This window comes from Schistocerca nitens, chromosome 1, assembly GCF_023898315.1.
Source record: "Schistocerca nitens isolate TAMUIC-IGC-003100 chromosome 1, iqSchNite1.1, whole genome shotgun sequence".
Taxonomy (NCBI): domain Eukaryota; kingdom Metazoa; phylum Arthropoda; class Insecta; order Orthoptera; family Acrididae; genus Schistocerca; species Schistocerca nitens.
In genome coordinates, this window is record NC_064614.1 from 734478127 (window position 1) to 734614684 (window position 136558).

General features: G+C 43.2%; 1 protein-coding gene across 3 annotated transcripts; it reads right to left on the minus strand.

The window, feature by feature from the left end:
• Window positions 1-38418: 38418 nt before the first annotated feature.
• Window positions 38419-113083, minus strand: LOC126260157 (dipeptidyl peptidase 1-like). 3 transcript variants are annotated; one of them, XM_049957431.1, is made up of 10 exons: window positions 113001-113083; window positions 109673-109839; window positions 97292-97443; window positions 92170-92328; window positions 86158-86300; window positions 66514-66639; window positions 58175-58361; window positions 54224-54335; window positions 48208-48362; window positions 38419-38674 (listed from the first exon to the last, which is right to left on the minus strand). In XM_049957431.1, the coding sequence occupies exons 2-10, from the start codon at window positions 109830-109832 to the stop codon at window positions 38489-38491; spliced, it is 1380 nt and encodes a 459-aa protein (XP_049813388.1). In that variant the 5' UTR covers window positions 109833-109839; window positions 113001-113083; the 3' UTR covers window positions 38419-38488. The 3 variants fall into 3 exon arrangements, with proteins under 3 accessions (XP_049813388.1, XP_049813376.1, XP_049813384.1); XM_049957419.1 differs by lacking the exon at window positions 113001-113083 and adding an exon at window positions 112267-112356; XM_049957427.1 differs by lacking the exon at window positions 113001-113083 and adding an exon at window positions 112154-112286.
• Window positions 113084-136558: the final 23475 nt, after the last annotated feature.

Sequence of the window (136558 nt, forward strand, 5' to 3'; positions counted from 1 at the left end):
CTGCCCCTATGTATGCGCATTATATTACATTTATCTACGTTTAGGGAAAGCTGCCAGCTGTCGCACCATTCATTAATCCTCTGCAGGTCTTCCTGGAGTACGTACGAGTCTTCTGATGTTGCTACTTTCTTGTAGACAACCGTGTCATCTGCAAATAGCCTCACGGAGCTACCGATGTTGTCAACTAAGTCATTTATGTATATTGTAAACAATAAAGGTCCTATCACGCTTCCTTGCGGTACTCCCGAAATTACCTCTACATCTGCAGATTTTGAACCGTTAAGAATGACATGTTGTGTTCTTTCTTCTAGGAAATCCTGAATCCAATCATACCAAAATATGCTAAAATCAATATTCAATCCAAATCTAGTAATGTAACATATGTACAACAAAAGAGTAGTATTTTATGGATTAAATCTGAAATTAGAGAAGCTTTTAAGATAAAAGATTTTTTAAATGTCGAAATGTATAGTCTGCATTTATTGCTAAGTAATGAACTCTCACCTTTGATTTTTTCTATTTTACTAAGCAGCATTGATGAGAAAATAGACTTTTTACGGAAAGCAATTACCCAAAGACATCAGAGAAAAATTGATTTACTCATAGCTAAACAACAAAATAAGCTTTCAGAAAAGGTCAACCATATACATCAATTTTATCCAAGGACAATGAATCTTACAGATATGCAGTTCACAAAGTCCCAAATGTCACTACTTGACAAAGGCTTAAAATATAACTTAACTCCCCCACTAAATAATACCAACGTTAAACACATAATTGCTGATGTTATAGCAACAAGCAAAATATCGAAAATAAATAAACCTGAAGCATGTAAGATAGCCCTAAAAACGAAGGACTTAATTTTAAAAGATAAAAATAAACTACATAGAAAAACTGAAGATAAAACACTTAAAAATATCAATAATAAACTACTAGCAGAGAAAGCAATTGTGGTAAAGGCCGATAAAGGAAATACCCTTGTAATTATTAAAGAAGACGATTATATATTTAAAACACTCTCATTTTTTAATGAAAATGGGATCGTTGAAGTAACTAAAGACCCCACTCCAAAGTTCCAATTAAAGATTAAGAAACTAGTCGATGAAAATAATCACCTCTTGACCCCTGAGGAAAAAAATATGATGAAAAATATGAATCCTCAAATACCTAAATTAAGATCACAGATTAAACTGCATAAAAAAGAGAAATCTATACGACCTATTGTCAACTACAGAAGTAGTCCTTCATATAAACTAAATATGAAACTTAATAAAATTTTGAAAGCATTCTATACATATGACAGCAACTTCAGTATCAAAAACAGTTATGAACTAACACAACAAATCCACAATATAGACATTCCAACTAGTGCAAATTTCGCCTCATTAGATATTAAAAATTTATATACAAATATACCAATTACTGAGACGATTAATATAATTAGGGATAACTTAATACAATACAAAAATATGACTAAAGACGAAATAATCGAACTTAAAGAACTACTTGAATGCACTTTAGATTACAATTATTTCTCGTTTAATACTAAAATCTATTGTCAGAAAGATGGCTTAGCAATGGGAAATTCTTTGGCTGGGACAGTAGCAGACATTTTCGTAAACCACATTGAGACGCAATTCCTGAAAAATAACCCTGATATCGCAAATAAAATCATATATTACAAGCGATATGTAGACGATACATTATTACTTTATAATGGTTCAGAAGACGAAATTGAGAAACTTGCTATAAAATTAAACTCTATGCATCCGAAGTTACAATTTACAGTTGAGCATGAAAATCGAAAATCTATTAACTACCTAGATCTCACGATAACTAATAACAACGGGAAACATTTATTCACCATATACAGGAAGCCTACAACCACTGATGTTATTATTAATGCTACATCATGTCATCCTGACAAGTATAAAAAAGCATTTTTTAAGTCTATGATACACCGAATACTAAAATTACCGCTAGAAGCTAATGAGATCAAAAAGGAAATGACCATCTTAAAACAAATTGCAAAAACCAACTCTTTCGACACACGACAGGTAGATATCATTTTTAATAAAGTACAACAATCACAAAGTACTCCACTAATAAGTAATCCAAAATATATGAAGATGACATATATGGGAAACATATCAGATAGAATCACTAACTTATTCAAAAATTCTGGAATAACAATAGCATTTACAACTGACAATACTTTACAACAAAAATTAAGACATACCGTAAATAAAGATAATGGAAAATCTACCAGATCAGGAGTGTACAAGATCCAATGTAGAGACTGTGAGAAAATATATATCGGCCAAACAGGTCGAAATTTTGCAGTAAGGTACAAAGAACATACGTCAGGTACCTCACGAACAAAGTCTGTTTTTGGTCATCATATAACATTCAATAATCATGCTGAGGGGACAGTACAACAGAATTTACAAGTTCTTCATTATGCAAATAAAGGCTTACTTATGAATATCCTAGAAGAAATCGAGGTATATGCTCATTTGAAAACCAAATCATCAATGCTGCTCAATGAACAATTAGATTTTCGCGAAAAATATTATTACGACCTTTTTGACGAAATTTTATAATAAAAGCATCTACTCTTTTGTTTTTTAAAAATATAAGATTAGTTATACCCATGGCAAAAGCAATGTATGTAAAATATGCTGCATCAGCAGTCTCATCAGTTATTCAGATATACATAATGTGGAACGTACTATTGGCTGCTAACTTAATGCTATAAAGAACATTGCCATAAAAACTACAGTTAAAACAAGACGATTCTACAGCATCCAACAAAGATGCAATTGTGATGTAGGCGACTTGGTATAATCGATATATACCACAACGCCAAGGATTTTACATCTTTGATGTAACTGGCACTGTAATAGTATTAAGGGTGTCCATAGAGGGCACAGCTATCACACATCGTAATTCACTGTTTTTATCCAAAATATAAATAAGTTGTAGACACAACTACTATCTGTTAATCAGATATTTAAATGAATCAATTTTATGTTATTAGTGTATTTCCTACTTTTATACTTTGACGATGGCGTCATATTATGAACGCTGATTGGCAGTTATGAAGTAGTGTGACAGGAAGTAGGCGGAGCCTCTGCATATTTAAGCTCGTGCTCAGCGCTCATAACCATCAGTTGACTGCACAGCAGCAAGGAGAGCTCCACCTACCAACCCAAGGGAGCCAATGGGTATAACTAATTTTATTTTATTTTGTTAAAAATTTTGACATCATTAGACTTTTTCATTCATTTAAAGATTGGTATCTAGTATTTCTTAAAATTTATTCACAGGTCTGATGATGGTTTTATAGAAAAAACCGAAACCGGTTACTCATTAAAACAGACATAACGTGATCAAGACTGAACTTTAATCTAAATATAACAATTAATTGATCACTGTATTCCAAAAATGTTTACCAAAATTGTTTAAAAATGTATATCATGAGAAAGAATATATATGGAAGAAACAATTTGTCTAATCGTTCAACTGCCCCGCTGTTGGAGTTAAAACTGCCTGCGACAAAGGAAACAAATTATATTTATGTGAACAAATGCACATGAAAATGAGGGTAAAGTCATGGAACGCGTTGTGCTAAGCATAAAAAATAAGTATCTTGTGCAATTTTTCATTATTTAAACTATAAAGGAAACACAACCTTGCATTTTTACAGCAGAGCATAGTCAGTTTTTGACGGAAAACTGTCCCTTAACATAGACAAATGTAATGTATTGCGAATACATAGAAAGAAGGATCCTTTATTGTATGATTATATGATAGCGGAACAAACACTGGTAGCAGTTACTTCTGTAAAATATCTGGGAGTATGCGTGCGGAACGATTTGAAGTGGAATGATCATATAAAATTAATTGTTGGTAAGGCGGGTACCAGGTTGAGATTCATTGGGAGAGTGCTTAGAAAATGTAGTCCATCAACAAAGGAGGTGGCTTACAAAACACTCGTTCGACCTATACTTGAGTATTGCTCATCAGTGTGGGATCCGTACCAGATCGGGTTGACGGAGGAGATAGAGAAGATCCAAAGAAGAGCGGCGCGTTTCGTCACAGGGTTATTTGGTAACCGTGATAGCGTTACGGAGATGTTTAATAAACTCAAGTGGCAGACTCTGCAAGAGAGGCGCTCTGCATCGCGGTGTAGCCTGCTCGCCAGGTTTCGAGAGGGTGCGTTTCTGGATGAGGTATCGAATATATTGCTTCCCCCTACTTATACCTCCCGAGGAGATCACGAATGTAAAATTAGAGAGATTAGAGCGCGCACGGAGTCTTTCAGACAGTCGTTCTTCCCGCGAACCATACGCGACTGGAACAGGAAAGGGAGGTAATGACAGTGGCACGTAAAGTGCCCTCCGCCACACACCGTTGGGTGGCTTGCGGAGTATAAATGTAGATGTAGATGTAGATGTACATTGTTCCTTAAAAAATATATAGTCGGTCTGCCTGATCGTTTAATGTGGTATCGATTAAATGTTGTAAATCGTTCAAGGACATTTCGAGATTTTTGGTTAACAAGGTTTCATATATTCGTCCAATCATTTATTAACGTAACGTGTAAAGACTTGAAGTAAATCGGTCAAGTACTTTTTGAGATTTCTGGTAGCAATGAATGTTTTTGTTGTTGTTATGGTCTTCAGTCCGGAGACTGGTTTGATGCAGCTCTCCATGCTACTTTATCCTGTACAAGCTTCTTCATCTCTCAGTACCTACTGCAACATTCATCCTTCTGAATCTGCTTAGTGTATTCATGTCTTGGTCTCCCTCTACAATTTTTACCCTCCACGCTGCCCTCCAATACTAAATTGGTGATCCCTTGATGCCTCAGAACATGTCCTACCAACCGATCCCTTCTTCTAGTCAAGTTCTGCCCCAAATTTCTCTTCTCCCCAGTTCTATTCAATACCTCCTCATTAGTTACGTGATCTACCAATCTAATCATCAACATTTTTCTGTAGCACCACATTTCTAAAGCTTCTATTCTCTTCTTGTCCAAACTATTTATCGTCCATCTTTGACTTCCATACATGGCTGCACTCCATACAAATACCTTCAGGAATGACTTCCTGACACTTAAATCTATACTTGATGTTAACAAATTTCTCTTCTTCAGAAACGCTTTCCTTGCCTTTGGCAGTCTACATTTTATATCCTCTCTACTTCGACCAACATCACTTATTTTGCTTCCTAAATATCAGAACTTATTTACTACTTTAAGAATGTCATTTCCTAATCTAATTCCCTCGGCATTACCCGAGTTAACTCGACTACATTCCATTATCCTCGTTTTGCTTTTGTTGATGTTCATCTTATATCCTCCTTTCAGGACACTGTCCATGTCTTTCAGCTGCTCTTCCAGATCCTTTGCTGTCTCTGACAGAATGACAATGTCATCGGCGAACCTCAAAGTTTTTATTTCTTCTCCATGGATTTTAATTAACTACTCCGAACTTTTCTTTTGTTTCCTTTAATGCTTGCTCAATATACAGATTGCATGTCTCACTCCCTTTCTAACCACTGCTTCCCTTTCAAGCCCCTCAACTCTTATAATTGCCATCTGGTTTCTGCACAAAATGTAAATAGCCTTTCGCTCCCTGTATTTTACCCCTGGCACCTTCAGAATTTGAAAGAGAGTATTCCAGTCAACATTGTCAAAAGCTTTCTCTAAGTCTACAAATGCTAGAAACGTAGGTTAGCATTTCCTTAATCTATCTTCTAAGATAAGTCGTAGGGTCTGCACTGCCCCACGTGTTCCAACATTTCTACGGAACCCAAACTGATTTTCCCCGAGGTCAACTTCTACCAGTTTTTCCATTCGTCTCTAAAGAATTCGTGTTAGTATTTTGCAGCCGTGACTTATTAAACTGATATTCGGTAAGTTTCACACCTGTCAACACCTGCTTTCTTTGGGATTGTAATCATTATATTCTTCTTGAAGTCTGAGGGTATTTCGCCCGTCTCATACATCGTGCTCACTAGATGGTAGAGTTTTGTCAGGACTGGTTCTCCCAAGGCTATCAGCAGTTCTAATGGAATGTTGTCTACTCCCGGGGCCTTGTTTCGACTTAGGTCTTTCAGTGCTCTGTCAAACTCTTCACGCAGTGTCATATCTCCCATTTCATCTTTATCTACATTCTCTTCCATTTCAATAATATTGTCTTCAAGTACATCGCCCTTGTATAGACCCTCTATATAGTCTTCCACCTTTCTGCTTTCCCTTCTTTGCTTGGAACTGAGTTTCCAATATATACAATTTATTTACTACAAGTATATATTTATACTAGGTATATTAAAATATATAGTCGATATCCATTCCAATGTACATTACGGTATCCCGTAAAAAAATTGAAGGAAATCGGTAAACAACTTCTTGAGGTTTATTTATGCGATTTATTTATAGAGTATGTATTCAAATATTTATTTATACATAATATTAATTTATATTCTGTATATATATTAAAATAGGTGAAACACGTATTCGAATGCAAAGTTGTGCAAAATTTTAGAGGCACTCGACGGGCTCCTATTCCAATTTTGGAAGAGCAAGCATACGCAGGCTGAATTTTTCTATATAAGGATCTGTCAGTTTTTTTTTTCAATTTATAATCAAATCCTGACGGATACTCTTTCGATTTTAAGTATTATTTATTTCATTTGCTATTTTCCACCATCATTCATCCATGTGTGCTGTGGTGGATATGTTTCTTCATTCCAAAAATTTTTCCCATCTTCAAAAGACTACGTTCTTCATGAAACCAAGGGGTGGATTTTAACTTAACGTATTGGACTAAGAAGTTTTTGTATTTCTAAAAGAATTATGCGATTTTACAAGGGTATATCTTTTACATCCGTGTACGTAAATCCTTCAGGAACTTTTTACGATTATGTTTAGGATGCAAGTTTCCAATTACCTTTGACAAATGTTAATGTTCTCCCCAGTAGACACACGACAGACATCCAGACTAAAGCCAGACGCTCCCTGTGACGTTGCTGTTGTTGCGAAGAGTCGCAATTCGTGCCAAGTTATTGAAAGTGGAGGTGTATAAGAGGACTCTCCCCCACTCAGAAAAAACTCATTTCGTGACATTAAGCGACTTTGGAGGCCAATGGTGCAATACGAGCTCCGTACGTTCCTTACGGCTCACTACCTCTGACCTAGCCCATTGTTAAGAGGTACCTTTACATGCCGGAGCCAGAGCTTCGTTGCTCCGTCCTCTTAACAATGAAATTTGCGGCATCTTCTCATAATTGTGGGAAAAGCCTGATCTCCTACACATCCAGGTACGTGTTTCTGCAAAAAAGATCGGGCCGTCCCTCTCGTGGTCGACTACGACATGTGGCAAGTGTGTTCCCAATATTCTTCGGTTGTGGTGGTTCATTTTTCTGCGGAAATGGAATTAACATCATCACTGAACACTCAGACAGACATATGAAGAATGGCTGAGTGTCGCTTGGCCCGAGGAGTAGACTTCTATCGACGCTCTACGTCTTGGACGAGCACCGCAGCGGACTGTATTTGTTAGACACGACTCTCAGGACTCATCAGACGATGGAAGGAGAGCGCAAAACTGGCCTTAGGCTCTGGCTTAACTATAGTCCAATATTAGCTTTGTGGAGTGCCAAGGCCTTTGATTTTTACGAAGTAATGACGTATTAGTGGTATTAACGGCAGACTACGTTAATGCTTCTGAAATCTGCAGATTACCATAAAACAGAGTCCGTCGTATTGGCTGACAGTTCATATTGGTTGCTCAAAGTGACAACCCGCCATCAGCGGAATGATGAGGCAGCCGCCAAAGAGATCCGGCTTCGCTGATGTACACTGATGAGCCAAAACATTATGAACACGTGTTTAATAGCTTGTTTGTCCGTGTTTGGAACGAAATACACAACTGATTCTGAGTATCAGGAATCCGACAGTTTGTTGGTAGGTTTGTGGAGGTATCTCGCATTAGATGTTTACTCACGGATCATGTAATTCACGTAAATAACTGACCGCTGATTTGCGTACACAGTGATGGAGTCCGATTGCGATCCAGATGGATCCAATAGGATTCACATCAGACGAATTTGGTCGGCGAGCCATAAACGTTAGTTCAATATAATTCTCCTCAAACCACTGTAGCACGGTTCTGGCCTCGAGACACGAATGTTTGTACTGCTGAAAGATGGCGTCACCGTCGGGGAAGACATCAAGCACGAAGGGATGCAGGTGGTTCCCAGCTGTCGGCGTGTCTTCGATTACTACCACAGGTGCCATAAAAGCGCATGATGAAGTCCCCCATAGCATAATACTGCTCCCAACAGTCTGCGTCCGTGATGTTCTGCTAGTTTCGAGCTGCTGTTCACCAAAATGACGGCATTTGTGGATACAAACATCGGCCCAGTGTAGCAAAAATGAGATTCACCCGAAGAGCCGACACGTTTCCATTGAATGACGGTCGAATCCCGATGGTCTTGTGCCCACTGCAATCGTAACTGACAATGCCGTTGGGTCAACAAGCGGACACGCAGGGGTGGTCTGCTGCAGAGCTCCATGTTGAACAATGTACGATGAACGGTGTGCTCCGAAACACTTGTGCATGTACCAGAATTGTGCTCTTTCAGCAGAGATGCCACAGATCACCACCTATCCTATTTTACAGAGTAGATAACACTCCGAAGCCCGCGTTCTGTAGAGAGTGCGCTTATCGGCATTTTCACTGTCCTTCCATCTCTTTCCGTAGATACTCACGACAGTAGTAGGTGGACATCCGACCAACTTCGCCGTTTTCGAGATACTCGTTCACAGACTCTGCGTAAAAAAAATCTGCCCATTGTCAAAGTTGCTTATCTCAATGGATTTATCCATTTACGGCCCATATCTTCACTAGGGTGATCCCCCGTCCGTGTCTGCTTCGCTTACTGTACATACTTTTGTTACCGCGTCACGTGCTCGCAACGTCACCAGGCGGCATCCAGCGTCGCGATGGCAGTGGTCATAATGTTTTGGCTTATAATGCTTTCGTGTAATTGAAGGCTCTCTGTCCCGATGTATTGGACGATTAGCCTCAAAAGTCACGCTTCTAAACTGTAGACCATAAGTACGGAGTGTTCAAAAATTCGATGCCAAACTGAGAGACAACACAGTGGAGCCAACAAAAAAATATCATTAAGCAAAACGCATCGGAAACGCATACTGAGTGAGTACAGAGTATGCAGAAGTTCATTGGATGTGATCGACAACAAAACTATGTTAAATTAAATATATTCCGCCAGCGGCCGCAACTGCGCACTGAAACGAATGCATTGGCAAGTGAAAATTTGTTCCAGACCGGGAGTCGAAACAGGATTTCTCACTTTACGCGAGCCGTCGCCCTAACCGTTTCGGCTTTCTGTGAATACTTCCCATCTGGGAATCTGCGTCAGGTGGGTGTGTGGGTTTTGTTCTTATACAGAAAATTGTAATTTTGGTAATACTTTGGATATCACGCAGAAAAGTAAAACTTCAGTAGCATCTGAGGAATAGCGGGCAACATTTCTGTCAAAGAGGTTGCGCTGTGGGAGATTGTTAGTAGAACCTTTGCTTGTGAGAGGAGCGCGGTCTTGCAGAGACAAGGGAGTCAAGGTGTATCTTGCGATGGAGTAAGATGGGTTTAGGTCGTGTTTTGTGCCGGCAATAATTTTCTTACATCGTTTTTCATTTATGGAGTGATATTTTGCAAATTCATTCAGAAGACTTCAAAAAGTACCGAAATAGCGCATTTGCCGAGACATCCAAGTGTAGTAGTTAATTTGGTGAGGGATTAACAATGTGTGATTTACTGATCTTTCTTCAGAAATGGATGGCGTACATGTCTGTAAGAAAATAAAGAGAATTTGTTCAAGTTTTTCCACTATTAATGTAAAGTGAATTTTTAATATCTCAAATGTTAAAATATTTTGTCTCAGTGATGTATAGTTTTGTTAATACAGTTAGTTTATCGTTTTTCCATCAATCGGTATTCGTCTCTTTACTTCAAGTCTCACATGTATAAGTTTGCTTACCCGAGTTTCTCATTAACAGAACTTTAATTGACAATGATCATTGCATTTTGAGATTTATAAACACAGAAGTTTTGTGAGTGTCTCTGTAGTTCAAACCATGCATTGCACATCGCGTTGCTAGCAGTTTGAATTTTTACTTTTTAACCAGCATAGCAGCAGCATCTGCAGTAGTTTGAAGATAGCAGCAGCACAGCATTTATTCATTGCGCAAACAGGTAGGCCACTTATCATTTACGTGTGATACAATTAATATTTCAACAGTGACATGCTTTTCAGACAGGGCATTTTTGGTTTCTTTTCTCGCAGTCATATTGCTTGTATTATTATTGCTAACAGGACAGTTTTCTTAATGTCATTGCAGTACATAGTTAAATGTTGCATTTCTGATTAACACTTGCATTGGTGATCACTTTTCAAGAGTTACGAGATTACTTACAAACTTATATACGAGCTTAACTGTTTCTCTAATCACGAGTTTACTTCGCTTAACCAAACAGACAAAATACCAATAAAGCGGAAAAAGATGGTTGCGTGCTTTTAGTAATAATAGCGATTATCAACATTAGTTACAGTATATCAGTTCTCTACAGTGTTCATCTACCCATTTAAAACGTTGTGGTTAGGTGGAAGAGGCAATGGCTGTACAATTTACAGAAATTTTGCCTGGTATTAGTTACAGTATGCAAATTTTTACAATGTTGTTCTATGCGTTTAAAAAGATATGGTTAGGCGGTAAAGACAATGTCTATCCAATTCGCAGAAATTCTGACCATAATTTCGAGAGATCTTGATTGTAAAGTTGGTGGTGCAATAACTGACACTGTACCAGTAAATCCTGATCATAAAAGGAGCCAGTTTAAATAACTTCACTCTCCATCCGCGCAACATGTGCGACGTTATTCAGCAGCTACCTTAACGATCATTCTACCTGACAGTAGAGCCCCTAACATTAATGTGTTTGCACAACAAAGTGCTTCAGTTTCTTATCCAGTTCTTCTAGTGCAACAAGGAAAATGCTGTACGAATTTCTTTCCTCATACCAAATTATCGCGTCGCATGGTAACGTACCCTCATTTCCCCCTAGCTGTTCAACAACTTTCCTCATGATTAGCGTATTTAGTACCTACAACATTTAATACTATTTATTATTAGTGCCACATGTAGTTACAAGGTGCGCATCTAAACACGTATAACAATATGTGAAGGATCGTAGCGCCCTTTCTAGTAACCACCACTTGCTTCCAAAGTGCGAGCGTTGCCCGTAAAGTAATGCACCGCATTTTTTCTCAACCTAAAACAATGTTACGAATGCGAAACGTTACGTATGCATTATTTGAAGTCTCTTGAGTGAGCGCACCAAGTTTCCGTCAGGTCCGACAGATACCGTAGCCGCAGGATATTTTCAAAATGGCGTCTGTAGGTGATGTACGTTACAAGAAACGTGCCGTCATCGAATTTTTCACTGCAGAGAAAGAAACCGTGGGGAATATTCACAAACGATTGTGAAAAATCTATGGAGCATCTGCTGTCGGCAGAAGTACAGTTAGTCGTTGCGCACGGAGGGTGAGGTCATCAGAAGGCGGTTCGGCGGAGCTCCGCGATTTGCAGCGGTCGGGGAGACCATCCACGGCTGTCACACCTGCCATGTTGCAGCGAGCTGGTGTTGTCATTCGGGAGGACAGGGGCATTACGACCCGCCAATTGGCGCTGCATTTGTCAATCAGCAAAGAAAGTGTGCATGCAGTTATTCGCACTCTTGGATATTTAAAAGTGTGTGCAAGATGGGTCCCGCTGTGTCTAACGATGGATCACAAATCGCACAGAAAAAAGGATTTTTCTTAATTTTTTGCAACGTTTTGAAGCTGAGGGGAGGCCTTCTTGTCCTGGATTGTGACACATGATGAAACCTGGGTTCATCATGTTGAGTCTGACACGAAACGATGGAAGAAAAAATTCCAAGCATCTCCGTCCGCCGGTAAGGTCACGATCGTCGTGTTCTGGGACTGTGAAGGTATGATTCTCATTTATACGATGCCAAGAGGCGGTGCCATTAATTCAGAAGCGTATGTCAACATATTAACAAAACTCAAGACGCGCTTCCAGCGACTTCGGTGCCACAGCAACCCAGGAGATGTTTTACTGCAACACGATATCGGTCCCACACAAGTCTGAGAAATGCTGAACACATTGCGAAACAGGTTTGGACCTTGTTACCTCATCCATTCTACAGCACTGACCTAGCTCCTTCGGACTTCCGCTTGTTTGGGCCATTAAAGGATCCCATTCGTGGAAGACATTTTCAGGGCGATGAGATGATTCACACAGTGAAGCACTGGCCCCCGCCACCAGGACAAGGAATTGTACCGACAGGGCATACATGCCCTTGCTGGAGAAAGGCCATAGAACGAGATGGAGATTACGTGGAAAAATAGGGTGTGTAGATAAAACACCATTCTTTTGTGTATTAATTCTCATTATGTTCAATAAAGAATTGTCGAAGCAAAAAATACTTTGCATTGCTTTCTGGGCAACCCTAGTAAAAGCCACCAAAGTAGCCTGGTCAAACGTCTCTCGATCAAGAGCTGTCACATTCTGATAGTGGCGAGAAAGAATTTTTCGTCAGTGTTTGTTTTGCAAAGGATCGGAGATCTGATGCCGTAAAGCTTCAAATCACCAGATGTTACGACGGATAGACGGGGAGTTGATCAAAAAGTTCTCATTAAAAATACATTTGTACTAATTAGGACGCTGTATTGTACTGAAGCCAGTGTTGGCTCGTAATCAAACGGCTCGTTGGAGGATCCATGTTCAATGGAACGGTTTTGTTTCCATTATCACATACTTTCACCTGTATCGGTTTTCGCTAATAATTGTGATACACCCTGTACAGGCAAAAGGTTTCGTCAGTATCATGAAGCGGAGATCGACAGCATCATGAAGCGGATCTCCAAATTAATGGTGTGACGCCCTCCTATCTGTTATGTCATACAGAATACGTACTGTAGCAACGAGCGATAATTTGGGTTTGGTTTACCGTATTTGATAATTCCGGACGACAATGCACTTATTTCGTTATGTCTTGAATCCATGAAAAGAAATCGGCTGTACGAATTATGATTTAAAACAACTGTAGAGGAATTTGTTGATTTACTTTTTAAAAAACGTTCAAATGTGTGTGAAATCTTATGGGACTTAACTGCTAAGGTCATCAGTCCCTAAGTTTACACACTACTTAACCTAAATTATCCTAAGGACAACACACACACCCATGCCCGAGGGAGGACTCGAACCTCCGCCGGGACCAGCCGCACAGTCCATTTCTGCTGCGCCTCAGACCGCTCGGATAATCCCGCGCGGCTGATTTACTTACGCATTAATTTCATCTGGCAGGAGGAGGCCCCCTGTTTTACGTTTCCCCAGACACCCTTAATGAGTCAAAATTACAATTTGTGTAGTACATGTACAGTACGTAATAACACTAATATAGATCCTATTGAGTGCTGCCAGATTCGCTTTACTAGTCTTCCATATGTCGATCTTTCTTCAGCCCTTTTTTTTAGGGGCATCATTCTTTGGTTGCACTGGTATTTAGAGTGCACGTGACGATGTAAGGAAAGAATTTGAGCAGAGCAGTTCGGTGGTCGAAACATGTGCAACAAGCCGCGGAGACAGTACTATGGTATGGGGAACATACATTCGGGATTCCATGGGACCTGCGGTAGTAGTCGAAGGCACCCTGATAGATGTGGACTACGTGAACCCATTGAAACACGTGTGGGACGCTATCGACCACTAGCACCATACGTACAAATCACGGGTCGGTTAATTTACGGGAGTGGAGTGACCTGTGCGTGCCACAAACCTCCGCAAGGCTACGAATGACTTGAAGAATCCATGTCACGCATAACGTCACAGACTGAAGATTAACAGGACTTCATGGCAGTGGAGTCGAACATACTCTGACAAGCTGAAACAATGTGACCGCCTGGTTAACAGCCTGTTGTTACACCTCTTCAGCAGCGATTGTGTATTTCGATGAAAAGGTGTAACAACAGGCTGTTACCCAGGCGGTCACATTGTTTCAGCTTGTCAGGGTATGTTCGACTCCACACCCATGAAGTCCTGTTAATATTCAGTCTGTGAAAAAAACAAGGGGTATTTCGGCTTTTAGCTGGCCATGCCACTGCTTTTGAGAATATCGATGGGCAGGTTTCCTATGTCACTCGAGTTTTGAGTACCATAAGCTGTTCATAAGCTGCTCAGATGGACAAGGATCTTCCAGAATCCTGATCTAGTGTTTTGCATCCAGAGCCGGATTGATGGTTATGCATGAAAATGTCGCATCTTCAACTTTTCTTAATTCAAGACTGCGGTTTTAAGGAAGAAAAATATCTCGTCAGTTACAAATATATTGGCGTATATTTCGAAAAGGGCAAGACTGGCCATCAAAATCTATGGATTGCTAATGTAAATGTCTGGTGCTTTGTAAGTTACGAAAAAATATATTTCGTAAGAGAAAGATGCTCACGAATTTCTGTCGATGAATAAAGTCGGTGTCGAATAAATTTAGAAGTGGTCGAATGCTTGACAACATTTAAGGGTATGGGACTTTGTCCACACCACTTCAGATTGCTTCAGAATGTTACCGATAAACGCTGCTGCTGAGTGAAGTGACAGGATGTGACACTGCAACTTTCCACTTTCAGAGTCATTGGTTGCTAGATGCTAGTCTGTGCACTGATGATGCAATCAATAACTAATCAGGTATTTCTAATGTAAAATGTACTGTCCCAGAGGCTTTGGAGACAAGCTGTTTGATACTTTACGTTGGAAGTCAGAACTAGACGAGTAATTATATCATAGCCTATACCAAAATGAAGCATTTCAAAATTCTAGTTAATTATTGCAATTATGAAAGGCCTGAGGATGTTATTGCTGTGAAGGAAGTAACAGTCATCCGTGTAGTTGGACGAACTTCGTGGCATTCAGCTGGGACGGATTAGTGGTAGGCTTTTCAGTGGGATATATATGTATCGTAAACTGACTGAGCTAATAGTGCTGAAGCTGATAACGGAATACACGTCGTCTGCAGGACCTCATTACAGAAGAGCGCACAAGCTCAACCTCGAGTGTCGGGTATTGCTAAACAATGGCTGCCGAGAGCCTAGAAGTACTGTAAAACAAATGAAGACAAAACACAATCCATTTCTCGCACGAAATGTTCGCACATTTATACATCGACAATAGACATGAAGTGGTTATCTACGTTCAGAGGCCAACCATTAAGCCCATTTCTGAGGTTTCCTCAGCGTGACTGACTTATGCTGTATTTTGCATTCTTTGCCAAACTGATGAAGAATGTAGAGCATAAACATTTTGACTATTGTCCGAATTCATACAGGTACTGATCGCTGTCTCTATTAAATTATTCAGCAGACTCTTAACTTTATAGCTACTTAATCGAATTTTAGACTTTGTTACATATTGTGAAAGAGAGAGATTATTTAAAGTTAAAGTTGATCTGGCTAGATTACATGAAAAGTATGCGAGTATCGCACTGTTATACCGGTTCCAGGTGGTTATCGAAAGAGATCTGGCCAAGTAGCTTTCAAGGCCAAAGTGAATTCTGATTAAAAACGCCAAGCATTGATGGATGTGATAAGTTACTATCTCTTTTCGTAATCATACCTCACGAGATAGCGAAAGTAACACTGCTATTTTCCTGGAACGGTCGATCTATCATTTATTTTATGCTGATGAATACTTCATTTGTCGCTTGTGCACTAAGTCCGCTTTAATTTGTAAGTATTTCTCCATAGTAATTTACCTAATCTATTAGCTCTGTCATTATTTATGAATGAATGAATGAATGCATGATACTTATTTCTTCAACAGACTTGAATAATTACGTTATTCGACACCGTTAGTTAACTTAGAACGAGGAATGGAGATAGACAACAGCTAGCTTTGTTGTGCTGAATGCATCTACCCTCAATATACACAGTGAATTTGATGACAGTGATTGTTTGTTGATTTGGGGGAGGGGACCAAACAGCGAGGTCTTCGGTCCCATCGGATTGGGGAAGGAAGTCGGCCGTGCCCTTTCAAAGGAACCATCCCGGCATTTGTCTGAAGGTATTTAGATAAATCACGGAAAATCTAAATCAGGATGGCCGGACGCGGGTTTTAACCGTCGTCCTCCCTAACACGAGTCCAGTGTGCTAACCAGTGAGCCACCTCGCTACGTAAATGGTTGGTGTAACACTAACTGTCTAAATGGATAACTGTAAATGTGAATTAAAATAGCCATATTTTATTTCTTCCATCAACGGATTGCTGAGGAAGCGCAGTGCGTAGAGCGTTACCCTGTGAAACAAGGAGGTCAAGTCAAGCTTGTTTCGGATCCGTACACGGTATATTGTACTACGGTATATTGTACTACCAGAGAGGGTGCCAGAACCAGCGCCACATTTGAAAATTTGAACCAGAACCAGCTGTCTAGATAACTGAAGGCTGATTACTCATTTTCGCCACACAAACAGGAAAGCGGTTGAAAGAAGAAAATACAAGAAATAAAATTTCGTTTCCTTCATAAACTAGCTGTGTATTTCACTTCACATTTCGATATGTATTTTTGTAGACTATTATTAGTAGTAGTAGTATCTTGGGGTTGTCACTCCACTTTTGATATCAAATTGATATGCAAATTAATTAAATTGATCAATTAATCACCCCCGCCCCCAGCCCACCTCCGCCTACCCCCCGCTCCCCACCTCGCCCAACCTACTCTATTGGAGGGAATTTCGAATTTTGGCAGGAATTTCGAATTTTGGTGGGAATTTCGAAATTGGCGGGAATTTATTTGTCCCTGGGCTGTGCTGACATCCCAACCCACCCCACACCCGGGAATTGACAGGAAATTAAAATTAGCAGTGCCCTTTCTGGGACTCGAACCCTGGTCCTCATTGGCTGGAAAGCCCAATTGCACTCCCAACAAATGGAAACTTCCAGAGGAGCTTGGAACTGACGAGAAATTAAATATGGTGGTGCCCTTTCCAGGACTCGAACCCTGATACTACTGGATGAAAAGCTGAAGTGCACCTACAAACACATGGAAACTGTCCAGATGCGGGATAGGAAGGTTAGGTCAGTGTACTTTATTTATTTTGGTCGGGAAACTGACGCAAAGTTCGATCCTAATTACGTAATTAATCACAAAGATCGGGCCTAATTACACAACTATATGCACAGCGCTACACAAGGACGGCATAAAATCGCAATAAAAGCAAAAATTGAGGACACCATACAACTGGTGTTATCTTGCTGGGAAAAAAATTCACAATGTCACTCGAAACTTGCGATAGACACACTCAAACTTTACTCCTCTCCCACAAGCTGGCGCGAAAAAGGCAGGGGTGTGGGGTACTATCTTTATTATTTTTGGCGGGAAATATGTTCAACTGACTAAATGCTGGTGTTGGACAGAGAAGAGTTTAATAAGCATACAGCTGAGGCCAGTATTTATAGTTGTTTAACGTCAGAGTTCGCTACAGATGCCTGCTCAAAAATCACCCTGCAGCCCAGATAATCGAAGACAATACTCGATACCACAACTGATGGAAAAAGTGGGTCACAGATTGAATTATACTTCGAAATTGTCATGAAATACCCAGCACTCGTAATGAAAAAGTCATAATGCATCACATGTACTGGGGAAAATCGTCGCACTAAGAGACTGCAAAGGGGGCGGCAGTTGTACGTGCGTTCTCCTGAATAGGTGACCACAAACTGCCAAAAATCGAGGCCCTCCTCCCCCTCCTTCCATCTCTCCCTCCCTCCATCCTCTACAGGGAGCACACAGGTTTCTTGAAACAGCCGGCGGCTCGGCGTACCATCTCGCCGCACGGCCAGGCCACTGTCTACACTTGGCTTTCCACCATCTGGGCTCCGCCTTAAGGCGACGGTCCTAGACAACACAAAAGGGAAATTTAGTAGCATAACCCCGCTCATCCGGAGAACGCCGCAGATGGCTATTTCAAAAGTCGGCTGCTTGTGAAACAGAAAGCCCCTTCCGGCTAAAGCGAGCACTGTCTCGCGCCGCCCTTCCTCAGAGCCATGATACACTACTGGCCATTAAAATTGCTACACCACGAAGATGACATGCTACAGACGTGAAATTTAAGCGACAGGAAGAAGATGCTGTGATATGCAAATGATTAGCTTTTCAGAGCATTCACACAAGGTTGGAGCCGGTGGCGACACCTACAACGTGCTGACATGAAGAAAGTTTCCAACCGATTTATCATACAGAAACAGCATTTGATCGGCGTTGGCTGGTGAAACGTTGTTGTGATGCCCCGTGTAAGGAGGAGAAATGCGTACCATTACGTTTCCGACTTTGATAAACGTCGGATTATAGCCTATCGCGATTGCGGTTTCTCGTATCGCGACATTGCTGCTCGCGTTGGTCGAGATCCAATGACTGTTAGCAGAATATGGAATCGGTGGGTTCAGGAGGGTAATACGGAACGCCGTGCTGGATCCCAACGGCTTCGTATCACTAGCAGCCGAGATGACAGGCATCTTATCCGCATGGCTGTAACGGATCGTGCAACCACGTCTCGATCCCTGAGTCAACAGATAGGGACGTTTGCAAGACAACAAACATCTGCAAGAACAGTTCGACGACGTTTGCAGCAGCTCGGACCGTGGCTGCGGTTACCCTTGACGCTGCATCACAGACAGGAGCGCCTGCGATGGTGTATTCAACGACAAACCTGGGTGCATAAACGGCAAAACGTCGTTTCTTTCGGATGAATCCATGTTCTGTTTACAGCATCATGATGATCGCAACCGTGTTTGGCGACATCGCGGTGAACGCACATTGGAAGCGTGTATTCGTCATCGCCATACTGGCGTATCACCCGGCGTGATTGTATGGAGTGCCATTGGTTACACCTCTCGGTCACCTCTTGTTCGTATTGACGGCGCTTCGAACAGTGGACGTTACATTTCAGATCTGTTACGACCTGTGGCTCTACCCTTCACTCGATCCCTGCGAAACCCTACATTTCAGCAGGATAATGCACGACCGCATGTTGCAGGTCCTGTGTGGGCATTTATGAATACAGAAAATGTTCGACTGCTGCCCTGGCCAGCACATTCTCCAGATCTCTGACCAATTGCAACCGTCTGGTCAATGGTGGCCGAGCAACTGGCTCATCACAATACGCCAGTCACTACTCTTGATGAACTGTGGTATCGTGTTGATGCTGCATGGGCAGCTGTACCTGTACACGCCATCCAAGCTCTGTTTCACTCAATGCCCAGGTGTATCAAGGCCGTTATTACTGCCAGAGGTGGTTGTTCTGGGTACTGATTTCTCAGGATCTATGAACCCAAATTGCGTGAAAATGTAATCACATGTCAGTTCTAGTATAATATATTTGTCCAATGAATACCCGTTTATCATCTGCATTTCTTCTTTGTGTAGCAATTTTAATGGCCAGTAATGTAAGTGACTTCTGTCCCAAGCGAGGAAGACCCGAGCGAGAGCTGCGTCTGTTAGGGAGCTGGTTCGTCCGCCGTTCTGCGCTGGTTAGTTTAACATAAACGCTACTCCTATAGTAAAGGAACTATAAAAACATAAAACACATTCGCGACGATAGTAAATGTCCTCTTTCCACGAAAATAGGCAAAGTCCATTTTCTTTTAGTTTTATGAGCAAAATCGGTATAGATTTTACGTTCGACTGCAGTCACATCTCATGATTTTGTGACGTCTAGCGACGTGTACCACCGCCGAATACAGATGATCAGCAGGTAAAATCAGGAAAAAAAACTTCATTTTGATGCGAGAACTACGGATCAGCATAGTATCTCCTAGTTTTTCGAAACCGTCGTCAGTGTAAAGAAAAAGTGAAATTTAAACTCCAAGGAAAAGATAATAATAATGTATATTAAACACTTTCTTCCAGCTTGTTGAACAAATTACACGACCTGAGAGTGTCTCTTATGTTTAGTGTCTGTAAATAAACTGTCGTGCACGTGAAATAACATTAGAGAATACAACCTTCCTTGCCATTGGTACACATGTCGTAAGAAACACAATCATATTACATTCGACAACAAGCTATAATTGAAGAGAAAGTAGCTGTTTTGTACACTATGACAGGTTCCCTTTTACCAATGCGATTCTGTATCGTACTAGCGTTTACGAAACAAATCGTGAGAGCCTGTATCGCCCTGTGTAGGTGGGAGATTGAAATTTCGTTAAAAGATATCGCTGCAACGAAAAAAAAAATCCAAACGCTTGTCAAGAATCATTTTGTGGTGCCCTAGCCATTTCTTTCACCTGCCCGGCAGCACATCATTGATATCAGTTTGATAGGCCAATTAATGAAATTGATCATGAGAGTCACGTTGCATGGCGAATAATTCCTTTTTCAGCATTCGGATTACACTCGCCAAGTAGGACAACTGGGAATCCATGGAGGGAACAGGATGTTCTTTTTGAGGAACGCTAGTGATAAATGACATCTGAAGTTGACCACAGAGGGATTCTACTACTGTCAACATAGATTTCACGTAGGGACCGCGCTATTAAAAACACGATCATAACGCTTACGTTACTATCACCCTGCATAAAAAGCGGTCTTGAGTCTACAAAGGCGCACACGGGTCACTGGTAATGTTACTCTTTCAGGCAGAAATGTTGTCCGAAATGCTGTCCGCGTTTTGGAATCAAGTCTATCCATTCAACCACATATTTGCGTTGGATCCTGTAGAGACGTCTTTTATTTATTACAGGCACTGGTGAATCATATTCGTGCCACACTCGTATCACGAAACGAGTCAGCTTTTCTTTCTAACCTATCTGCTAAGGATCCCATACACCAAGAACTCCAACGCTGTTTTTAGGTAGTCCTTCTGCATCTTGTAACTCCTCCTAAGTCTCTGCCCTGCAGCTTAGGCTATGTGATCGTCTCAATTTAAGTCTAACCTGTACGGAAGTCGGTGAGCGCTACATCTAAGACCTTCTGCATCCTGTGGGGAAACAGGACGAGCTGAGTTAATGCGACAGGAACGTCTTCTGACCACTCGGTGGAAATGGGAACATGGTGTCATTGCTCCACCAACCGTGTGCAGTGTGTAAGGACAGCGTCAAACGAAGGTTTCCCCTGCAATACGAGGTAGTAGAAGAGATAGTACGAGCAGTTACGATGGTGTTTCTTGTAGGGAAAATTAGGAACACTACACATCATTCATGGCATGGAGGAAGGACAAAGATTTTGCTACTGCATTGCGACACATCTCCAAACCACATACAGGTAGTCCGAAGGAGATCTGTGTCTCTCAGGATGATTCATGTCTATCACCCAAGCATTTTGTGGCGATCCTATTAAATATACAGGTTGCTTCATTGGAACAGGTGGTTCATGATCGAAGTTGCTTTCACAGACCGGTGTAAAGTTTCGTCACCAGTACTGTAGGATGACCAATCCAACAGAATATCAATCACATGAGAGGGTTGCTGTACTGCTCCTTCATAAGCAGTTTAATACATTGTTTCTTTTTTCAGTTGTAACACGCCCAATCAGTGTACACATTCTGCAACGTGTGTAGAAACAGAGTGAGATGAGTTAATGCAGCAGGAGCCCCAGCACATGTTGGGCAATTACACGTCTATGAAAGTATACGTATATGTCGAAACCCACATAACGATTTCAGGCACATAGTAGCCACCATTTAGGCAGACGGTAGCCACAGTTAAATTATGGGGTAACAGTCGATCAGGCAGAGGGTAGCCACCACTGAGGCAGACAGTAGCCACTGATCAGGCGGGTGGTAACCAGCATCGAGGTAGGGGGCAGCCATCATTCAGGCAAATCTAGCCAGCGTTCAGACAGAGGGTAGCCATCTTTCAGACACTAGGTAGCCACCATTTTGGTACAGTACACGGTAGGCACTGTTCAGGCAGATGGTAGCCGCCGTTCAGGCGGACGGTAGCCACCTTTCTGGCAGAGAGTAGCCACCATTCGTGTTGTTGATAGCCACCGTTCAGGGAAATAGTGGTGAAATTCCCATCTGGAAGCGGGTGCATAGACGAACAGCACGTGAACCAAATATACGATACTCTGCGTTCGGTTTTCTATCATCAACACTCCAGAGGCGAACCATACCTTGAACAAAATTGCGCCAGTCCATCACTCTGCAACTGTACCAAATTGCTTGAGAACGCTGGATGCGGAATAGCACCACATCTTGTTATAATTCTATCTGAAGCATCACAATGCGTCCATGGCTCAAAATGGTTCAAATGGCTCTGAGCACTATGGGACTTAACACCTGAGGTCATCAGTCCCCTAGACTTAGAACTACTTAAACCTAACTAACCTAAGGACATCACATACATCCATGCCCGAGGCAGGTTTCGAACCTGCCACCGTAGCAGTCACGCGGTTCCGGACTGAAGCTCCTAGAACCGCTCGGCCACCGCGGCCGGCAATGCATCCATGTGTGGAAACACTGAGAAGAACGAAGTTGGCAGTTTTTACATTATCATACGGTCTCAGCATCTGTCGTACACTACTGAGGCGACACTGGGCATAAAAAGTATCAGCCTCTGGTTCGCATAGATGGGAAATGTTGAATGTCTATTTCATAGAAAAAACTTGTCTTTACCAACTAATCACCTAATATTTTCCATGACATAAATACATCAAATAAATGTTTCATCTTCACTGTATAGAACTGTCTTAGCAATGGGAATTAGTTTATTTTAGCTTTTAACACTCTTTGGGCTAATACAAACAAGCCATTGTGGAAATGTTAAATTGTGATTATTTGTTACTGTGATCTGTGCTCCGGTCAACCACACATCATGACATATTTATCTTCGTGAACAGGCGTCGTTTTCGACCGTGACGTCACTGGTGCACACAGCAAACATAATTAACCTCAATCCATATTAATGTAAACTGTAACTGTAAATGCACCTGATGATGGCAGCATGCTGCCGAAACACATCGTGCTAATAAAACACTAATAACAAGTGACTCCTGCAGTATATATTATTTCATGAAACTGGAAGTAAAAGTGAAATCGTGTCTTGCATGCACATTGGACTAATATTTCATTCACAGAGTTTTTAGTTACTGTCTTTGTGAGCGAGGTTAAATCAGTTGTTGTCCGCCCCCGGTAGCTGAATGGTCAGCGTGACGAATTGTCAACCCTCTGGGACCGGGTTCGATTCCCGGCTGGGTCGGGGAATTTTCTCCGCCCAGGGACTGGGTGTTGTGCTGTCCTCATCATCATCCTGTCATCCTCATCGACTGCAGGTCGCCGAAGTGGCGTCAAATTGGCACCCGGAGAACGGTCTGCTCGACGGGAGGCCCTAGCCATACGATTAAATAAATAACATAAAATCAGTTGTTCAATCCGAGAGGTTTTGTTCCGTGTTCAAAGATCAATCTCGGCATTTATTGTTCATCTATGAATGCGCCCGTGGCATATGTTGCTATTACACTTATTCTTTATTACTGTTATATGGAGTTCCTTTTTGTACTAATTCAAATAATTAGTGAAACTCATCTCCACATGGTATGTTAGAGGACACTTGGCGCTCAGTGCGGAACCGCGGGACTGCTACGGTCGCAGGTTCGAATCCTGCCTCGGGCATGGATGTGTGTGATGTCCTTAGGTTAGTTAGGTTTAAGTAGTTCTAAGTTCTAGGGGACTGATGACCACAGATGTTAAGTCCCATAGTGCTCAGAGCCATTTGAACCATTTTTGAGGACACTTGTTTATTGAATAATAATAATAATAATAATAATAATAATAATAATAATAGGTCAATCCAACTTTCTCTTCAATTATTTTGATCCTGCAGTCATTTCTGAAAATTAATATATTTTGCGGGGATGTTTCGACTGCTTATGTAGCCTACTGCTAAATAAATCGGTAGTGGAAGCGAGTCACATTCAGCCTCATGTTCTGCCTGCATCAAAATCGTTTTTCAGACAAACTGACATCAGCAGAACTATTTCAAATTATTTGCAAGCATTTTACAGAAAGTATAAGATAGGTTCGAGTTGCTGAGGACTCTGAGAATTACTTCTGATGCTGAATATGTATGGCTTGAGTTTTGTACTTCATGTTCATAGTGAATAGGTGTTTGACATACAATGTGAGGTTTTACATCATCATTACACCTGTACTCTCTATAACTAAGGGTACAAATATACTTGCAGATCGTATCAGGGGGTTAGTGTGTGTTGACTGTAGTGTTGCATTCACTTGAATACATGTTCAAACTTCCCTTAAATTTATTCGTTGCGCTGTGAGTGTCTGCCCTACCTCCGAAAACATCAGTCAAATAGCAGTCAGATCGCGTCACTTCTCTTTCGTGGGTCAATGTTTTATGTGAAAGTAGGAACATTTTCAGAGCATTTTCACTGGAGTCATAGCAGTTATGTAGAAAGCATAGTTGAAAAGAAAAAGAAGTAAAATGGTATCAACACATTAAGCATTTTTTTGCTGTACATCTTGGTGCTGTAATTTTAATATCCAGCATCCAGCAGTGCTAAAGCAGGGAGGCAACTGATACATGGTGTTTGCTATCGCTGATCAGATGAGCTGGGTCAGTTTAATGTCGGGTCAAAACATTACGCCTACATATTTAATCTACATATCAGGACAGGCATCGTACCGTGAATATTGTATTCGAAAGTTACAAGAAGCTTTCTTCTAGATATCCGCTTTAACTTGCATTGTACCATATTTAAAGTAAGCAGCCACTGAACGTACCAAATAGAAATTGTATCAAAATCATCCTGAATCCTCCTAAAGCCACTCATCGACGGCTTTTCTCTGTACACGCCAGTGTAACCTGCAAACGGTCTCAGGTTGCTACCAACCCGATGCACGGATAATAGTAGCGTTGCTACCACACTCACCTGTGCCATATCTGACGTTATCTTTTCCTCTGATGGATACCTGCCGTCCAGGACGACGTCCTTAGTTGTATTAAACAAGTACTCTTCGATGTAATTGCTCACTTGAGAACCCACCCATTTTGGCCGATCCTTTGTAACAGCGTCTCCAGTGACATCGTTGTCTAACAGGCATGAAGCACTAATCTTCCTTCCATCCTATCTCCGATCTTTTGTATAATCTTTGAGCACACTCTGAGCTAAAATATAATGAGCTTCCTTAAGAGTGAAAAGTTTCCATCCATAACTCAGGAAGGAGTTAGAAAACTGACAACGATGAGCCGAAAATTATGACCAACTGATTAATAGCGTGTTAATCAACCCTTGAAACACAATACAGCAGCGCTTCTGCTTGGCGTGGATTCGACAAATCATTGGTTGGTTCCAGGGGGTATTTGGTACCAGATGTGTCCGACCTGGTCATGCACTTCCCGTAAATTAAAGACCGATGGTTTGTAGGCGAGGCGTTGGTGCCCTACAACATACAAGGAGTGTTCCATCGTCGGGTTTGGTTGCCAGGACACCGTGAGCTCACAATCACGCTCCTCAAACCAATGTAGTACGGTTATGGACTTGTGACAGGGACATTTATCCTGCTGGAAGACACCATCACCGTCTGGGAGAACGTCAGGCATGAAGGATGCAAGCGATCTGCAGTAATGCTCACGTAATCCGCAGCTGCTGTGGATTCTTCACTTTCTAAAGCTTCTCCCCTTGGAACGCAGATGATTGTTCCCTGTAGAATAACACTACTCCCACTTTCCAGCGTCCGTGGTTCTTTCGCGTGGATGACGGCGTATCGACCTAGTGCAACAAGAAACGTGATTCAGCCATCGCCGCGCGGGATTAGCCGAGCGGTCTAGGGCGCTGCAGTCATGGACTGTGCGGCTGGTCCCGGCTGAGGTTCGAGTCCTCCTTCGGGCATGGGTGTATGTGTTTGTCCTTAGGATAATTTAGGTTAAGTAGTGCGTAAGCTTAGGGACTGATGACCTTAGCAGTTAAGTCCCATAAGATTTCACACACATTCGAACATTTTGATTCAGCCATCCACACAACAAGTTTACTTTGATCCACATTTCAATCCCAATGAAACGAGCCCACTGCCGTCGTAACTGTTGATGTCAGTGGGAACAAGTAAGGTTTGTTTGCAGTGGAACACCTCGTTCAAGCCGTCGGCTGTGACCGAGAGATTCTAGGCGCTTCAGTTCTGAACCGCGCTGCTGCTACGATCGCAGGTTCGAATCCTGCCTCGGGCATGGATGTGTATGATGTCCTTAGGTTAGTTAGACTTAAGTAGTTCTAAGTCTAGGGGACTGATGACCTCAAATATTAAGTCCCATAGTGATTAGAGCCATTTGAATCATCTGAACCCTCGTTCAACAACGTACCCTGAACCATGTACTCTGAACCACTTTTGCGTACACTAGCCTTGAATAGATCTGTCACCAGATCGCTGCTTATCCTGTTATTTATACACATTGGGAAAGCCTGTGACCTTCACGTTCTTTGATTTGTGGACGTCTAACATCTTGCAGCTTACTCGTAGTTTCACAGTCATTTTACCACCTTTCGTAGGTGCTCACGATGTTAAATGCGAATAGCCAACCAGCTACATCGTTTCCTAGACGGTCGTTCCTAAAGGGCGGCAGAAAATACTCACATCAACAAAATTTTGCATCACCTCGATTCCGAGAGTTCCGGTACCTGTATAGAAAATTGGAATAGAGATCAACGTAAACATCATTTCCGACCTTTTTATTTCTCATAAAAACCACACATTGCATGTTGTTCCACCGTACAGCGAGGCCTTCAGCGGTGATGGTTCAAATTGCTGAACACACCGGTACTTCCAATACCCAGTAGCACGTCCTCTTGCATTGATGCATGCCTGTATCTGTCGCGGCATACTATCCACATGTTCATCAAGGCACTGTTGGTCCAGATTGTCCCACTCCGCAACGGCGATTCGGCGTAGATCCCTCAGAGGGGTTGGTGGGTCACGTCGTCCATAAACAGCCCTTTTCAATCTATCCCAGGCATGTTTGATAGGATTCATGTCTGCAGAACATGCTGGCCTCTCTAGTCGAGCGATGTCGTTATTCTAAAGGAAGTCATTCACAAGATGTGCACGAGGTGGGTGCGATGTCAACCATGAAGACGAATGCCTCGCGAGTATGCTGCCGATATGGTTGCACTATCGGTCCGAGGATGGCATTCACGTATCGTACTGCCGTTACGGCTCCTTGCATGACCATCAGCCCCACATAATGCCACCCCAAAACAGCAGGGAACCTCCACCTTGCTGCACTCTTTGGACAGCGTGTCTAAGGCGTTCAGCCGGACTGGGTTGCCTCCAAACACGTCTCGGACAAGTGTCTGGTTGAAAGCATATGCTACACGCATCAATGAAGAGAACGTGATGCCAATCCTGAGCGGTTCATTCGGTATGTTGTTGGGTCCATCTGTATCGCGCTGCATGGACGTCTGGAGTGAATTTGAGCATCATGCAGCCTATTGCGCACAGTTTTAGTTGTAACACGACGTCCTGTGGCTGCTAGAAAAGCATTATTCAACATGTTGGCGTTGCTGTCAGGATTCCTCCGAGCCATAATCCGTAGGTATCGTTCATCCACTGAAGTAGTAGGCCTTGGGCGGCCTGAAGGAGGCATCTCATCGACAGTTGCTGTCTCTCTGTATCTCCTCCATGTCCGAACAACATCGCTTTCGTTCACTACGAGACGCCTGGACAATTCTCTTGTTGAGTGCCCTTCCTGGCACAAAGTAACAATGGGGACGCGATCGAGCAACGGTATTGACTGTCTAGGCATGGTTGAACTACAGACAACACGACCCGTATACCTCATCCTTGGCGGAATGACTGGAACTGATCGCCTCTCGGACCCCCTCAGTCTAATAGGCGGTGCTCATGCATGGTTGTTTGCATCTTTAGGCGGGTTTAGTGACATCTCTGAACAGTCAAAGGGACTGTATCTGTGATGCAATACCCACAGTCAACGTCTGTCTTCAGGAGTTCTGGAAACTGGGATGATGCAAAACTTTTTATTTTATTTGTGTAGATGTAGAACAGTTTTTGTCGACTATAAAATGGGGTGATTGATTCTTGTTATCACTTTTATGCTATATCAGGCAACCTGATATATAACACAAAAAGTTTTGAAAGTTCTTTCCTTCTGCAGCAAATGAGTGTGTAGAGCTGTGAACTGAATTCCGTGAAGACGTTCTGAAGAACTTCATTTTCGGATGGACGAATCTCTCTGGAAATTGCGATATTAAGATCGTGTTGTTGCAGGTTCATCTTTGAAGATTCTCTCGTTAAGAAAAACGCATAAGAAATTATGACTCGGGATTAGATCTGGACTATGAGGGAGCCTTTCCACACCATGTCCAGTGAATGCTAAACTATACTATGCTAAGCTAAGGCAGCATTCGTCGACGTCATGCAGTCAGTACAAATTCATATTCTAGGATCAATCTGTGTTTGTCTGCTGTGACGGGTGCCTCAATCAAAATTGGTCCAGTAGGGCACTGTGCACTGATTTCGCAACAAATCATGACTTTCCTGGATGAAGTGAAGCAGCTGCTTGAACGTGTGGAGTCGCAGCACCCCAGCGGCGTCAGTTCTGCTTGTTGTCGAACCCATGAAGATGGAAGTGTGCTTCGTCACTAAAAGAGATCCGTTTCTTACCGATTGTTCCATTTTCTAAGTCCACAATAATCTCTTATGCGAAAGAATACTGCTACTCCATATTCCTCACCTTCAAATGTTGGCACAATTAATTTTTTGAGGAATGTGACTAAATTTCACTTTCATTATTCCATAGTTGCTGTGTAGCATGTCTTGCTGATGTAGTGGGCGCCTCTTTGAATAGGTTTTTCACTCGTTCCACGTTTTTAAGGGTTAAAACTGATGCAGGTAGTTTCGAATGGCAGGTAGTGTGGCAGGTAGTTTCGAGTGAACCTTCATGGAATCAGGTAGCCATCAGGTCTTCCCAAATATTTCATCAACCTGTAAAAAATTAAAAAAAAAGACACAGGCAAAATATTGAACAAAATTCATATCAGAGGATGAAAATTCATATCAGAGGATGCTTCAGGTTTGCCGTCGCAACCGGCCGCTGTGGCCGAACGGTTCTAGGCGCTTCAGTCCGGAACTGCGCTGCTGCTACGTTCGCAGGTTCGAATCTAGCCTCGGGCATGGATGTGTGTGATGTCCTTAGGTTAGTTAGGTTTAAGTAGTTCTAAGTCTAGGGGAGTGATGACCTCAGATGTTAAGTCCCATAGTGCTTAGAGCCATTTGAACCATTTTCGTCTCAACTGGACTTCCATTTTGTACCGTAATCTCACTGAGAAATGGTCTTTCAAGATGGTGCTGTTATTGGACCAAATGTGCTGCTGAACGTACATCCAAAATTAATGTAAAATATCCATAATGAGATTTTCACTTTGCAGCGGAGCGTGCGCTGATATGAAACTTCCCGCCATATTAAAACTGTGTGCCGGACCGAGACTCGAACTCGGGACCTTTGCCTTTCGCGGGCAAGTGCTCTGCAATCTGAGCTAGCCAAGCACTACTTACGACCCGTCCTCACAGCTTCAATTCTGCCAGTATCTGGTCTCCTACCTTCCAAACTTGCCCGCGAAAGGCAAAGGTCCCGACTTCGAGTCTGGCTCCGGCACACAGTTTTAATATGCCAGGAAGTTTCAATGTAAAATATCTTTACAATAAACAAACGCTGTTCCATTGTTAGTACTTCCATTCATTACTTCTCCTGTCATCAAGCGTAGTTTCCGTCCTAACTTCTTCTCCTCCGACCGGCACCTGTACGTTACCCCAACCTCTGTCCGGGAATTAAATAACCGTCAGTATGATATCTTTGTGTCCGTTGAGTTTTTAAAAAGAAAGCTATGACTGAGTGTGGCATTCGCCGTTCTTTTGAGGCTCCAGATATGTGAAAATCCAATAAACAATGTTCGCTGTATTGAAACCTTATCTAAGCATAAAAAAGACCAAATCCCATATCTTCCGCTACACTGCAGATCTGCTACAAGCCTCTGCGTTTTCTCCACTACTGTATAATGTTCTGTACTGCCAACACGACTAAAGCCCCCACCTCCGGTCCATTGTGACGACACCGCCTTCCTAGCCCTATACGCACTCGCCAGTAATCCAAACGATCTTTCTGCTCGAGTCCAACCATTTTATCTCATGGTGTAACCAGTGGTTCCTCAGACAGCCACGCATCAGGCAATAATTCAGGACTTTGTGGAGATGGTGTAAGTGCCAGGATACATCATATTCAGATGTTGTATTGAAATCATTCGATGTACTGCTGCTAATGCTGTAAGAAACAATACAAGTGCCAGGCTTGTCCGAACATGACACGAGTGTTTCCATTACACTTACCTTGGAGACCTATGCTAGTGCTATCTATACACATTCATAGTACTGAGGCCTTCTATACATTCTGTTCTCCGTGTTTTACCTATGAAAATATACATTTACGTGCTTTACTTCATTATCTATTTGCTTATTTCATTAAGATGGACCTAAATACAGAATGTAATACTGTTAGGAAGAAAGCGGCTGCTGGAAAGACTTAAAAGTTCATGGAAAGACCATAGACTACATCAACGGGGGTAAATAAACTAGCGAAAAATTCAGTACCTACTATAGGTATGTAACGTCTTTACAACCTCAAAATATGTTTGATGAACCGTATTTCTTCATGTTGTTATTATAAATTAAACTCGCAAATGTAATAGTGAAAAATGTATATGAGTATTTTATTTTATGTAGTATATTATATTATTTATTGCAGGTAATATGCAAATGCAAGTATAAATGCAAGGAGCTATCAAACGAATGGAAAGTAGTGTTATTTCTAGACTTTTCTGAGCTAGGTGCTCGCGCACATCTGTCTATCAATACATCCAAACTCAAGCTGACCAAACACTCTTCAATTACAGTGAGATATTCCAACAAAATTCTGGTCAAGAAAACCTTCAGTGCAATTTAGCAGTGGAATGCTTAATCAGTCTTCAAGTTCCGAGAAAAAGAACGATCTGCTGTCTATGATATCTCACAGGGATACAAAATACCACATGTTTCACAGAAACATTTGTCTGTGAGGCATCTGAATTAACAGATAATTGAAATTATATTTCAAAACACTTAACTTTTCCTTTTTCTGTATCTGTCATTCTGAAAGTTTTTCTTTTCACTACTAGTTATAATTGTATCTATAAAACAAAATAACCATTATTAATGGCAAACATTATATAAAATTAGAGATGTTTTTCCATTTCCTGAAAAAAAATGCCATTTGGCATTTATACGATTTCCCAAGTACGCTCTGCAATTATAAATCTAATCACTGGCAGATTCTACGCACATGACTTCTACCTCACCATTTACAAATGGTTCAAATGGCTCTGAGCACTATGGGACTTGACATCGGAGGTCATCAGTCCCCTAGAACTTACAACTAGTTAAGCCTAACTAACCTAAGGACATCACACACGTCCATACCTTAGGCAGGATTCGAACCTGGGACCGTAGCAGTCGTGCGGTTCCAGACTGAAGCGCCTAGAACCGCTCGGCCACCGCGGCCGGCTCACCATTTACAACTGTCCTATAGAATTAACAAAGGCACTAAAACATTTGAAGTAAGCCCATAAACTAACATGGAACTTCACCTGCTAGCCATTCAGGGAGCAGCCAACACCAGACTAAAACTATAAGTACTAACCGCCAAACTTAAGGGATGCAGGCTTTCACCATACTCTACAGCTAAATAACGTTACTCCAACATAGTGAATCCTGTCTTATGCCAATTTCGCCTCGACTTCCGCTACACCAAGGTTCTAACACTCTTTCATAATCTTCGAATGCCATACAAGCCACCTCATATTTCCTATCTGTCTACTCTTTCCCATCCGAATCTCGTACAGGATTAATAATTTATCCCCTGACGTCTCCCACGTTGACCACCTTCGCATCTACTTCATTTCCTGCAAACCTGACATCAGCCACCCTAACCTCATACCCTGACATGCTCATGAGTTTATACTTACGCTCTCTACACATCCTGAAGAAATTGTAAGCAGCTACTTCTGTATGACCACAAAATATTGAGCCGAGGCCGGCTCGCGTTGTTGCCGTTTGTTCTTTGGCATTTTGTCACACTCGAGTGGTGTCTTATTTCTCCCTGAGTTACTACCATAACGAGTTACTGAATTGCCTCCGGCGGTGGCAGCAGCAGCGCTTTTCGATACTGGACTGCTGTACCACCTGTGGTGTGACCGCTATATTTCCGTGTAGTGTTGTGTGTGGCGGTCGGTCGGTTGCGACAGAGCAGCGAGGAAGTCTCCGCAGCGCCCGGTCTGGCCGGCACCGCTGGTGGCGTGCACGCGCGGTCGGATTGTCAGGCGCTAGCTGCGAGAGTTGCAAAGTGAGTTACCCACCGAACCTGGACACTGAAGTTGAGTGATCAGTTCTCCTGCTACAAAACCTCAACTGCTGTGACATCTCTTTGTTCATTGCCAGTTGTTAATTCCTGGGCCGTCCCGGCTAGCATCAACGTATGGTGTTTTGGAGTCGGCGAAATTTTACAGCCGTCTTACTGTATGGTCTTTAATTATGAAATTGGTTGTTGCTTATCAGTGAAGTGCACCAGCGGTGTTTTCCGCCTTGTGGCCGTTAACGCCCCAGTTACCTGCCATGGCCGCGAGAGATTAGCCGAGCGGTCTCGGGCGCTGCAGTCATGGCCTGTGCGGCTGGTCCCAGCGGAGGTTCGAGTCCTCCCTCGGAAATGGGTGTGTGTATTCGTCCTTAGGATAATTTAAGTAGTGTGTAAGCTTAGGGACTGATGACCTTAGCAGTTAAGTCCCATAAGATTTCACACACACTGGAACATTTTACCTGCCATGGTCGTTAGAACAGTTTTTCGGCAGTGCGTTTTTCCTCGCCATGTTGATGCTGTCTGGCATGGAGTGTAGTTCGACAGTCTTTTAGTTGTCTGTTCATATTTTTTCTTAGAGTGGTTATTGTGCCTTGGCTGTTTTTAGACACCAATTTTCAAGATGTAGTGCTGCTGGTATCTTCGTCCTCGACTGATACTTTCTGTTGTCATGCCGTTGGTTGGGCGATGGGAAGTGATTAGGTTGTTGGTCGGTCCTTCAGCCGTCCCTGGGTTGGGTCGCCATCCGATTATTTAACCTTACTCTTGGCTGCCTGTCTCACCTCACCTTACATTAGAGCTACCTCCTCAGGCCGACCCTTGGAACACTTCTGAACACCACTGTTCTCTTGGATTTAGATAGTGATTTTCATTTTAGTCTGAAGTACTGTGCGAAGCTGTCTATTAATTTTAAAATAAGGCCTTCAGCTGACTTAAATTAAAATTTGAAGATTGATTTGTTTAATTACTAAAGTTGTTCCATCTGAAATTCTTGTTATGTAAGCTTTAAGCCCTGTCCAGTGTGTGGCCTTCCGCCGAGATTTTACGCGTAATATTTTTAAGATAAGGCCTTCAGCCACCTTAAGTTAAAATTTGACGATTCATGTGTTTAAAACGAATTTTTTTAAAAATTTGCTCTATCTGGAATTCTTGTTATCCAGGCCCCAAGCCCTGTGCCTGAGTTGTTCAATGTCTTGTGTGTGGCCTTCAGCCGAGTATTTATGTGAAAAGTACAATATATATATATATATATATATATATATATATATATATATATATATATATATATAGAAGTAATTGAGGTCATCAGTCCCCTAGAACTTAGAACTACTTAAACCTAACTAACCTAAAGGACATCACACACATCCATGCCCGAGGCAGCATTCGAACCTGCAACCGTAGCGGTCGCGCGGTTCCAGACTGTAGCGCCTAGAACCGCTTGGCCACTCCGGCCGACCAATTCTCTCTCTCTCTCTCTCTCTCTCTCTTTTTTTTTTTTTTTTTTAAGGGAAGGCCTTCAGTCACGTTTATTCTTTAAAGCAATTTTTATATCTTGTGTTCAGGCCTTCAGCCCTTCTTGCTTTTGGTGTGGTTTTGGGCCTTCAGCCCAGGAGGTATCTCAAGTATTCTTAACTAGGCCTTCAGCCATATTGTTTTATTTTGATCCTTTTTAAGGCAATGTGTAATTATGTGGTTCTTAGGAAAACACAAGTTTGTGTGTTTTGTGCAACTGACAGTAACTGATTATGGCCCCCTCCACAACCATAACCTGATCCGCTCTACCCTGCGAAACCAGATTTCAAATATGTTTACAGATTTGTCTACACAACTTTCCAGCTTTTTCTTCTCAATGTCAAGGTTCATTTTCTCCAAAATTACCTCCTTCTCTTTCAACAGTTTGGTTCAGGGTTCTCTTCCCCACCTGTTCTGTCGCTCATCGTCATCAAGAAAATCTCCTGTGAAGGAGTTCCTCCAGTTTACATGGGAAGCGACGAACGCTCAGAACCCGCTTGAAAATTTGTTTAGACTATAACTCCTCACACCGAATACTGTGATGCAAGCCATTCGCATGCAAATCTCAGATGTTTTCCGCTAGTGCCTCCAGAATTATCATGTGTTCCCTGGCCTGGCCATACAAATAGTACTGTGTTGGATGAAAGTTTTCCGAAGAAGGCTGTTACGCTCAAGATAATGCCACAAAAAATAGCAAAATATTCTCATCGTCATGATGTGTACTTCTTTAGGAAATATAAGCTTCACGAGGTGTATTCAAGTTCTAAGGCCTCCGATTTTTTTTCTAGTTAACTACTCACCCGAAATCGATGAAACTGGCGTTACTTCTCGACTTAATCGCCCTGCAGACGTACACATTTTTCACAACGCCGACGCCATGATTCCATGTCAGCGGCGAAGGCTTCTTTAGGAGTCTGTTTTGACCACTGGAAAATCGCTGAGGCAATAGCAGCACGGCTGGTGAATGTGCGGCCACGGAGAGTGTCTTCCATTGTTGGAAAAAGCCAAAAGTCACTAGGAGCCAGGTCAGGTGAGTAGGGAGCAAGAGGAATCACTTCAAAGTTGTTATCACGAAGAAACTGTTGCGTAACGTTAGCTCGATGTGCGGGTGCGTTGTCTTGGTGAAACAGCACACGCGCAGCCCTTCCCGGACGTTTTTGTTGCAGTGCAGGAAGGAATTTGTTCTTCAAAACATTTTCGTAGGATGCACCTGTTACCGTAGTGCCCTTTGGAACGCAATGGGTAATTATTACGCCCTCGCTGTCACAGAACATGGACACCATCATTTTTTCAGCACTGGCCGTTACCCGAAATTTTTTTGGTGGTGGTGAATCTGTGTGCTTCCATTGAGCTGACTGGCGCTTTGTTTCTGGATTGAAAAATGGCATCCACGTCTCATCCATTGTCACAACCGACGAAAAGAAAGTCCCATTCATGCTGTCGTAGCGCGTCAACATTGCTTGGCAACATGCCACACGGGCAGCCATGTGGTCGTCCGTCAGCATTCGTGGCACCCACCTGGATGACACTTTTCGCATTTTCACGTCGTCGTGCAGGATTGTGTGCACAGAACCCACAGAAATGCCAACTCTTGAGGCGATCTGTTCAACAGTCATTCGGCGATCCCCCAAAACAATTCTCTCCACTTTCTCGATCATGTCGTCAGACCGGCTTGTGCGAGCCCAAGGTTGTTTTGGTTTGTTGTCACACGATGTTCTGCCTTCATTAAACTGTCGCACCCACGAACGCACTTTCGACACATCCATAACTCCATCACCACATGTCTCCTTCAACTGTTGATGAATTTCAATTGGTTTCACACCACGCAAATTCAGAAAACGAATGATTGCACGCCGTTCAAGTAAGGAAAACGTCGCCATTTTAAGTATTTAAAACAGTTCTCATTCTCGCCGCTGGCGGTAAAATTCCATCTGCCGTACGGTGCTGCCATCTCTGGGACGTATTGACAATGAACGCGGCCTCATTTTAGAACAATGCGCATGTTTCTATCGCTTTCCAGTCCGGAGAAAAAAAATCGGAGGCCTTAGAACTTGAATGCACCTCGTACATGAGAAGGATCATTGATTTTGTAAGACAATGTGAAAAATCGCAAGGGGAGTTCCAGGATCGTCATTTCTTCATGAAACTTCATCTGTGCTATAGGATCAACTCTCTGTACCAAAGTACAAGCCTTATGTTACAACATGCTTGGCGAAAGACGGATACTTGATTTTTTTTCAAAATTTTATTTTACAAAATTAACATCAAACGAACATACACAATAATATCAAGTACCTTAAAAACAGAATCAATTCAGGAATTAATGCGGGCATTGTAAGAAATTGTAATAGTCACCTCTCGGGTCAGGAGGTCAGTGGGCGTCGACCTTGGATAGATGGGGTGGTGAGGTTACAAGTGTCGGAGGCTGAGCTGTGAGGGCTGGGTAGTAAAAGGTGGTATCTGTAATAACACTTTATTAACGTGACTGCTGCAATGAATATTGTCTTCTCCGGCGCTCAGGAAGCAGACCGGGCTGCTCGCTGAGGTGTCGGCGAGGAATGGTGGACGCCGCACTCCGGCAGCTCACGTAGCTTGTGGCAGGTCAGGCACACCGCCCTAGCGGGGGCCAGCAAGGCTGCCTGCAGACACACCTCTGTGGATGCGACGGGCCTCAACGCTCTCGAAAGTGGACGTTGCGCTTAGACTTGCACCCACAGCATCTTCCGGGTGACGGCTATCCTGAAGACGGCTCCCTCAGCACGCAGTGTACAACCAGGAAGGCGGTACACATACAGCCTGGGAGGCGGCACTCACACGCCCACCCAGCTACTGGGAGATGGCAGATTGCAATCACTTGGTTGGCCCTTCACCAGAGGAAGGCACAGTAGGTCTGCATGTTCTGTCAGTCACGGCTGTGACCCGTGGGTAGTGGCAGCGTGGAGCGATGATCAAAAACCGGCAGGTTGCCGTTTTGTAGTTGAAGTCTTCGAACAGGCAGCGAGCAGCACATCACGCTTCGCCAGCTGAGTTAACCTGTAACTGGCGATACTATCGGTGATGAGGACACATTGACCAGACACTGAGTTCGAAATGTCCGAAACAGGTTAGGTGGCCATTTGCCCTCGTTTGACCAGAGCTGTCAGCGGTCCTTTACGCACCGCGATGTCTCAGGTATGGACGATTTTCTCTGCCACTGCATTTATCGTCAGTGCTAGAACGCCTTGGAGTTGCGGAGCTCGGATGTTGCATGTCATTAATGTGTGCTATAGATTTTGCATAACGACGTTCTGGGTGTCATCATACTGCACCGTTTTCGCCAGTTCCTATAGCTCTGCTCGCTGTGCAGCAATGAGTTATGAGCGTTGTCCTGCTTTTGAAATACTGGCACTCTTTGTGTGCTCGAGATTATGATTGTGACACTTGATCTGAGCTGGAGTTGGTTCTTCTACCTTGTGTGTCAAGCAATAGCTTCGAAAATTTATTAGTGCATCCAGGAAAAATGTTAATGTGCAACAATATTTACACCTCAATCGGAAGTTGTGGGAGTACACTTTCTGTTTGCTTTTTATCGAGGTCTGTGCTTGTATACGACTGACAGCTTCGAATGTATATCCACTGGTGATAAAATGTCAAAATATAAAATGAGAATACGTAATTTTTCCTCGCTTTTATGGAAGTCTGTTGAAACTTTTCTAATTAATTTCTTTCAGTTTTCATCCTTCTAGTCGTTCTCCGTTAGTCACTTGTTTGTTACGTTATCGTACGTTTTAAGAAGTTTGTGAAGCATTCTGGGCAGTTCCCTTCTTGGTCCAGTGATGTGAAGAGTTTCGCTTCTATTATGAATATTATTGTCAAGTTTTGTATTTTAAAATACAACAAAAAGTTATCAGACACCTTCAACGTACAAGCAGCCTTTTACTAATAAAATAAATGTGTGTATATATCATTGAAAATGGTTCTGTATTTCATAAATGGTTTCGGCTGGAGTGCAGCAAGGCTAGCAGTATTCAATATGTCAAATAATAAATCAAATCAGTATGTCAAAAGTTAATGAGAACCATAAAAATAATTGTGAATGTTCATTGTTGGTTACCATCGTAGCAGACTTAGGCATAGACTATAGCATTTATGTAACTAGATAGCGAACTGAACATATCACAGCAATGGACAAAATTTGTTACTAAAACTAAAAAAAACATAAAATTCAGCCTATGATCACTCATTAATCATCAAAATTCTTCGTAATGATTATTGTGAAACGAAATATAGAGACCATAGTCCTTAAAGGAACCAAAATTGTTGAGTGCATGGTCTGGCATGTGCTCTTCTTCACGTGGGTGGTTCACAAAAGACCAGATAAAGAACTTGTAACGTAATGTTTTATTACAAGAAGCATTTGCTGGTGGAAGCGGGTTGGAGGGTGGAGTTTTCACAGAGGTATGGGAGTAGCCTCGACTCCTTCGGCCTCGATGCCGCACTCGTTGACTCCGCGCAGGATCTTGAAGTAGCCGGCGTCGCCCCACTCCTCGCCCCAGCTGTTCTTCACGATCCAGTACTTCTCGCCGGAGGCGGCGTCCACGCCGTAGCCCACCAGCAGCACCGCGTGGCTGGAAGGCTGGAGGCAACATGGAGCGCACTCAACAAGGACGGCACCATTGCGGCATCAACATTCATTACAGGCGTCAATGACGAGCCAAAGCGTTATGACTATATGCTTAGGCATTGGTCCACGATTGGATTTCAATACAGCAGCGCTTCTGCGTGGCATGAAATCGACAAAGTAGATTTCAGATCAGGCGAATTGTTGAACAAGACATCAATATGAGTTTACTATCATGCTCCTCAAACCACTGCAGCACGATTCCGGCCGTGTGATACGGACATTTATTCTGCTGGAAGACATCATCGTCTCTGGGGGAGATGTGAAGCCTACAGTGATGGAGGTGTTTCGCAATAATATTCACACAGTCCACAGCTGCCATAATGCCTTCGATTATTATCAAGGTCTCAAGCGAATTTTCCTCACAGCATAATACTGGCCCCACAGACCTGCGTCCGTATCGTTGAGCACGTTTGGAACAGGTGCTCGTCTCGATGAAGGCGTAACCAGACACGACCATCAACCTGGTGTAACGAAAAGACGTGATTCATCCGACAAAGCGACACGATACCATAGAACCAAGGTCCGAGCACCGTGATCCCGTGTCCACTGCAGTCGTAATTGTCTGTGTTGTTGGGTCGGCATGGAGGCGCATGGAGCTCGTCTGTTGTGGAGCTCCATGTTCAACAAAGAGCTCTGAACAGTGTGTTCCGAAACACTCGCGCTTGCACCAACATTGCACTCAGTTGTTACGTCTGCCACAAATCGCTACCTACTTCCCTTTATAGTGTGGTGAATCGTCTGACCTCGACTCTCTCTTATAGGACACTGACGTCCACAAACATAAAATAGAAAGAATTCTTTACTGTTGTTGGTACTCTTTTTACCAGTAATTTCGCGTATTACAAAATGGAACACAGCGTTAATTGATGAATGCAAGACAAAAGAAACATGGTTTGGTCTGCACACCACGACTATGTTCAACATTGAAAGGAAACACCTTAACTCGCCTAAAAAATTCAAGAGTAAAGGGGCCCGAAATTACTAAATTAGGGCGCTGAAGACGAATCAGTTCACAACTCGTTTAGACTGACTATGACGCCATATAGCATAATCACAAACAAAAGTCCGCAATACCATTTAAAATGCTGAAAAGAACGCGACTTTTGAAAGAAAAATGTCTGAAAGATTCACAAAAAGATACGTATTTAAATTATGAATGACGCGACTCATAAGACACTAAAAGGAATGAACTGTTGATGCACAAGGTTTTATTTTATCATGGACCAAAGCCATCACACTAAACCGCACTCTACATTTATAATTTAAATAAAAGCATCCAAAAATATAATCGTGAAATACACTGTAGGAATTACACTTATGACCGAAAGAGATTGAAATCTGCTACATGTTGAAATGAATCAAACTGTTATCTAACTCCAAAATATACCAGTCAATAGTGAAGCGCCATCATGCATCCCAGAAGAAAGGTGTCCGACCATTCGATAATTTTGGCCGCTCGTGCCAACAATAGTTCGGAAGCACTCAATGGGAAACGGTTGGGTGAGGAAACATTATTTGGCGGTACACTCCTAAGTTTGTGATATATTTCATTTCGTATCTCGTGATTAAAATAGTTAGCGACACCGATCATAGATGGCGTAGAATGCGTTCTTTGTATTGCTCACACGGAACCACCGTTTTGCCATTGTTAGTCGATTATAGCAAATGTGAAAGGACACGCGCGGTATTGCAGCAGTAATTTCACTGTGTTTGTGAGTAAATGTATGCTTTATTTTATTTATTAATTATATACTGATGTAAAGGGAGTTGCTCAGATGTATCCCATTCTCAAAATCTTACAGAAATTTACGTGAAGTATATTTTTTCCTTATTTTATAGTTGCGCTTTGTATTGGCTTAGCATTTTCTTGAAAAACTAAAGTGTCTCACACATGTTTATAAAGTGATCGTAGAGGCATAAATTTTAAAAAAATCATAATTTATATTTAAGTTGTTATCTACAGTTTCCAATGCTTTTATATGTTAGTACACACATAACAATAAGATGTTTTCAAACAGCCTATCATCAAATTAGGAGGTACCACCAACTTAGGTATGACTGGTTTATTTTATCTTTTAGTTCAAGGTGGAAACGATGAACAGTAATCTCAAAAATACGGTGTCACAGGAAGAGAATAGAATCTATCGTCTCTACAGCTCTAGAGTTATACTAGACGCAGCAAATATGGTTCAGGAAAATCGTATTGGCATTTGCGAGCCTGCAAAAGAAAATGAGGTTCCCTGGTCCCCTGGAGTTCTTAAGAAAGTTTCCTGACAGAAAATCGCCATTCACCTTAGAACAGAAATTACTAAAGTACGTAATTACGATGCAAGAGATGGGATTTGGAGGGGCTGCATATGAACTGACAGGGGCAACTCATCATGAGAATTTTTTTAATAATGAAAAGAAAATTGCAATTAAAAAATGGTGGCTCAGTTATAAATGTCGATATGGTCGGACTTTGAGAGTCCCGGAAAATTTGTCTGCATACTGGGCTTCCATATCTGATTCTATTATAATAGACGAGTATTTTGACAAACTTTCAGATGTCAAGAAACTATGCTTGTCTCCTCTAAGCAAGATGGAAGATCATGTGTGGAATGTTAATGAAAGCGGCTTGATGTTCGTAGTCAAGCTCAATAAGGTTGTAACTGAAATTGGAAAGAAGTTCTTACACAAACGTACCTACGCAGAACGAGGAGAAACTATGACGTTGGTAGGCTGTATTTGTGCTAATGGCAGCTGGATACCCATATTTATAATTTTCAAACGTTCTCGGTGGACTTATGATTACATGAGAGACTGTCTATCACGCAGGTTCGTCTATCTGAAGAGGGGTTGATTACTAAAGAACTGTTTTTAGAATGGTCTCAAGCTGTTCTTGAATCTAACAGAACAAAACCTGCGCTATTGCCGATGGATTCGCACGGAGCAGACATTTCTCCACAAGTTCTTGAGCTTGCTTGTCAAAATAATATGTATTTACTTACATTCCCTTCTCGTACTACGCCCGTGTTCCAACCGTCGGACGTCGACATTTAGAAGGCACCTAAGAGTGCTTGGAGAAACGAACTGCACAATTATATGGCAAAAAGCACAACAGACAACGCAAATAAAAGAAACTTCCTCACCATCTTCAAGATGCCTTTTGCAGAAACTTTCTTTGAGGAAAACATAAAAAGTGCCTTCAGGTCTTGTGGGATGAGACCCTTGGATCGAAATGTCACTCCCCGAAAAAAGCTGACTCCATCCGAGCTCCCTGAGCATCCTGATCCACAGGAAGACCTAGCAGTGCCTGTCACAAGCGAATCATCAAATGGGAGTTCGCAGGCAGATGCTACTGAAATGCCAAAAAGTCCAGCATCCTCGTTATCTCCCGTTGATTGTATCCTAAGAACACCAGCAGGAAATGTACCAAGGAAGCTCACATGAGCAAGAACTGTTGAACCAGGAGTATGGCATTGAACAGTTGACGAACTAGCAAAGGAAAAGGAAGCACTGTTTTGGATTCAGCTGGACCTTCTGGAACGATGAAAACAAAAGGCAGAAATGTGGCACATGGAAATAAATCGGTGCAATGCTCATTCTGTCTCATTTCCTACCTTGTTCTCTACCAAAGCGAATCTGTGGTAGGACACAGTGACGTGATATTGTTTAGACAGGAATAAGTACTCTTTCAGAATGTGCTGTTATGTTAATGGTACTCAGATTTTGTCTTCAGCTGACGCTAATTTTGAACCTGAACAATTTACTTGGTATTTGAACAGAAGTTATTTTTATAAAGATTATTTTTATTATAAATACGTAATTTTAATAACTTTCTTGATTCAATATGTTCCTTTCGATTATGTAATAAAATGTTCAAGCATCTATAAATAAATTCATCATATTTATAACTTACGTTAATTATCATCAAATTAAGAATCGGTATCAGAAAATTAGCTACACTTGTTACCATGTTACGTGCAATTGTAATGTTTACATTTAAACATCTTCAGTTCCACCAAAACGAAACCGAATGCTATGAAACAGGTATTATTATATCGTACACATACAAACCTAAGTTTTTCCGCAGGAATGTATGGCTAATCAGCTAATTATTTACAAAATTACTGACTTTGTCACCAAATTAGGTAACTTTATCCTACATCTCTGACATGCTGTGACAAGGAAACAGTCCAGTCCGAAATGTCGAAATTCCCCTGAAATTGTTTACATAGAAAAGACACTGAAAGAAAACCGATGCCAGAACTTTACCTGCTAAGACACATTGCAGTTATTTCTTCTTTGTTTTTTAAAAGTTAATTGATTTTCTTTGTGATTTCTTCTTATATGCTTGCTAATAGCTTCTGTCTTTGTGCAGGTTTCAGAGAGTCACACTAATATGGAATCCAATTAATGATTCCAACATTGCAAAGATGTAATTTGAGAACGTGGTACGCAATCCACATCACCTAAGTCTCCTGAAGACCTACGTATGTATTATTTATTGCTTAATTTCTTGGACATTCATTCGAATGATGTCGGATTTCGTTAGAAATGGTGGAAACATTGGAAGAAACAGGAAAGAAGTTGGACGATTCCGTGAAGTGTGGTTCGGTGAGCTAACTGAAGTCCAGAACAAAAACAGAGTGACTTCGAAATCCAAAGAAAATATATTTAGTAATAGCTTTCAGTTACAAAGAAAAGGCTGCAAATTTTTTGATCAAATGAAGGAGAGAGAAAATGCTTATGCTCAAACAGTGTGAAAAACCGGTTTAGTTTTGTTAAAACTGAATAAAAATTTTATAAATGGAAGAACGGTTTACACGAAATGTGAAATATGTGCCAAATTGAAACTCACAAAAGAGTCAAAGAAAAACTATGTGAAAGATTTAGAACTGCTTGTGAGAGTCAGTGCACCGTTACTGATGGTGATCTAGACACTGGGAGCTCTGAAATGCAAGTGGAATGAATATTACTGATTTCCAGGCTTCTTAGATCTGGCGAAACAGATTAAGGGAGTCGCAAAATTACGAATTTTACCTCAAGTACTTGTTAAGGAGACGTCATTGACAAGTAATACCGCGGGGCAAAAAAAGTGTACAAACCACTATTATAACTGACGTGAAGATGAAGCTTCTTGTTATTCCCCAAAATGCTGTGCGTAAAGCTAATCAGTCAGGTTTCGTGCAAAAGCTGCACGCAAACCGCAATTCATCATTTCGAGCGGAAAAAAAGAAAAAAAAAAGAAACAGAGATGCTTGTGGAGTCTGTGAATATTTCGACACAGTCGTATGTAACAATACCAGTGATATCAGTGTGTTTCTGTTTCCACAGCTTTATATCTGTCTTCAGGAATCTCAAGGCAAATTGGAGCTAAACATTTAAAAAAATGAGTCTACTTGCAAAATTTATAAAAACGTCTTCTTACCATCTGCAGAAAATAATCCATTGCTCTTGTTGGATACTTGTCCTGGGCGTAAAGACACTTCTGTCTTTAGGACAACAACGAAAACATTGTTAAAATAATTCAGATTCCACCTTGAACTAATAGGGTGATTCAGCCTTTCGATAAAAAAACGTTTTTCAGAAAACTGTTGTACAATTTAATTTCCTATAGCCCTTTGTCGTTTCAGGTTTACCGGCGGAATTGCATCGTTAACTTCAGTCATTTCTGCATTGTCAGTTTACTTCACCACATTTTACAAAGTTGGTTAAGTATGCCTGGTACTCAACACAATATGCAGAACAATGACTATGACTATTTCTGATAACTTCAAGTTCTGTCTAGATGAAACTATCATCTACCGTGAAGTGCCTGAATTCATTAGTTTTTCTTTCATGATATGTGCCTGGTGCAAGGAAAATGTTTGTTTTCGTCATCCAATAGACACTTAGAATTTTTGTGATGAATACAGGGAATAGACAAAGAACTATTTCATTGTTATGAAAATATACACTCCTGGAAATGGAAAAAAGAACACATTGACACCGGTGTGTCAGACCCACCATACTTGCTCCGGACACTGCGAGAGGGCTGTACAAGCAATGATCACACGCACGGCACAGCGGACACACCAGGAACCGCGGTGTTGGCCGTCGAATGGCGCTAGCTGCGCAGCATTTGTGCACCGCCGCCGTCAGTGTCAGCCAGTTTGCCGTGGCATACGGAGCTCCATCGCAGTCTTTAACACTGGTAGCATGCCGCGACAGCGTGGACGTGAACCGTATGTGCAGTTGACGGACTTTGAGCGAGGGCGTATAGTGGGCATGCGGGAGGCCGGGTGGACGTACCGCCGAATTGCTCAACACGTGGGGCGTGAGGTCTCCACAGTACATCGATGTTGTCGCCAGTGGTCGGCGGAAGGTGCACGTGCCCGTCGACCTGGGACCGGACCGCAGCGACGCACGGATGCACGCCAAGACTGTAGGATCCTACGCAGTGCCGTAGGGGACCGCACCGCCACTTCCCAGCAAATTAGGGACACTGTTGCTCCTGGGGTATCGGCGAGGACCATTCGCAACCGTCTCCATGAAGCTGGGCTACGGTCCCGCACACCGTTAGGCCGTCTTCCGCTCACGCCCCAACATCGTGCAGCCCGCCTCCAGTGGTGTCGCGACAGGCGTGAATGGAGGGACGAATGGAGACGTGTCGTCTTCAGCGATGAGAGTCGCTTCTGCCTTGGTGCCAATGATGGTCGTATGCGTGTTTGGCGCCGTGCAGGTGAGCGCCACAATCAGGACTGCATACGACCGAGGCACACAGGGCCAACACCCGGCATCATGGTGTGGGGAGCGATCTCCTACACTGGCCGTACACCACTGGTGATCGTCGAGGGGACACTGAATAGTGCACGGTACATCCATACCGTCATCGAACCCATCGTTCTACCATTCCTAGACCGGCAAGGGAACTTGCTGTTCCAACAGGACAATGCACGTCCGCATGTATCCCGTGCCACCCAACGTGCTCTAGAAGGTGTAAGTCAACTACCCTGGCCAGCAAGATCTCCGGATCTGTCCCCCATTGAGCATGTTTGGGACTGGATGAAGCGTCGTCTCACGCGGTCTGCACGTCCAGCACGAACGCTGGTCCAACTGAGGCGCCAGGTGGAAATGGCATGGCAAGCCGTTCCACAGGACTACATCCAGCATCTCTACGATCGTCTCCATGGGAGAATAGCAGCCTGCATTGCTGCGAAAGGTGGATATACACTGTACTAGTGCCGACATTGTGCATGCTCTGTTGCCTGTGTCTATGTGCCTGTGGTTCTGTCAGTGTGATCATGTGATGTATCTGACCGTAGGAATGTGTCAATAAAGTTTCCCCTTCCTGGGACAATGAATTCACGGTGTTCTTATTTCAATTTCCAGGAGTGTATGTTATTCAAAAATTATCACAAGAAGTGTGCTACAAGAATTGTTGTAAAATATTTAATGTCTACATATTAAAGTCCTGATTGATGGAAATCGTCTGTAATGTAAAATCATACACTGCTTGATTTTATTTGCCCTGCTAATCACTTGTGTAACAAATACATCGGCAACAATTTAGCTGTTGATATGAACGTCAGTTATTAAAAAAATCAGTAATTCGAGAAATTATTGGTGTGGTGTAAATGTGTAAAATTTGTAAGTGTGTAAAAAGTCCAAAGTGTGAGTGTGTTCTTCCCGTACGCAAAATTTCAGAGTAGTTTTCGACATGTCGGACGGGACCATTTCCTCACGAGCTCACTGGTGCACCCGACTACCAGAATACTGCTAGGTTGGTAAGGTTCAGGCATAGAGAAGTTAACTCACTGGTTCTCCGCAGAACTTTCATAAGAGATTCACTCATTCAGTCATTCATCCAATCACACAGAAGGTTACACAGGGTAGGATGTAGGTCACGTAGGTAAAATTATACAATAAATAAAGATTTTTTCCGCTCACCACTCCTCCAGAGGCTCATCACCACAGTACCAGAGTGTGACTCACCTGTTACCGACACACTCGGAGGATTATAAATGACACCTCTTATTGAACATTCAGTATCGTCCTCACAGTTGGATGCAATATTACACTCGTCTCTACAACGAGTTACAAATTCTTTCAAACATCTGGTAAATCTTTCAAGACTGAAATTCGCCGTGTTCTCATTACTTCATTGAAACTACTTCTTGAAACGTGACTTTATGGGTACTGCATTTGTTAACACACACTGCTTCATATAGAGGGTGACAATTACTGAATTACACGAAAAAAACGTAAAATAGTTACAAACTACGGCATGTACACACTTTATTCAACATGTAAACGTCACTAAAGGTACTCGGATTTAGGTTATGACATGTTCGATATTATTGGAGACGATGTAGCGCATACGAGTAGGGAAATTCTGCGTGACCCGCTTTAAGTGTCGGAGCATCAAAAATTCAAATGGCTCTGAGCACTATGGGACTTAACAGCTGTGGTCATCAGTCCCCTAGAACTTAGAACTACTTAAACCTAACTAACCTAAGGACATCACACACATCCATGCCCGAGGCAGGATTCGAACCTGCGACCGTAGCAGTCGCGCGGTTCCGGACTGCGCGCCTAGAACCGCGAGACCACCGCGGCCGGCAGTCGGAGCATCGATGCTGTCGATGACCTCCTGAATGGCCGTTTTCAGCTCAGCAATGGTTTCGGGGTTACTGCTGTACACTTCGTCTTTAATGTAGCCCCACAAAAAGAAGTCGCATGTGATCAGATCCGGAGAATATGGCGGCCAATCGAGGCTCATGCCAGTGGCCTCTGGGTACCCCAGAGCCAGAATGCGGTCCCCAACGTGCTCCTCCAGGAGCACAAACACTCTCTTAGTTCGATGAGGTTAAGCTCTGTCTTGCATGAACCACATTGTGTCGAAATCAGGGTCACTTTTGATAATGGGAATGAAATCATCTTCCAAAGCCTTCACGTACCGTTCGGTAGTCACCATGCCATCAAGGACTATCGCACCGATTATTCCGTGACTGGACACTGCACACCACACAGTCACCCATTGAGGGTGAAGAGACTTCCAGATCGTGAAATTCGGATTCTCAGTGCTCAAAATGCGGCAATTTTGCTTACTGACGAACCCATAGAAATGAAAGTGGGCTTCTCGCTAAACCAATGTACTACTTCCCATCATTCCCCGCGGCTAAACGTGTAGTTTGAACGTCGTAACGCAAACCTTTCAGACGTTATGACGATTTTATTTCATATAGTTCAATAACTGTCACCCTTTAACTGCTATTTGCCAAATAACACCCCTTTTTGGACTCTTGTGGGTCTGCTGATCTTAATTGTGTGCAACAATTGATTGTTTTTTCAGCGGTTGCTACCGTCCTTTGTTTCGTTAACCTTTACACATCGACTCCCGGGTGGTGGAACAGACTCATATTAGTGTTTTGAAATAATTTTTCTTCTGTTTTAGCCGTTGGAGCTGGGCTACGTGGATTGTTAGTGTACTAGGTGAATGGCTGACAGCCGCTACTCACCACCTTTGGGTCGAAGTCAACCCGTGTCTCGATGTGTCTGTAGATGCCGCTGGTGTACGACCGGAAGTCGTCGTAAACCATGAAGGCGACGGCCACCGGTCCTCGCTGTACCAGCGCCTCTTGCAGCGTCACTTCATTCGTAGCGCCGTAGTAGCCTGCACGGGAATTGAACACCACGCTCTCAGTACCTTGTTGCATGTTGGTTGCAAACACAAGATTTGCTCAGAAGTTTATGAAATATTGAAAATATGTAAAAGTCGGTAAAAAGCATTCTTCCTTTGACATTTTTACAGTGTAGAGAGTCAAGACGTCCTCAAATTTGAAACAGAATGGGGTGTGGGATAGAAAGCAGGGGTTGGTGGCGATGGAAAGCATGATCGTCTAGTTTTACTCCTCTCAATCCGAAAGATATAATAACAGTTCTTGACCTAAATTTAAAAATGTTTTAAAAGTCTATTTCCATGGCTGTGGAGATTGTGAACAGTGGCTGGCGAAAACTTTTTAGTAATGAAACTGTCTATCGGTGGGAACGAGGTTAATGACGAGTTCCATTTGCTGTCTTTCAACCAGGCGGTTTGACGAATCCAGTTATATAGCCTGATGTTGCCGTTACGCACTTTAATTACCTGGACCGTCATTAATTCAAAAATAACTGCAGATAACAGTGATTGGTGGGTGTTGGCTTGTATATTACCTTGAACCTACTTTTCGCAATTTATTATGACCGTTGAAACAATAATTTCAACACAGCACTGAAGCTGTTGTTTCTCCCGCATCGCACGAATTCGTTAACAATTGTAAGTTTGTAGCCACTGATTCCGTAAAAGAAGTGACTGAAATATTGCAGGGAGTAACATGAAACATATGGATCGTTACTGTATGTTAGATACTCCACATATACTATGAAGATTAAAACCAACAAAGTTCTTATGCAATGTGCAGATAACGAAAAAATAACATTCTAAAAAATCATGTTTTAATCCGTGGACGCTTTAGTAAAAGAATAAGTACTCTCTTTAAGTACATAAATTTTACGAACGACATATAACTAGCTACTTACTATAAAGAAGAAATGGAAATACGGAAAAATTCCTGTCTTATAAAAATTTCTGTAACTAATATTTTATATATTTTATCTCTAGTCGTGTTGTGAACTGTTAACGTCAGCTCCAAATGCTCAGATACAGATGATACAATACATCGTCATTCACCCAGATAAATTGGAAAACTCAGAGGTTCGGGATTCGACATGCAGCCAGTCCAAGGGCTTATTTGAGGTGCTTCACGATGATGATAAGAAGTCCATTAGAAGCTACTATTCGCCTATCTAGTTCTACCCATCAGTTTCGGTATGAGTTGATTGAGAGGTATCTTGTTATTTCTCGTCACTCTCATTAGAATGTCAACTACTTGGAGGGATGCAGATAACGAAAAAATAACATTCTAAAAAATTTTGTTTTAATCCATGGACGCTTTAGTAAGAGAATAATTACTCTCTTTAAGTACATACAACAAAACTGTACCTAGTAATGTAAAATCGTTGGGTTCAAGGCTGAGTTTATTTCACTATGCTATATGCCAGACTACTGAAATCTTAACCGTCGAAACGTTATTTTTTCCCGAACGAAGAACAGTTATTGGCAGAAGTAAGAATGTGAAGGTGGAAGGTGAGTCGTGCAGCGTCGGTTTATCGGCACGGTGGCTAAGCGTTTTCGGTCAGGGAACTGGCCACCATCTGTAATAAGAACTCAGTCAAGTTCTCACATATTTAATGTGAAAGATGTCACGCGGTATCCAAAGAGAACCACCGACGAAAAAAACAGATAAAAAAGTCCGTAGAATATTTTCCCACGAAAAGTAAAGGTACAACGTTCCAGTCCCGGTCTCTCACAAAATTTCTATCTGTCACGAAGTTTTCAATAGGCGCACACTCCTCTGTAAAGTCGAAATTCTTTCTGCTACAAAATAATCGTTGCCAGAGTGGTGTTGAAAAGGCTGTAGTTGCAGAGTGCTGGTAACTAAAAGAGGCGTTCAATAAGTAATGCATCACGTTTTCTTGCTCGGCCACTTTCGGTTGGAAAATGCGGAATTTGTTGTGCGACATGTGGAACAATCCCGCTTCAGCCTCTATAGTTTCATGATGTTCCGACAGGTGGCGGTGTCGGCGATATACGTAGCATTCAAAATGGCGTTCTGTAACGTAGGTGTGTTTCAAGCAGAGAGCTGTCATTGAGTTTATTTTGGGCGGAAAACGTCAGCATTGAAGACATTCATGGGCACTTGCAGAATGTCCACGAAGACCACTCAGTGAAAAAAAAAGCACGATGAGTCGTTACGTGAGGCATCTGTCATCATTGCACTAAGGTCTCGAAAACTTGTCCGCTCTCCCGCGTACTGGCGGGCGGTGCACAGATGTGACTCCCGCAATGTTGGAACGAGCGGACGTTCTCATTTGAGATGATCGATGGATAGCAATCAAACATCTAGCAACTCAACTGGACGTCCCTGCTGGTAGCGCCGACACACTCGTCCACCAGTTGGGATACTCAAAGGTATGTACTTGGTGTGTTCCTCTCCGCCTAACGGAAGACCATAATGAGCAACGAAGGACCATGTGTACAGAACTGCTTGCGCGTTACGAGACGCTCATGGATAGTTTATTAATGCAACAAGACTTTGGGTCCGATATCGACCAGTAGAGCGGTACCATATGGGTATACAGGTTCTCCCAGTAAGTGGCGTAAGGCCGTCGCATTCAACAGAGATTGTGTTAAAAAATAGTGTTTTGTAGCCAAAAGAGAGGGAAATTATATGATGAAATTAGCTCCTGAAAAAAAAAAAAAGAAACCCAACCAGCTTTAAGAAAAAAAAGTGTTGCGTTACTTATGGAGCGCCCCTCGTATGTTCCTTCCCAAGTACCAACCACTAACAGGACAGGAAGCGACCGAACTGATTTCTGCTGCAGTTCTGTATATACCCTCCTCCACTCTGGCTTGCGGCACATATACTCCTTGAAATGGAAAAAAGAACACATTGACACCGGTGTGTCAGACCCACCATACTTGCTCCGGACACTGCGAGAGGGCTGTACAAGCAATGATCACACGCACGGCACAACGGACACACCAGGAACCGCGGTGTTGGCCGTCGAATGGCGCTAGCTGCGCAGCATTTGTGCACCGCCGCCGTCAGTGTCAGCCAGTTTGCCGTGGCATACGGAGCTCCATCGCAGTCTTTAACACTGGTAGCATGCCGCGACAGCGTGGACGTGAACCGTATGTGCAGTTGACGGACTTTGAGCGAGGGCGTATAGTGGGCATGCGGGAGGCCGGGTGGACGTACCGCCGAATTGCTCAACACGTGGGGCGTGAGGTCTCCACAGTACATCGATGTTGTCGCCAGTGGTCGGCGGAAGGTGCACGTGCCCGTCGACCTGGGACCGGACCGCAGCGACGCACGGATGCACGCCAAGACCGTAGGATCCTACGCAGTGCCGTAGGGGACCGCACCGCCACTTCCCAGCAAATTAGGGACACTGTTGCTCCTGGGGTATCGGCGAGGACCATTCGCAACCGTCTCCATGAAGCTGGGCTACGGTCCCGCACACCGTTAGGCCGTCTTCCGCTCACGCCCCAACATCGTGCAGCCCGCCTCCAGTGGTGTCGCGACAGGCGTGAATGGAGGGACGAATGGAGACGTGTCGTCTTCAGCGATGAGAGTCGCTTCTGCCTTGGTGCCAATGATGGTCGTATGCGTGTTTGGCGCCGTGCAGGTGAGCGCCACAATCAGGACTGCATACGACCGAGGCACACAGGGCCAACACCCGGCATCATGGTGTGGGGAGCGATCTCCTACACTGGCCGTACACCACTGGTGATCGTCGAGGGGACACTGAATAGTGCACGGTACATCCATACCGTCATCGAACCCATCGTTCTACCATTCCTAGACCGGCAAGGGAACTTGCTGTTCCAACAGGACAATGCACGTCCGCATGTATCCCGTGCCACCCAACGTGCTCTAGAAGGTGTAAGTCAACTACCCTGGCCAGCAAGATCTCCGGATCTGTCCCCCATTGAGCATGTTTGGGACTGGATGAAGCGTCGTCTCACGCGGTCTGCACGTCCAGCACGAACGCTGGTCCAACTGAGGCGCCAGGTGGAAATGGCATGGCAAGCCGTTCCACAGGACTACATCCAGCATCTCTACGATCGTCTCCATGGGAGAATAGCAGCCTGCATTGCTGCGAAAGGTGGATATACACTGTACTAGTGCCGACATTGTGCATGCTCTGTTGCCTGTGTCTATGTGCCTGTGGTTCTGTCAGTGTGATCATGTGATGTATCTGACCGTAGGAATGTGTCAATAAAGTTTCCCCTTCCTGGGACAATGAATTCACGGTGTTCTTATTTCAATTTCCAGGAGTGTAGATAGTAATATACACTCCTGGAAATTGAAATAAGAACACCGTGAATTCATTGTCCCAGGAAGGGGAAACTTTATTGACACATTCCTACGGTCAGATACATCACATGATCACACTGACAGAACCACAGGCACATAGACACAGGCAACAGAGCATGCACAATGTCGGCACTAGTACAGTGTATATCCACCTTTCGCAGCAATGCAGGCTGCTATTCTCCCATGGAGACGATCGTAGAGATGCTGGATGTAGTCCTGTGGAACGGCTTGCCATGCCATTTCCACCTGGCGCCTCAGTTGGACCAGCGTTCGTGCTGGACGTGCAGACCGCGTGGGACGACGCTTCATCCAGTCCCAAACATGCTCAATGGGGGACAGATCCGGAGATCTTGCTGGCCAGGGTAGTTGACTTACACCTTCTAGAGCACGTTGGGTGGCACGGGATACATGCGGACGTGCATTGTCCTGTTGGAACAGCAAGTTCCCTTGCCGGTCTAGGAATGGTAGAACGATGGGTTCGATGACGGTTTGGATGTACCGTGCACTATTCAGTGTCCCCTCGACGATCACCAGTGGTGTACGGCCAGTGTAGGAGATCGCTCCCCACACCATGATGCCGGGTGTTGGCCCTGTGTGCCTCGGTCGTATGCAGTCCTGATTGTGGCGCTCACCTGCACGGCGCCAAACACGCATACGACCATCATTGGCACCAAGGCAGAAGCGACTCTCATCGCTGAAGACGACACGTCTCCATTCGTCCCTCCATTCACGCCTGTCGCGACACCACTGGAGGCGGGCTGCACGATGTTGGGGCGTGAGCGGAAGACGGCCTAACGGTGTGCGGGACCGTAGCCCAGCTTCATGGAGACGGTTGCGAATGGTCCTCGCCGATACCCCAGGAGCAACAGTGTCCCTAATTTGCTGGGAAGTGGCGGTGCGGTCCCCTACGGCACGGCGTAGGATCCTACGGTCTCGGCGTGCATCCGTGCGTCGCTGCGGTCCGGTCCCAGGTCGTCGGGCACGTGCACCTTCCGCCGACCACTGGCGACAACATCGATGTACTGTGGAGACCTCACGCCCCACGTGTTGAGCAATTCGGCGGTACGTCCACCCGGCCTCCCGCATGCCCACTATACGCCCTCGCTCAAAGTCCGTCAACTGCACATACGGTTCACGTCCACGCTGTCGCGGCATGCTACCAGTGTTAAAGACTGCGATGGAGCTCCGTATGCCACGGCAAACTGGCTGACACTGACGGCGGCGGTGCACAAATGCTGCGCAGCTAGCGCCATTCGACGGCCAACACCGCGGTTCCTGGTGTGTCCGCTGTGCCGTGCGTGTGATCATTGCTTGTACAGCCCTCTCGCAGTGTCCGGCGCAAGTATGGTGGGTCTGACACACCGGTGTCAATGTGTTCTTTTTTCCATTTCCAGGAGTGTATATGTATATGAATGATTGATAAATTGTCGTGTTAAAAACATGCACAAATGGCCTTATGATCAGAAAAATGAATCCGAAATGTCGTTATCTGTTTCAAGTATTGCAAGCAAACGAGAAAGAAGGAAGTAGCGATGCTCGAGGGTCCACTTACCTCCAACGTAGCTGTACTCAGCGGTGTAATGACGATCGCAAGAGGTGTCGGTCGAACAATCGCTGTCGACACCCTGGTATGGGTTGCACGACTCTTTCACTAGTCCATAGTCCTGCCAAGCATAGAGAAGTTTCTTGCAACAGTGAGCATAGGAAAGATAACATCATGTCATGTGTGCATGTGATTATATTCACTTATCAGTTACGTGAGGTGGAATATTTTTTACTACCAGAAATTACAAGAAAAAAATATACTCCTTCAGTAACAAAATAATAAAATAGAATGCATTATAAAAGTATTTGGAACATACTAAAAATGTGTGCCAGGAAAATTGTTTCAGCGTAATAAAGAAACTTCTTTGAAGGTGAATAACTCACCAATCTTATTTGCCCCAAAATTGTACACAACTCTAATAACTCTTTTTGCCTGCAGCAGATAATTTAGATTTGAAGTCCTTCTTAGGATGTACCTTAGAGTATCTAAGCAAAGTATTCCAAAAGAAGTTTTACAAAATTGAACTACATTTTACATCTCGTAAGAAAGGTTTAATTTTTATTAGCTCTCTGAAAATAAATGTTCATCTGGTGGTGATGAAATTAGTAATAATGTAATCAAGGGCTGTACGATAGGACTTCAAATACACTAGTTAGCTGCGCGGGGTAGCCGCGCAGTCTGGGGCGCCTTGTCACGGTGCGCGCGGCTCCACCCGTCGGAGGTTCGAGTCCTCCCTCGGGCATGGGTGCATGTGTTGTCCTTAGTGTAAGTTAGATTAGGTTCGATTAAGTAGTGTGTAAACTTAGGGACCGATGACCTCTGCAGTTACCATAAATTTCCAAATTTTTTATACTAGTTACGTATAAATCTTTTCATAGCGGCACTTTCCTAGACAGAGATTTATACCTGATCGTCAAGCCATTTCACAAAAAAGGAGCTAAAAATAGCAAGGAATTGGCAATATGTCTCATTTTACCAGTATTTTCAAATCCTGTACAATAAAATTTACAAACTGAATACAAGAGTGGAAAAGAACTCTCAGTACAGTAAGCTGACGTTACCTTAGCCCACTGTCCGGGAAAAGTTTTAAGTTTTTTTCCTGTGAAAGGTATTTTATTAGCGTGCAGTAAACATGGCAGTATGCATTTAGAGTGTGAAAACAACGATCTAGAAGGATGTGAGTTCCACGAAGTAATATTGTGTTAGCAGCACTGGACTTGAACTTGACTGTAAATAATTTAACAGCTGTTACATTTCAGTAACTTCTTCCTGGAGGGTACACGTCAAGTCCAGTAACACAAAATGATGATAGATAAATTTACAGTTAGGCAGTTTGCTGCATTTTATAATACAAAGAAACGTGTCCTGGAATTATGACAGGTTAGTGATGAGGGCGCTAAAATGATCTGCATGCAAAAGACGAAGTCCAGAACAAAGTCCAGAAACAAACTTTTTTATCCTTGGACTTTGGAAGAATTATCAGGCCACGGCAACAAAAAAGGTGACTATTTTCAAGTACCAGAGCTTCAACGAGTTGTGTAATAAGGTCCATATCCATACTGCATAGCATTCCTAACATCTGCAAATAGTTACCACAGTGTAGCACATAAGCTGACAATGAGTTAGTCGATTGCTGAAATATTGTGCATTTGTATAGTTACTGAAAAATTTTCTGAATAAAGTTCAACATTTTCTCTTCTTGTCATCAAAATTTAGTGCTTTAGTTGTTCTTCGTTCTCCTGTATGTCTACTCAAGAGATATATATTGATTTCGCTTCATCCCAATATTATATTACCACTTTTACATGAAGAAATGACTGAGTGGATCAAAGCTCCGGTAACGTTGGTCCAATTTTTAATAGTACCCAACGGCACGAGTGATGTATCTTGTTTAAAATCTTTCCTAACTGATGGCACATGTTTGTGGCAATACTATGGAAATCTACTTTGTTTTCTTGCCACGTTTGAAAAGAAGGGCAAGTAGTGGGCCAAAGTAACTCGGGTTTAAGGTAACAAACAGTATAAATTTCTTAAAGCACTGTCTGTTGTGGTGCCTATATTTACCTTGGTAGATAAAATGCTAGAGCCAATAAATCAGTATCATTATTGCCCTTCAGAATATTTTTTGACTTGGATACTCATGATATGTTAATGTAAAAGCTGAAATGTAAAGAAATAATGGTAAGACTAATTTTTTTCTTACCTCCATGACAGAAAGCAGTGTGTACCAGTGCCATATCGATCACACACCTGGAAGTACTCGAAATTTGAAGCCATTAGACCTGATGCACTATTGAATTCTACTGAAGTTCTCTTTTACTTCTGCTATACTAACAGATCTTCCATCTGTATTGACAAAATTTGGCCCTTTTTGTAGGTGGTAAATGAATAGGAATAAGAAGTAGTATTAGTCCTATATCTGACAGCAAACTGAATATTTGAAAATTTCAACAGACAAAGGCCAATAGATTATCAATGAATTTTGACAAGAATGTGTGCAGAAAATTCATTCTTGTAGTACTGAACAATCTAAGTATAGCATATTGAATGAAATGCAAGAAGTAGACAAGTTAAGCTTTTGGAACTACGGATCACAGTCTTAAGAAGAAGGTCACATCCTACCCCCTATGTAATATGCATTCATAAGTGTGTACTGTGATACAGAATATGCGCTGAAGAATTATCGCGCAACATGTACCAATGTGACTTGAGTTAGTGCTGAAAGTGGGACCATTCATGTGAAAGGAGGTACATCTACAGTCGTTGTCCCCAAGAACTATGGACCTTGGGAAGAGAGGAAACGGTGGTGGTACGTGATGAATCTTCCACCACATTGCGTAAAGCTCCGTACGGAATATCGATAAAAACAGACGTACTTTGCCGTATCACAAGAGCTAAGAATATATAGACGAAGATGTAATGGAAGATCAGTGGCGTTATAAATCACGTAGCTGCGACATGGACGCATGTAACTGAAGATGTCAACATATTGAGATATCTGGATGAGGCCTTCATCCAGCAACGAAAGTGAACTGGCGACTGCTGCCGTTGATGAGGACGACCGGCGGAAAATGAGGATTTATGTTTCCGAAAACATTTCATAGGTTACTTGTGTTAGCAGTTCGTCTCAAGTTCTTGTACTCTTAGATATGTGGTTGTCGTCAGTCCGTAGACTGGCTTAATCCAACTCTTCACGCTAGTCTGTACTGTGCCAGCTTCTTCAACTCTGCATAGCAACTACAAAAAACTTCATTTGAAACTTCTTACTGTAATTAAGCCTTGGTCTCCTTCTATAGTTTTTACCCCCACCGTCCCCTCCCCTCCACACACACACACACACACACACACACACACACACACACACACACACACTCTCTTCTTTCAATTACCAAACTGGCAATTCCTTGATGCCTCACGATGCCGTATCTTAAATTATCAATGTACATTCTAATATTCCCACTACTCATGTAGAAGTGAGCTTTACATATATGCTTTTACACTATATATGCCCACCCGCTTAGCCGTGCAGTCTAACGCACTGCTTTCCGGGCATGAAGACGTGCCGGTCCCCGGCACGAATCCGTCCGGCGAATTAGTGTCAAGGTTCAGTGTGTCGGCCAGTCTGTGGATGGTTTTTGAGGCGGTTTTCCATCTGCCTCGGCGAATGTGGGCTGCTTCCCCTCATTCCGCCTGAGTTACACTATATCGGCGATTGCTGCGCAAACACTTTCTCCATGTACTCTACCACGCAAACGTCGGGGTTACACTCGTCTGGTGTGAACCGCGCAATAAACCTGGGTTTGGTGTGGGGCAGCGGTGGGGCGAGTGGACTGCTGTTGCCTGTTGTGGGGCTGTGAACCACTGAGGGCTTCGGCGTGGACGAAGCCTCTCCATCGTTTCTACGTCCCCAGTTCCACTCAATACAGTACACTAAATATTCTGAAGTAGAGCACTTACCTTTCCATATCTACCGCCAATGAGGTAAGGGAATCCCCCAGAACAGCCCTGATCGAGGGGGCTGCAACCGAGGACATCCTGCACTGAAAATACGGGCTGTTGGGTGTTGTTTGTCTGGATCCGAATGCGGGACTCCAGAACAGCAAGCGCGGAGAAGGCGAAGCAGCTTCCACATTGCTCCTGGTTCCTACGAAAATGAAAGAACAATAGTTATACCATTACCTTCCCCGTTAAATTACGAAAATTTACTACTATCCTCCTAATGCAGTCTTTAAAAGGGATCAGCTACGCAATTTCCGTCGACGATAAATGGTGTGAAACATTTTAATTAATATTCTAGTCTGTTACATTCTACAGCTTTAACAAATAGATTGCCGGAAAAGAAAATTGGTACACATCGAAAGACGATGTCGATTTTAGCCCCATGACGGCATATGCCACCTGAGGTGGACCTAGAAACAACGGAGAGGCTTCGTCCCGCGTAGCCCTCAGTGGTTCACAATCCCACAACAGGCCACAGCAGTCCACCGAACCCAGGGTTACTGTGCGGTTCGGACCCCAGTGAACAGTCTGTGTCGTCTGGCCACCAAGAGCTCTTGCACAGCGATTTGATTCACGGATCCAGTTATAGGGCTCCTTCCGCGTATAGCGATTTTACAACTATGACGTGTGGGGCCTGAAGATAGCATCAATGTTATGCCGAAACTGGTAGCACACAAGAAGTTCATAAAATAAATTTCTACAATACATACCGCTGTTGATAAATTATTACATTAAGAAATGTTCTGTCTGTGGTGGAGAAGGATATATCCGCTCGGAGTCATGCAACCGCCACGTGGACAAGCGTCACAGCGAGAAGTTCCCACGCAACTGCCGATGACGTACGTGTCGGTGGCCCGCCGGAAGATGTTGCGAGTCCGGAGCGGTCCAAGGACGCGTTGATGCAAGAGCAGACCAAGTCGGGGGAGCATGGAGCTGACACGGAGAATGCCCCTTGACCCACGTCACGTCAGATGAGGGAGGAACCTTCCGCACCCTCACATGTAGCACGCGGCGTGAAAGTGTAGGTTGAGACAGTGGCGCCAGCAACGGACCAACGAACGCTCGACGAACACAGTGAGGCGTCGCCTACGTCGGCAACCGAGGGCAGGGCGCGCAAACAACGACCACTGAAGCGTCTGTCAGCGTGACCATAGTTCGGGTGACACGTCCTCCCCTAGCTTAGCGGACATGGAAGTTATTCGGACCGAAGAGACGTCTGACATGGAACACGTGCCATTAGAGGACGTTGAAAGGATTCCTTCAGATGGCGACCGGACGTTCTGCCTTTCAGACGGTCCCTCTTCTTTGACACCGACTGACGCGGCACTTCCGACAGAGGAGTCCGTGACAGTGTCCCGGCAGCAACATCGAAATGCAGCAGAGGGTATTTCTGGGATCGACGACCAATATGACTGGGTAGAACCAGTCGAAGGAGCGCGGGAAATGGCACCCCCCCTCCCCTGCCCCCCACTTGATGACGGCTCACTTACAGGACGCACACCACACAACGAAAACAACGGAAGGAAGCCTGTTGGCGGGCAACCCTGTGAGCACGAACAGTGGACTAAAGCCTTTGGAGTTTACAGTGACATGACACGCGCATGACGACGACAAAGGACCAAGCATATAAGGTGGTAAACATTGACACCGCATGATCGCTTGCAAAGATGCAACTTTTCCGAGATATGATTTACGCCACAGACGTGGATATTCTGATGGCGCAGGAAAACTGCAATGGTGCCTTTCCCGACGTGCGTGGTTACAACACGTACCTAGCGCCGACTCCAGACATAGGACGTGGCGCAGCGATATTAGTATGGGAAGGGATTCCGGTGTGTGACTTCGATTATCTGCCTTCGGACGGGGATATGCCGATGACCGTGAATGGTACTCGTATTGTCAACGTTTATGCACCCTCCGGATCTGACACTCTACGTGCACGTGCGCAATTCTACTCAGAAGAGATTGCGCCCCTGTTCCATGGCAGATAGATCACTTCTTGGTCGGAGGGGATTTTAATTGTGTTCTCACACCGAAGGATCAAATCAGGAATTTTAGCTCCTACTATGCACTGCGCTCGATCTGCCGAGACATGACACTGATGAACACATGGCAAAAGATCCACGTTGTTTACTAGCCACTCGGCGAGCAGACTGGATAGGATTTATGTTTCCGACGCACTACGAGGTCACGTGTTGGCTGCTGAACGTTGGCCCACAGCTTTTACTGATCAACTTGTACATTTATGCACGTTAACCCTTCCACGGCAGTTGGACTGGAGAAGCCGTGCTCCGTGGAAACTTAATTCGTCTTAATTTGTTTGATCCCGAATGTCGCCAGCAGATTGAAGAAGTATGACAGACTTGCATTCGCTGTCTCCCGATGCACCGTACGGTTCTTTCATGGTGGCTGCAATGAGCAAAACCGGTGGTATGAAGAGCCCCCATAAATTATGGCAAGGAAAAAGCGAGATGGCTCTGAGATACACTTGAATATAACTACATGGTGCTCCATGACTTGTCCTCCAGGGCCCCATCGCCCGAGCGTCAAGCGGAAATCCATCGCATTCGGGCGTGCATTTTATCGATCAAGAGGGGGACGTCGATTGGAGGGACTTTCGATCCGAGCTCGGTGCTTGGACAACGTCGATGGAGAACGTATTTCCATGCATCATGCGGCCAAGGACATTAGCGCAATCGTCAGTCCTTGATCACAGCGCTCCATGATGGTGATGGTCGGCCCTTGACGACACAACATGACATTGTTGCTGGATTTCTGGAGCAATACCGCCTCCTTTCTACTGGGACGCCGACGGATGTTCGGATAGGAGATTACATTTTGCGACAGACGCAAATGGATGTTATGGATGTAGAGGCGTTACTAGGACACCTAACGGAAGATAACGTACGGATGGCACTCATGAAGGGTGCGGTGCATAAATCCCTTGTGCCAGATGGGTTGACACTCAAATTTTATTGCGAATGTGCAGATATAATGCTGTCCCAATACGTGTTGATGTACAATGGGTTATTGCGTCCTGACACGGACGTACCATAGCAATTCATGCCGGGAATTCCTTTACCAATACCAGGGAGTGTCAGAACCCATCAATTTCGACCGCTCAGAATGCTCAATGCTCAAGACATTACCATCAGACCAGGCTTGTCTAGGGGTTCGGAGCAATATCCATTCTATCCTAAGTGAAACCGTGACATCACTGCCCTGGTGGAAGCATGTAGCATGCTAGGGGCGTTCGTATCAGTGGATTTTAATCGTGCCTTTGACAGGATCAACCATGATTTTTTTGACTCTACCATGTGACGCATGGCGAAATCTCAGGACTTCATTACCGTCCTTATGCGCCTCCTTCTCGGCGCTCCTTCGGCGGTGAGAGTCAATGGCAAGGAATTAGGAAGGATTCCTATTTACAGTTCAGTTAGGCAAGGACGTCCCTTGTCGATGGTGCCGTTTGCAATAGCGCTCGAACCATTGTTGCAGACTACGACTTCGTGAGAGTTCCTTCACGTGTCGTGCATATGCCGACCACTTACTTTATGATAATCGTCCGGTCGGAGAACGAAGTACGTAAGGTGATTGCCCTTCTTACTACATATGTCGTGCGGTGGGTAGCAGGGTCAACATGAATAAATCCAAGATTACGCACGTTGGACGGGGGCTGGACGCTTTGCACAGTCCGTTTAGAACGGTAGACATCATGCGATGCTTATTAGTTTTGTTCACCCGATCGCTACGACAATCAGCTGCGGCGAGCTACCGGCGACGGCTCCAGCACATCCGACTGCACATACGCAACAATTCACTCCGAACCCACGACCTGCTCCAAAGGGTGGAATACACTAACGTTCATCTTGCCTTACGACTTCCAAACTTGACACAGGTACTGCCAATGCCACATGGTATTGCCGACAAGTTAATGTCGGCCTTTCGATACTATGTCAGCCGAGGGATGCTGTTTAAGGAGAAATACGAGACTTTAACTCTCCCACGCCATTCTGGAGGACTTAATCTCACGAATGTACGGAACAAGATTCCCGCTCTATACTTGCGAGCGACGCTACGGACCTGGAACCAACGGCAAAACGCCATCATGTCGGCGATCCTGGACTTGCTTCTTCCCCCGTCATTTGAACTGCCGGTTGCGTTAGGCACAATATCGTCTTCTTTTTGTCACGTCGTGTGATTCTTTGTTCATTTTAGTTATGTTAAGTTACAAATACCTTCAACAAGAATCCATACCACCCGTGAGATATATAGATACTTGAGGCATCGTCATGGCGGCAATGTTGTCGAGCTTAAATACCTAATGAGGGATTGGCGACAGATCTGATGAGCTGTCCATATGCCTTTCGTACCAAATTCGGTATTCAACCACCAAGTCGCAAAAGCTGTAGCCGTTGCTTAAGCAATTTATATAGACTAGGAGTGTGTGCAAAGGAAAAAACACCGGCCGACCGCGTGTGTCAGAGGATGATGTCCGACGGATTCAAGAAAGTTTTGTATGCAGTCCCAGTAAGTCTACCAATAGAGCTAGTCAAGCACTTGGAATACCCCAACCAACGGTATGGAAAGTTCTGAGGCGGCGTCTGCTGTACAGGTCCTACCGATTACAACTTGTGCAGGCTCTCAACCCCAATGGCAAAGAGAAGTATCTCGCATTTTGTCGTTATGTGCTAGCAAAGATGGAGGATGACGCATTTCTACAGCGTGTAATTTTTAGCGATGAAACGACGTTCCACCTTAGTGGAAAAGCCAATAGACAAAATGTTCGCATTTGAGCTTTGGAAAATCCACATTCACCACTGCAATACGAAAGAGACTCACTGAAGATCACCGTGTTCCGTGCCGTATTCCGTATGAAGGTTTATGGGCCATTTTTCTTTTCGGAAAGAACTGTAACGGGAATCACGTACCTGGACATATTGGAGCAATGACTGCTCTCTCATGTTCTGGAAGAGTCCCAGGACTTCATTTTCCAACAGGATGGAGCTCCTCCCCACTGGCGCCGTGATATACGAGGGTTTTGAATGACTCCCTTTCTCAGGGCTGGATCGGCTGCAGGACCTGGCTCTACACTTCTGGTCACCGAGATCTCCTGATCTCACACCCTGCGACTATTTCTTATAGGGTTACGTGAAGGATGCTGTTTACGGGACGGCCTCTACCAACCACTCTGAAGGATCTACGGAACCGGATCACTGCTGCCGTGCACTCAGTAACAGCAGATACGCTTTCGCGTGTGAGGGACGAGTTTGGTTGCCGCGTCGATGTTTGCCGTGCAGCCAGCGGTGGCCACATTCAACGTTTATAACATTTATTGCATTTCTAATTATTAAATAATTATTAAAAACTAGTTATTTACAAATTATTAAATTTATTAAATTGATATCAAAGATTATGAGGAAAACGTTGAAATTTCCTCTTTTCATTGGTGTACAGCTTGTTCATTTTGGATTTGTACTTGAATAAATATGAAGTTTTGAAAATGGGTCCATCATTTAGAATAACCCTGTGTACTCGTACATAAAATACAATTTTAAAAAAATCGAAAGAAAGGCGACCGCTCGCGATAAGCAGGAAATCAGCGTTCGAATCCCGTATCGGTACAATTTTCATTGTTGTCATTCCATTATACAGCTGATGGTTATCAACATGCAGAATTGCGATTACTTTGCATCGTAATTCAGAATGACACATGCACTGCAGTATCGAATTTATTCACATTATCTGTAATTCATACAGAAGTGTCGTTATGCGTTAAATAGCCTAATTATACTGTTTTGTAATCGCTATAATTAATTTGGATTGCTCTGTATTTGTTGTTTATCAACGTGCTTAACGACCTCAGGAAGTAAGTTACTCGTGTCGGCTCCCGCTTAGAGTATCACCCAACAAGAGTGGCACATTCTCAGAAGGGAGTAGTCGTTCCACGTTTCCTGCCGAAAGAGTTCTGTTGCGATATGGGTAACGGACACATCACAATGTGATTCTGAAATGGTGTGGCAGCTGGAAACGTAGTCCACAGTTGAAGTACTCGGGGCAGTTCGAGTCAAGTGGACAGAAAACGTGTGAGTTACACACGGATCCAACTGAAATTCTGGAGATATATGCAATTTCGCGTACAGCTGCAGATAAAAGTTGCCAACAATTTGACCAAGACCGCACAGGCGTGGGTAATGCTGACCCGCATTACAGTTCAAATCTTGCACCACGCTATTTCCACCTTTTCAGCAAGCTGATGAAAGAACATCTATAAGGACATTCGAACAGCGGCGCTCTAATGGCTCTGTGTGAAGGGAACTGATTTGTATCGTTGAGGAACTGGTAGAACGTTCTGACCGTTGTTTGCCCGCATCTCGTGGTCGTGCGGTAGCGTTCTCGCTTCCCACGCCCGGGTTCCCGGGTTCGATTCCCGGCGGGGTCAGGGATTTTCTCTGCCTCGTGATTGCTGGGTGTTGTGTGCTGTCCTTAGGTTAGTTAGGTTTAAGTAGTTCTAAGTTCTAGGGGACTGATGACCATAGATGTTAAGTCCCATAGTGCTCAGAGCCATTTGATTTTCTGACCGTTGTTTACGGATACTTAGAGGATCGTGTTATGTATCTGTGTCACTTTTAACCGCAACATTCAATAAAAGTTACTTGGCCTGCTATAATGATACGTAACTCCCTTCTTAAAGTTCCGTCGCTGTCTTTGTACGTTTAAAGTAAAGATTTTTTCTTACTGTTGCCGTTAGGGCTACTGAAAATGGTTAAAAATGTCGAGTATGATATAGCAAACGAAGTACACTGCTGGCCACCGTAAATGCAACACCCTGAAGGAAGCATCCGAATCAAGTGAAATTTACACCATGGGTTTGCAGCGATGAGATATGCAACTGATTAGAATTTCAGCGCAGACGCACATCACGCGCGCCTGTGGCGCCACCTCATAGCGCCATTTAAGGCTTGGCGATTTCGACGAGTGTACGTTCGGCACGTGTGTTTACCTTGTGGTTGTTTCACAAGACGATCAGTTATGCCTCGTAGACAACAGCGAACATCGTTTGATCAAGTATCCGAGTTCGACAGAGGAAGGATAGTGGCTTACCGAGATTGTGGATTATCATACAGAGAAATCGCTAGTCGTGTTGGACGAAACCAAACAACTGTAATGCGGATATGTGACCGTTGGATGCAGGAGGGTACGACGGACCGACGTGGTCGATCGCATTCACCTCGGTGCACCACTGCACGTGCTGATAGGCAAATTGTGCGCATGGCAGTGACGGATCGCTCAGTGACATCCCGAACCATAGCACAGCATGCTGTGCTATGGTTCCATTGCTTCGTCTACCATTGACGCAGAACCACAGACGTCTCCGTCGCCAATGGTGTGATGACAGACGGATGTGGACGGCAGAATGGAATGACGTTGTCTTTACTGACGAGGCACGATTCTGTCTGCAGCACCACGATGGTCGGATTCGAGTGTGGAGACACCGTGGAGAGAGGATGCTGGACAGCTGCATTATGCACCGCCACACTGGTCTTGCACCGGGTATTATGGTATGGGGCGGTATTGGATATTAGTCTCGCACGCCTCTAGTACGCATTGCCGGTACTTTAAATAGCCGGCGCTACATATCCGAGGTGCTGGAGCCAGTTGTCCTTCCTTACCTTCAGGGCTCGGCCACAGCCATATTTCAACAGGATAATGCGCGACCACACGTGGCACGCATTGTCCAAAGGTTCTTCATCAATAACCAGATTGAAATTGAATTGCTTCCCTGGCCGGCTCGCTCTCCGGATCTTTTGCCGATAGAAAACATGTGGTCCATGGTTGCTCAACGAGTGACCCAGATTACATCCCCAGCTGCCACACCAGATGATCTTTGGCAACGTGTTGAAGCTGCTTGAGCTGCTGTACCCCAGGAACACATCCAACGTCTCTTTGACTCAATGCCGAGACGTGTGGCAGCGGTGATCTCCAACAATGGCGGCTACTCTGGCTACTGATTCTGGCAGGAACCAATGTCACAGACGTCTGTAAACGTAATTATTTGATACTTGGTCAACATGTTATCTACAAAATAAATTTTCTTGTGCTACCTCTTGTCTTTCTTGGTGTTGCATTTACGGTGGCCAGCAGTGTATTTATACGAATGTTGAGTGTAACAAACTCTGTAGTGAAAGGTTGTAATCAGCTGTTGAGGAGATGTGCTCCACTAAAAAGTAGAAAGACGTAATTTGATGAACAGAACCTGAAAGGAGGAGAGGAAAGTGGTGTGTACCCTGACTCACCTGACGGGCGATACGTAGTTGACACCATCGACGTTCCTCCAGTCCCACTGCTTGGGCAGGTACGACGCGCGCTGCTTCTGCGATGATGTCACCGGTGCGGCCGTGGCTCTCTGCGGTACCCAAGCCCTGAAAGTGAGAAACAAATAACAGAGCAGTGCTGCTGAATGGCAAGGCAACGGGCGACGAACAGGTGGCAATGGCAAAAGGGACCACGTCTTAGGTTCAGTTAATTTGTTGTGTATTTACCTTTCCCTGTTCTCTTACCGTTTCTGTTTTCTGTTCAGTGCCGAAAAGGCCTCGGACAGTGTGCGATTCGCGCAAGGCTGTAATAATGTACCATGGCACAAGCAATTCTACGATGGATGTATATAATTTGAAGGAAGAACTAAGTCCCTTAGCTCCCCCAGTCGGAGCTTCGAGTCCTCCCTCGGGCATGGGTGTGTGTGTTATATACAGCGTAAGTTTACGTTAGATTAATTAGTGTGTAAACTTAGGGACTGATGACCTAAGCAGTTTGGTCCCATAAGATTTTGCCACATTTTTTTTTATAAACTAAATCGGTCGTGGCTTCCAATAAAGAACCGCCATCTCAGCCAATCAGTTCAGAACAAAAACGATTTATCATCCATGACAAGTAGTGTAACTAGGCTGTTTAGGTTTTTTTATTGGTAACGCCACCTCTGTATGAAAATCACTGGCTGTGCTGTGTGCAGTCTGTGGCTGCTTTGCATTGTTGTAATACTCGCCATTGTAGTGTTAGGCAGCTGGCTGTGAACAGCGCGTAGCGTTGCGCAGTTGGAGGTGAGCCGCCAACAGTGGTGGATGTAGGGAGAGAGATGGCGGAGTTTTGAAATTTGTCATGAACTGCTATATATATTATGACTATTGAGGTAAATACATTGGTTGTTCTCTATCAAAATCTTTCATTTGCTAACTATGCCTATCAGTAGTTAGTGCCTTCCGTAGTTTGAATCTTTTATTTAGCTGGCAGTAGTGGCGCTCGCTTTATTGCAGTAGCTCGAGTAACCAAGATTTTTGTGAGGTAAGTGATTTGTGAAACGTATAGGTTAATGTTAGTCAGGGCCATTCTTTTGTAGGGATTTTTTGAAAGTCAGATTGCGTTGCGCTAAAAATACTGTGTGTCAGTTTAAGCACAGTTATGTATAATTCTTCAAAAAGGGGACGTTTCATATGTCGACCCTTAGCCGAGGATACCTCACTGGAATCTTCTGATTTTTTTTCTTGTAGTTTGTGTAATTAGTGTAGCTTTTGTTTATTGCTAGCGCGTAATTGTAGAGAAAATCTCCTTTGTAGTTGCAGTCTTTCATTGTTGTACAGTAAAACAGTTGTGGCATGCATGTAGATTTGCACCAAGTATTTCGCAGCTGCAATTAACTAGATATTATTTTCAGTGTTATGTTAATGTGTTCTCTTATTTTTGCTCTTCAAATTGTGTTTTTCTGTGTTGTCGTGTGAAATACTGTGACAATAATGGCGTGTGAAAAACGTAATACTAGGCTCCAAAGTAAACTGAGAAATGACAGTGAAAACGAAAGCAGTGTGTTAGCGCCACCGAGTAATGAATTAACTGATGTTCAAAGTAGTAATTTGGTAATTGTGCATAGGGAAATGGAGCGGGCGGCAAACAATGGCGTGGACACTGAAACAATTAGTGAAGAGGGAAGCATTATCGATCGATCGGTCGGCAACAGCTCGCCTCAGGAATCGGGAATGACAGGACACAATTTTGCAAATATTGTAGACTCTGGTTTTGGGTTCTCACCGTTTTCTCAAATGAGTCAAGACACATTTTCCACTTGTCAAAATGTGAATGTTGCCGGTGCAAATTCACTGCCGAAAAGCACTGAGGAACATGTTTCAGACACCAGTGCATTGTTATTACAATTAATGCAACAAATGGGACAAAAGCTTGAAAAATTAGACACAATGTAACAAAATCAGAGACAAACACAGCAAAAGCTTCAAAAATTAGACACAATGGAACAACACCAGAGACAAACACAGCAACAGTTAGACACAATGGAACAAAATCTTCAAAAGTTAGACACAATGGAACAAAATCAGAGACAAACACAGCAAAAGCTTCAAAAGTTAGACACAATGGAACAAAATCTTCAAACGTTAGACACCACACTTGAACAAACACGTGAAGATTTAACTACTGAGTTACATAAAATCGAATCGAAATGTCAAAAAGTCTGTAATGACGTAAAAACACAAATTTGTGAGCATTTCCAACCTATTTTTTCGCGTCATGAAAATGCATTACAGAATCATGAAGCAGCCATAGAAGAACTGCAAACTATTGTTCATGAAAATCACGACACCCTGCAAGCTAAAATTGACTCAATCGCATCTACCGATTCGGTTATGCAACTTGCAAAAACTCAGGAAAACTTAAAGGACACAGTAGATACGATTTCAACACAAATGGACACTCTGAAACTTGGTTCAGAAAAACACACAGAGGAAATAATTTCACTAACGGATAAAGTAGCCGAACTTTCAGATCAGTTCACTAACTTATCTACAAAGGTAGATGATGATCTGAATGACACAACACCTATAGCCTTCACTGACACTGAAGAGTATGAAGAAATTAGAAAATTCAAACAAAATCAAAATCAAATCAATACACAATACAAAAGAGTAATCCGGGAAGTGCAAGATCAGTTGGCCCAAGTAGTACAAGAATTACGTATTTCAGAGGACACTCGCGCCCCAATACGGGAAGAGGGACATAGAAATACGGAACAGCCACAAAATAATAACACAGCGCATTTCGGAAATTATGAAAGAAATTGGCAATGTGCACCGAATTTTTAGATGGAACCGCCGACACGACGTAACAATGACCGACATGCGACTCGCCGACACGATGATTTTGACTATAAGCTGTTCATTACTACACGTAAATTCAAAACGTTTAAGAATTCTGGCAACGACATTCATCCACAAGCGTGGCTCCATCAATTCTCTCATTGTTTTCCTCCCAACTGGTCATTAGAGCGCAGATTAGAATTTATGTGTGGCTACTTGGAGAATGAACCAGCTGTAAGAATGCGATCGGTCATTCACGATTGTCACAGTGAAGGAGAATTTTATCATGCCTTCCTCTCGGCATATTGGTCTCAAGCTACACAAGACCGAGTAAAACATAGCATCATAATGATGAAACATTTCGAACAATCTGAATTCTCCAGTCTTGTGAAATATTTTGAAGACATGTTGTACAAGAATCAGTACCTGTCAAACCCATACAGCCCCTCAGAACTCATCCGCATTGGCTTAATCAAATTACCTGAACATTTACGACATATTATTTTGGCAGGACGTTGCAAAGACGACATTGAAGCTTTTCAGGGACTGTTACAAGAATTAGAAATTGACACAGACAGTCGCGGGATGCGAAAACAGGAAAACGATCACTACAGGTCACATCCGTCACAATTCCGTGACGACAGAAACAATAACTGGACACGACAAGTCTATTCTTACAACGCAAATCGTGACCAAAACAGACACCACCCGTATGACAACCACTGGCAGAGTAATAATAGTTACAGAGAAAGATCGCATTTCCATAGTAATGAATATGACAGAGACAATCATAGAAACAGACAATATGGGTACCAAAACAATTATTATCAAGGGAGGCAGAATAACTTCAGACGCAACAGTTCGGCGCACAGTTACGATTCAGGGAGAAATTCTCCAGCACGTGACGAACAAGGAGGAAACTACGGAATCTACCGACATGACGACAGACGATATATTCGTAACGACAGACCTGAATTGTATCAGAACTGGCGGGATTCTAACATTCTAACACGGCTGGGCCCTCTCGGCAAGGCGAATTTGTAGAAGTTGTGTTTCCTAATCCCAGTAACGACGCGCGCCAACAAAGAAACAGACAATGACTCGCACCACAGGCAGCCGCGTGCGCCGGCTGGCTCAGGGAAAAATAACATAGACGCTAACCTTGAGAAAAATTCCAGTATTCTTTACCGACGTATACCGCATGATAATTACGTTCAAGTTGAAACTCTGAGTACTAGGAAGAGTAAAGGTTTACACCACATTTCACACGTAAAACCGTTTATTGAGAGATAATGTGCTTTTTTAACTTGAGATTTTAATGCAACATTTTGGTTCACTTGAAAATATATTCTGGATTTAAAGTACCTTCAGTGAGATACCAGATGACAGTGGTTAGTTTATGTGACAGTTACACGATTTTATCACGACGCTACTAATGAATGACAATTTACAATGTTGCTTTTGCAGTGTCTCTGTTTTATATCTGCACAGTTTTCTGTTTTATTCTGGAAAGTAAAACATGTTTTAGTAGTAACTTTTGTGGTATAGCAGCAATGAGACAGCCTTTTTCGTGGCACAACAATACGTTACTGTACAGTACTTTCTTCATCACGCCAATAAGCATAATAACTACGATATCTATACGCAAAGCATTTCACTTTTGTTTATCATGAGGTAAGTACATTGACTTCTGCAGAACTTAGCTTTCGGAGGACGATAACTACGACACTTCCACAGAATTATCTTACAGCAAGACGCACATTTAGCGCTACAGGAGACGCATTTGAGAGATTAATTTTGTACTTAAGCCATTTAGTTTTCAAGATTTTTGAATTACAAAGAAAGTTTTCCATGATACATGTCATTCCATTGCTGTAATCTGTAACACCTGAGGGTATAATTACATTAATCCTCAGGGGGGTGCACGCTTACTTTGTGTACCATGTGTGTGGCAAACACAAGGAGCCCTAGCTAATATGGTATCTGCTTATACAACTTTACACATCAGTACCATATTTCTCTAACACACAAATTACGCAGGTATCTGATCATTTAACTGAGAGATAAACTTTTTTTTACTACATCAGTGACACATGTTTACGCAATTTCACAGTTGGGTAACATCACACTTATGAAATTGTATTTTGTCTGAACTTTGTGAACTGTTCATATTTTTCCGGAACCATTGTGATACTATGAGAGCTTTGAATAATGTATTTGGTATGGGATCACGATTTTTAAAGTACGTTTGAGACAGATGACACTTTTGACATGAGCAGAGATTTTTTTTAGGTTTTGAAATTATTGCAGGAAGCTACGACGTTTTTGAGACTTGACTGAGGTGTTATGATGTTATTTTTACGACGACGATGTGTATTATGCTGCTGAGGTATGTTTGTGATCAATAAGCTGATGCTATATGAGGAATTTGATTATGCTATGTAGTTATTATAATGAAATATTGAAGACGTGTCGACGAATATGTGTATGTGTAATAAGGTAAGGAATAATGAGTAGTGGTTAGGGACTCTGACTTGTGAAAAAGGATGTTGGAAACCAAGAATCATACTTTAAGAGATATGAAATGTGTGTAAATGTGTGAATGTATCACAATGTCGGCGAAAATTTTTTGGACACTGTTATATTCATAAGATTTTGTATCTACACATTTGCAACGCAAATTCTCGACCTCTGCAATTTTTTATATGAGACTGCCACTGTAGCGGAAACTGCTGTCGTAAATATTAAGAAAGTTAAGTGACCACCTGCACGTAATGCGTCGTGGGCACCCAGATGGGCGACAGTCGCCTGGAAAGAAGTCATTAGTGTGTGCCAGAGGCGCAGGTGGAGAAGAAAAAAAAAGGGAGGCCATTATCCTCGCTATTGACGTTCCTTTGTAGAGAGCATCGCAAAAACGACACGGTCGAACTTGAAAACATATTATTACACTGTGGAGCTCTTAATTTATGACATTTACTGAAATGAAATGATGAGAAACATTTCACATCTATTGTCTTTCTAGTTGAAAGATTGTTTACTGCACTATGAAATGCTATATGGCTAGTGAATGACGTTTCACGCCTTGCTTTGCCTATTTTGTTTAATATCTAGTTTCTAGCTGCACTGCAGCATTGGTTAAAATAAAATTTTATAGATGTACTAATATAAATATTTTCTGTCTACAGATCCAGTAAATAATAGTTTTGTGATATATTTCCAAAAAAATGAGGGAGCACAAAAAGACATTTCCCTTCACAGGAACTGCATACATAATTTTCTTTACAATACTTGGTAATTTATTTCATAGAATAAGTTTTTGTGGTGCACCACTTTAATTACATAGACATTGAGATATGAATAGACATTTCCCTTATCTGCATTGTTATCTTTAGTGTACTATTTTTTCTGCTTGAGCTATGTCATCTTTAGGTATTACATTTACTTCTGCTGTTTGCCAGGCATAGTGTTACTGAATTTAACGTTGTATTACTCTGTTAAGCTAGTTTTACTACTGATTTATTTTTCTTGTTTGCTACACAGTGCCTTATATTAGTTATAATATTGCAATTGCTTTGCCTATTTAAATTTTTTGTCATTGATGTTTGTGTTAATTCTTTTGTGCTACTGCATTGCCTCGTCCCTTAGTTTAGCATCTGAGCTCAGTAGATTTAAGTTAGCTTAAGAGAGGGTAGCCTATAAGAGAATGAGTTGCGATGAATTTGAAGAAATGCACTGAGAGGCAATACGCAAAAAGTACAGAAAGCAGGTATAGATAGGACTTTTGGAAATAATGAAGAACGTGGGGAGATCTCCAAGAAGTAAAGAAAGTTTTGTTTGCAAAATACTGCAGTAAAACAAACCCTGTCCTTTCCTTGTATTATTCCACTATATGTTTGTGTACCCTTGTGTATTTATGTTCTTCCTGTATTTATATGTGTATCTGATAAGATTTATGTTCTAGAATTTTTCTGGTACTAAGCTACATTCACTAATGACGAGGAATACTGTTATCCTCAAATATAATTTGCATTTATAATATGTAATTTTCTTTGTAAAGATGTTTACACATTATTAATTCTGTTCTGTTTCAATTCTCATGTGTGAAATTAATGTTTCGAAAACTATTCTCATTATTTTATTTATCTACTTATCTCATAATTCCTGTAACATTGATGTATATGTTTATTTCTATTCTGTTGTAAAGCCTGTACTACAAATGTTATTTGTATTGTTATGTTCTTTAATGATGTATTTTGTACCTTTGTAATTGTATTCTTATGTTATACAATTGTAATTGACACCAGTTCATCATATTATTGACTTGTAAGTTCCATTTCACTGCACACGTTTCTGTTGGTCATAGTATATGAAGAATATGTGAGAAGCAGAGACTGTTAGTGTTTGCACATGTGTTGATAATTCAGCAAGGGACTGGATAACAGCATTGTTGGTTCTAAGGACATTTAAAAAAAAAACTTTGTGAGTGCACAAGTGGTGGTTTATGGACTTGCTATATTGTCCGCAAGACTCTTCGATGGTGATTGTGCACCTGCACATTTGCAGCAGATGGCTGCTGGCCGTCTCTACAAGGACTACAGTGGGTCTGCGTCTTTGCTGACTCACCAGTACCATTATTTCTACAAGGACTGCAGTGGGTCTGCGCCTCTGGTGGCCCACCAATACCGTAATCTCTACCAGGACTACAGTGGGTCTGCTGTGTGATGACCTACCCACCAATACTCTTCAAAACTTCGACTGACTCCGCTGTGGGTTTGCTCTGTTGTGGTCCATTACCTGTCAGCATGTCAAGAGTCAGCACTGTCTTTCCGTTGGAAAGACAACACTACTTCTTCAAGACTGCATGGAAATCCACTACTTCTGTGTGCAATTTCTTTTACTAATGAGACTTTGTGAAAAAAAAATGTAATTACTATTATGATGAATGATCAGGACTATCTTTATGGACTGTGAGAAAATTTTAGCTTTTGACCAACATTGTATCAATAAGTGTGTGCATTTGATTTCTTTGTTATTGTAATTACGATTATGAAAAAGTTTAACAAATATGTATTGCCCAGTGCCCAAAACAATTTGTAAAATTTTTTGTGGGGAGCATGGGGGCTATGTAAGTAGGCCGTTTAGGTTTTTTTATTGGTAACGCCACCTCTGTATGAAAATCACTGGCTGTGCTGTGTGCAGTCTGTGGCTGCTTTGCATTGTTGTAATACTCGCCATTGTAGTGTTAGGCAGCTGGCTGTGAACAGCGCGTAGCGTTGCGCAGTTGGAGGTGAGCCGCCAGCAGTGGTGGATGTAGGGAGAGAGATGGCGGAGTTTTGAAATTTGTCATGAACTGCTATATATATTATGACTATTGAGGTAAATACATTGGTTGTTCTCTATCAAAATCTTTCATTTGCTAACTATGCCTATCAGTAGTTAGTGCCTTCCGTAGTTTGAATCTTTTATTTAGCTGGCAGTAGTGGCGCTCGCTTTATTGCAGTAGCTCGAGTAACCAAGAGTTTTGTGAGGTAAGTGATTTGTGAAACATATAGGTTAATGTTAGTCAGGGCCATTCTTTTGTAGGGATTTTTTGAAAGTCAGATTGCGTTGCGCTAAAAATACTGTGTGTCAGTTTAAGCACAGTCCTGTAAAATTGTTCAAAGGGGACGTTTCAGTAGCATTATAGCATTGTTGTCTCAAAATTCTGTTGGCTGTAGAAAAGTATCTCACTCAGCGATAGTAAGGAAATCGAGGAAACGAGGACAATTTTTTTTGCATACAAAAATTGTAATAACCGCAACCCTTTTTAACTGTGCACAGATGCAAGATAATCCTCACAACAATGTGATAAAACCCGACATTATTCGACTACAAACTAAGTGGTGAATGTCTGGAGCACACCACGTTCATCAAACACACTCTAGAAGTGATGTACATGTGCAAACAAATGATCAGAATTACAGAAAAAATTCGATGATGTATTCAGAGGAAATAGCTTCACAAATTGAGCAAGTCAATAACGCGATGGTCCATCTCTGGCCCTTAAGCAAACAGTTATTCGGCTTGACATTGGTTGGCAGAGTTGTTGGATGCCGTCCTGAGGGATATCGTGACAAATACTGTCCAACTGACGCGTTCGATCCTCAAAATCTTGAGACGGTTGGAGGACCCTGCCTATAATCATCCAAACGTTCTCAATTTGTGAGAGATTCGGTGACACTGCTGGCCAAGTTATGGTTTGGCCAGCACGAAGACAAACAGTAGAAACTCTCTCTGCGGCAGCCCAGACCCTTCGCGGGCGACAGTGAGGTTGGTAACTCACCGCCGTGTGGCGTTACTCCAGACACATATTCGGCCTGGAATTTATTGGCAGGGGTAGAATAGTCTTCAGTGATGAGTCCCGCTTCGACATGAATTCAAATGACCAGCGAAGACTTGTCTGGAGACTCCCCGGACAGCGATGGGGTACCAACCTATCCGTCGCCCGCCATATGGCCTGACAGTAACGAGTGATGCCTACGAACGCCATTTCACTTCATAGGAGGACCCCTTTGGTTGCCGCCCGCAGCATCCTTACGGTACTGTGATACGTCGACGATATTCTACCCGCCGTTTTGTTGCCCCTCATGGCAAGCCGTCCTGGGCTTACATTTCAGCAACGCAATGCCAGCTCGCATGTGGCGAGAGTTCTACAGTTTGTCTTCGTGCTTGCCAAACCATACCTTGGCCAGCAGTGTCACCGAATCTCTCACAAATTGAGAACGTTTGGATGATTGTAGGCAGGGTCCTCCAACCGTCTCAAGATTATGAGGATAGAACGCGTCAGTCGGACAGAATTTGTCACGATATCCCTCAGGAGGGCATCCAACAACTCTGCCAACCAATGTCAAGCCGAATAACTGTTTGCTTAAGGGCCACAGGAGGACCATCGTGTTATTGATTTCCTCAATTTGTGAAGACCTTTCTGTTGAATAAATCATCCAGTTTTTCAGAAATTGTAACTATTTGTTTGTCTGTACTTGTACATTGCATCCCATTCGGTTAATTTCTTAGTGTTGCGTCGTTTTTTTCCTTTTTTACGTCTTACAAGGGGAGGCCGCCAATTGTGAAATTCAGATTCGATTCATACTGCGCATAATAAAAGCTCATGGCCAGAGGTGTAATGTGGCAAAGCACCAAGATGCACTTCTCAGCCGTTGAAAGAAACCGTTGCGGTGAAATACTCTCTACGATAAATGATGTTCTTACAGCGTCGTGGCGCAGCGGTAAGCGCTCGGGTTCGTAATCCGAAGGTCACCGGATCGAATCTCGCGCCATGCAACCTTATTTTTTTAGTATTTGTCTTTTGTAATTCAAATATATATAATTCCCGGCAATCAGTTGCAACAATTATGCATATAATAAGTTGTTGAAAGTCGTTTGTCGTGGAAAAACTGGCGACTTCGAACATCATTGTTTTCCGCAAACAAAGTTGTATTTCACAAATATTATTGATTGTCTTTATAATTTTAACCACGTATAGTTAACGGAAGACGTAGAAACGATATTCCGAAACGAATACGTATAGCGTAAGTCCAACGTTCGAATTAGAATAGAGACCCCACGAACACAAATTTGCTGTGGCAGGTATGAAATATAAACTCCGTTACCCGCTCGTTACACTTGAAGGACAGATGTTGAATGGGCCGAAACGAGCCGCCGCATAACAGCGTAGTTGCCTGCTAACTTCGAAAGAAGGTAGATGCGGTCCCTAGCGCAACTTATAACATTGTCGAAAATCAGTGCGGACGGGAGAGCTTTGGTACACCCTGTTAATATATATATATATATATTTGAATTACAAAAAATAAATACAAAAAAAAAATGGTTGCATGGCGCGAGATTCGATCCGGCGACCTTCGGATTATGCACCCGAGCGCTTACCGCTGCGCCACGACGCTGTAGAAAACTATTTATCGTAGAGAGTATTTCACCGCAACGGTTTCTTTTAACTGTCGATTTTCTCGACAACGGCTGAGAAGTGCATCTTGGTGCTTTGCCACATTACACCTCTGGCCATGAGCTTTTATTATGCGCAGGATGAACCGAATCTGAATTTCACAATTGACGGCCTCCCCTTTTTAGAGTGTATTTGTGGGTAATCCTACAAAGTGATATGAAGTGGCACGACTACATAAAGTCAACAGCAGAGGAAACAAGTAGTACGTAGACATAGATTTATTGTTTGTAGGAAAGTGCAGGGCATCTATGAAGGAAATGCCAAGCAAGACGCTAGCAGCCCCTATTGTAAACACTTTGAAAACCTCTTCTAAACAAGTATGCACGATAACAGATACGGAGCGAATTGAGACGAGCTGCTAAAATCTTTGCAGTTCTGTGCAGACCGTAAAAAAACGCATCATAGATGCTTGGGAAACTTAAACAGCGATCTTTCGGTAAAAGGCGATGTTGTTGTAGGAAAACCGTGTGGTGTAAATGTACAGACCCTGGCTCGACGAAGACGCTGTGATAACTTAGCTGTCACCAATTTTTCCCTTGTGTTGGGATCAGAAGAATAAGACGAGAAAGAGTACGGCGCGTGCGGAGGCATATAAAACAGTTTTTCGTCGTTCACTTTGTTTTCTGTCCTCAGTCTTCCGACTGTTTTGATACCGCCCGCCAGGAATTCCTCTCCTGTGCCAACCTCTTCATCTCAGAGTAGCACTTGCACCCAGCGTCTTCAATTATTTGTTGGATATTCTCCAATCCTTGTCTTCCCCTACGGCTTTTACTCTCTACAACTCTCTCTAGTACAATGCAACTTATTTTTTGTTACTTAAGACATACTCTATCATTCTGTTCCTTCTTGTCAGTTTTTCACACGTTGCTCTTCTTGCCAACTCTGCGCAGTGCCTCCTAATTTCTTATTTATCAGTCCATCTAATTTTCAACATACGTCTGTAGCATCAAATCTCAAATGCCTCGATTCTCTTCTGTTCTGGTTATCCCACAGTCTATGGTGCACTTCCATACAATGCTGTGCTCCAAACTTACGTTCTCAGAATTTTATTCCTCACATTAAGGCCGATGTTTGATACTAATAGACCTCTTTTGGCCAGGAATACCTTCTTTACCTGTGCTTCGTCTGTTTGGGTTATTTTGCTGTCTGTGTAGCAGAGTACCTTTACATCGTCTACTTCGTCGTCCCCAATTTTGTTGCTGAGTTCATTGACAATCTCATTTCTCATTTATTGCTAATCTCAATCTCGTTACTTCGTATTCCTTCGGTTTACTTTCAATGTATATTTTATACTCATCAGACTTTTTTTTTCGTTCAACACGACCTTTAATTTTTCGTGACTTTCACTGATGGTAGCAGTGTCATCAGCGAACCTTATAACTGATATGCTTTCACTCTGAATCTTAATGCAACTCTTGAGGCTTATGGATTGTCTCCGTCACTGGTTTTTCATTGTATAGATTAAACAGTAGTTGTACTATTTCTGATCCGTGCACTTCGATCTTGGTCTTCTAATCTTGCTGTTCCCTCTTGGTTCGTGTACGTATTGTACTGGGTGATCAAAAAGTCAGTATAAATTTGAAAACTGAATAAATCACGGAGTGATGTAGATAGCGAGGTACAAATTGACACGCATGCTTGGAATGACATGCGGGATTATTAGAACAAAAAAAAAAAAAAAAAAAAAAAAATGCAAGAGTTCAAAAAATGTCCGACAGATGGCGCTTCATCTGATCAGAATAGCAATAATTAGCATAACAAAGTAAGACAAAGCAAAGATGATGTTCTTTACAGGAAATTCTCAATATGTCCACCATCATTCCTCAACAATAGCTGTAGTCGAAAAATAATGTTGTGAACAGCACTGTAAAGCATGTCCGGAGTTATGGTGAGGCATTGGTGTCGGATGTTGTCTTTCAGCATCCATAGAGATGTCAGTCGATCACGATACACTTGCGACTTCAGGTAACCCCAAAGCCAACAATCGCACGGACTGAGGTCTGGGGACCTGGGAGGCCAAGCATGACGAAAGTGGCGGCTGAGCACACGATCATCACCAAACGACGCGCGCAAGAGATCTTTCAAGCGTCTAGGAATATGGGGTGGTTCTAATAAAATCCCATGTCATTCCAAGCATGTATGTCAATTTTTACCTCTCTATCTACTTTATTCCGTGGTTTATTAAGTTTTCAAATTTATACTGACTTTTTGATCACCCGGTATATTACGCCTATTTTCCTGAGAATTTCTAACATCTGGCACATTTTACATTGTCGTACGCTTTCTCAAGGTAGACAGGTGTAACCGACCTGTTTCGATGTTCCTTTGTTGTTGCTTGTATTATCATGTGAAACTTCAAAATTGTATCTCTGGTGGTTTTCATTTTCTAAAACCAAACGGAGCGTCATAGAGCAGATCCTTAGTTTTCTTTTCCATTTTTCTGTATATCAAACTTGCCAGCAACTTAAATGCATTAGAATTAAGATGATTGTGCTATTGTTCTCATACTTACTTGCGCTTGCTATCTTCGGGACTGTGCCGATGAGACTTTTCCGAAACTATGGTGGTATGTCACCAGACTCAAAGACTGTGAAATCTATTGGTAGAAAATTAAAAAACTGTAATTTGTCTACAAAAGACCTTGTATAAAAAGCACTTGTGGCTCCAGTATTTGATATCCTGCTCAGCTGCTCAAACACTCTGCTGGAATAAAAATTAGTACAGCCTATTAAAGGTTTCCAATTCATTCAAGATTTATTGTTGCAATAGTGCATATGGAGCACATGAAATCATTATATTTACACATAAATGGCACAAGCGGTTTTGAGGTACCACGTATCGACACATGGTGAAACACCCATATTAGTACGTTGTGTAGCCTCCATGGCGAGCAATGCAGGCCCTGACTTTGGCATCCACCCAATCGTACAGATGGCGAATACTGTCTTGCTATACATAATACCACGCCTGACCGACCTGTTCACGTAGTTCTATACGAGTTGGCTGATGAGTCGCACGAGTCACTTCTCGTTCCATTACATCGCACACGTGATCGATTGGAGAGAAGTCCGGAGATCGTGCTGGCCAGGGAAGTTGCCGCACGTCTTGCAGAGCACATTGAGTTTTGCGGACAGTGTGTGGGCGAGCATTATCCTGTTGGAACAACACATCACCTTCGTGTTGCAAGAATGACAAAGGAACAGGTCTAACAACATCCTGCACGTACCGAGTACTAGTTAGCGCCCGCTCCAGAAACACCAAAGGTGATCAAGAGTTGCAGCTTACCACATCCGAGACCATAACCCGGGGGTGACCTGTTCAAAAATGGTTCAAATGTCTCTGAGCACTGTGGGACATAACTTCTGAGGACATGAGTCCCATAGAACTTAGAACTACTTTAACCTAACCAACCTAAGGACATCACACACATCCATGCCCGAGGCAGGATTCGAACCTGCGACCGCAGAGGTCGCGCGGTCCTAGACTGTAGCGCCTAGAACCGCTCGGCCACATCGGCCGGCAGGTGACCTGTTGTAACAACGGAAAAATTAACGGGTCTAGCAATATCTTGCAAGTGTTGAGCGCCGATTAGCGACCCCTCCAGAAACACCAATACTGAACGAGATTTGTAGCTCATCACACCCCAGACCGTAAGGCCTGCAGTGGGCCCAGTGTGTCTTGTACGAATGCGCTTTACAAGACAGCGCTCACCAGGTCTATGTCGTACACACAAACGACCATCACCTGCATGCAAGCAGAATCTGCTGTCATCGCTGAAGACCATGGCGCACCATTCCATCTTCTGAGCGATCCTTTGACGGCACCAGTAGATCTGTGCACGTCGATGGTGTAGCGTGAAGTAACTTTCAATAGTATTCAGTCCCCTATGTTTCTATCCCGTACAGATAAAGCAGGTACAATTAGCGAAACAACAACTTGGTCAGAGACGCCAAGTCAGTTTTTCCACGTTCCATCCGTGAACGGAACGGGAAGAAACTTTAATACTGTGTGGTAGAATAAAAAGTACTCTCTGTCATGCAATTCGTAGTGGTTCTTAGAACTGCGACGCAGACCGACACGACTAGTCATCTAGCCCTGTACCGTCCTTTCAAAAAGGTGCAAGACTCATTTTACTCCTGGAATAAAACCGACGTCAGTGCAGTAACTACGCTTTGAGCTTGAATTGACAATATCGTAAACTATGTCAATGCGCGGCGTCTGTTCTTTCTGACATGTTCGAAAGAACAGACACGTCGCGGAATCCGCAGCTCCGATACATTTCATACAGAGGGGTCCAAAAAATTTATCCACTGCTTAAAAGTCCACAACTTGCAAACTAATTGATCGAGTTGTCTCATTTTTGGTGAAAGTGTAGCTTAAAGCCCAACTTCAAGATATCACTGTAGGTGTTCGACACGGTCACCATTAACATCCACACACAAACGATGCCGCCGAACTGCAGCACGAACTTCTGACTGTAACGTGTTCAGTTGGATATTTGCACATGAATGTACGATGGATTCTCGAAGTTCGTCCAATGTGCGTGGCTTTTTGCGATAAACGACGTCCTTTAGTGTTCCCCACAGGTAAAAGTCCAGAGGAGATAGGTCTGGGGAACGTGGTGGATACTCCACAGCACCTCTAAGGCCTATCCGTCTTCCTGGTAGATTTTCGTCGAGGTACGCCCTAACACGATTTTGGTAGTGGGCTGGGGCATTATCTTGTTGAAAGTAAACTCTTCAGTCTCCATACAAGTCTCGGATGGCAGGTAAAATGGATGTCTGAAGTGTCTGAAGGTACACCTCACCGGTAACTGTGCCGTCAATGAAGAATGGCCCAATCAAGCCCCGGTAAGACAACCCATACCACACATTTACTCCTGGCAAATTCACGGCTTTGTCTACATGTACGTTCGGATTAATGGCGGTTCAGTAGATGCAATTGTGGCGATTTACTGTACCACTGAGTTTGAACTGTGCCTCATCAGACCGCACAATCATCTCAGCAAACTCTTCATCGTTGCGCACCATGTTAGTAAACCACTCGCAGTACTCCATTCTACGAGCTGGGTCTTTCTCGTTTATTGCGTGTAGCGATCGTGGGATGTAGCACTTCCACTTTGCTGCTTCAAAATTCGCCGAACACTTGAGCGACTCACTCCAGTTTCACGGGCACACTGTCTCACAGACTTCTGTGGTGAGCGAGTGAATTGTAACACATGATGGGAGTTAGCTGGACTTGTTACTATTACAGGTCATCCAGATCGTTGTTTGAGTACATCTTTAACACAGCCTTCGACTTCAAATTTGTCTCGAATCCGACGAATCGTTAAACGTGTCGGTGGCTCTGTTTGATACTCATTTCGCCATTGCCGTTGAACCTCATTAATGTTTTCGTACTTAAAATACCACTTCAAAACTGACTTCTTTTCATCGAATATAAGCCTTGCGACAGCCATGTTTACTCGAGTGACTAGGTGTAACTAAGAACAAAACACTGGTTATCTGGCGACTGTCATCTGACAAAACAAAACAACGCAATACAACGCTTGTGTGGCGATTGCCGGAACTACAAACTATTACAGTAGCAAGGATGAGACAACTCCGTCAATTAGTTTGCCAGTTATGGACTTTTAAACAGTGGATACATTTTTTGGACCCCTCTGTCAAATTGAGGCTGGAGGATTGGGAAGGGGTGGGGGAGGAGAAGGGAAATGGAAGGAATTATTGATGTCAGCGCACCGGAACTCTATGCAGAATCAGCGGCGAAGAGTGAAAATGTGTGCCGGCCTGAGGTTCCAACCGGGGAAATCCTGCTTATTAGGCACTTATGTTAACCACTGCGCCACCCGGACAGTGTGTCTGTTGCGTTGCCGCGGACGTCTTGGACGTCTCTGGGCCCACTCACATTCCCACCTAGCGCCACCTATTCGCAGTCCTCGTGCGTGTCCTCCGTGCTCGCTACTTTGAGATTCCCGCAGGAGGTCGAACGTGATTGTACAATATTATATATGACCGTAGTGTCTGTTCCCGAAAGAACAGTTTCCGTGGATGACCATGCAGCTTTGCTAGAAATGAAATGATAATTAAATGGACACCCTAGCTGCAAACAGGCGTTGATGTACTTCATTGGGGACATGTTGAAAATGTATGCCCCGACCGGGACTCGAACCCGGGATCTCCTGCTTACATGGCAGACGCTCTATCCATCTGAGCTCAGATGGATAGAGCGTCTGCCATGTAAGCAGGAGATCCCGGGTTCGAGTCCCGATCGGGGCACACATTTTCAACATGTCCCCAATGAAGTACATCAACGCCTGTTTGCAGCTAGGGTGTCCATTTAATTATCGTTTGATTGTACAGTGTACATTCACACTGAAGGTGCTGTATTCATAGGCCATGGACATGTACGAGGGAACAGACACCTCGCGTTCAGATAATTGATTCGCCTCAATGGGCAATGATTCCGTCACTCTCAGTGCGGCTGCGCAATGACGTTGGACCTCCTGCGGCAGTCTCAAAGTAGCGAGCATGGAGGACATAGAGGGGGGCCGCGGATAGCTGGCGATGGGTGGGAAAGTGGGGCGACCGACAGGCGAACCGAGACAGTCCGCACAACGGCGATAAACACTGTGTCCCAGGGGCGCAGTGGTAAACGCAACCGTCTACTAAGCAGCAGATCCCGGGCTCGAATCCTAGTCCAGCACACATTTCCACTCGTCGCCCCTGATTCCACACCTAGTCCCTATGCAGCTGACATCAATAATTCCTCCCCTTTTCTTTCCTTTCTCCTCCTTACATCTTCAATTTTCATAATATTGTAAACATCAGATATGCGATGTCTCAAACAATTCCAGCAGAGGGCAGAGACGTAGTGAGCCTTCAAAATGATGTCTACGGATGACACTCATTATGAGAAATGTGCGGTAATTGAATCCATGGGTGATCAGGCTTGATGTTGTGAATACGAACCCGCGTAAGATGTGTAAAAAAAAAAAAAAACAAAAAAAAAAACAGCGATTAGTATTATCTTCACTTCCGATGTGTCATAGTGTCTCCTCCGGTACTTGCGAAATATCAGAGACCCTTTCTGCACTTTCTCGTTTTGTGGTAGGTTCATATTGATAATACCAAGTCTCATTAACGTGAATTCCAATACTGAATGTTACTCGCAAGTGTTTTTCGTAGCCGGCCGCTTGAATGCTTTTATATGCGACGTGGATACTGCGAGATTGACGGCTATTTATGTGACCTGCTGTGCTGCCGTTCATCAACAGCATCCTAGGGGGTGTTTTCCAACAGGATAACGCTCTGCTATATACCGCTGTTCTATTCCTACATGCTCAACAGAGTGTCGACATGTTGCCTTGGCCGCTCGGTCACCAGATCTTTGCCGGCCGCTGTGGCCGAGCGGTTGTAGGTGCTTCAGTCCGAAACCGCGCTGCTGGTACGGTCGCAGGTTCGAGTCCTGTCTCGGGCATTGATGTGTGTGATGTCCTTAGGTTAGTTAGGTTTAAGCAGTTCCAAGTTCTAGGGGACTCATGACCTCAGATGTTAAGTCCCATAGTGCTTAGAGCCATTTGAACCATTTATGATCCATTTTGATGGTTGACTATGGCTCTGCCATCCAGCAGAATTGTTTAAGAATTCGCACATCTATGGTTTACAGCTATCAGTGCAAGTTTCTAGCGTAGTGAAGAGGTTTAAAATACTATACTGAATGCGCTTTTCCTCATTTATCATCGTAAATGTAACACAGATTTCTCTTAAGGACAATCTGGGTCTCTCACAGTAAGGTCTTCATGAGATTCTGCGTCGTCTTGTAAGAACAGATGTGACGAATACTCACGCTTACCATGATCGAGGATACCTGAAAGAGGCAAACCATTTTTTCCCATTTGGCTCACTAGTGTAAACTTCCCGAAAACCTTAGTTGGAACCAAAGGATTTTATAGACACAGTATTATCCTATACGGAAATCAAAGGTCTAATGAGTGTTTGTGCATGTGTAGTTACTAGTGCGTGACACAGAGTGAAGTTGCTCGACATTGACCTGAAACTAGTAGATTCCTTTATACGAGGCTTGTATCGATCGAAAAAGAGGAATTATCGGTAATGAAGTGGGCGTTACATTTCAGCAAGCGTCAACAATCTCCTTAGTGGTGCCAAAGATAATTTCTGGGCTACCAGTTATCTCTCACCAAATAGTACACTGATTTCTTCTACAAATTGTCAAACTCTTTTGGTTTCAAGTAGTTTCTTAGACTTATGTAAGACGTCTTCGGTTCATGTTAAAACCACACTGCCGGTTTATTTTTCCTTTCTGATTGCAGAGTAAAAATAAAACTGCCCAAATCCGCGATTTCTATTTCTCATTAAATTTTCTTCTTTCGATTGGTCTTTCTTAATGCCTCTCTACTTCATCAGTTTACAGATTTAATGTTTTTTTATTCGATATATTACATATATCTTAGAAATGTTTTAGTATTGCAACAGTTGTGTTTATTACACCAAAGACGATATTGAGATGGTCAGACGGGCAATCGCTAACGTCCAAACGCTTTGTCAGGAACCCAACCACAGATTCTCGTGAGTAAAGAGAACAAGTCCTAAGTTTAAATTTAAGTTGGTAAAATTAGGATAGGCAATAAACTGATTTATAAAAAATTGCCTAATTTTGTGTAATAGTAGTTGTTGCATGGAGTAAGAAATGTTGAAAATGTAGAACTGGAATTAAGTAAAATTAGGAAACAATGAAAACCGTTACGATTCAATAAAACAACGAATAATTTTTTGTGTACACACCTCCTCCCACCAGACATTTGTATTAGTTCCTCAAAGGTTTTGTCCTCAAACTGTTCATACACTTTGGCTTTCCACATTGTCTGTGCACTGTTTATCTCGTTGACGAGCAGTTCCTGGCGATCTCTTGTGAATTTCATTTGCATCTGAAACAAATATCGGAAGGTTGATTCAATAAACAATACACACAAAGAAATGTGTGAAGTCAGATAGTTCCCTGTTTTCTGCATAAATGAATATCTCGCATCACAGGTTATGAGAGAGTCTCACGGGATCACTCAATAATAAGGATAGTGGGACAGGTAGAGTCTGTCTTTACGTAGACGTTTTCGTACACACTATAGATATATGGTCATTATTGTTTTTTAGTTTATTCTTTTATTTGTTGAGTACCGCATGTACGTTTTATAGTACCTTAGGTAGAAACCTAACTTGTAGTGTTAACAGAGGGTTTGCCTAATACAACTCTATATATGACATTAGTTTTTGTCTTAGTTTTGGTTCTATTATTATGAACACATAACTCTTTTGTAACTGAATGGAAGATTACTAGGAGAGAATTATTTCTTGGAATTCGAAGAAACAACTAACTGTTATTTGTATTAATACACTGTAGCGATACGTTGTAGTGAAGTCTCAAGATGGGTGCCATTTATGTGGTGATGAATTTGATTATCCCCACGCGAAGAAGCGTATTATCGTTAATTATAGATCTGCTTAGATCTTGACTAGGTTGATTATGGTTATCCTTCACGAAACTAATTCTGATGGAATTAATACCCTTCCGTCGCAAAGTACAATTTAAAAAAAGGGACGGGTGAATAAAAATACACTCTTTACACGAAGCTCGTTCAGTAAATAGCGGCTGATAAATTTTTTTCAGAGAACATATTTATTCTTAAGAGCTACAATTTGATAATATCAGCCAACATTTCTTTTACATCCACTATTTTTCTACACTATTGTTTGGAGAAAGTGAAACACCAAGATCGAGAGATATGATCGTAATGAAGTTTATTGCATCGGTTAGGGACATGATACTACATAAATGATTGGCATTACAGACCTGTACATGCATAGCGACTGTGGAAATTCAGTGCACAGTAGCGCCACCACGTGCTGCAATCAGAGCTGCTCGACTCGTGTTCATGGAATCAAAGAGCACCTGAATATGCCGCTGGCGAATACTCTTCCACGCTGTTTGTAGGCGTGTCCGCAAAGCGATAACTGTGACTACAGGAAGACCTGAACGAACAAATTGCTGACCGACCATATCCCAAGCATGCTCTATGGGCTGCAAGTCAGGCGGACGGGCAGCCAGGAAAGCAGTGGTGTGCGTCGTTATTCGAAGGAGACATGTACGTTCCTCGCCATATGCGGCTGGGCATTCTCCTGCTGAAATATGACATGTGGGACGGCCTGGATTTGGGGGCAGGGGGGGGGGGGGGGGCGTGGGCAGTACCTCAGGCTGTAAAACCTTTCTCATGTAACGGTAGCTGTTCAGACTGCCCTCAAGACGTTGGAGGAGAGATCGCTTGATAAGGGCAACGGGGTCCCAAACCGTCACACTTGAGGTTTATCAGCTATGTCGCTCAACAATGCAATGTACCTATTACATTCAGCACTGCGGCGCCAAACACGTGTGCGGCCGTCACTGTAGGACAAGTTGAAGCGGAACTTGTCTGCAGACACTACATTTTGACACTCAGCACACCAGTGTCGGCGTTCACATGCGCATTGCTCATGCCCATTGTTGTCTGCAGCGTTGGCGAGTTCTGGTCGACGGAAGCCGACGCAGAGGCATGCGTGCCGCCAGTCCAGCCAGCAGAAGACAGCGTCAAACTATCGACATAGAAGTGTCCACGCCCACTGCAGTGCTCCAACTTCGCTCCAACACTGTCCGTTACGACCAAGTGGGCAAGATGGCGGCCATCTCGCGCTGTGATCACATTGCGGCGTCCAGTATCCTGTCGGCGTAGTATACGGCCTTATTCTCTTCACTGGTTCCACTTACGCCTCATTGTTGAAGCAGTGTGCTATATACGAACCGCAGTGTCTCGGAACGACAGATCCGCCTTCCGGAGACCAGTCATTCTGCCCCGTTCGAACGCACTCACAAGCTAATGTTCCACACCGTGGTGCTGATCAGACATAGCGCACATAGTTACAGGAACCCACTTCGTGTGACTGCACCGCACCGACTGAGTATTGTGTAACACTGACCTGTCCGGTCACACAAAATATGGCGCTTTTGGGCCTAAGCGCACTCTACCTCTCTGCCACTGTTCTATACGTCCTCTTTCCGTGGCGTTTTGCAGACCGCTCCTTCTGAGTGTTTCCCTTTTTGGAAACAGTAGAAAACATAGTCCGTGGGACGTTATATGCTGCTGCATCAGCCTTCTGTAAGAGCAAGTATTCCCTTTAGGTCAAAGGTCTTGTCCTATTTTAATAGCCATATTTTCACAGCAACCATGACGAAAGAACTCTTCACTGGCTCCAACAGCTCAGACGAAATGGCCTTTCTTTGAACCTTGTGCTCTGTTATGAGCATTCGTGGAAATCTTCTTGAGCACAGCTTTAAATATACAAGAGTGTCAGTCATTACACACGCATTTCCAATGCTCATCGATGGCTATTGGGTCAATTGTCGAATTGTAATGTGACGGTCAGCACGAATAATGGCCCTTGACCATTCATCATTTTGGGAGTAGTGGCTGTGACATGACGTTCCGAATGTGGCGCATCAAAGAGCTCAGTTTCTGTGCTTCCTAACGCTTTAAACCCTCTTTACCCATCGCCCAGCAGTACTCCAAACAATTAGATCACTACCTCATACTGCACACAATAGTTTATGGCTGTTCACCACCGTGTCTTTTTCCGCAACCTAGAATTCAGTTACAGTACGTTGCATAGGCGCTACTTCGATTGTTCACTGCGCTTCTGCCACTTGTAGGAACTGTTTGAAACTTCGCACATATTTAGAAATAGCATCAAATTTCCAGCTCCTGAGACGACGTTTTCCTATATGTTTTAACGACCATAAAAAAGGCAGTTTGGGACATCGTGTACTGAACGACCTTCATATTACAGCATAACTCAAGGTCATTTTTACTACACCCAACATTCTAATGTACTTCCGGCAAACAACGCTTTTCACGCCATAGTTAATCTTCCAGGAGGCGTTCCAGTGAAGAACTGGCCTAATATTCAGGCTGAGCAGGGTTCAAATCTTCTACTAGTCATCCAGATTTAAGTTTTATGTGGTTATTATAAATGTTTTACGACGACGCGTCCTCTGAAAAGGAGGCGACCAGCACCCTTCCCCAGCTACGTCGTCTCCGAACTTGTACTGCGTCTCCAACGACCTCATCATTGATGAGACCTTGAACTCTGATATATCTATCTACGTTGCTTCTCCGAGTTCAGATAGACCACCTATTCCTAGATAACAAGGCGACAATGCAAGTAAATTTTCTCTCGTTCTTGTGTGTTCTGTAGAATTTTTTTATTCCCCGTGCATCCTAGTACTCCCTCGTTTCATACTTTTGCTGTCCATTTAATTTTTAATATCCTTTTGTACTTTCACGTTTCAGATTCATTCACTTTCTTCGTTTCAAGTTTCCGCGAGATGCACATTTTACTTCCATTAATGCTGTTCTCCACATGTACAACCAGAAATACCATTTAAATATTTCAAAATGACAGAACTACGCTGCCGAAAAAAAAAAAAAAACAGTACACCAGGAAAGGCGACGGCGATTTTGATACGATGACAGCATGCACCATTTTATGGATAAAAGATGTACTGATGGTGGTGCCAACGTCATCGGCCAACAGATGTGTTGTCATCGCTACCAGAGCATTGTCTGTGTCTACCTTTATAGGGAATGCTCACAGCCAGAAGGCTCAGTTTGGTGTAAACGTGTGAAGCAAGCAGGGAACCATGCCACGGAGTAGCACTCGTGCTTCTCACAGCCAACTGAGCGAGTTCGTGAAGTCAAATTGTGGCTTCCCAGTGGCAGGACCGTCCTTTCGGAGAATTGCCACACAACTTGGACGTGAGCGCCGGCAGTGCAACGATGCTGGTATCAGTTGTCAAACGAACATTCTCACACCCATAGGCGAAGTTCTGGACATCCACACAACACAGAGGCCCGCCAGTATCGTCGGATTGTAAAGGTAGCTGTGGCAGATCGTACAAGTACCACTGCACATATAAGAGGGCTTGGGAGCCCATATATGTCACCATGATCTGTTGCGAAGCGGTTATTAGCCTTGGGACAACGGCATGCACACCTCTAGCCCATCTTCCACTCATGAAACAGCATCGTCGTGCATGGCTCGACTAGTGCCATTGGAGGATCACTTGGAAGATTGAATGACGCGCCGTGGTTTTCAGCGATGAAGGCAGATCCTTCCTGAACGCAAGTGACGGTCGTTCGCGTGTACAATGTAGACCTGGTGACCTCTGTCTCGTAGAGTGCAATCGTCCAAGATACTGATCGCACCCCAGGGGTATGCTCTGGGGCATAATAAGCTAACTCTCATTCAACTTCGGTTTTTCTGGACGGGTCGCTAACCAGCACTCAGTATGTACAGAATGTTGTTAGAACCGTTCTTCTGCCATTTTTGCAACACGAAGATGATGTGTGGTACCAACAGGATAATGCTCGTCCACATACTGCCCTTGAAACTCAAGGTGCTCCGCAAGACTTGCAGCAACATCCCTGACCAGCACGATCTCCGGACTCGTCTCAAATCGAGCACGTATGTGGTATGATGGGACGAGAAGTGACTCGTGCGACTCATCAAACAGCTCTTACAGAACTACGTGAACAGGTCGATCAGGCGTGGTATTATGTATACCAAGACAGTATTCGTCATCTGTAGGATCGAGTGGATGCCAGAATCAGGGCCTGCATTGCTGACCGTGTAGGCTACACCACGTATTAATGCGGATGTTCCAGCATGGATCGATACCTGGTACCTTACCACTTATGCCATTGATCTCTAAATGTAATCATGTCATGTACTCCAGATCCACTGCTGCAACAAAAAATCTTAAGTGAATTGGAAACTTCTAGTAGGGTGCACTAATTCTTTTTTTCGGGCAATGTATTTAGCTTGCTAAAGATTTCATCACCTTTGTCAATTTTCATTTTACGTATGGCTTCCTTTGGCCATCCTCGGCAACTTTGATTCGTAATAGCAGAGTTCTTTCGTTTTCTCAGTGCAACTTGAGCAGTTTTTAGGGGTATCTAGCCTGCATTCTTCTTTCTATCAAGGAGAGCAATGGTAAGACACGGGGGAGGACCCCGATTTCCCCAAACCACTTGACGCAGCTACCGGGATGGTTCCGCTAAGAGGACACAGTCGCTCTCCATCCTTACCCCCGCGCTGGTCTAGCGGTTCTGGCGCTGCAGTCCGGAACCGCGGGACTGCTACGGTCGCAGGTTCGAATCCTGCCTCGGGCATGGGTGTGTGTGATGTCCTTAGATTAGTTAGGTTTAAGTAGTTCTAAGTTCTAGGGGACTTATGACCTAAGATGTTGAGTCCCATAGTGCTCAGAGCCATTTGAACCATCCTTACCCAATTCGAAAATATGCTCTGATGACTTTGTCGTCAACGAAACATTAATCCCTAGTCTTCCTTCCTTTCTTTCTAGTACTGTGGAGCTTTTATTTTACCGAATTTAAAATCTGTGTAGTAAGGGCTTGCATTGAATTTAGCAGGTCACCTGTGGCTCCCTTCCACTTGGCTAAGAGGACGATGAAGTTGCAAATCTCAGCACTGGTTTCTCCCTAGGCATGTTCACGTGTGCCCTGAAATTTTGTTTTACTTGTAAAGCTAAACTCGTGCAAGTTCCAATTAAACATATTTTTGCTCTTCTAACACTATTATTCCAATGTGCTCCTGGTCGCTACATTTAGGTTGCCTTCTAGTTTTTGAACTTTCTTTCGAAGTCTCTTCGTTTAACAGTAAGTGTAGAATGAGTAAGTAAAGAAGGAAACGTACCAAGTCGTGGTAGCTGGTGGCTGAGAATGGATCCACGTGGACCTTCCTGGCGACAGGTGTGTCCTTGACGGCGTAGTAACAGGCCCAGTGACGGACGGTGACGTCATGCGACCAGCCGGGGAAGGTGCGGTCGCACCAGCTGGTCACCGTGCCGTTGTCCTGCAAAACAGACCGTGCTCTGCGTCAGTACATTTTGTATGTACCGGTAGGAAAGTAATGAAATTGTACACTGAAGAGCCGAAGGAACTGGTATAGGCAAGCGTATTCTAATACAATGATATGTAAACAGGCAGAATACGGTGCTGCGGTCAGCAACACCTATATAAGACAAGTGTCTGGCGCGTTTGTAATATCGATTACTGCTGCTACAATGGCGGATTATCAAGATTTAAGTAAGTCTGAACGTGGTGTTTTAGTCGACGCACGAGAGATGGGATACAGAATATCCAAGGTAGCGATGAAGTGGGGATTTTCCCGTACGAACATTTCACGAGTGTACCGTGGATATCAGGAATCCGGCAAAACATCAAATCTCCGACGTCGCTGCGGCCGGAAAAAGATCCTGCAAGAACGGAACCAACAACGACTGAAGAGAATCGTTCAACGTGACGGAAGTGCAACCCATCCGCAAATTGCTACAGATTTCAATGCTGGGCTACCAACAAGTTTCAACGTGCGAACCATTCAACGAAACATCATCGATATGAGCTTTCGGTGCCGAAGAACTACTCGTGTACCCTTGATACGACACGAAGGTTTACCCCTCTACTGGGCCAGTCAACACCGACATTTGACTGTTGACGACTGGAAACATGTTACCTGGTCGGAACTATCTCGTTTCAAATTGTATCAAGCGGATGGGAGTGTACGGGTATGGAGACAACCTCACGAATTCATGGACCCTGCGTGTCAGCAGGGGACTGTTCAAGCTGGTGGAGGCTCTGTAATGGTGTGGGGCGTGTGCATTTGAGTGATATCGGACCCCTGATACGTCTAGATACGACACTGACAGGTGACAGGTACGTGAGCTTACTGTATGATCACCTGCATCCATTCATGTTCATTGTGCATTACGACGGACTTGGCTATTCCAGCAGGACAATGCAACACTTCTCACGTCCAGAATTGCTACAGAGTGGCTCCAGAACACTCTTCTCAGTTTAAACACTTCCGCTGGTCACCATACTCCCCATACATGAACGTTATTGAGCATATTTGGGATGCCTTGCAACGTGCTGTTCGGAAGAGATTTCCACGTCCTCGTACTCTTACGGATTTATGGAGAGCACTGCAGGATTGATGGTGTCAGTTCCCTCCAGCACTACTTCAGACATTAGTCGAGTCCATGCCGCGACGTGTTGCGGCCCTTCTGCGTGCTCGTGGGGGTCCTACACGATATTAGGAAGGTGTACCAGTTTCTTTGGCTCTTCCATGTATATATTATGAGAGACGGCTGCAGCATTATCCCGATTTACTGCTGTTAATGGAAACTTCGGCATCGTGGAAAAGAGTAGAAAGTATTTAAAACTTGACAGCACACTCAGAGATGGTTATGAAACGCAAATGATTGCAGGTTGATAGCACGTGCGAGGGATGAGCAGCGCTGTCGGATAACGATGTTTATAGCGTAAAGCAGTAACCAGTCACAATTTAGTTTCGGTTTACTTTATTCGAAAAGCACAGATACCGGTTTCGAATTTACACATTCATCGTCAGACGACTTATACTGTTGCCACCATATTTCTCCGCCCACCGTATTTCTCTTTAGCCTATGACGGCCTTGTTCTCCAGGCTGGTCGTCTATTACTTCTATATAAAGACAAGTTGTAGTGTAACGTTGTTACCAAAAATCTCGAAAATTTGTTGACCGATTTACTTTAGATTTTTACATGTTACTCTAAAAAAACCTTGGGACGGGCATAGACTACACACACACACACACACACACACACACACGCACACACACACACACACACACACAATTCATGCTATACACTTCTAGAAATTGTAGAGGGATCTTAATAGATCAAGTTTTATATAGGAAACGTCATCCAACGACGCTACAGAGCGTCAAAGTTATACGCGCTGGCACTTGTAAATGTATGTATATAAAAGGTGACTCCGCTATGATGATACAAACTTTCTAAGGTGATGGAGAAGGATGAAAGCATCAATTCGAGGTAGGTGTTCCTCTACCGGAAACGAACGAATCGAAAGTTATAAGCGAAAATTGTTCTGATACTTTCGACGGTGGACTACGTGTACTCGTACCGTTGTTGCTAAGGTTGCAGTGCACGCAACTTTCAAAGGTGGTAGTTCATCTGTTACACGAGATTGCTGAAAAGACTGGGATAAAAATACACTATGGAAAAACCGAGTATATAGAACACAAATATAATACAGAACAGTTTATGAAAACAAAATATGGAAAAATTAAAAGAGTTGATAAATTCAAATACCTTGGGGAGTGGATCCGAGCCAATGGACTGGATAACACAACAAATAAAGAAAGAATAAAAAAGTTAGAATTTGCATTTAAATTAACACAAAATTACTACAATAAGAAATCATTACTCATACAAGCGGATATTAGACACTATAATTCAGTTATTACGATACAAGCAGCATATGGATCAGAGTGCCTAACATTGAATAAGAAAGGCGAATTAAGAGAACTACTAAAAAGAGAGAGAAAAATACTAAGAAAAATTCTAGATCGTGAGAAAAACAATGAAAATAGGTGAATTAAAAGGAGAAATGAAGATTTATACAAAAATACGGGAAAGATCACAGATACAATGAGTGAGAGACGACTAAAATTTTATGGACATTTAAAAAGAATGGAAGAAACACGGATTACAAAGTAAATTTTTAATTACATTAGTAAGCTGGAAAAAACTGTAGGATGGATAGAAGCAGTAAAGAAAGAAGGCAACAAAATAGGTGTTACAGAAGAAATAATACGTGACAGGAATCACTTCAGATTACTGATAGAAAACGCAAACTGTGAAGAAGATGAGCCAAAACCTCGACCCAAGGGAGTGTGGACAGATAAGCAGAGACGAGCAGTTGCAGAGAAGATGAAGAAGTACTGGGAAGAAAGGAAGAAAAAGAAACACCATAAGTCTTAAGTTTTATGCGGTCCATAGCTGGCCAAATTCATAAATAAAAAATACTACATAAAGGGTAAAGGCTTTTAGCAAAAATCTCTTAAATATCTTGACCAATTTACTTCAAATATATACAAGAGAAACATTGTTAGCATAAATCTCAAAAAGTTCTTGACCAATTTACTTCAAATTTTTACACGATCCCCTAATAAACATTCAGAAGGGCATAAGCTATATTTTTTTAGACAACAACTCACAGGTTTTCTGTTACAACCAACAGCAAGGGAAAAAAATACTATGCTGTGAAAATGAGCGGTTTCGTTTCCTTTCGCACTGTTAGTTTTAAATGTAATAACATTACATTTAAATCACTAGACAAACTGTCCCATAGATATTCTTCATCCTTAAATATAATTTTAAACAAAAATTGTTTTTTCGTACACTGAAGCGCAGCAGCAACTGGTATAGGCATGCGCATTTAAATACAGAGATATGTAAACAGGCAGAATACGGCGCTGCGGTCGGCTACGTGTATATAAGACAACAAGTGTCTGGCGCAGTTGTTAGATCGGTTACTGTTGCTACAATGGCAGGTTATCAAGATTTAAGTGAGTTTGAACGTGGTATTAAAGTCGGCGTACGAGCGATGGCTCTGAGCACTATGGGACTTAACTGCTGTGGTCATCAGTCCCCTAGAACTTACAACTACTTAAACCTAACTAACTTAAGGACATCACACACATCCATGCCCGAAGCAGGATTCGAACCTGCGACCGTAGCGGTCGCGCGGTTCCAAACTGCAGCGCCTAGAACCGCTCGACCACTCCGGCCGGCCGCACGAGCGCTGGGACACAGCATCTCGGAGGTAGCAATGAAGTGGTGATTTTCCCGTACGACCATTCACGAGTGTACCCTGAACATCAGGAATCCGGCAAAACATCAAATCTCCGACGTCGCTATGGCCGGAAAAAGAGCCTGCAAGAACGGGACCAACGATGACTGAAGAGAATCGTTCTACACTATCGAAGTGCAGCTCTTCCGAAAATTGCTGCGGATTCTAATGCTGGGCCATCAACAAGTGTCAGCGTGCGAACCATTCAACCAGACATAATCGATACGGGCATTCGGAGCCAAAGGTTCACTCGTGCACCCTTGATGACTGTACGACACAAATCTTTAAGCCTCGGCTGGGCCCGTCAACACCGACATTGGACTGTTGACGACTGGAAACATGTTGACTGGTCGGACGCATTTCGTTTCAAATTGTATTGAGCGGGTGGACATATACGGGTATGGCGACAACCTTACGAATCCATGGAGCCTGCATGTCAGCAGGGGACTGTTCAAGCTGGTGGAGGCTGTATAATGGTGTGGGGCGTGTGCAGGTGGAATGATATGGGACCCCTGATACGTCTAGATACGACTCTGACAGGTGACACGTACGAGCATCCTGTCTGATCAACTGCATTCATTCATGTCCACTGTACATTCCGACGGACAATGGCTATTCCAGCAGGAATAGCTACGGAATAGCTCCAGGAACACTCTTCTGAGTTTAAACACTGCCACTGGCCGCCAAAATCCCCAGATATGAACGTTACTGAGCATGTCTGGGATGCCTTGCACGCTACGGTCGCAGGTTCGAGTCCTGCCTCGGGCATGGATGTGTGTGATGTCCTTTGGTTAGTTAGGTTTAATTAGTTCTAAGTTCTAGGCGACTGATGACCTTAGAAGTTGAGTCGCATAGTGCTCAGAGCCATTTTGATGCCTTGCAACGTGCTGTTCAGAAGACATCTCCACCCCCATACACTCTTACGGATTTATGGATAGCCCTTCAGGATTCGTGGTGCCAGTTTCCTCCAGCACTATTTCAAACATTAGTCGAGACCATTCCACGTCATGTTGCGGCACTTCTGCGTGCTCGCGGACGCCCTACACGGTGTTAGGCAGGTGCACCAGTATTTCACTATATGCTCACTTGTAACGGCAACACTTTGCTTTTTGTTGCTTACCGACGTGTAGTAAGAGAAGGCGAAGTACGTCCTGCCGTTGACCGTCACGTCGAACCCCTGGTTATAGATGAGCGTCCACTTGCCCACGTTGCCGTACTGGTCGGTGGCGACGTCCGGGTACGATAGCGTGATCTTCACTTCCCTCACAGGATCTGCACAAGCACGACAAAAGTCTTACATTACAAAGATTTTCAACACAAAGTGCACTTGAACAAACAAGTAAATGAGAATTATATCTCAATGAGGAAACTTCTACATGGTGTTTGACGAAAGCGCTGTTTACGGCAACCAACAGGCAGCCCATGTCTTCTGATGGCGCTCCGGCGCTCTCTTCGGACAATGTGACACGCGCCGTAGATTAGATGGGTGTCCTAGTTGCTAAGACGACCGTGTCTACCGACAGAAATACACTGCCTGACAAAAGAAGAGAAGAAACCGGAAAACATTTTCGGATGTCAATGTAACTTTGTACACGTAGACATTATCAATTGCTATATAAATGATTACACACTTGCACAATGGGTCAATGTTGTTCGTGTTTAGTTTTTTGCCAGTTATTTCGTCATGCAGTGTAGTTTTGGGTCAATTTTCTCTTTGGGACAGTGATTTTTCCTTTATGGAAGGAGCTTGTGTGTATGGAAGGCGTTAAGTTGCTGTATGGTTCGTTAAACTGCAGTCTCCCAGTAATTTTCTGGTTTATCCGTTTCTTGGGTCACAGTGGCTACGTTTGGGCATACCACCACAAACAGGAGTATGTGGAGTAAAGCGCTATCCCGTTCAAACCAAGCAGTATCCGAAGTGGGCATGGGAACATTCTCTACGAGCTGGCTCGAGGCAAGTCTCTGGTGGAACAGAATACAGTCCTTGCTTTCATTCCGCCCAGTGGATGAGTAAACCTTTCAGCGCTTCTTCGAGACTCAGATCCTTCGTATTCGACGTCTGATTTTGACTGCGACGTGCTGACTACCAGCAACCGAGGCAACAGGACGTGGTCACAGAACTGCACAGTTCCGTAGTTGGCAATGTACTCACTTCATCGGGTAGAATACCAAGTCGCTATAAGTTGGTGACCAAGTATAGGACACTTACAGCGTCGACCGACGCATCACATCGCTTTGAGGTTAATATTTACTCCATTCAACAGCGTTTGTGGAACCGGGGGACAACGACAAACCACTATGAAGCGGTAGTCAGTAATGTTACCATCAGTTCCACAGACTACGACCTCTTCCTACAACAGGCGACATGATTACCGAAACAATTCTCGTTCCTTTTCTGTGTGCCTGCGCGTGACAATGTTGAACTATTTGCAACAAATCCATATCCCCATCTCTAAATCCAGATCTTTCACCAGTATATGTGTATGCAGTCAGTAGTGGTCCTTATCTATCACAGGCCACGTCATCTGATAAAATACAACGAAATGTGATGATTCCCAGCGAGCGGGCTATACGAACCCTTCGTTGGATTATCACATGTCTGCTGTGCATTGCCATCAACGGAGGCTAATTAAGTCAACAAGAAAGGAGTACATAAATATGTTAATGCGAATCTCTGAATGCTTTCAATGTCTCTTCTTATTTTAGAATAACCCTTAGCTTCATGATTGTAGTTATACACATATAAACTAATTCCGAGTCCTTACTTATGGACACAATTTCTATTATTAATTTTTATAATAATACTACCCGCAAGCGCCAGATTTACATAAACAAAAAACACCTTCAGGTTACTTTCATCTCACAACAGATAAAATTTCCAGCGAACTAAATCTGTACATTACCTTACACACAAGTAACTTTTCTCAGAACTCGTTTAGAAGGCAATGTGCACGCTATCACAAAAATTAGGTTTCATTTCACGTATGTCCTCACAAACAATAAAATCCCCCAATTTTCTTGTACCTACTCACAATATAAGTTATAGGTACACTTTCTGATTTACACAGACTTAAACAGGTAACTTTTACTTCTCACCTTCAATCAGATGACTTCAGTTATTATTTTCATCCCAGCTGCGCATATAGACACATAACGACATTTACATAACAATAAAGAATTAAAGAAACCTTTTAATAATAATACTACAAAAATGTGACGAGTATAGATATACTTTATGAATTACATCACTATTACACTCTCAAGTCTTCATTCTGTCTATAAATGTGCCACCATCTTTTTATTTTTTGATTGTCTTTTAAATCTCGTCCTTTTTCTGCCATCTCTACCAAATGATTCAAGAATCCTGTCCTTCAGTATTATGCCGCATCCATATTTAGTCAGAAAATCCACACCCATCATAACATTCATTATGCAATAATGGGTCTCACACGTAGCGATAAATTGGGTTGCGTTTTTTACAAATTGGTTTCGTTACTCAACACATCATAAACATTAGCAATTATTCTTTCGGTAATAAATTTCTTATTATACTTCACATCGCCCAGCGTGCCTATTCGAGATGCCATTTTACACAAGAGGGTTGTATCACCATAGCTGTTATCTATGGAATATCGTCTATAGCCCACCATGCCTTAGCGCTAAGGTACGTTTCTGTGAACGTTTCGCCTCTAGTTATGCGTAAAACTAGTTCTGAACGAGTTTCTCGGTCATAATCGATTACTTTTGTATGTTTGTGTGTAGGCAGCCACCAACCACGTCACGAGTGTGTCAGTAAGTACGTCCATAAGTTGAGCATAGAACCCTGCGCAAGCAGTACCGCGCATGTGCAGAAACAGGAAGTGATGGCATCCTCTGTCAACACCACAATTCTTCTCGTGCTCAATCGTGACGTAGTAATGTAATTTTTGCCTTTCTGCCTTTTTGATCTTCATTTTATTGTCTGCTTTGTTTACATGGTACATTCCTAAGGTTACATAAGGATTCGGTAGTATTCACCCACAAGAGAAAGGAGGTATCCGAAGCAAAAATTTATCTGGGTTTTACGAAAAGTGGACAAAGAAATAAGAAATAATAAGAACATAAAAACACGAAAAAACAAGAATTTTTGCAACGAAAATTGTTCAGCAGTAAAAATTCATATTTATTAAACCTGGAAGTATAGTTATCGATCGTATCGGATACAAAGAAAACGAGACACAAAGGAAAATTATGTCGGCGATGTTTGCTGCTTCTGTTCTCTGATGGGTGTACCGTGATGTTGCAGAACGAAGTTTTAAAAATTTGGGATATTGTAGGGGATGAAATTCGAAACTGTAATCAAGTGAAACATGGTTCCAAGAGACCTTCTCAAGTCTCCAACATATATGATGCGTATACGCACACTGAAGTGACGAATGAACGAAAATTTGTGGCAAGGCCAGGATTCGAACGTGGGTCTCCTGCTTACTATGCAGATACGCTAACCACAACGTCATCCTAACTTGCACAACTGAACAGACTACCCTAGCAAGCCTCCCTCCTGAATCCAAAGACCCATTCATTTATTCATTCGTCGTTTCAGTCTGATTATATGCATCATAGGAATTCGGAAAAAGGAATCTATAGCTGGAAGGGCAGGAAGCGTTTCAACCTCCTTTTAACTGATTAGCTACCGTCCACCCTTTGACGTTATGTCATTGGTGCCGATGGAACACTGTCAACACATCTGTATTAGTATACCTGGTGTAATCCTCCAAAACTTGTCTTGCGTTAAATCGGCATTACTAGTACGTGTTGCCTCACCATATTATGAAAACTCGCTGTTACGAAAAAAAAGAGAGTGTGAAGAGTTGTTTGGAAAGTGTTCTTATATGTATGTGTTTTTTTTTGGAAAATGTTGTAGAGACTGTCTCCTGAAAATATCTGAGCGGCAGAATCCGATCAAAGTTAGCGAATTTACTGCGCACGAACGACTGCAGAGTTGCGGCTTGAGGCAAAGATAACATCTACGACGCAGCTGGCCACCGCAAAGACTCCAACGACAGCCGCAAAGAAAAACCAACTATAGCTAAAAAGGAGAATTAGCGTACTTAGTTTGTTCATCGCAAATGGTTCTTTGTTTGTCGGACGAGAAATTCAGTTAGTTGTTTTTGGTTGGTAATCGGACTAAAATCAGTCCGAACCAGGGTTAAACTCGGGAGTGTGTGTCAAATGCTACAGTAGTTTAGGAGAATTCCGTGAAATTGTTATCAGTTTGTTTTAAAGCCTGTGGGGCGAAAAGCATCAAGTGATCGATTGGTGTGGAAACGTAGAACTCCGTGCAATGGCTACGGTATTTTGTAGTATATGATTGATTTCTCGTGGTTGGTGATTTTCTGTCAAATGTTACTGAAGGAAGTGTATCTTGGAAGCCACTCATACGTAGGCGATCCGTATCTCAGTTACATTTTAGATTTTCCATTTTCTTGTGGGAGACAAGTGACATTATGATGTGAAGCCTTTATTTGAATTTGAGGGTCGAGAAAGCACGTACCAAGAAAATAGTGCCTCTGCGATGGTATATTAGTGGATTTGAAGGGTAAAGCAAGCACTGAACGTAATGGTCACTTTGCGATATTCTGTTAGAGATTATTTCGCGACTTCAGAGTGAGCGTCGATGTATATTTGTTAAGGTTTGTAAATCTCTATAGAGATATAAGGACTGGATTATCTGTGTAATTAGGAGAATGGGCATCGTGTGGTTGTATGTGATATAGCGAGAACCAGTCTAAGTTAGTAGGATATTTGCGTGCGTGGTCTCGAATTTAATAGCTTTTCCAATAAAACCCTACACGACAAAGCGAGAACCAATGTTATTGATGGCACACTAATTGTCTCTCCTATCGTGCGAGTGCTGTGTTTTAAATACACTCCTGGAAATTGAAATAAGAACACCGTGAATTCATTGTCCCAGGAAGGGGAAACTTTATTGACACATTCCTGGGGTCAGATACATCACATGATCACACTGACAGAACCACAGGCACATAGACACAGGCAACAGAGCATGCACAATGTCGGCACTAGTACAGTGCATATCCACCTTTCGCAGCAATGCAGGCTGCTATTCTCCCATGGAGACGATCGTAGAGATGCTGGATGTAGTCCTGTGGAACGGCTTGCCATGCCATTTCCACCTGGCGCCTCAGTTGGACCAGCGTTCGTGCTGGACGTGCAGACCGCGTGAGACGACGCTTCATCCAGTCCCAAACATGCTCAATGGGGGACAGATCCGGAGATCTTGCTGGCCAGGGTAGTTGACTTACACCTTCTAGAGCACGTTGGGTGGCACGGGATACATGCGGACGTGCATTGTCCTGTTGGAACAGCAAGTTCCCTTGCCGGTCTAGGAATGGTAGAACGATGGGTTCGATGACGGTTTGGATGTACCGTGCACTATTCAGTGTCCCCTCGACGATCACCAGTGGTGTACGGCCAGTGTAGGAGATCGCTCCCCACACCATGATGCCGGGTGTTGGCCCTGTGTGCCTCGGTCGTATGCAGTCCTGATTGTGGCGCTCACCTGCACGGCGCCAAACACGCATACGACCATCATTGGCACCAAGGCAGAAGCGACTCTCATCGCTGAAGACGACACGTCTCCATTCGTCCCTCCATTCACGCCTGTCGCGACACCACTGGAGGCGGGCTGCACGATGTTGGGGCGTGAGCGGAAGACGGCCTAACGGTGTGCGGGACCGTAGCCCAGCTTCATGGAGACGGTTGCGAATGGTCCTCGCCGATACCCCAGGAGCAACAGTGTCCCTAATTGCTGGGAAGTGGCGGTGCGGTCCCCTACGGCACTGCGTAGGATCCTACGGTCTTGGCGTGCATCCGTGCGTCGCTGCGGTCCGGTCCCAGGTCGACGGGCACGTGCACCTTCCGCCGACCACTGGCGACAACATCGATGTACTGTGGAGACCTCACGCCCCACGTGTTGAGCAATTCGGCGGTACGTCCACCCGGCCTCCCGCATGCCCACTATACGCCCCCGCTCAAAGTCCGTCAACTGCACATACGGTTCACGTCCACGCTGTCGCGGCATGCTACCAGTGTTAAAGACTGCGATGGAGCTCCGTATGCCACGGCAAACTGGCTGACACTGACGGCGGCGGTGCACAAATGCTGCGCAGCTAGCGCCATTCGACGGCCAACACCGCGGTTCCTGGTGTGTCCGCTGTGCCGTGCGTGTGATCATTGCTTGTGCAGCCGTCTCGCAGTGTCCGGAGCAAGTATGGTGGGTCTAACACACCGGTGTCAATGTGTTCTTTTTTCCATTTCCAGGAGTGTAATTTCCATAGTAATGGGTTAGCAGATAGTCAACGCCTGAAGTGGGATTAGTTTTTCTTTATTTTAAAGTTCAAATAGTTTCAAAATGACAGTGAGAACCAGTCTTTTTGTTCAATTTCTTTTTACTTTTCTGCTTAGATGGGTTTGTGTGCTTCGCCAGCGTTCATAAAATCCATGCTGACATGGATCTGTACATGAAAGAAAACAGACAATAAAGACAGGACAGTTGCTCCTTTAAAAATAAAAATAGTGTCCCGAGTCTCATTTACCCCACATTTAATGTTAAAGTAGGCTATATTTTAAAAGTAAAGTTTAGTTGTACAGCGAAAGAATAATTTGCAAATATTGTAAAGTGGTAAAGGGATTTCAAAGATTAGATAAAGAGAAGTCTATCATTACAAAAAGTAAATATATTAATTCCAAAAGAAATAGGAATGTTAGTTCAGAATTGTTAATTTCCAAATAAAGAAATTATTTCATACTTCTTAAGTTAAAGGGGGGAGAAATTACCTCGAAAACTTTATTTAAAGGAAAAGATGATTAATTCTTGAAAGAAATATAATTTAATTATTGTGGAGAGGGTGAGAATTTTAAAACGACTTAATATGCTGTAATTCATGTTATACAACTATATTGTTGTTGTGTTGTTGCGACCATCGAGGTAAAAAAAAATTGTTGACATTACGTTACAAACTTGAAGCTGATGTGCGCCATATTAACTAGCCCAAAACATTAGGTTCGCCACATCCATACCTCCATAGTTCTCCGCGGTGACGTCACTCTCGCTGTGTCATATTACCTCCAATATGCATTCAGGAACAGAAAAACGTTCTAAATTGCCTTCCTGACGCTATTCATGTAAGCTCTATAATTTTTTGTATTTAAAACAAGTGTTGCGCGCACACGACAGAAATAATGAACAAGAAGCACTCGTAAACAGTACTCTGTTAATATTTTGGGCTACGTAAAATGGCAGCGGGCCCCTCCCACTCAGGCTTCAAAACAACGTACAGCGTAAGTCTGTAGTACCAACTCCCTTCTTTTTATGCCTTCACGGTTGCGGCATATGGAAATTATCTCTGATTAATATCGTCAAGTAAACAAGAGAGTAAACATATGTCTGAAAGTGCGACACAAGTAAATATTATTTAATCCAGACAAGCACAGTGCAATTAGCTGCTTCTACCCAAGTGCGACACAAGTAAATATTATTTAATCCAGACAAGCACACTGCAATTAGCTGCTTCTACCCAATTTGGTTGCGGTTTCGCATTGGAACGATATTTATACGGTATTATCGAGCATGACAGTTAGCATTATTTTAAAATAAAAGAGTTGAACATTTCTGTTACGCCGTTGCTTAGCGAGCTGCTTTGTCGTGTAACAGAGTTACACACTGGAAGATTTAATTTGTGGCTGTGAGTGGTGAGGTCGAGTATCTGATTTCCTATTCAACGTATACTATAGTGCATAGTATTTTCCATTGAATCTGAGATCGTCTTTGGTGGTAGTTAATTGTAGGAACCTTGTAGATATTTTGATAGTGACGCGATATTAATATCATTACCATCATCTTCCGGTAGCTACCACTAGCCAGTCAAACCACAAACAGTATCTGGGGCAATTCTGTAGTGCACGACATCTTCGTCGTGGTACGTTTTTTGGTCCTGTGGAGAGAATGTTAGCATCCAAGCAAAAGTGTCTACGTTGTGATCTGGACAGATGTCATTTCCGTACAGAAGTTTACGCCCGCTGCTTATCTTAGGCATAATTTTATTTGTGAAATTGAGTGACGTACTTCCACAAAAGAGCTAACATAGCAGATTCTTGTGTTATGCTTCTTGAGGACAACTGAGCGAAACTAAGGGGATTTCTGCTGTGCGACGTTGCTATCCGCTTACGTGTCACTGTGTCCTGGAGTGTCCAATCGTTTTGTTATTTCTACGAGGGTGGTTTGAACTATAGGTTACGCAGTATACTGGGTCTGTGTGCAGGAAGTTGTTTGCTTGGTGTTTGTCACCCCTGCCGTCCACTGGTGCCGTGATGTAAACAGAAAACTAGTCAAAGTTACTGAGTGAACAGTTTTCTGCTTACCACGCTGAAGGTAGTTCCGGCTTCACGAAGAGTAATTACACATTTGGAGAACTTCCTGATATTCATTTGTGCTCGGTCTAGATCGTCGGCTGTATGCAAGAAGGAAACCAAACAGACGACTTCGTAGAGGTCCATTAGTCACCAATGTTGGTTGTCGACTGTGGGAAGGAGGAAATGTGTTAGCTGTTATACACCAGCCAGCTGCAAGGAGGAGGAAAAGAATATCTAAATTGGAAGAAGACATTATGGAACACGTAGTTGTCAATCCAAAAACAAGCACTAGTGCAACTGCCCACGCACTGCAAGGATATCACGTGAGTGTCTGGCGGGATTTGTACTGTGTGCAGTTACATCCATTCCATGATCAACAACTTCAAACTATGGGACTTCCTGATTTTGGAACCACGGCAACGGTTCTGACAGTAGTTCCTTTGTCAATTTGCAGCTGTCCCCTATTTTCCATACACTGAGCTGCTTACTGATCAGTCAACTCCTACAGGGGGGGGGGGGGGGGGGGAATTTTTAACTCCTACAATAGCCAGCTACGAGTTGTTGAAAATCTACGTACTGCCCATACTAGAAGTTGCAGGTGAGATTCTGAGTAAACATTTGGGCTGGAATTCATGGAGGTCACCTTACATCTACTTTATAGCAATAACATAATGAGAGCAGGCTCGGCAAGTTATCGTAGCCAACTGCAATTCCACATGGCCGAATTACTTGGTCCCAAGCCCTTCGTTTGATGCATAAGAGAAGCCGAACGCCAATGCACTGGCGACCAACATTCGGCCGAATCCAGTCTCTGTCGTTCGTCGGCCTTCATTGGCCAAGTGTGTACACGCCTTAACAGACAACTTCAGATAGAGAGTAATTGTTGGAAGGGAATGGCCCGCGCTCTCCCCTGATGTCATTCCTCTCGAATCTTTCCCGTCGGATTATGTTAAGATCGTTGCATATTCAACATCAACAGGAACAATACCTGAGCTTACTGATCGCACCTTTACAGCGTTTGATACCATCAGAGTGGAGCGTGGAATCTTACACAGTATCACACAAAACATGGTTCGTCTTTGTACATTATATAACGAAGCTTATGGTTGTCACACTGAATATTTAAAGTGGTGAACTCACAGACTCCGTTCATTGTATTTGATTGTACTGTATTGTTTTGCCGGCCGGAGTGGCCAAGCGGTTCTAGGCGCTACAGTTTGGAACCACGTGACCGCTTCGGTCGCAGGTTCGAATCCTGCCTCGGGCATGGATGTGTGTGATGTCCTTAGGTTAGTTAGGTTTAAATAGTTCTAAGTTCTAGGGGACTTATGACCTCAGCAGTTGTGTCCCATAGTGCTCAGAGCCATTTGAACCAATTTTGTATTGTTTTGCCAATAAAGGTTTCCAAAGTACGGCATGCTACCTTCCGAATGCATAGGAAGTGCGAAGTGCTGTAGTGTGTTTCATGAATCCGGCTATACGTTCCTTATTGAAATATGTTCCACATTTCATCCTTTGGGTTCTCCCTGATTTTTAAAATGTCGTTCTGTATCATCCAATATATTTTCTTGAATAAATAAATGCCGATGTTCCGAAATGTTTGGACGGCACTTTTCCCATTCTTTCAATTCTCAGCAGTGTGGAGGATTTACCCTACGACCTTTGTAAAGAATACCCACTACGAATTTTGATTTTATGAGTAATATCATCTGGTTCAAAATGGTTCAAATGGCTCTGAGCACTACGTGACTTAACATCTGAGGTCATCAGTGCCCTAGAACTTAGAACTACTTAAACCTAACTAACCTAAGGACATCACACACATCCATGCCCGAGGCAGGATTCGAACCTGCGACCGTAGCGGTCACGCGGTTCCAGACTGAAGCGCCTAGAACCGCACGGCCACACCGGCCGGCTATTATCTGGGCATGTGACCTCATTGTTAATGTGCAAAATTCTCCGATGTCTCAGCCACTATTGCAAATGGCCTACCTCAGGATGTTTTTGCCAAGTGCTGAGAAAGAGAAGTTGTGGTTCTTACATACTGGCGGAAGAGACTTATTGTGATGTTCTTGGGGCGTTGAGGATGAGGTAAAGGGTGTTGGATGTCCTTTATTGCTGTTTGCATTATTTCCTTTGATTGGTGGAAACAGATGTTCTTGATTGGTGTTTGTTTAATTGCTTGTCACTGGTGGAAATAGGCGACTGAGAAAAGGGCGACAGTAGTGACGTAGCGCTGCTTACTTCCTGCCTAATGCCGGCTTAGGCGTGCCAGCACTCTGAGTGACTGCGGCCGCTGTGGTCTCCCGCGCCCCACGGTGTGTATTGCTTGCTTCGCACGAGCTGCCGTTCCGTAGTGCTGTTACTGCTGGCAGCCGGCGCTCTCTACCATTCAAATGGTGAACATGCGCTATGTGGTACTGTCCTGTTTTTAAAGAAAGAAAGCTGAGATGTAGTGATAGAATTAATGAAACACCAGTGATAACATAAGTTTAGGCTTCTGCGGCTATTGTCACAGTCAACAATATTCTTCTGTTTGTGTCTTCTCGAAATTATATCAGTTTAACGCATTCATATTGGTGTTCTACCACCGCCGACTTAGAATGTTGTCTTAGATGTATCTTTAACTTTCAGATACCCGTGTGCTGCTCGGCCGTCCAGTCTAGTGTACATACACTAGCCCACATTCACACCCGATTTCGTAAACTCCAGCTGCATGTAGCTTGTCTTTCGTTGAGCCAAAAACATCTTTTACTCTATTACTGCTTCGAGAAATAGGCTTCATACCTGCTCGGAGGAGAATTTTTCCCAGACTTTCAGTGACCCCTTAAATATGTACTAGAAGGGTAATGTTTCGCTGTCTTCTGCTCTTCCCTATTGCCTTCGTCTTTTGTCACCATACTTTTATTTGTCATCTTCATGCCATAGCCGTTGCCTCCAAAAATGGACCTGAGATTTTGCAGTTCAGCGTTCAGATGCTCTTCAGTGCTAAGGACGTCTAAGACCCCTTTCTCTCACCGTTCATACCCAGTAAAATTACGATAATAGCCTCTTCCACTAGTATACAGGAACCAAAACTATTCTCATTCAGCAGTTAACCAGAACGCTGTGAGGAAGGCCATTTGCAGTACTGGCAGAAACGTAAGAGAATTTCACACATCGACAATGTGGTCACATAATTAGAAGAATTTTGTTGACTGTGACAATGGCTGCGGAAGCATAAACTTATCTAATCACTGCTGTTTCCTTAATTTCGTTTCTATATTTCAGCTTTCTTATTCTAAAAAAAAAAAAAAAGGATAGTGCCACGTAGCGCATGTTCACCATTTGAATGCCCAAAAGCACAGCTGACAGCTCTTACAGTGTGTAAACAAAGAGATCACTCGTGACTGGCGACACGCGGTATATGAATTACACACCAGGGGCGCTGCAGTAGACTCACTTACCACGTGTTTTAGATTGAGACAGCAAAGTTTCTAGTGTAAAAGACGGTTTTAAGATGTGTAGCTCGGTCCTATCAGCGGTTCAAGTGGCTCTGAGCACTACGGGACTTAACTTCTGAGGTCATCAGTCCCCTAGAACTTAGAACTACTTAAACCTAACTAACCTAAGGACATCACACACATCCATGCCCGAGGCAGGATTCGAACCTGCGACCGATGCGGTCGCGCGGTTCCACACTGTAGCGCCTAGAACCGCTCGGCCACATCGACCAGCCCTATCAGAGGTGACGATGCATGAACTCCCACGTCACGTGGCAACTATAAGTACCTTCATGATGTCGATGACATGTCAGACTGACAAAGCTGCAATTCGACTCAGTAACTTCCCGAACCTTGCGCCTCTCGCGTTCACCTCAGTCTTTTTCCAGTGTTTGGTATGGTTTTTACTGTGTACTGCTCTACTGTTTAGATTACGAGATGGAAAATAAGGAGATCAATCCTACACGATTTATTTGTATTTTGTTTGCATAGCACGTTCCAGCTACTACTCCCAACGAAGCGTACCTAGGTGCATATGAAGCGTAAATGTTGAGAAACTAGTAATAACAGTCATAAACAGACACATACATAGAGGTAGGACATACCGACTGTGTCACAGGTCGCTGTGTTGTCGAGATTTATCTCGCCCTCATAAAACGTCCAGCTTCCTTGGATATCGCTGTAGAGGCAGTTAGCAGGTGTGTCTGCCACGGTGCCTGCGATCAGCAAACCTCCCAGCACAGCGGTGCACAGGTACCTGAACATGGTGATCCTGGAAAATGGATTGCATTTATGTTTACACTGGTCGTCTAATAATTTTCACACTTAAAAGAAATTGATCCATTTATCATTGACTTTAAAAATACTTCGCCTCTAACACACTTGTCTTTAACGAAAATCAGCGAACGATTAATCTCGCATCTTCAGGCAACTGACAAACCTCCTATTACATACCTCGATCTACCTTGTGCCAAGTGCCCACTGTCAAATACCTGAAAATAGAAGATTAATCTACCGAAACCGATGCTTTTAATAAAGGAAAATATGCCAGCGGCGAATTACTTAAATTTGAAATTCATACCAGCCTTGGATGGTAGAAAGACGATATTGCTGTTCTGAAGTGAATGTCTACTTATTCGTCAAGTGGTCACCAGATAAGCACAGTTAAGCAAGACAAAGATCTCCGCAATTCTTTATCCTTGAATATTAAATTTCCAAACGCCTTTTAAATGTAAGAGGAATTACTTATGAGAGCACGTGATACTAATACGTAGATGAGAAATGTGTTGCAAGGAATCCAAGAAACTACAAGTTTGCAGGAAATACTTGTGACCAGACGATCTAATACAGAAAAGGTGAGAGGTATCATAGGCACAGAAAGGTTTGTTTATCGTAGTAAATATATTAGCTTTAGGCACTGATCTACGGCTGTGAAATAAATCTTTAATAGCGTATCGGCATCACAGGATTTGTTTATGAGACATTTGGACCAAGGAAAGCCTTAGGAATCCAGGATACAACGTGGAAAAGTCTTCAGAAGAAAATAGCATATTGTTGGTCATATCGGTAAGATATCCACAGTAGATTCATTTACTAACGGTGTTTACAACTCGGTGCAGGAATCATAGTGTCACGATAAAGAATAGAAGAGATACAATTAAAACTTCCAGTTGTAGTGAGACGATTGACTAACAAAAAAGATGGCACACAAGAATGGTAACTGGCTCCGGGGTGTTAATATCAGTGAAAAAAGAGAACAACAAAGAAGAAAGTTACTAGAAAATTAATTTAGGGAGGTAGGAGGGCCAGGAAAAAGGAAATTCTAAAATCGAATGAAATATCATTTTCATTAAATTTATTTCTAAGAACCATAAGAAAAGTCTCAGACTTTTTAGTGGTCTGAGAGGATCACGTTTATAGATTTCTGACAACAAAAGGAAGGAGTGATCCGCATACAACTCAGTGCGATAGGCGCTTCTCTATGAATAGAAGTGATACTGACGTTTTAAAGCACTTCGTTACAAGACTACCAATTTTTTATCTTTGTGGAGAGATAAGAAATAATTAATTATAAAACATTTACCTACTTAATATGTAAATAAATTGTTGGTATGTCTTTCCGCACGAAGTTGTTTTTATAAGGTACTAATGAAATGTAGCTCACGAAACTTTTAATTATACATTTCGTAATATACTTTTTATGATGCTGCAGATATTGTGTGAAATTTTCGCCTGGACTCAAAGGCTTAAAATTACTACAGAGATGTTTCCATATCACGCTAACAACTGACAGATAGCATAAAGCGCTTTCTACAGAATAGTTATTTGGCAGAGATTTCAGGCTAGTTTTTGATCGAGCGCTAGTCCTAATTTAAATACCGATGCCTTATGTAAACATTGATTTTCTTGTAGACATTGGTTTCGATGAGAACTAATTATAATTTCGAACTCCGTGATTCTTTTATAACAAATTTTCTTATATAATTATGCAGCTTATTTGAAGCAACCATAGTTATTTCTAAGAAGTGGCAGCAGGATTTTTTTTAAAGGAACTGAACATTTCTACTGCTGCAAGTCTCTTTCATGATCACTTTTCTGCAGGTGACGCAATTTTCGGCAGATGTTTGGGTATGAAGCTGGTCCTGAAACGGAAGAATACATGTAGGAACACATCGTTTAGTATTTTTTTCTCTGACTTGCACTTTTACAAAGGATTATATTTATTTTCCTTATTTATTTTCTAGCTCAAACGATGGCAAGAACGTTTAGTATTATCAATAACTAATTCTAAAGTGAGAGAAATAGAATTTGGAAGTTTCATCTACACACTGAATCTGAAAGGGAAAACCAAAAACCGTGCCCTTTTTTTATTGTTACGACCCTTCAACAGTCAGCAGATAACACCATTCTCCGTCGATAGATGCGGTCACAGTTTATTTCTTAACGTGTTCAATACTTTTAAAACTAATTTCCTGCCTACAGTGACAAAATGATAACAACATGTTTAAAGTTGAGAAGTAGGCGCAGATACAGTCTAAAAAACAAAGTTAAAATATATGTATACAGTTCACGGTTGCGAATTTTACCGTATGCGGTGAAAGTGGTCGTGGTGCTACGTGGTATTCTTCTAATATCCTGCTATTACGTCACTGACAGTGCATGAAGTCAAGTAAACGAGAAAGGTTTCCACTATAGTTACCAGAATATTTCCGCTCGCCACACGTAGACGCACAAATAAGGAAACAGCTCTGACCACTCAGAGTCTGTTATGAACTTTATACTAAACTCATTACGAACTGATTAATCAGCTGAAGATGTTGGAGGCTGATATGGCAATAACTGAATGATAAATAATATGTGCATATCACATAACGTTCAAGGACACGCACACTTAAGAAGTGGTTATTCGATCTTTTACCTCTACCTGTGTATCAAAGAAATTTCTCTGTATGGCGTAACAAAATGCGCAGTACTCAAATAAAATTTTCTGCATTGTCAACAATCTGAGTGAAAACAACGGTAAACAGGAAAATTGGGTTACTTACGTAACTGGGGAGAATTACTTGTAGTACTTTTGTCGACGTTCATGAAACGCAAGTAACTGGTTTCTTTGACTGGTATAAGCTTATGAATTTACATAACTTCACAGAAATGTTATAATTGCTCAACAGTTCTTGTAAGGACAGTCTGTGTTTTGTAAGTGAAACCCATTTTTTGTGATACACAACAAGAAAAAAGTATAATATCACTGTGTGCCTAAAACCTTGGAGATTTATTCTTTCAATTAAGAGGTTATGGTTACCCTGCTCTACACCTCCTCAACGCACGGAAAATGACCAGAACTACATATAAAGAAATGAATTTTATCACTGTAAGGAACTGACCACCACCTGTTTCTTGAAAAGTATGAAAAACTGAACCTACTGTACTTACACCGAAGCACCCAGCTGCACTTACTTCCGTGTTGAAACGATTACAGATGCGGTGAAAAGAAATGCTTGAGGTACCTGCGATGTTTACGAACTGCTGTATGATAACGAGTTAATTGGATATGCTAGGATTTGGAAAAATTTCCCTTGTGGCACGTCTATGTTTAGTAAGTGAAACCCAGCTTCTGTGAGATACGACGAGGAAAACGTATAATCTCTGCTATCGCCAGAACGAATGACAATCTAATTTCTTTCTCTGGATAACCAGCGCTATCAATCTGTGAGGATTTGTTGGAGTAATGTAATCACCAGAAATGAAATAAAAAATCCGTACTGAAGTTGTTTAACTTGTTTTCTTAAGAGATTTAATTTTAGTTTCCACACGTTACAATCTTCTAAGTAGATCATTATACTCATTTCCCACGTCCTACTGGAATTTTTCAGAGAATGACCAGCAAGACCTGTGAGTTATGTGTTAGGGGTTAACAGGGCAGACTAGACACATATTTGGCAATAAACAGTTCAAATTTCGTGTCATCCATCCATATTTACGCTTTCCGCTTAAGGCTAATGCCGGAATGGTTCCTTTGGAAGGGTATAGCAATTTATTTCCCTGTCATACACGAATCCGAGTCCGTGTGTTGTCTCTAATGATCTGGTCGTCGACGAGACGTTAAACACTAATTTTGTCGCACACGTGATTAGGACGAGTAGTCCTCTCATTACGACAGACGGATTTCCATAAAAGCGTCCCATGTCCTCACTTCGAGAGAGTTGTAAACAGACCTTGAAAACTGAGACATTGGATATAAGGATACGGTACGCTACCACCTCTCATTCTGATGATCAGATATTAATGGTGAACATTTCGTACACCACCAGGTTCCTAATTGAGCCGTGAGGGTCGCTTCGATCTCTCGATAGTCAGTTGGAGGCGTTATGTGTGCACCTTTGCCCGAGCGGTGCGTCTGCGACGCTTCGGTAGTTGGGAAGTTGGGCACCAGGCAGTAATGCGTCGCGGCGTGGAGGAAGTGGCCGCGGAATGCTGTGCTGGTAGCTGGTAGCTGGAGAAGCCGTGAGCCTGTTGGGGCAGGCGGGTGTTTCGGACGGCTAGCTGATTAGTATTCAACGAACGCAAAGGTCCCTGCCAAGCTGTCTCGGGAAGTAAGCTTGTGAGGGACAAGTGGATTTGCGGCCATCCACTGCCAAATGCGGGCGACCAGTCCCTGTTGCAGAAAAGTTGCAGAAAAAAAAGATGCCTGGTTAGTGATTTGAGAGTCTGGTTTACGCTGTGAACTGTTGGTGCCTTGTTGTGGACATGCTGCCTGAACCTCGCCTCAGTGAATTAAAACTTTGAGTTTGTATATGAATCTTGCGTTCGTTAGACTGTGCAGTTGTGTGTTGGGCCGTAAAGTTTTCGACCAGAATAGGTCAAAGGCTGTGCCTACTCTAAATTGTACTATTCTCGAATCAATTCATGAGTTTAAATTACTGTTATGTTACTACTATGGTAGTGTGTTACAGGTCGTAATGGCCGTGTTATTGTGGATTACATTTAAAAGTCTTGAAACTTAGAAATCTTTCCTTGTTAATTGTACAAGCAACTTTAAGTAAGCATATTGATTGACCTTTCTGGCCACTTGTGTTATCGTGGGTTCACGGTTTTTCAGTAAACTATGACCTCAATATGAACATGGTGTTAAGTTGGTCTTCTAGGGGTCTACTGTTTATCCTTACCTAACGGCCATTAGGGGCAGGTCGTATAATTTTGATGCTAAGTGACGAAATACTTTGGCCACGTATTTAAGCATCACTGTGTGGCGTGTTATAAACTTTTTTGTGTTAATACTCAAGTCAATTTTCTTGTGGCTGGTGACAAACCTTAAAAGGCCTTCTGTAGGAGTAGGCCTCGTCAGTTGAGCTTGGTCATCTTAACACCACACCTCTGTCCGGGCCTCCATCCGACGATGTAATGCATTGTGTTAAGCGGTCTGTAATTGTGTGATCTAACTTTAGTTTTTCTACAGATTTCGGTTGTGCTCTATCTGGCCTGGCCGGTTATTAACTTGCCTTGCCGTGCGTACCCGGCCGTTGTTTATAGGGAAGTTGCGGCGGCGTCCTACCTGACTGCAACGTCACTGTGGTTTCATACGCAGAATTGACCAACTAATCAATTTCTTAAACATTATATTGCCGTTGTATGTTATTTAATGATGTTAACTTTCATCATGAATATCTTTACTAAGCCACTACATTCAGTGGTTTTTTTTAAGAATTAAACTTTTCATTTGTTGATAAAGCTAGCAACTGATTTAAACCAAAGTTATTAAGATTCTGAATTTTCTTTTGCTTTCGCATTTGTTAAATTAAGGCAACAGCTGAAAATAATTTTGAATTTCAAGTACTAGCTTCTACCAGTTATGAGAAATAATTCAAACGATTGTAGTAAGATTTTCTTGCAATAATTCGCCACTTTCGCCTCACCGACTCACTAAGCTGCAGTGGTTTAATGTCTTATCTCATTTTTCTGCATGTTTTATGCAATAATGTGTTAGTGTGTTGTATTTGTTTGAACTGCGAATGATGCTGTTGTTGTTATCACCTTGGGTCCGCCATTCCACACCACAGCCGAGTGTGCTGAATACTAACGCAGTTTGTTAACGGAATGCAGTGCGTTCTCACTAACCAGCTATCTGTTTATGCCCTTAAGTTTCGGCATTGCAACCGGATGATGTCATTTTGCCACGACATTTCGACTGACAACCATTCAGTCATCTTCAGGTGACTGTTAACACTCGAGAATGCTGGCTCACGTCGCTAACTTTGCACCAAATATCAGCGTGAAGTCACTTACGTATAGAATACTGCTGCACGAACACCCTCGGACGAGTTAAGTATCTTCTTCGAATGGTGGTCCACCTGAGGTGCGCAGGTGCTTGCGTAGTGGAGATAATCCATTCGTGCCCTTTGTCTGACTGCTGGCTGCGGAGTTCAAATTCAGGTGTAAACATAACATCAACTGTCGATAGACGTGTTATTAGGCGTAAAATGTTTACTACCTGAAGATATTAAAGAAATAACCGGGTTCCAAGCCTTATCCAGCTGAAAGCCGCCATCATAATTGATAAGATTTCCTGCCACATGTGTTCCCACAGATTTCTTACTAACTGAATCCAGAGATATCGCATAGGGGCCAAGATTTCCATGACAGAATAATCCATTTACTGTGCTTTGGAGATAAAAATCTCGGCAATGGCCCACTTAATCGGCTGCGAAAGGATATCGTGATCAACGCACTTTTCGTGTACTGTGCTTGTGGTGCGACAAATGCAGGCTTCGTCACACTGACTTGGTGTACTGTAGACTCCAGTGTTCCACAATACAGATCATCTTTTACCTTCCCGACAAGAGTGCAGGTCTTATAAGTGGCTGGAAGATTAGATTAACATGTTTCTCCAGGACTCTGCCTAATTTTGACATGTGGGAGAAAGACCTTGGACTTGAACATCTCCTTATCCTCTCGATCTTCTGAGTGGTCATGTTTCTTCGTCTTTAACGCTTTTTTCATCTGTGGAAAATATCCATCATTTTTAAAGACAGATTGTAGATTTTCCAATTCCTTTGCACGGCTGTCCCTATCACAAATGTGCCCCGTGCATCAATGTTCGAAAGATACTCATAGTTTGTGAATGGTGATGGCTACTAGACGCCTGCTAACATAGGTGGTAAACGGAATCTCTAAATGACCCATCACTTGCCGACTAACTAAGATATCTAGAAACAGAAGACACTCCCCATTTCCTACTTCCATTGTAAACTGGATATTATCTGTGGTCGGAGTAACACCTTACAATGAATGGTAGCGACCTGAGCTGCCGGAGCTGGTCTGAATTTTGCATAACTACCTAAATGCGGACACATTTACTAAATTGGCAATGAAACTTAGATGGGTAGGAGGCGTCAGGACGAGATTTCAATCTGGAGTGTACGCTGATTTGAAACGCGCTGGCAGATTGAAACAGTGTGTCGGAAGAGGACTCCAACATAAGACCTTTGTCTTTCGCGCGTCTGGGCTACCTAAGCACGACTCTCGATCCGTCCTTACAGCTTATTCCCGCCAGTAAGCTACCGTTCTGCTACCTTCTAAACTCCACAGAACTGTTGCAGGACTAGTACTCACGGAAAGAAGGATATTGCATATATGTACGTTCTCCACATTTCTCGATAATACAGAACGAGCAGCCCTTCTTTGAACTTTTTCGATATTCTTCGTCAACCATATCTAATAAGGATCCCATACCGTGCAGCAGTATTCCAGAAGAGGACGGACAAGCGTAATGTACAGTCTCTTTACTAGATTCCTTGCATCTTGTAACGGTTCGTCCAATAAAATTCAATCTCTGGTTCGCCTTTCCCACAGCATTTTCTACGTGATGGCTCCAAATTAAGGTCTTCATAATTGTAATCCCTAGATATTTAGTTTAATCAACGACGTTTAGATATGCGTGATTGAACTCGTAATTTAGATTTAATGTAATTATTTTAGTACTCATGCGAAGAACCTCGCAATTTTTACTGATCAAAGTAAATCAACACATTTCACTTCAAGCTGATATCTTGTCTAAATCATTTCACAATTCTTTTTGATCTTCTGATAGCTTTACTAAACGGTAAACGGCAGAATCGTCTGCAAACAGTCTAAGAGGGTTGCTCGCATTGTCTTCCCTGTATAAATCACTTTTATACGAGGGCTATTCTGAAAGTAAGGGACGATAGGTCGCAAATGGAAACCACAGTGAAAATCAAAACTGTTTTATTTAAACAGTTAGCCACAAATTCCAGCCACTTATCTCCATAGTCGCCGATCCGACTTAGACGTTTGTCGTAGCGTTGTACCAACTTTCCAATACCCTCGTTATAGAAGGCAGCCGCCAGTGCTTTCCGCCGATTCTCTACGCGGGCCTACCGCTCGTTGTCTGTGCCAAAATGTCGTTTTCATAGCCACCGGTTCATGTGAGCGGAGATGAAACTTAGAGGGAGACAATTACGGGCTGTATTGTTCGTAATCAAACATTTCCAGTTGAAAACGATGTAGGAGCATCTTCATTGCCCCTGCAGAATGCGTCTGAAAATGGTCTTGAAGAAGAAAGCACACTACAGTTATGCAATGATGGCTGCATAGCCTTAGGCGAAATTTCTGACCAGGCCCTTGTACTTGTTCTAGGTATCTTTATGTGCTCCCCGTGTGCTCAGAACTAAAAAGAACGACGTAACGCGATCGACGGGCATACTAGAGACATTGCCCAACACACCTGTGCAAAACTTCATCGGATTTTCACTGTGGTTTCCATTTCGCGATCGATCGTTTCTTACTTTAAAAAAAAAAAAAAAAAAAAAAAAAAAAAAAGAAAGGTTCAAATGGCTCTGAGGACTATGGGACTTAACATCTAAGGTCATCAGTCCCCTAGAACTTAGGACTACTTAAACCTAACTAACCTAAGGACATCACACAACACCCAGTCCTCACGAGGCAGAGAAAATCCCTGACCCCGCCGGGAATCGAACTTTCCGAATAACCCTAGTAGTTTGAGAACGCAGACGGCCAACAACACTTCCTTGGAGAGCCACAGATATCATTTCGTTTTCACTAGATGTCTTCCAGTCATTTACTGCAAACTGTGTGTCTTGACAGTAAATCACGAATCCATTCACACAACTTAGAGAATCTATAGGCACTCAACTTGAGATTAGATGCATGTTGTGAGGAACGGTTGAAAAAATCCTCCGGAAATCTATAAATGTGGAATCAACCTGAAATCCCCTGTCGACAGCATTCCGCTGCGCAAATAAAGAACAGTCCAGTTTAGCAATACGGTATTTTCTGCTGCTTATGTGTCAATAGATCTTTTTGTTGGGGTATTTTGTAATGTTGAGAATCAGTATATTTTCCAGAATCTCAGCACAATTTGATATCAATGATATGGGTCTTTCGGTATATTATCATATTTCATTTCATTGTGTTTTGGAGTGATCTGCGCAACTTACTATTCTATAGGCACCGATAATTCGTCGAGCGAGTGGTTGTAAACGATTGATAAGAACAGAGATATTTCTTCAGCACACATGTGATTGTACAGAATCTGGATGAACCAGTCGATTTCATTAAGTGGTTTATTTCGTAATTTTCTGTGTGAATTTCGTGACATTAGCTGTATTAGGTATGCATTGAGGTGACAGACGTGATGGGATAACGATATGCACGTGTACACATGGCGTAGGAACGCTTACATAGGTTATAAAAAGGTAGTACATTGCTGGAGCTGTCATCTGTACTCAGGTGGCCTGTTGTGAATTGGCAGGAGCCAATTCACGGGGTTTGGAGGAAGCCGAAAGGCACGCGTTTAAGCTCACGCAGGCTGGCGTGAGGTCTGGAACAGGTAAAGTAATTATACTATCAAGAAAAGTACGTAGCTGCTGGAATACTTAACTTTAATCCATATTTGGTGAACATCGGTCTGACTGTACATGCATCCCAAGATAAATAACAAATGATAATGGCGCCTTGCTAGGTCGTAGCAAATGACGTAGCTGATGGCTATGCTAACTATCGTCTCGGCAAATGAGAGCGTAATTTGTCAGTGAACCATCGCTAGCAAAGTCGGCTGTACAACTGGGGCGAGTGCTAGGAAGTCTCTCTAGACCTGCGGTGTGGCGGCGCTCGGTCTGCAATCACTGACAGTGGCGACACGCGGGTCCGACGTATACTACCGGACCGCGGCAGATTTAAAGGCTACCACCTAGCAAGAGTGGTGTCTGGCGGAGACACCACATGGCCATTGAAAAGGTTTCCGACGCGATTCTGATGGCACGACGGGAACTAACGGACTCTAAACGCGATGTGATAGTTGGAGCTAGACGTATGGGACATATCACTTCGGAAATCGTTAGGGAATTTCTTATTCCGAGATTCATAGCGTCAAACAATCTTATCTCCACAAATTTCATGAAATATTCAAATATAGAAACTCATCATTCTCTGATATAATAACAAATCCAATGTAGCAATCACACAACAGGTAAGGTGTCATTATCGTAATTCGAAAAAGTCGTATTGTAAACACAAGCTTTAACCGTAATTTTCGTAATTTTTAATAGCTTTCAAAATTTCATGTGTATAACATTATTCTACTTTCTAGATCTAAGTTCTCGGACAACAGTGTGCCTCATAACAGTTCTAACTGTCGTTTTTTTAATGTGTAATAGCTTTTCGTAATTTCGTATACAGGGTGGTCCAATGATCGTGACCGGGCCAAATATCTCACGAAATAAGCGTCAAACGAAAAAACTACAAAGAACGAAACTTGTCTAGCTTGAAGGCGGAAACCAGATGGAGCTATAGTTGGCCTGCTAGATGGCGCTGCTATAGGTCAAACGAATATCAACTACGTTTTTTTAAAAATAGGAACTCCCATATTTATTACATATTCGTGCAGTACGTAAAGAAATATGAATGTTTTAATTGGACCACTTTTTTCGCTTTGTGATAAATGGCGCTGTAATAGTCACAAACATATGGCTCACAATTTTAGACGAAAAGTTGGTAACAGGTAGGTTTTTTAGATTGAAATACAGAACGTAGGTACGTTTGAACATTTTATTTCGGTTGTTACAATGTGATACATGTATCTTTGTGAACTTATCATTTCTGAGAACGCATGCTGTTACAGCGTGATTACGTGTAATACCACATTAATGCAATAAATGCTCAGAATGATGTCCGTCAACCTCAATGCATTTGGCAGTACGTGTAACGACATTCCTCTCAACAGCGAGTAGTTCGCCTTCCGTAATGTTCGCACAAGCATCGACAATGCGCTGACGCATGTTGTCAGACGTTGTCGGTGGATCACGATAGCAAATACCCTTCAACTGTCCCCACAGAAAGAAATCCGGGGACGTCAGATCCGGTGAACGTACGGGCCATGGTATGGTGCTTCTACGACCAATCCACCTCTCATGAAATATGCTATTCAGTACCGCTTCAACCGCACGCGAGCTATGTGCCGGACATCCATCATGTTGGAAGTACATCGCCATTCTGTCATGCAGTGAAACATCTTGTAGTAACATCGGTAGGAAATTACGTAGGAAATCAGCATACATTGCACCATTTAGACTGCCATCGATAAAATGGCGACCAATTATCCTTCCTCCCATAATGCCGCACCATACATTTACCCGCCAAGGTCACTGATGTTCCACTTGTCGCAGTCATCGTGCATTTTCCGTTGCCCAATAGTGCATATTATTTCGGTTTACGTTACCGCTGTTGGTGAATGACGCTTCGTCGCTAAACATAACACGTACGTCGTCCCGTAATTTCTCTTGTGCCCAGTGGCTGAACTGTACACGACGTTTAAAGTCGTCGCCATGCAATTCCTGGTGCATAGAAATATGGCACGGGTGAAATAGATGTTGATGTAGCATTCTGAACACCGACGTTTTTGAGATTCCCGGTTCTCGCGCAATTTGTCTGCTACTGATGTGCTGATTAGCCGCGACAGCAGCTAAAACACCTACTTGGGCATCATCATTTGTTGCAGATCGTGGTTGACGTTTCACATGTGGCTGAACACTTCCTGTTTCCATAAATAATGTAACTATCCGGCGAACTGTCCGGACACATGGATAATGTCGTCCAGGATACCGAGCAGCATACATAGCACACGCCCGTTGGGCATTTTGATCACAATAGCCATACATCGACACGTTATCGACCTTTTCCGCAATTGGTAAACGGTCCATTTTAACACGAGTAATGTATGACGAAGCAAATACCATCCGCACTGGCGGAATGTTATGTGATATCACGTACTTATACGTTTGTGACTATTACAGCGCCATCTATCACAAAGCGAAAAAAGTGGTGCAACTAAAACATTCATATTTCTTTACGTACTACACGAACATGTAATAAAAAATGGGTGTTCCTATTTTAAAAACGCAGTTGATATGTGTTTGACATATGGAGCGCCATCTAGCGGGCCAACCATAGCGCCATCTGGTTTCCCACTTCAAGCTAGACGAGTTTCGTTCTTTGTAGTTTTCTCGGTTGATGCTTATTTCGTGAGATATTTAGCCCGGTCACTATCAATGGACCACCCTGTATATAACATCATTGTATTTCAAAAAATGGCTCTGAGCACTATGGGACTCAACTGCTGTGGTCATAAGTCCCCTAGAACTTAGAACTACTTAAACCTAACTAACCTAAGGACAGCACACAACACCCAGCCAGCACGAGGCAGAGAAAATCCCTGACCCCGCCGGGAATCGAACCCGGGAACCCGGGCGTGGGAAGCGAGAACGCTACCGCACGACCACGAGATGCGGGCTCATTGTATTTTCTAGATCTATGTTCTCCGTCAAAAATGTGGATCAAACATTTCATAATGTGGATAAAAATCACTTCGCAGTTTATAATAGTTTTAAGTTTCTATATGTTCAACATACTTGCACTTCCTATGGCTAAGTGCTTTGACCACAATCTACATGTTTCTGTATGAGTAGCATCTTTACATCTCCTACGTCTAAGTTCTTTGACCATAGGCTACATGTTTGTATGTAAACACAATGTATTCCAAGAGTGCACGTCGTAATACTGTAATATGCAGCTAAACTTTATAAAACTGAAATATGGACGCGAAAATGATAAAAAATGTGCAACTAAGTGGAGAAACTGACACCAAAGCGTAATTATAATAATGATGCTTCATCTTTATATAAGTACAGATACATTTCCGACAAATGCTGCCTTGCCACCTATAATTGTTCCACTTGTATCTATTTAGTCAACAGCAAATAATTTTTCTGTATTTATACAGTGATCTCCAGCAATATAAACATATACATGAATGTATGAACACCTGAGGATGGGCACAAGCCCGAAACCGGTATTGTGACGAATAAAAAATCTTCTATTTTGAGTGTTAGCGGAAATTTTTCTAGACCCTGTACTTATAATGGTTTCAGCATCGTCCGCCTAGAGATAAAGTAGAGGCATCGCTGTCAGAGTGCTGTCTGTGACTACCTTTTAATAGAGAATGCTCACACTTGGAATGCTCAGTGTGGTGCAAATGTGTGGACTAAGCAGGCAACCCAGCCACGCGCTTCGTATAGTCAACTGAATAAGTATGAAAGGGGTCAAATTCCGGTCTTCCGAGTGGCGGGATGGTCCTTTCGGAGAACTGCCATACAGGTTTGATGTGCTGCGTCAGTTGTCCAACGATGCTGGTATCAGTGGCCACGTGAACATTTTCACACCCGTAGGCGAGGTTCTGGACGTCCACGCAGCACAGACGCCCGCCAGCGTGGTAGTATTGTTAAGAGCAGCAGCGGCAGGTCGTTCAGCTACCACATACCACAGCACAGATAAGGCTTGTGAGACTAATCATGTCAACACGAGCTGTTGCAAACCGGTTATTAGTGGTGAGACTACGGGCATACACACTTCTAGCATGTCTTCCTCTCAAGTTACAGCATGGACGTGCACGGCTGGAGTAGTGCCGTCAGAGGATCACTTGAAACACGGGACGGCGCGCTGTGGTCTTTAGCGATGAAAGCAAATTCTGCCTGCATGCAAGCGATGGTCGTTCGTGCGTACGACATACGCCTGGTGAGCGCAGTCTCGTAGAGTGCATTTGTTCAAGGTGCTCTGGCCGCACCCAAGGCCTTATGGTCTGGGGTACGATAAGCTACGACTGAAGTTCACATTTGGTGTTGCTGGAGGGGGCGCTAATCAGTGGTCGCCAAGTGCAGAATGTTGTCGGACCCGTTCTTTCGCCGCTCTTGCAACAGGAAGGTGATGTCTTGTTCCAACAGGGTAATGCCCTCGCACATACTGCCCGTGAAACGCAGCGTGCTCTGCCAGATGTGCAGCAGCTTCCCTGGCCAGCACATCTTCCAGTCTTGTCTGCAATCTACACTCCTGGAAATTGAAATAGGAACACCGTGAATTCATTGTCCCAGGAAGGGGAAACTTTATTGACACATTCCTGGGGTCAGATACATCACATGATCACACTGACAGAACCACAGGCACATAGACACAGGCAACAGAGCATGCACAATGTCGGCACTAGTACAGTGTATATCCACCTTTCGCAGCAATGCAGGCTGCTATTCTCCCATGGAGACGATCGTAGAGATGCTGGATGTAGTCCTGTGGAACGGCTTGCCATGCCATTTCCACCTGGGGCCTCAGTTGGACCAGCGTTCGTGCTGGACGTGCAGACCGCGTGAGACGACGCTTCATCCAGTCCCAAACATGCTCAATGGGGGACAGATCCGGAGATCTTGCTGGCCAGGGTAGTTGACTTACACCTTCTAGAGCACGTTGGGTGGCACGGCATACATGCGGACGTGCATTGTCCTGTTGGAACAGCAAGTTCCCTTGCCGGTCTAGGAATGGTAGAACGATGGGTTCGATGACGGTTTGGATGTACCGTGCACTATTCAGTGTCCCCTCGACGATCACCAGTGGTGTACGGCCAGTGTAGGAGATCGCTCCCCACACCATGATGCCGGGTGTTGGCCCTGTGTGCCTTGGTCGTATGCAGTCCTGATTGTGGCGCTCACCTGCACGGCGCCAAACACGCATACGACCATCATTGGCACCAAGGCAGAAGCGACTCTCATCGCTGAAGACGACACGTCTCCATTCGTCCCTCCATTCACGCCTGTCGCGACACCACTGGAGGCGGGCTGCACGATGTTGGGGCGTGAGCGGAAGACAGCCTAACGGTGTGCGGGACCGTAGCCCAGCTTCATGGAGACGGTTGCGAATGGTCCTCGCCGATACCCCAGGAGCAACAGTGTCCCTAATTTGCTGGGAAGTGGCGGTGCGGTCCCCTACGGCACTGCGTAGGATCCTACGGTCTTGGCGTGCATCCGTGCGTCGCTGCGGTCCGGTCCCAGGTCGACGGGCACGTGCACCTTCCGCCGACCACTGGCGACAACATCGATGTACTGTGGAGACCTCACGCTTCATGGAGACGGTTGCGAATGGTCCTCGCCGATACCCCGGGAGCAACAGTGTCCCTAATTTGCTGGGAAGTGGCGGTGCGGTCCCCTACGGCACTGCGTAGGATCCTACGGTCTTGGCGTGCATCGGTGCGTCGCTGCGGTCCGGTCCCAGGTCGACGGGCACGTGCACCTTCCGCCGACCACTGGCGACAACATCGATGTACTGTGGAGACCTCACGCCCCACGTGTTGAGCAATTCGGCGGTACGTCCACCCGGCCTCCCGCATGCCCACTATACGCCCTCGCTCAAAATCCGTCAACTGCACATACGGTTCACGTCCACGCTGTCGCGGCATGCTACCAGTGTTAAAGACTGCGATGGAGCTCCGTATGCCACGGCAAACTGGCTGACACTGACGGCGGCGGTGCACAAATGCTGCGCAGCTAGCGCCATTCGACGGCCAACACCGCGGTTCCTGGTGTGTCCGCTGTGCCGTGCGTGTGATCATTGCTTGTACAGCCCTCTCGCAGTGTCCGGAGCAAGTATGGTGGGTCTGACACACCGGTGTCAATGTGTTCTTTTTTCCATTTCCAGGAGTGTATTACGTGTTGAACTGGTGAGAAGAGAAGTGACTCGTGTGATTTATCAACCAACAACTCTAACAGAATTACGTGAACAGGTCGAGCAGGCGTGGAATAACGTACCCCAGGACGGTATTCGCCATTGTTCGATCGACTGGATGCCAGAGTGTTGGTGAAGCAAGCATGGGTCGATACTTGGTATCTCAGAACCGCTTGTGCTATTGATCTGCACGTACTCCATATGACTGTTGCAACAATAAATCTTGAGTGAATTGGAAACCTCTAAAAGGGTGTACTAATTTTTTCCGGCAGCTTATGTCAATGTTTTAAGAACGTTTTAAATTTAAAAAGACGCATAACACTGTGCTCTCTGTAAGGTCGATATACGATTGGAGCAAACGTTATGTTCATTCTGAAAGCTATAAGAATTTTATACAAAAGTTTCGAAATAGTTGGAGAAACTACTGACAGGAGTCGCTGTAAGCTGTGCAGATCGTACAGTATCAGTATACATAATTAAACTTGTCCTCTGTAAGTAGTCTTTGCTATCACCTCACAATCCTTTCAAAACGTCTACCACTCGCCGTGCGGAGGTGGTGCAAATGAGCAAAATCAAATTTGTCCTCACATCGTGTAGCGTCTCAAAGGTAATGCGATCAGAGGCCACACAGATCGCTCATTCAAGCTCGTCCTGCGTGATGGGATGGTTCCCATGGACAGTGTCATTCAACGTGCTACACCTAAAGTAGTCACAAGAGTCAGATAGGACGAATAAGGAGGCCAATCCATCACTGCGCCAGTAAATTTGCAATAATCCAACGCAGTGACTGTGTTCCCGAAGTATTCATCAATAAAGTGAAACCATGTTCCCTCCGAGGTGGTCTGACACCATCTTGCATGGACCATTAGGTGCCTGGTCGATCCTACAACAACAGCGTTGTGGCGACAAATCGTTACAAAATTGCAAAGTAACGTTCACTAGTGGTCGTTACCCGCATGAAAAAAGGGAAAATATTGCCTCTGCGACATACAGCAGCCCAAACAGTAGCTCTGGGAGAATACAGAGGTTTCGCTTCGCACTGAAGGGGATTTTCGGAACCCAAAAATCGCCAGTTTTGTTTATTCGCGACTACATTCACCTAGAAGCGTGCTTCATCTTTGAACCAGATACAGCCAACCTCAAATCCCTCATTATCAAACAAAATCTGGTTCGCGAAGTCAGTCCTCTGTCGTACAGGCATGACCTGATGTCTTTGGATTTTGAATTGAAACATTTGTGGGCTCTGTCTCAGTATTTTCCGCGTGCTAGAACGCTTCAAAGCAGTCTGTGCTGCAATTCTTTTGACAGATTTCCTTGGATCTTCTTTAATAACTCCAGAAACCGTGGCGACATTTTGAGCACAAGATCATCAGCCAGGCTGCCTATCCGATGGAATTCGGCGAATGATTTTCGCATCATTTCCTTCCTGGAATAGCTGGCCACTGTGACCGAGCGGTTCTAGGCGCTTCAGTCCGGTACCGCGCTGCTGCTACGGTCGCTGGTTCGAATCCTGCCTCGGGCATGGATGTGTGTGATGTCCTTAGGTTAGTTAGGTTAAAGTAATTCTAAGTCTGTTGTTGTTGTTGTTGTTGTTGTTGTGGTCTTCAGTCCTGAGACTGGTTTGATGCAGCTCTCCATGCTACTCTATCCTGTGCAAGCTTCTTCATCTCCTAGTACCTACTGCAACCTACATCCTTCTGAATCTGCTTAGTGTATTGATCTCTTGGTCTCCCTCTACGATTTTTACCCTCCACGCTGCCCTCCAATGCTAAATTTGTGATCCCTTGATGCCTCAGAACATGTCCTACCAACCGATCTCTTCTTCTAGTCAAGTTGTGCCACAAACTTCTCTTCTCCCCAATCCTATTCAATACCTCCTCATTAGTTACGTGATCTACCCACCTTATCTTCAGCATTCTTCTGTAGCACCACATTTCGAAAACTTCTATTCTCTTCTTGTCCAAACTATTTATCGTCCATGTTTCACTTCCATACGTGGCTACACTCCATACAAATACTTTCAGAAACGACTTCCTGACACTTAAATCTATACTCGATGTTAACAAATTTCTCTTCTTCAGAAACGATTTACTTGCCATTGCCAGTCTACATTTTATATCCTCTCTACTTCGACCATCATCAGTTATTTTGCTCCCCAAATAGCAAAACTCCTTTACTACTTTAAGTGTCTCATTTCCTAATCTAATACCCTCAACATCACCCGACTTAATTCGACTACATTCCATTATCCACGTTTTGCTTTTGTTTTTGTTCATCTTATATCCTCCCTTCAAGACACCATCCATTCCGTTCAACTGCTCTTCCAAGTCCTTTGCTGTCTCTGACAGAATTACAATGTCATCGGCAAACCTCAAAGTTTTTATTTCTTCTCCATGGATTTTAATACCTACTCCGAATTTTTCTTTTGTTTCCTTTACTGCTTGCTCAATATACAGATTGAATAACATCGGGGAGAGGCTACAACCCTGTCTCACTCCTTTCCCAACCACTGCTTCCCTTTCATGTCCCTCGACTCTTATAACTGCCATCTGGTTTCTGTACAAATTGTAAATAGCCTTTCGCTCCTTGTATTTTACCCCTGCCACCTTCAGAATTTGAAAGAGAGTATTCCAGTTAACGTTGTCAAAAGCTTTCTCTAAGTCTACAAATGCTAGAAACGTAGGTTTGCCTTTTCTTAATCTTTCTTCTAAGATAAGTCGTAAGGTTAGTATTGCCTCACGTGTTCCAACATTTCTACGGAATCCAAACTGATCTTCCCCGAGGTCCGCTTCTGCCAGTTTTTCCATTCGTCTGTAAAGAATTCGCGTTAGTATTTTGCAGCTGTGACTTATTAATCTGATAGTTCGGTAATTTTCACATCTGTCAACACCTGCTTTCTTTGGTATTGGAATTATTATATTCTTCTTGAAGTCTGTGGGTATTTCGCCTGTCTCATACATCTTGCTCACCAGATGGTATAGTTTTGTCATGACTTGGCTCTCCCAAGGCCATCAGTAGTTCTAATGGAATGTTGTCTACTCCCAGGGCCTTGTTTTGACTCAGGTCTTTCAGTGCTCTGTCAAAATCTTCACGCAGTATCTTATGTCCCATTTCATCTTCATCTACATCCTCTTCCATTTCCATAATATTGTCCTCAAGTACATCGCCCTTGTATAAACCCTCTATATACTCTTTCCACCTTTCTGCCTTCCCTTCTTTGCTTAGAACTGGGTTGCCATCTGAGCTCTTGATATTCATACAAGTGGTTCTCTTCTCTCCAAAGGTCTCTTTAATTTTCCTGTAGGCAGTATCTATCTTACCCCTAGTGAGACAATCCTCCATATCCTTACATTTGTCCTCTAGCCATCCCTGCTTAGCCATTTTGCACTTCCTGTCGATCTCATTTTTGAGACGTTTGTATCCTTTTTTGCCTGCTTCATTTACTGCATTTTTATATTTTCTCCTTTCATCAATTAAATTCAATATTTCTTCTGTTACCCAAGGATTTCTATTAGCCCTCGTCTTTTTACCTACTTGATCCTCTGCTGCCTTCACCATTTCATCCCTCAGAGCTACCCATTCTTCTGCTACTGTATTTCTTTCCCCCATTCCTGTCAATTGTTCCCTTATGCTCTCCCTGAAACTCTCTACAACCTCTGGTTCTTTCAGTTTATCCAGGTCCCATCTCCTTAAATTCCCACCTTTTTGCAGTTTCTTCAGTTTCAATCTGCAGTTCATAACCAATACATTGTGGTCCGAATCCACATCTGCCCCTGGAAATGTCTTACAATTTAAAACCTGGTTCCTAAATCTCTGTCTTACCATTATATAATCTATCTGATACCTTTTAGTATCTCCAGGATTCTTCCAGGTATACAACCTTCTTTTATGATTCTTGAACCAAGTGTTAGCTATGATTAAGTTATGCTCTGTGCAAAATTCTACCAGACGGCTTCCTCTTTCATTTCTTCCCCCAAATCCATATTCACCTACTATGTTTCCTTCTCTCCCTTTTCCTACTGCCGAATTCCAGTCACCCATGACTATTAAATTTTCGTCTCCCTTCACTACCTGAATAATTTCTTTTATCTCGTCATACATTTCATCAATTTCTTCGTCATCTGCAGAGCTAGTTGGTATATAAACTTGTACTACTGTAGTAGGCATGGGCTTTGTGTCTATCTTGGCCACAATAATACGTTCACTATGCTGTTTGTAGTAGCTAACCGGCACTCCTATTTTTTTATTCATTATTAAACCTACTCCTGCATTACCCCTATTTGATTTTGTATTTATAAATCTGTAATCACCTGACCAAAAGTCTTGTTCCTCCTGCCACCGAACTTCACTAATTCCCACTACATCTAACTTTAACCTATCCATTTCCCTTTTTAAATTTTCTAACCTACCTGCCCGTTGAAGGGATCTGACATTCCACGCTCCGATCCGTAGAATGCCAGTTTTCTTTCTCCTGAGTAGTCCCCGCCCGGAGATCCGAATGGGGGACTATTTTACCTCCGGAATATTTTACCCAAGAGGACGCCATCATCATTTAATCATACAGTAAAGCTGCATGTCCTCGGGAAAAATTACGGCTGTAGTTTCCCCTTGCTTTCAGCCGTTCGCAGTACCAGCACAGCAAGGCCGTTTTGGTTAATGTTACAAGGCCAGATCAGTCAATCATGCAGACTGTTGCCCCTGCTACTACTGAAAAGGCTGCTGCCCCTCTTCAGGAACCACATGTTTGTCTGGCCTCTCAACAGATACCCCTCCGTTATGGATGCACCTACGGTACGGCCATCTGTATCGCTGAGGCACGCAAGCCTCCCCACCAACGGCAAGGTCCATGGTTCATGGGGGAAGATTCTAAGTCTAGAGGACTGATAACCTTAGATGGTAAGTCCCATAGTGCTTAGAGCCATTTGAGCCATGCATTTGAGCCTTCTGGAATATTTGAAACATCAAATCGTGTTTGAAAACTGTGCATTGTTATCGTAGGACTGTATTCTAACCTGTGGTGTTAGAGTACCAGGAAAACACGTTGTTCAATGGAACACATGACTGCAACCTCTCCCTTCGGCACGTTAATCTCGTTTCACGGTTCAACGTTGAAAGTGATCTCTCTGAACTGCGGCGCACTATATGTAGACATTACGTATTGTGATTACAGCGCCATCTCTTAGTTTCGAAACTTCTGTATAACATTCTTACAGTATTCGCAATAAACTTACCGTTTGGTACACTTGTCTATTGATCTTAGTTTTTGAGATTTTTAATTTGTCACATCAGGAACTTCTGCGGTGGACACCGTGTATGTAGTGAACAAAAATCTGCGTGAGATGAGATTCGAACGCGGAATCCGGACTTCCTGAGCCACTGCACTATCGACACTGACAGCATCAAGTTCTAAACGCTGTAGAGGCTCTCTTATGACGGAATTTTCCAAACAACTGATGGTGCATTTAACAGCTTGCCTAGTAAAGAATCTCAATCAAACCTTCTCAGCAGTAGGCAGCACGATGAGTTTAAAGCACCATCATTTAAGTTGTATTTTCTCTCAAATTCTTTGTAGAAGTCACTCATGATCGATGTTTTACTTGCTCTGACCACCGAGTGATTACGTAACTAATATTTAGGACTTGCACCACATACCCTGTTTTTATATTTATCTTTCTTCCTGTAGAAATATCTACCTCTTCTTATTTATTCAGGGACACCGACAATCAAGGAAGATATGTTAAGGACTAAAAAAGTGCTATAGAGTAGAAAAATTGTCACTGCTGGATACGGCAGCACTGAGATGTTTGATGTTATTGAGTCACGTAATATGTAACATAGAACAGCAGGAAAGAATAGAAATAAGAAGCGCAGGGACGCCAAGGAGGAATGACACCAGATAAATCAGAACTCGAAAAAAGAACTGCTCGTCGGAAGGACTGATTCAGCGTATAGAAAAGTCAAACCGGCTTCCGATAAAATTAAAAGCAAACGCGTCAACATTAAAAGTGCAACAGGACTTCTGCCCTTAAACACAAGTGGGGGGGGGGGGGGGGGGATAGAAGACACACGTAAAGAATAAAAAAATGGTTCAAATGGCTCTGAGCACTATCGGACTTAACATCTGAGGTCATCAGTCCTCTAGAACTTAGAACTACTTAAACCTAACTAACCTAAGGACATCACACACATCCATGCCCAAGGCAGGATTCGAACCTTCGACCGTTGCGGTCGCGCGGTTCCAGAAGGAAGCGCCTAGAACCGCCCGGTCACACCGGCCGGCCGTAAAGAATAGATCGAAGAACTCTACGGGGGATGGGGTGGAGACGATCGAACGACATGATGGAAGAAATGCAAGTCGAAATGGAAGACACAGGGGATCTAATGTTAGTCAGATTTTAACAGAGCTTGTAAGACCTATGATCAATGACTGCGGTTACACAATCCTGAAGATAGCAAGAGCAGATAAGTGCGAGATCTATCACACAATGAGTCCAACAGTTCGGGGGTCACGTTGCTGATAAGAATAATATACAGAAGAATGATAAAGAAAACTGAGGATCTATTAGATGACGACCAGTTTGTTTTTAGGAAAGATAAAAGTGCCAGAGAGGCAGTCCTGACGTTGCAGTTGATAAAGGAAGCAAGGCTTAAGAAAAATCAAAACACGTTTGGTTTGTCGACCTAAAATTGACTTCCGAGATTGTAAAGCAGTGCAAGACGTTGGAAATAAGCTATAAGGAACGATGATGAATAGACAGTGAAACCAAGCGGGAGCGGAAAAAAATGGAAGCTCAAAACGAAATGCTCAGATTAAAAACGCATAAGACAGGAATGTAGTCGTTCATTCCCACTGTTTGAACTACACGTCGAAGACGTAATGTCAGAAACAAAGAAAGGTTCAGGAGTGCGATTCAAATTCAGGATGAAAAAATATCTATGATGAGATTCGCTCATAATGTAACCATCATCAGTGAAAGCGAAGAAGAACTGCAGGATCTGCTGAATGGAATGGATAATGTAGTGAGCACACACTACAAATAGAGAGTAAACTGAAGAGTGATGAAAGTAATGAAGAGTAGGTTAATGATAACGTGAAAATTAGGAACCACAAAGTAGGCAATTCGGCTACTTTGGATGTAAAATAACACGTGACTGACGAAGAAAGGAGTGCATAAAAAGCAGACCGGTTTAGGTAGCGGCATTCCTGGTGAAAATAAGTATGGTAGTATCAAACATAGGAATTAGTTTGAAGAAGAATTTTCTGGGAATGTATGTTTGCAGCACGGCATTGTATGGTAGTGAAACGTGGACTGTGGAAAAACCGGAAAAGAAGAGAAGCAACGCATTTGATATGTGATGCTTGAGAAGAAATTTGAAAATTAGTTTGACTGATAAGATAAAAAATGAAGAGGTTTCCGCAGAATTACAGAGGAAAGAAATATGTGGGAAACTTAGTAAGCAGACGGGGTGAGGTGATAAAATAGGTCGTGTTTTAATAAATCAAGTAATAATTTAAAAAGTTCTGCTTTTCAGGAAGACCTGTAATTACAGGTTTTTGAGTTGGTCTTTTTAGAGCAAGTTTTAAAATTTCCGTTCTCTCTAATCAGCCGAAATGTACACTCTGATAAAGCTGACAGACAAAATTACATGACACGTGTTTTTGTTTGATTCAGCTTCATGGATGTACTCTTAGTGGCGTTTAGTTGCATTTCATTAATGTACTTTTACTGGTTAATCCATTCTTCTGTTTTATTGATCGTATTTAATTCGCATGATCGATTTCGAAATTACACAATTTAGTATTCGGACTTGCTTGTTGTAGTCCGACTCAGTTACAACACAGAAGTACAGAATGTGATCCAAAATATAACCACATCGAAAATCCGTAGTGCTTCTGTAAGTATAAAGTATTCCAATTTTTACGTGCAGACAATATGGAGACCAGACATGAATCGAAATTTCGTGCCCGTTCAACGACAGCTACGTTAGCCATGTGTAAAGTCAGCTTTTCACCCTGTAAGGCATTAACGATTTATATCGCTGGTACAAATAAAGGAAAAAAAAAAAACAGAACTCAAATTCATACTTTTGTTGTATACATCTGTTCAGCATTCCATTGGGCCATTTCCAGCCCGATGAAAGGGTACACGAGGAATAGGACGGTACATTTGGGAACTTCTCGAGTTAGACGGCGACAGACTGGATATTACTTATAATTTTTAGCTATTCTGTAGAACATTTATGATCTGCAGAAAGGTGCTTTAGCATTCCACGTTTCGTTAGCTCTGTAAATTCGAATATGTCCATCTGATTTTATTAAGAGCTCAGTACTACCTCATAAACAGGTAATCACTTCACTTTGTTGGACTACGTTCTATTCTGTTTGGTTGCAATGTATTTGTGATTTACGATGTGTGCTGGAGCAGGAGCAACGTATATACTGTGCACATGTTTGTATTTTTCATCACTTATTCATACAGCAAGAATGTTACGCTGAAAAAAAAAAATCTTTCATATCTTCTACTTCAGTTTCTACACACGATCTTAACAAGAGCGTGATTAAAACAGTACACATAGCTGCATTAATGGGGAAAGGAGTCTTAATGGTACATAGTGATATTAAATTAGAGATAGATTAGATGACAGGTGCACTCATGGAATCGATACTTCATAACGTCTGACGACAGCCACTTAACGAAAAAATGCTGCGCAGTAGCTTTATTCCCTTGAGAAGTAGGGAAGTGGATTCTTTGTAAGTTATCTTATCACTGTTCGTGGCTCAGTGCCATATTATCGTTATATAATTATGAAATACTGAATGTCGTGAGAACTTTTTTTCTTGTCTTGAACAAACTTTTGTGTTCGATTTCTTAATTTTATTTCTTTTACTCTTAATTAGCCTTCCATTATCCATCTAACCTAAGTTCAACAGCTGAAGTGAGGATGGATGTTGCGTGTATTCCAAGAAGTGCGTTCTAATATACACTAGAAAAAAATAAAAGAAAAGAAAAAGAGAGCACCACGAAGGAATTATCAGAATAAGATGGAAACAGGTAGATGTATAAGTGCAGATTATTACAAATGCAGAAAAATCGGATAATTTACTCAAGAGAAAGCTCTTCACAAGCTGATCCACCTATGACCTTATGCAGACAATTATGAGGTTTTGCATTGACTGTTAGAGTTTTTGGAAGGGCATCGTGCCAGATTCTTTCCGATTGGCGGTTCAGATCGTCAAAATGCCGAGCTGGTTGGAGATCCCTGGCCACAATGCTCCATACATTCTCAACTGGGGAGAGATCCTGTGACCTAGGTGGCCAAGATAGTTTGGCAAGCACAAAATACAAGAAGTAGAAACTTTCGCGGTGTGCGGGAGAGCATTACCTTGTTGAAATGTAAGTTCAGAATGACTTCCCATTAAGGGCAACAAAATGGGACATAGAATATCTTCGATGTACCGCTGTGCTATAAGGGTGCAGCAGATGAATAGCCGGCTGCAGTGGCCGAGCGGTTCTAGGCGCTTCAGTCTGGAACCGCGCGACTTCTACGGTCGCAGGTTCGAATCTTGCCTCGGGCATGGATGTGTGTGATGTCCTTAGGTTGGTTAGGTTTAAGTAGTTCTAAGTTATAGGGAACTGATGATCTCACATGTTGAGCCCCATAGTGCTCAGAGCAAGTAAGAGCAGATGTATACCAAAGGGGTCCTGCTATGGTAAGAAGTGGTATCACACACCATCCCTCCTGGTTTGCGGGCGTCAGCCAAGTTGGAATCCCACGCATCTACAGACGCGTCTTCGCTGGTCGTCGGAGCTTAGTTCGAATCGGCACTCACCAATGAAGATATTTCTATTCCGCTCAATGAGGTAGCAGGCCGAATGTGCCCGACACCAATGGAAACATGCTTGTTGGTGTACAGGTGTCAATGATAGTTGGCGCATGGGACGCCGTGAACTCAGCTCCCTTCATGTGAGCTACTTATTGATGGTCCCTGTGGTCAGTGGAGCACCAGCTGCGTGTTGGATTGATGATGATTAATGTGGGGCTGTGAGTGCCTCTCTGACGACTGCCCGCCCTCACGTTCTGTCCTCTCTCTGGATCGACCGTTTCCTTCTCGACGCTGCCTTCGGCCGTGGTTCACCCATTTCCCGCAACATCGTCTACTAGTGGCATCACCCCTACTCAAATGTCGAGCGATTCGTAGATTACTCCAACCAGCTGTTTCGAGCTCAACTTCACGTCCTATCTCAAATGCTGACATCAGGGAACATTGTTCAGGTGCCTGTCTGCGAGGCCTCGTTACTGACCGACCGAATACACGGAATAAATTTGTACAAGGCCTTATGCCAGTTGCGGGATGAAATGGTGCTGGAGCGTGACACATTCATCCATCGGCCGCTAAAGTCTACAATTTTGCATTTTCCGTCTGTACCTGTATAAATATAAAATTTGTGACCAATTTGCATAGCTCCTACGTGTGTGTCGATTTTTTTTGTGTTAGCGTGTACTTAAAGCGAACAGCATATGAGGCAATTACCGAAAAAACACACAACACCAGTGTAGTACGAGTATTATTAGAGTATTTATTATTTACCTCACAAACCGGTTTCCGACTGTTACGCTATCCTGTTCATCACATTTTATGTAGACTCATCAGCAATAGAAACTGGCACACTTCTCATACGGCGTAGTACCTATTTAGTATTCATGAGATATCGAATTTTCCTTGCATGGAATGCACAACACGTCGTAAGTATACAGAAGCCGTTCTGTTCTGTGTAACTGAAGCCAAACCTAATGGGGATCGGGGAGAGCTTTTTGGCATTCCAGATATAATCGGCAGCATTAAGGTCGGGTGATTTTTTGGGGCCAAGATGGGTGGAGGAGGGACACATAAGAACGGTAATAATCTTGTAGGG

Coding starts and splice junctions, on each gene's coding strand:
- LOC126260157 (XM_049957431.1), bottom strand. CDS start 109,832: ATGTTCAGGTACCTGTGCACCGCTGTGCTGGGAGGTTTGCTGATCGCA. Junction 66,640..86,157: donor CAAATGTCTGGTGGGAGGAG/GTGTGTACACAA, acceptor TCTCACTTTCAG/GGCTTGGGTACCGCAGAGAG. Junction 48,363..54,223: donor TGAGTACAGCTACGTTGGAG/GTAAGTGGACCC, acceptor ATTCCCGTGCAG/GCTACTACGGCGCTACGAAT.